Below are 144,179 nucleotides of genomic sequence, written 5' to 3'. Positions count from 1 at the left end.
TTGAACTGCATGCTAGCCTGTCCACTTTGTTCCCTTCTGTCCGTCTCGGTTTGAACAGCATGCTAGCCTGTCCACTTTGTTCCCTTCTGTCCGTCTCGGTTTGAACTGCATGCTAGCCTGTCCACTTTGTTCCCTTCTGTCCGTCTCGGTTTGAACTGCATGCTAGCCTGTCCACTTTGTTCACAGGTTGAAATCAAGTGGCCTGACATATTTCTCAGAATGAGTTGCCGATTCCTTTGATAAGTTGTATGCTTATTGCAAAATTAAAAAACACAGACTAAACAGCTAGTACAACAATCTTTATCTGACTAAAATGATGCTAGCAATACGTGGTACCATAATGCACACACAATGAACTGAGCATTTTCAAGAATGAATGTTCATTGGTACATCGATTTTAGTAGTGTCTGCTCTCCTGGAAATTTGAGGAGTTGAAACAGGGTATGGTTGGAAAGGTTAACTTCCAACCATACCCTGTAAATATCAGTAAAATAATGTCTTGAAACCGCTTGTCAGAGGAAGAAGTGATCTCTCATCTTTGTTGTTGTGAGTGGTAGGGGAGAAAGTGGCGAAGCGAGAGCTTACACTCTCGCCAAAATGTGTCCAAAATAAGCCCAGTGCTTTTCTATGCGCTTATTTTTAACTTAAGCTTGAAGCCTGCCTTCCCGTCTTTGGGACAACAACTCCCATTGATAGGGCAGAGACATGAGCATCTCGTTATTATATTACAGATCTCTGGTGTAAATGGGAAGGTGTCCAGCACAGAAGGAGTGAACGAGACCGTAAAGACATGAGAACAAACGCTCATAAAAACTAAAAAATAACAAAAAACTTGATTCTGCGATATAGGCATTTGGAATAGCGCGCAAAAACATATATCCGATTTAATTAAAATGTATCGCCCAGCCCCTACCACTATGTCATTTCTCTCCTGTTCTATTGGTTTCATATCAACTTTCTTTTGTTGTCCAGAAGCCAAAGGCACAATCCTAGTAACAACCCGCCCTAGTCCTAGTAACAACCCATCCTAGTCATAGTAACAACCCATCCTAGTCATAGTAACAATCCATCCTAGTCATAGTAACAACCCGTCCTAGCTGTTGCATATTTAAATTCTAACAGAGATTGTGTAACTATGGAAACACTATCAGGTGGGCTTTTTAGATTGGTATTTTCCTGCCAATTGCATTTTGGCAAATTTTTGAAAATTACGTTTTATTGGCTGCTTCATTACAGGAGTTGTATGTTCTTTTAAGATGAATTACCATAATCTAAATGTGATGTCTGTCATTCTGAGCATCGTGGGTAGATGCCATAATGGGTTATGCACCCAATGCATACGGGTCTGGTGGATTTCTTAAATGACGGGTAAATTAATTTCTTCCCAGTCACGTTGTCCGGTGCCAGATGATCCTAACGGAAACCCTGATGTGATCGTATTCAAACGTAAGCAAGGTTTGAAATTATTATATGTTTTAGTCAAATATTATATCGTTTGAACTTCTTGCGGTCAATCTGCAGTCTACAAATGATTTGTAATTATGTTCCGGCACCTGACCATCCACTCAAGAAAAATGTATAATAGATCGGCCAGAGACTGAATCTAGTTGATGATCCCTGCCCTACATAGTGCACTACTTCTGACTAGAGCCCTGCTCTGTATAGGGAATAGGGTGTCATATGGGATGCACTGAATAAATCAAAACCCATGTCCAGGAGGGGAGCTTCGATATTGTCTTTCCTTTCTCCGGGCTTCACTGTATCAAACACACGCACGTCTCCCGTGGTGTGCGCTGACTCATTGTCTCGCCAAGACGACACAAAGCTTACTAAGGCCGTTGGGACAGAGGAGAGAGACGGAGTAGCACGGGCAACACAGATCAGTAGACTGCCACACTCTCCGTCTCTCCCACAAGGTCTGGACTATTTGATTGTGGTTTCGGTCAGGTGGAACACTGTTTGCATCCCTAAAGGGGGTGAACTTAGAAGCGACGCCTTGTCTTGTTCAGTGGCCCCCGACAGAGTTCACGCTCTGTGTTGTTGGCAGCTGTGCTTCATCATTACAACACCCAGTTTCACAGGAAACACTGGTCTAACAAGCACAGTGGTGGCCACCTTGGGTCTTTGGTGCTAGCAAGAGCTGTAGCAATCACAAGGGTATCAGTCTAAATCCACCACTTTATTTCCCCTATCCTCCCTGTCAAAAACAGTGGGAGCGGACACGTGGCAGGGGCAGAATTTGAAAATGTTTTTCCCCCCTATCAGTCTTGTCATCATCTAAGATATTTTTTAAATACAGTTAGTGTGTGGGGATAAACAGAAACTTAGTTTTCAGTTTTTTATTTCCATGACTGATCATGTCCCATGGCTCTCTTGTCCCTCTGCATCAGACATATGGTGAGCAATATGTTTGAAACATCCAAATACAAAAAAAATTACAGTATCGAATCTCAAAACATGTAGAACACAATACATATCGTATTGGCGCCTAAGTATTGTGAAACTATCATTAACTTGGGGTACCTGGCAATTCCCACCCTACTGGAAACTGGATTTTACTCAGTCAATTTGTCATTGTTCGAGCCAGGCAGCACCACAGTTAACCTCTCTCTTCTTTTGCTGTGTATTCCTTCTCTCTCAGAAGCACTCCTCTCACCAGAGGAACCCCAGGTATTACACAAAGGGTCAGGGTTTTCCCTTCATCCAAGGACCCCCCTGCAGGTAACTCTGCTAGCAGAATAAAAAATGACTGCAGCTGACCCGCTGCCTCACGCCTACAAATATGAGCAGCCAAAATGGCTGACTCAAACAGCCTGTCCTTGTCAAAAGTAGTGGGAATAGGGTGCCATTTGGGACGCAGTCTGAGAGAGAGGGGACAGGGAGTGCAGAAGGAACAGGTAACGGCCCACTCTAATCTCTGGGGAACACTACAGCACAGAATTGGTTTTTAATGTATTGCTCATTAAGTTTTTTAAATGAAGATGGACCTGGGTGGCCTCTGTTCTATTGGCTATAATCCCAGTAAACCGGTCTCTCCACAATGAAATCAACGTGTGTGTGTGTGTGCGCGCTTATGGGGTAAACACTGCTTTGATTACACTCATGGACATGAACTAGCCGATGAGTGCGTGGTTCAGAAAGGTCAGAAGTCTAACCGAAGTCCTGCCAATTGGCTAGTGAACGTCATTACACACGTGGCATTGTAGGGGTTGTAGTCTTACCTGCTGTGGCAGTGGACGTGGCTGCATGTAGGGGGGCTGTGTGGGGGCTGCAGGCTGCTGCTGGGGAGGGCTGGAGTACGGGGGCTGGCCTTGTGGCTGGCAGTACCCACCCATGCCCCCCTGCTGCTGCCTATACTGAGCTGCCATCTGCTGAGAGACAAAGGAGACATCAGATATGATAGGGTCAATACTCTCTAAAAGCTCACTGTCAATGCCCACAGCTCTGCAAGACGTAAAGGATAGACCAATGGCCTTTAGTTCACCAAGACACCATCAGCATACCATTAAAAAATCCCGATTCATATACAGAAGGGAATTTGATTAAACTCCCAATCAACGTGGTGCAGTATAGCCTAAGTCATTTCGACTCAGTCCCACTGCCTGCTAGGTTGTTTACCATGTTCTGTACTGGGGTTGACTAACGGCAGTGAGAAGTGATGAACAGAACCCTGGAGGGTTTCTCACCTCTCCAGCCTCAATACATTAACATTGTGTTGACATCAAGAATACACACAGCCGCCGTGGCCCAAAGGGTACCCTATATAGTGCACCATTTTTTTACCAGAGCCCATAGTGTGCCATTTGGGACACAGCACAGCTGCTCTCCTCCTCCTCCATTCATCGCAAGGTGTTTGTAACAGTCTTACGTAAGGCGTTTTGGGGAACAGCTGTTATTGGCTCATCCCTCTCTCTGCCTCACCTGGAGTCACTTACTGGTCGTGTTTTTAAGTCTAGAACAAAATACACAAAACCAGCAGTGTATAGAACAGACTGATATTTATTCTAGAGTACACCATCGAGAAATCTGTAAACAACACGATCGATCATAAGGTTTCTGCAACAGAGGCAGAGTTCAGCATCCCCCTATTGGTGAAGGGTCCTCCCCCTCAATGATTCAAGGATTCAAAAGCCAAGCACAAGAACACTAGCCTGCTCATTCTATGAAACATCATATCTATGAAACCTAAGAGCAATCTATGATAATGGCTGGGTTATTTCTGTCTGCGGCTCAAAATGGCAGCCTATACCTAAAGTAGGGCACTACATGGGGAATAAGGTGCCATTTGGGACACAATGGCAGAAACATGGAGGCCCATATGGGAGTGCAGCGCTGAGCAGTTTTACAACCCAATAGCTGTGTGCAATGCTCATCACCCAACAAGCCGTCTGCTCCTTAAGCCTGAGGGGCGTTGAGGCGGTTTTTCCACACATGAGCTCATCACTATGGAACTGAGACACTGATGTCTGGGAGTCTAACTCAACCTCCCCTAGCTCCTTGCCTCTCCTCGCCTCCCAGCCCCTCTCCTCTGAGCCAATTTCCAGGCCAGGCCAAGAGCATCTGAAGGACGTACCAGCAGCAGCAGTGGTGAGAGTGTGCTCTCCTTCACTACCCCACAAATGGAAAATCTTTGGATTGGTGTAGTCATAGGCTAGAGGGGAATTCCAAAATGTTCTTATACCAGCTATTTTATTTCAAATCCATGAAGGAAAGTGTCAAACAGTTGCACATTTTATTGTAACGCAACCCCCGCTCTCTGCCGGAGCCAGTCTGCATTATTAACTGTCTCCTGTAAAGTCCCATCAGATAAATACTGTGATCATTATGTACAAACCTGGAGGAGAACACTTGGCTAAATCCTGCTATCACTTCAGCAGGCTTAGACCCAATCAGGTGCTGCCATTGTCAGTCAGCGCAGTGTGACTCATTTACTAAGAACAAACTGACAGATACCAAAAAAACTGAGGGTTGGCACTAGGAAGACCTTTGATTAAATGAGGTGTTGGTTACTGAGATAGTACAATGCCATGCAGGACACAGGGTAATGTAAATACGTCACAATCTCAAAGACGTCTCAGCTAGAGTGCATGATCTATAATCAAATCAGCGTGACAACGAATCTGAGTTTGGGAAGATGCAGCATGGCTTCTTAATCCTTAGGTTTGTATGGGCTGTAATGGGTTTTCATAGGCCAGACGCTTTCAGACCTCCATAAATCTGATTTTATTAGTCACGTGCGCCAAATACAACAGGTGTAGACCTTACAGTGAAATGCTTACTTACGAGCTCCTAACCAACAATGCGGTAAAAAAAAAAAAAAATACAGATAAGAATAAGAAATAAAAGTAATTAAAGAGCAGCAGTAAAATAACAAGAGACAATATACAGGGGTACCGGTACAGAGTCAATGTGCTGGCACACCAGTTAGTTGAGGGAACATGTACATGTAGGTAGAGTTATTAAAGTGACTATGAATAGATAATAACAACAGAGTAGCAGCAGTGTAAAAGAGGGGTAGCCATTTGATTAAGTGTTCAGGAGTCTTATGGCTTGGGGGTAGAAGCTGTTTAGAAGCCTCTTGGACCTAGATTTTGCGCTCCGGTACCGAGAACAGTCTATGACTAGGGTGGCTGAAGTCTTTGACAATTTTTAGGGACTTCCCCTGATAACGCCTGGTATAGAGGTCCTGGATAGCAGGGAGCTTGGCCCCAGTGTTGTACTGGGCCGTTCGCACTACCCTCTGTTGTGCCATGTGGTAGAAGGCCAAGCAGTTGCCATACCAGGCAGTGATGCAACCAGTCTGGATGCTCTCGATGGTGCAGCTGTAGAACCCTTTGAGTATCTGAGGACCCATTCCAAATCTGGAATAGGCGTTTGTCATGCCCTCTTCACAACTGTCAGTGTGCTTGGACCATGTTAGGTTGTTGGTGATGTGGACACCAAGGAACTTGAAGCTCTCAACCTGTTCCACTGCAGCCACGTCGACGAGAATGGGGGTGTGCTCGGTCCTCTTTTTCCTGTAGTCCGCAATCATCTCCTTTGTTTTGATCACGTTGAGGGAGAGCTTGTTGTCCTGGCACCACATGGCCCTGACCTCCTCCCTATAGGCTGTCTCGCTGTTGTCGGTGATCAGGCTTACCACTGTTGTGTCATCGGCAAACTTAATGATGGTGTTGGAGTCATGCCTGGCTGTGCAGTCATGAGTGAACAAGGAGTACAGGAGTGGACTGAGCATGCAGAGGGAGGTGTTGAGTTCCAGGGTCCTTAGCTTATTGAGGAGCTTTGAGGGCACTATGGTGTTGAACGCTGAGCTGTAGTCAATGAATTGCATTCTCACATAGGTGTTCCTTTTGTCCAGGTGGGAAAGGGCAGTGCAGAGTGCAATAGAGATTGCATCATCTGTGGATCTGTATGCAAACTGGAGTGGGTCAAGGGTTTCTGGTATAATGGTGTTGATGTGAGACATGACCAGATTTACAAAGCATTTCATGACTACAGACGTTAGTGCTACAGATGTTAGTGCTAAGGTCAGTAGTCATTTAGGCAGGTTACCTTGGCGTTCATGGGCACAGGCACTATGGTGGTCTGCTTAAAACATGTTGGTATTACAGACTCGGACAGGGACAGGTTGAAAATGTCAGGGAAGATACTTGCCAGTTGGTCAGCGCATGCTCGCAGTACACATCCTGGTAATCAGTCCGGCCTTGTGAATATTAACCAGTTTAAAGGTCTTACTCACATCGGCTGCAGAGAGCGTGATTACAGTCTTCTGGAACAGCTGGTGCTCTCATGCATGTTTCAGTGTTATTTGCCTCGAAGTGAGCATAGAAGTAGTTTAGGTCGTCTGGTAGGCTTGTGTCAAGTGGGCAGCTCTCGGCTGTGCTTCCCTTTGTAGTCTAATGGTTTGCAAGCCCTGCCACATCTGACGAGCGTCGGAGCCAGTGTAGTACGATTCGATCTTAGTCCTGTATGTTAGTCCTGTTAAATGGTTCGCCGGAGGGCACATCGGGATTTCTTATAAGCTTTCGGGTTAGAGTCCCACTCCTTGAAAGCGGCAGCTCTAGCCTTTAGCTCGGTGCAGATGTTTCTTGTAACCTATGGCTTCTGATTGGGGTATGTGCATACGGTCACTGTGGGGACGACATCGTCGATGCACTTATTGATAAAGCCTATGACTGGTATGGTGTACTCAATGCCATCGGAAGAATCCCAGAACATGTTCCAATCTGTGCTAGCAAAACAGTCCTGTAGCTTAGCATCTGCTTCATCTGACCGCTTTTTTATTGATCTAGTCACTGGTGCTTCCTGCTTTAATTTTTGCTTGTAAGCAGGAGGATAGAATTATGGTCAGATTTGCCAAATGGAGGGAGAGCTTTGTATGAGTCCGTGTGTGGAGTAAAGGTGGTCCAGAGTTCTTTCCCCCCCTCTGGTTGCACATTTAACATGCTGATAGAAATTTGGTAAAAACGGATTTAAGTTTCCCTGCATTAAAATCCCTGGCTACTAGGAGTGCCGCCTCTGGGTGAGCGTTTTTTGTTTGCTTATGGCAGAATAAAGCTCATTCAATGTGGTCTTAGCATGCCTCTAAACAGCTGTGAAAAATACAGATGAAAACTCTCTAGGTAGATAGTGTGGTCTACAGCCTATCATGAGATACTCTACCTCTGGCAAGCAACAGCTCGAGACTTCCTTAGATATCGTGCACCAGCTGTTATTTACAAAAATACATAGCCCGCCACCCTTTGTCTTACCAGACGCTGTTCTATCCTGCCGGTACAGCGTATAACCAGCCAGCTGTATGTTGATAGTGTCGTCGTTCAGCCACGACTCCGTGAAGTATAAGATATTACAGTTTTGAATCAGGGACCGATGACACTAGGGGAATATCCCAAATGGCACCATATTCCCTTTACAGAGCCCTGATTAATAGTAGTACACTATAGAGGGAATAGGGTGCCATTTAGGACAGTTGACACCAGACCAAAGACAGCAGGATGCAAGGGAAGACATAGCAAGAAGGAAAGCCAGCATAGTAGACTAAGGAAGACTGAGGAAAAGTAGACTGAGGAAGTAGTATAGTAGACTGAGGAAAATCCATTCCTAATTATCTTGAAATATTAAGGTTGATCTCTGAATGACATCTCTAATACGGGCATGTCTTCTCTGCTGCATCTCTTCTCTCCCTGCTGGCCGGCCACCCCCCCCCCCTCGGGAACACAATCAATATAAAATAGCAAAGCGGGGCCCCGGTGGTATCTGAATAGTTGAAGCATCCAATTTCAGGTGGGATCCATGAGGTAATGGAGAAGGGGCCATCTGGGGCCCGGCGCTGATAAAAGTCATTATATGCTCCGTCTCTCTCCAAGACGGAAAAGCAAGCAGAGCTGACACTTACACATAGAGCCCTAGGGTCAAACTGGAAAATGCTGCCGATTTCTAATGATGTAATGATGCAATGATGTGATAGTGGTTTTCTACCATCGTCGAGATGACGTTTTCTTTGGGCAACGCAATTTCTGCTATTTTCAAAGCTGGTGTTGTGAATATTTACATTTAGGTGATTTAGCAGACACTTATCCAGTGCCACAAAGGCAGTATCAATATGACATTGGTATATGACAAGATTACAACTGCAGAACAATTCCTAGTGTGTGTGTGTCATGCATAGCCCATGCCAAAGTGGAGGGCATAGAAAGCTGTTATCTATTCATATCAACAAGGGTTTCCATACTTTTTTCAGCACCGGTCACAGGAAGGATAACAGCTGGAATGAAAGAGGGCCAACTGTGAAACAGAACAGCAGCAAAACCCAGGAAATTTACTTCAATCAGCAAAACAAACAGTGTGTGTGTGTAATATATATAAATAAGTAAGAGAGAGAGCGAGAACAGTACACAAATACTACTGGTGAGGCCGACTTTAGTCCCTATTTAGGACCATCATACATCATGCTACGTCAGCAGCCTGGTCCCATGTGAGGGCCACTGCCAGGCCGTCTCTGGAGGAGCGTTAAGAGCCAAGTCCAACATTCTGTCCGGGGGCTAAATATAGCAGCAGTGCAGTCTGACTCTAACCAGAATAGACTGACTCAGCCCAGCCTGGCCCACACTGCTCTGCCAGCCATGCTGCATGTCAACAGATCCCTACACTCAGTCAGAGCCCTGCCACCCACACAGGGGTTGTGTGACAACCTATTCCCTATATAGTGCACTACTTTCAACCCGGTCCATTAGGAACAGGGTGCCATCTGGGATGCAACCACGGACAGGCAGGCACACTGACAGACCCATGCCGTCTGCGTGATGGGACAACAGGCCAAAGCTTTTTTTAACCTGCAATGTGATTGTCATTCAAAACCCACACAGCTCTGAAGAGCCCTCTGCCTTCCAGTCACTGGTATAACTGGTGAAAGGGCATCCCAATGCGGTTCATTGTAAAAGTGAATACGTCATGTGCTAAGTACTCCTGAATGCTGACAGTAGTCTGTAGAGAAGTAGCCTACATTGCAATGACAGACATTTAGGCAGTGGTTGACGACTAGCCTAAAATGGAGAACATACCTGCTGCTGTTGAGGATACTGCATTCCACTCATGCCCATCTGACCCCTCCCAGGCATTCCCATTGGGTAGCGGTGAGGAGAAGGTGATCCGTATGGTTGGCCGTGGTAGGAGCCACCCCCGCCCTGCTGTTGCTGGGAGAAAGGGTTGTTGCCCATGCCGTAGAGCTGAGAGCGCTTCATCGCCATGGCATCTATTGGTGGCACCTAACAGAGAGAGATGGGAGGAGTTAGCATAAGATTGGGCTAACTATGCTTTAGATATTTTATAATACAACCAACAGCTTGCAAGGTCAAAGGCCCCTTCCTTCTCATTCGCGGCAGTTAGCCTAGTGGTTAGAGCGTTGGACTCGTAACCGAAAGGTTGCAAGATCAAATCCCCGAGCTGACAAGGTAAAAATCTGTCGTGCTGCCCCTGAACAAGGCAGTTAACCCACTGTTCCTAGGCCGTCATTCAAAATAAGAATTTGTTCTTAACCGACTTGCCTAATTAAATAAAATGTATAAAAATATATCTACAGTCTAGCCTAAGAACTGTTTTCTTACTAAAACTAGTAAGAAAACAATAGCGACATGGTCCAATTCTGACTATCACTCAAATTCCAGTATATGACAGCTGGCCAGAATTGAAGTAGGCCTATTCACCATGTCTTGCAAATTACAAAAGTAGTTTAAATGTTTCAATACATCAGATTTCTCCATCACTCCATCGGAGTCCTATTAAATAGCCTGAGGTTCGTAGTCAGGTCCAGGGGTTGGCAAAGATATCCAGGATAATGTGCCGTCAAGTGCTTTAGGAGTCAGGTTATTCTCGAGAGGCTCGGCAGGCTGTGCCAAAAAAGAGTGAGAGCAATTCAAACTAATCTTCTCATGTCACTGCTAAATTCAGGCCAATTGAAGCAGCACTTAAAGAAAATGTGAGCAATCGAGAAAGCCCAAGGGGCCACTTTAAACGAATAGTCTGGGTGTCAGCAGTCATGCCTGGGCACCCTGCGATTTTAACACACACTCACTAAATGACAGTTAAGGGTAGGTTATCCAGAATAAAAACGATTCAAATGTTTTCGCTGTAGCTCAGATGGCATTATGATCAATGAAAGCAAGTTGGAGGATGTTGTACCAACAATCCTTTGTAGAAGTATTGTACACCTGGCAGTACGCCTAATTTGAATGAATCAACTTTGTTCAAAGACAGAAACAAAGCAATATTTTTATTTTACACTTGCCAGAATCCAGCATGGTAAACTCAAATGACTAACAGTCTTAAAAGAAAACCTTCTCACTACAAAGACAGACAGACTAGATCATCAGATAGAGAAAAAGCTACTTAAATCCCAAACACTACACTTTCTGAACTAAATACACACACAACAATTTGTCTAATGAGGTCGAAAACACAAGAATGCTTGTCAGGTACCAGCAGTAAACATTACATTTTGTGCTGTTCTTACTCCATTTTATGACCTGTCACTGGTTTCAATCCGTTCGTAAACAGCACACATGAAGGCGTTATAGGTCCATTATTTTGAGAAAGTCTCACCCCACAAATGAAAGACTGGAGAAAATAGCTGCAGAGCAAAGAATGATGGGATTTAAAAAAAAAAACGCAAATAGGTCAAGCTTGTTTTCGTATTTTCCCTGTATTAGGAGTCCAGTGAGCAAAAATCACTCAATTTCTGCCAGCTAAACACTTCTTCTGTCTGCTGTAGGCTAATCTACCAAACGAGGGCTTGCTGTCAATGTGAATGAGGCCATTCAGATGGGGAAATCCTACCTACAAATCAGCAAAATAAAAAGGATTACATCCTAAAATGGCACCATATTCCCTTTATAGTGCACTACTTTTGACCAGAAACATATGGGTCCTGGTCAACAGTAGAGCACTGTATATGAAATAGAGTGCCATTCAGGACTAATTAAATACTGAGTCCCAGTGCCATGTGTTCAATTCACACCATAAAGAGGGTGGGGAGGAGACATCAAACCTGCATCTGGAGAGGGAGGAGTAAACTATGAAGAGAAACCCCTCTACTTTAAGCCAGCAGAATTATTACAAATCTGTCAGAAATATGCCTGGGTTGAGTTCCTAAAACACAATCTCAGGTTTGTCTGTAACCCTACACTACGGGTAACCAAAGAGCACAGGACGAACCCTCTCCAACCCATAATGAAGTGGACGTCCAGACTCATTTACGTCCAGACTTGAATAGAACCATCCTGCACATCACAGGCAAACCACAGCATTTCCCACATCATCTGGCTATATCCACACACTGCATCTACAAGGTAAACATATCCACTTGTCAAAATGTAATAAAACTAGAGCTTTGATGGCAAGAATGTTAGAGACCAAAGCCAGCATCACTCCCCTCATAGTGCTTATGATGCGCCACGGTCCGTGTGCTCAAAGCCAGAATGAGGGAGAGTTGCAGAAAAACAGGACATGTCCTCTTTTAAAATGCCTAATTTAAGACTCAATTACAATACCCCAGTGAAGATAATCGACTTTCAAAGGAGAAATGTTTATTATAGGCCTGTCAGTAACAGGATCTCAGAGCATGCTGGAGACAGCAGGAATTAGCTAGTGAATACAAGAAAAAACTTCCATCTGAAAAGTCCATATTTTGTGCAGTGCAGCAGTTTGCACATCTTTAAACACTGTGGGGGGCTTAGCCGTGGGGAAATGAAGCTACAATAGAGACTAGAGTGGCTGATAAACATTTTCAGAAAGAAAGCCTGTCTAATGGAGGGGTCCGTCCACAACATGCTCACATTTACAAAAGACTTCAATGCTTTCAAACCAGGCACTTCTTGGTAGGTTGTCACAGTGCAGGCCTGGAGAGAGAGTGTGTTTTCCAGCTGAGGTATTTAGCTGGCTGATTGTGGGATCGGGCACATGGCTAATTTGCATGTGTGAAGGGAGACCACATAATGGCCTCCATGTCAAAAAAACAGGATCACATCACTAGATAAAAGAGGTCAAGCCACGAGTGTCAAAGATACCATTACACAATGGAAACAGAACACAATCCTGACCCCCCCCCCCCCCCGTCCTTGATAGGCAGGTGGCAAGAGCCAATCAGATGCAAGATTAGGTCAATTAGGAGGTAGCGGTCAAATTTACCCCAAATGTTCATGCTTCCAACGTGCTCTTGGAAGTGCAAGATGGACACCAGTATGTACTGTTTTATACGTAATGTAAGTACCTTAATATCTAAAATAGGCTTCTTTATAGGAACAGGGCATGCATTTTGTTAAATAGCAGAAACCCAATCATCCAGTTGACATTCATTCTAGCTTTAGACTATGGCGATATCGTCTATATGAATGCAGCTGCCACTGGACTCAGTTTATCATAGCCCACTACACTTTACCAGGGAGATGTGTACTGAACCTGTCACTGCATTCTGTATCAGAAAGTAGTCTGGCCCTCTCAAATATTATAGATCAATGCACTACTGTCTGTTTGTTTATAAAGCCCTTGTGCAAATGTCTGCCATACCTTACTTCGTTGCTAAATGACAGACATGCACACAAGTCACCAGACCTGATTACATGATGGCTAACTCTGGAGATCCCTTCAGTTTCCATCGAGTTAGGTAGATCTGTGGGTAGTTTTTTTTTTGCGGAATGATGTCCAGAACGCTCAAGTTTGATGTTTTGGCGCCACTAGGGCAGTTCAGAAGGCTGGTTGATGACTTATTAGTGAGTAATGTGTTTGTTTTTCATATGTTCATTTTCTTCAATTGCTTGTACATATTGGGAATTTGTATGATCGTGTGCTGAGCTTCCTTGTAAAAGAGACCTTGGTCTAAATGCAATTTCCCTGTTTAAATAAATTGAAATAATGATCATAATACGTGCTGATGAGCACATTTAGCTACTTGGTCAACGCGAGGCCTTCAAATTGGTGTAACAAGGCTAACGTTAGCAGGCTATGCTATAGCTAGCTAGCAATAGCAGATAACAATTGGAGTGTATGATATCTAGCTAGCTGGATATCAACAAACGAATGTTAGTGTTAGCTAGTAAGAATTCTGATTTGTTGAATAAAAGTAAATATGCGTTGAGATGTGAAACGGATACTTCAATATCTCAGCAGTTGCACAGATCATGTGCTAGCTAGAAGGAAGGTCGATAGATTGGGGTGCGAAAACTAACGTTTTTTTATTTTTATTTAACCTGTATTTAATTTGGCAAGTCAAGCAAGTCCACAAGTTAAATTGCAAATGTTGTAGTAAATTTATCAGCATGGGTATGCATACGTTTGCATGGTACAGTACTGTACCTAAAGTTTGAAATGTTGGAGAACAGACTAACTTAACTAGACTTAAGAGACTAGCAAGCAAGCTAACTGAAAGATCTGGGATCCCCAACCAGAAGTCACCTTGGACAGAAATTGAAATGCCAGCTTCAAATCAACCATAACAGAATAGTTAACTAAGTTAGTTAGCTGCCCACAAGGATACGGAATTCAGAAAATTACCATTTGGGTGTTCTCCGCGTGCATGTTTATTTTTCTAAAAACAGTACAATGTACAAAAGCTGTCCTAGCGATGCTGGCTAGCTAATACATTAGCATAGCAAACGTGTCTGTCCATAGCTAAATTAACTAGCCAAGCCGCCTGGAAAGCGTAGTTATAGTTCGGCCAATTAGTAAAAAAGTGACATATGAATGCATCATTTACCTGTGATCTGCCGCTTCCTTGTCCGTTGTTTCCAGGGCTCATGGCAGGGTGATTTCTTTCTTGTCCTCCCCAACTATGAGTTGTTGAACCGTATTGGGAGCTCAAGTCTTTAGTCAGCCCCATGCTTGATTGTTGTTGTTGAGCAGAAGGATTAGTGTAATCTTGATAGCCACTGCCATAGCCCCGCATCATAGGGCTCGGGGATGTCAGTAACTGGTTTAGAGTCGGGGTAGCCCCCGACGGATGCTGCTGACTTTGCCCTGGAAATCTGTGAAACCCTCCAATATTCGCACCACCAGAAGAAGAGGCAGCAGCCATGGCAGCTCTGCTATGATTAGCAGCAGCCGTGTTGCTGACTGGGCCCATCATGTTGTTCCCGTGCCGAGAGGGACTCATCATCCCATATCCACTGTTACCGTAGCCAGGTCGGTAGTTCGGGTAGTGATTGTACGGGTTGTTTTGGTATCCTTCGTGGGAGTTTTGTTGAAGTTGATCCATATTGTTATGTTGTACCGAATGCATTATCCCAGACCCTGGGCTTTGTTGTCCGCCATGTTGATCAAAGCAAGGCCCACCTCTTCCCTTTCCATAATAACTATTATTTAACTCCGAAACTGAGCTGTTCCCACTTTGGGGCGGGTTGATGTTATTAGTTGGTCCCAAACTGGCATGGTCGTACCTGCTGTTAATACGGTCCTCTGTTTTGCCCGGTTGGTCCTCCTCCCCACTTTTATTTAGCATTTGTTGCTGCTCATGGAGTTCCACTTGATTCCCTAAAACGTTCTCTTTTCCTCCATGTTGGCGGTTTCCACTTTCTCCATGTATCGACTGCTGGCTGTTGTGAATTTGGCGTTGTTGGTGATGAATGAATTGATTGGATGGCTGTTGCTGTGGAGGTGTGTGGTGGTGCGATGGAGGAGGATCTCCGACACCAACATTTTTCACTTTATGACTGACAAGCGTTCCCGTCTCCATGCTTCCCGAACTCATGCTACAATTTGAAGTCGAAAAAGACTCCGATCTAAAATCTGCACTTTCCTTCTCACGTTGACTCGAATTGTTGTTTACAGTAAAAACTCGAACTCTGTTTGGGTTCAATTCATGGTGATTGCGTTCTACATTAATAGCATGAACGATAGTCCCGTTTCCTACCCCAACTACAGCTCCACCAACTACTCCAGATTTAAACTCTTGACTCACGCTGCTAGTTAAACTCGACCTTTTCTTACCAGTTGATGTTGAGGCTGTTGCCACTTGTGCGGCCATGATCAAGTCCACATCTCAGGCAGAAAATCCAGTCGAGCTAGCAAGCTAAACATATAGAAGAAAAGCAGAACACGAAAAGATGCCAGCTAGCTAACGTTAGCGGGAAATGAAAAAGAGCGCATACAGTGTCGAATATGAGCATAAATACCATCTATGTTAGAGTGAGCTCATGTTGAAAGTTTTGATAAAGACGGGCATGAAACTTTTTTACTTCCATGTTTAACCCGTATACAGGCAAATGCCTTTTCTCTCCAAAGACCATTTAGCCCAGCATGGCAACAGCGAGCGTTAAGAATCCATAGTTTATACCTCAGCGATCTAGAGGGCTGAATGGCTGACGATTTCCTGGTCGGGGCGGGGCGAGATTATTCTGAGTAGTGGCACCTGAGCCCTAAAAAATAAATATCACTGTTATTCACATACAACAAAAAAGTATTTGCATGTTCATAGCAAACCAGGCTGAAAGGGAGCATTTGTATGCCTAAATTGGAAATGGTGTTCGAGCGCCTACTTTTGCGATGAATGGTGCTATTGTTTTCCCAGCTTTCTTTACTATGCCTAATCTACTTGTCTGATTGAATTCATTCACCTATGAATTCACCGATCATGTGTGGAAATTGTTGACTGTATACTGTACATGTACTCATTCTTCTCTATGCTCTTCTGTTATTATTAAAGTAACAAGAATTGAAAGAAAAATATAAACAGGCCATATGAGAATGTCTGTGTGTTTCTACTTAGGCCTAAATGAGAGTGAATATACATGAGCAAATATGTTTTTATTTGATTAGGATCCCCATTAGCTGCTACTCTTCCTGAATATGTTAGTCTGTGTGATGTTGAGGTATTGACTCACTTGAGGGACCTGTTCAAGGGGGAAATCGTCTGAGACCTCCCACAGAAATGGCAGCAGCAGCCCAGTCAAGTGAAGCAGGGAAAGTGGGTCAGTGAAAACCCACAGAAAGCAGCACAGTACAGCTCCACAGGAACACACTGACACCACAGACCTTTTTTTTTTTTTACAGGGAAGGGAAAATACTGCTCCAACACAGTGTTTGCAAGCCTATTACCTTCATAGTGCACTACCCATAGGGCTCTGGTCAAAAGTAGTGGACTATCTAGAGAGCAGTTTGGGACTCGCATGCAATCAGCACACCTTGTAATAAGGACACTTGTCAAACCAACATGCTTTCAATTTCAGGGTTGAGTAAATAACAATATGACAATTGATTTGTTTACTAGTAGGATGGCTTCAAGTGACCCAATATGCAGTGTATGAAAGTGACTGTATTCCCAAATGTGTCTTGAAGACTGACCCGTTCCAGTTAGCCATTTCATAGTCTTCGATGACAGTAGAATTGTAAAAAATTATACTTTATTTGCAATCCAAGTTCGTGCATAATTCTTTTCATTGGATAAAGGTAAGCAACCAAAGGCCTCTTCTCAAGCAGCTGGTAGCAAGGTTGATGCCAAAGACCTTGTGGATGGAGGTATATAAGAAGGAATCACAATGAATTTTCTCAAATCGCAATGCATTGGTGAAGCTATGATAGTACAGACAGCATAGAATTAGATATAAAATGGTAACGTATAGGATGTCTATGTCCGGCATTCCAATAACAAAGCCAGACCGTAATGTAAATGATGGTTGTGTCTGAAGCATGCATTCTCTGTACAGGCCAGTGTGTTGGCCTGTGAGAAGGAGATTCAAGGGTTTTGCAATCACATCTACATACACATGAAGTACACGTCAATGTCAAGTGTACTTCACAGTGTTTTGCAAGTCTGTGTGGCAATGTGCCCTGGATAATTCCACCAATAAAAAAAAGACATTGATCGTTTTTGTGCCATAATTGTTTGTGTTATATGCACTATATATTAGAGAATAGCTCATTATACAATTGCTACACACAGACATCAGCAAACTAATCAGTACTTTTGATAGTGGAAAGAGAAATTGTTACAATTAAAAGGTACTTTTCACACAATTAGTTGATTCCAGAATATACCATGTCAGGTGAGAGCACACAGAACGGAAACAGGGGTGTTGCTTACTCAGCAGTCAGCACTAACCATGTAACAAACTAATTACACCATGTTCACATCCCAAATGGCACCCTATTCCCCATATAGTGCCCTTCCTTTGAACAGAGCTCTATGGGCCATGGTCAAAATAAGTACCCTACATACGGAATAGACTTAACCCATGACAAATTATAATCTTCACCTTTTGTCGACTACAGTCTGTAGACATCATTACTTGAATCTTGACCCAGCAGCTACTTCTCCACCATCTAGACAACTTTTATCACCCCACTTAAAGCACCTGTGTGACAGGGACCCAGACCCAGTGGTCTCAAATGGAACCTTACACTCTATACAGTGGACAACTTTTGAACAGGGCTCATAAGGCTGTGAGACGAGTGACACTGATTGTGTTTCTCCTAATTAAACCTCCCCTGACCTTGGCAGAGGTAAATCATTAGTTTCCCGTTGTAATCATCACACGGCCGCAATTATACCCCATTGGACCTTCATTTGCATTTAGACATAGCTGCTCAGGCCATGACAAGAAATTTAAAATACATTTTGACAATGTCAGAGAACTGAGGTACGGACACAGAGACTGATTTCCAAGCTAATGGGATTGCGTGATTGGAGCATAGTTATACATATGGTACAGATGTGCAAATATAGCTGATACATCTTTTGTGTGCAAACCTTCCAAAAAAGTATATCTTATAATAACACTAATTCAAGAATATTCAAACAGAGAGAGCAATTGAACGTCTATTCTTAATTCGAGTACTTACACTACTTGAAATGCAGCCCACAACAGAGAGGGGAAAAGATAATCAGGGAATTACTTGCATCATTAGTAATTCATTACTTTGGTAATAACATGTCCTTTCTTACTGGCAGCTGCCTTACTGAACTAACAAGGGGTTGCCTAGCAATCAGCGTTACACACTGGGTGACATCATTCATGGCTGAATCAATCCCAATCTCTTTAATTAAAATGACTAAGCTGACCATGTAGCATAATTTCCATAAATGTGACCTTCAAGTTAAGTCAGAAAACATGTCTCTCTCTTCTATTCCATGTTATGCTTACCAAGCACAGGGCGAGAGGGGGTAGGTGAGATGCATCCCAGTCACATTAGTATGGTGAAAATGTCAAAGATTTTGCTGCAAAATCAAATCCAATTTTATGTGGATCATTGCTGAGACATTATTTTTACCACAGGGTAGCTCCAATAGGAATGATTTACTTTCCTTTGAAACACACAAGCCAAGAACAGAGAAAGCACCCAGAAGTAGGGCATGTTATGGTTACAATACTGATGCCAGCAGATTTAATATTCTATTCATCTTAATTTGATTGCTGTAGGTACAGGTTTGAAATAAGGTTGTGGTGTGTAATAGTATTATTGATCTAAAGTAATTTACTGGCAGTTTCTCAGACAGAGATTAAGTTTGGTTCTGGACTTAAAAAGCAAGCGCAATGGAGAATCTCTCCAGGGTTACATGAAGGGTTCTCACACAAGACAAAGAGAGCCAGCCAGAGAGTCAGCCATACATGATATCCTATATTAATTCCTATGATCCACCACACCAACCCCTCTCACACACACAAATCCCAGCCTGCATGTCTGAACCAAACTCGGATCTTTAAATCCATTAAGGATCCAAATGAATCATTTAGCTGTGTCGAGACCTGGGCTAAGTTGTTCTGGCACACATTGAAATGTGGCTATGCATCCCAAATGGCAGCCTATTCCCTTTATAGTCCCATAGGGCTCTGGTCAAAAGTTGTGCAATATAAAGGAAATAGGGAGCCATTTGGGACGCATCTGTGCTCTTTCTCCCCGCCTGCCTCAGATGAATGATTTATTAAACGACAGGTTGTTGCTGTATTGCCAGATGGATCTCTTGTGTCTCGCAGTTCCACAGATGTGTACACATGTTTAATGGTTGTTTGTGGATGCCTGTCAAGGAAAACAACCTCTTGACGAGGTGACGTCCCCCGTCTGTTCACCCCTCCTAGCGTGAACCGTAAATCAGAGCCAGGGTTTAACAGCGTCTGCATCCCAAATGGAACTCCGTTCCCAATATAGTGCACTACTTTTGACCAGAGCCTTAGGGGCCTGTAGTAGTGCAAAGGGAATATGGTTCCATTTGGGATGCAGACTTATACACACTTCTCTCCCTAAGAGCTCTGACAGGAATATGCTATAGACACTCAGTGAGGGTACAGTACGGCTCACTTTTGCTGAAAGCAAGAATGTGTTTGTTTGTAACTGGAATGACTATCTGAATTGGTCAACTCAAGTTAACATTTTTATGAAACAAACTTCTTTGAAGGTTGTTAGCTATGTACAATTTACATATTACATTTATGCCAGTCATTTTCCTCTAGTGTCCAAATAATTAATTAAGTCCCAAGTTATTAAGTCATAAGTCTTATGGAGTTTTTAGATAGAAGTGTTGCACTCCGTTTTCCCTGGCCTCCCATTCGCTGAACCATTCTGTACCTTTATAAGTGCCCTGGAATGCAGGCCATGTTAACGGAACTAAATGATCAAAGCACATATTCCGAGAGAAAAAAGGTTTACAGTATAGTCCCTCTGGGTGTGTCTGTGGCCTGGCCACAGGCTACATGTGATGTGTCTGCAGTAGTGTAGTGGTAGTTAGTGCAGGATAGTTACAGGATAGTGATGAGTGATGCATCCTTAAAGGACCCGAGGATGGACTTTTGGATCACACAGAAACCAGATCACATGATCTTCTGACGGTTCTGTCTCAATGTCAGCAGAGGTAGAAGCAGCAGACTCTGTCTTCCCATCTCAGGGAGGTATGACACAACAATTAACAGGGACTGTATGTATCAAGCGTCTAAGAGTAGGAGTGCTGATCTAGGATCAGTTTAGCCTTTTAGACCATAATTAACAAGATTACATGTGCAGGGGGGACCTGTCCTAGATCAGCGTTCCTACTGTGAGACGCTTGATACATACGACCCTAGATCAAGACACCAATTTAAGAACGAATGTGCAGAAAACAAAATGCACCTTAAAGTGTTACGAATCAGAAGAGTTTCATTTGTACCCATTGTGTGATCTGTGTTTCAGTGTGGACTTGAAGGATGACTCACAATGGCTAGGGGGTTGGTGTAGGCTGTGAGGTGGTGAAGGACCACGCGGGCTGATGTGGGCTTCCAGCCTTAGGGAAGCGCTACAGCAAGGTCTGGTAGGCCTGGATGGAGGGGATGTAGAGGCAGCAGGGAGTCAGCGCCGTCATGTTGGCTGAGTGCTTAGCGTCCGTCACCAGGTCCAACTCTGAGAGTGCAGAGTCAGAACAAACAAAAAGACAAGGGTCTGTATTCACAAAGAATCTCAGAGTAGCTGTGCTGATCTAGGACCAGCTCCTCCCTGTCCATACAATCTTATTTATTACAATCTAAAATATAAAACTGATCCTAGATCAGCCCTCCTATTCTCAGGCTCTTTACAAATACAGGTCCAGGTCAGGAGGGTCTGAGTTCTCAGCAGGGTATAAAACAAGTTATAATTCAATATGATACTGTAGATTTCAAGTAGTAACTAATGATGGATTAAACTATGCATTGGTATGGAGCAAGCTAAATATAAGTGTTCATTTAGGATGGCATGTCCTACTTCGTTCTTCAGTCTTTTCAATAAATGTAAATATGGTTGTACAAAAGAATGTAATTGTACCCAAAATTGTTTTGGTTTTACTTTAATTTTTATGTTTTCTTGCAGCTACATGTAATTACCATACCCGTACATTGTGTTGTTCACATCAAACAACAACCATATTACTATGATGTAGGCGTTAAATCTCAAAATCCCTTCATCAATTTGCATGACAATCCTGGGATATTTCAGCATCTGTTTGTTGCGTTCAGCTCAGCTCCCTTGATAACCAACATAAAATGACTGTTGCATATATAACAGTGCATTTTGACCATGATGGAACTACTTGCGTCATCAGTAACAATCCCATTCATCTAATCATTAAAACAAACAACTAATTACACACCTATTATAGCATGAGTTTAGACATGTATTATTTATTTTATTAAATAAATGTATTTCACCTTTATTTAACCAGGTAGGCCAGTTGAGAACAAGTTCTCATTTACAACTGCGACCTGGCCAAGATAAAGCAAAGCAGTGTGAAACAAACAACAACACAGCGTTACACATGGGATAAAGAAACGTACGTCAATAACACAATAGAAAAATCAATATACAGTGTGTGCAAATGAAGTAAGATTAGGGAGGTAAGGCAATAAATAGGCCGCAGTGGCAAAATAATTACAATTTCGCAAATTAACACTGGAGTGATAGATGTGCAGAAGATGAATGTAGGTAGAGATACTCTTAATGATCGGCTATGAAAAGCCAACTGACATTTACTCCTGAGGTGCTGACTTGTTGCACCCTCGACAACTACTGTGATTATTATTATTTGACCATGCTGGTCATTTATGAACATTTGAACATCTTGGCCATGTTCTGTTATAATCTCCACCCGGCACAGCCAGAAGAGGACTGGCTAGCTGATCTGCAAAGAAGCTAAATAAAAAAATTAAAAAAAATTAAAAAAATAACAATATGGGGATAGGGAAGTTGGATGGGCTATTTACAGATGGGCTATGTACAGGTGCAATGATCTGTAAGCTGCTCTGATAGCTGATGCTTGAAGTTAGTGAGGGAGATATGAGTCTCCAGCTTCAGTGAATTTTGCAATTCGTTCCAGTCATTGGCAGCAGAAAGGCGGCCAAAGGAGGAATTGGCTTTGGGGGTGGTTCCTGGTTCCTCTAGGTTTCTTCCTAGGTTTTGGCCTTTCTAGGGAGTTTCCCGAGCATACAGGTCGCAGTGGTGGGTAGTATATGGGGCTATGGTGACGAAACGGATGGCATTGTGATAAACTGCATCCAGTTTGCTGAGTAGAGTGTTGGAGGCTATTTTGAAAAATGACATCGCCGTCAAGTCAAGGATTGGTAGGATAGTCAGTTTTACGAGGATATGTTTGGCAGCATGAGTGAAGGATGATTTGTTGCGAAATAGGAAGCAGATTCTAGATTTCATTTTGGATTGGAGATGCTTAAGATGAGTCTGGAAGGAGAGTTTACAGTCTAACCAGACACCTAGGTATTTGTAGTTGTCCACATATTCTAAGTCAGAACTGTCTTATCATGGGGAACTACATTTTTAAAATAAATTATATCTAATTATTTATTATCCTATTTTAATGGTACGGTCCATGGCCCTATACCCTAGACACCCACATGAATGGCCCAGATACTAAGGAGAAGTCCCTAACTGTTTTATGTGCATGCTGTAAACGGTCTGTATGCAGCCAAAATGAGGACAGGGACCATGAGCAGCGCTGCCCCCTCAAGATTCTGAGCCTGCTTGGCAGGGTTGGTCCTGCAAAGCCAAAGCCCCCTAAAAGGAGAGCATAATAAACAAGGAAATTCTCAAAGCTGCTAATGAGAACCTTGACGACCTTGTACCTAGCCGGTGGGGATTCCGGTGGGGTGCCCCCACCCAGGCAGTGGCAGTGCTGGCAACACTAGCTGCAGTAACCCATGGGGAGGGGGTCACACTCGGACATTCAGAGAGGGGGTATATTATTGTGGCCCTGGTGGCACGAAACCAATCGGACTGCATGGAGATGCTTGGGAACATGGTCAAAATGGATGACCGTATTGTGGGTGTTTCAGGAAGAGGGTGTACATTTGACCTCCATCATCTAGGATGTGACAATGGTAAATAAATCTCTACATTTATGCTCATTTTTTGCGCGGTCTTGCAGGCCTTCTCATGCAGCTGCAACTGCAAGTACATTTGTAAATCATGACCCATCTTGAGTTGGGCTCTGGGATGGTGCAATTGTTGAGAGGGTGAGCTTATGGTTGTGTGGGGGTAAGGGCTGAATGTGTGTGGGTGTATGTGTGTATCCCACAACTGTTGCGAAGGAAGAAGTAAAAGATGTTAGGGACTATAGAGGATGATTCACAGCAATATGTTATAAAAATCGAGGTGAGGGCGATGGAAATGCATTTGGCAATGGATCTGCTTCGGTTCGGTGGATGGTGCTGTGTGCACTTTTCGAAAGATGGATCCCAGTCGGTCCGGGGCTGTGCGATGCGGGGGGTCGGGGGTGGTCTGCCGGGCATTGGGATGACAACCCAACTCGAGATGGGGGCTTTTGGCGGGTGGAATAGTGGGGACCAATTGGAGGTTTGCTTAGTGGAGATGCAAATGTCATGGTACAACTATATAGACACTCAATCATTATGTTACTTTTTAATAGGACGTTTACAAACATATATTTTGATAAAAATAATTGAAAGGTGTGTCTCATTATGGTAAGTGGTGAAATAAGTATAGCCAGTTACAATTGTAATGGCTTAGCAGATAATAAGAAAAGACGATCAATATTTACCTGGCTAAAAGAGAAGGATTATAATATCTACTGTTTACAGGAAACCCATTCGACAGTTTTAGATTAAGTTTTGTGGAAAAAGAACTGGGGAGGCAAAATATATTTCTCCCATGGGCAAAGAAATTCAAAAGGGGTGATGGTTTTAATTAATAATAACTTTGATCCAAATGTGCAACTTGTCCAAACAGATCCTCAAGGTAGATGGATTATTTTAAATATGTTATTGGACAATAAACATATATGGCTTATTAACCTATACGGTCCGAATAATGATGATCCAAGCTTCTTTGACAATATATATAAGAATGTATCAACTCTACAAGCAACACTAGACTCTATTATTATAGTGGGAGATTTTAATACGGTCTTAAATACCTCTATGGACCGGAAAGGAAATCACACTACAAACTATCACCCTCAGGCACTTAAGGAAATCAGGAATGTCATGGATGTATTGGAATTAGTGGATATATGGAGACTTAAATACCCTGACCTAGTGAGATATACATGGCGGAGGCTTAATCAAGCTAGTCGCCTTGACTACTTTCTTATATCATTCTCTCTGGCACCAAAAGTTAAAAAGTGTTTGATAGGGGACAGAATGCGGTCGGACCATCACATAATTGGCATATATATTACTCTTACAGAATTTCCACGTGGGCGAGGATATTGGAAATTTAATCAAAGCCTACTAGATGATAAATTGTTTAGAACCAGGACAGAAGAATTTATAACTGACTTTTTTAGACATAACATAGGTACAGCAGATCCCCATATTGTATGGGACACATTTAAGTGTGCCTTTAGAGGCCATGCAATTCAGTACTCATCTATAAAACAAAAGCAATTTCGATCAAAAGAGTCCATATTAACAAAGGAAATTGAAGGACTAACAGTACAGTTAGATAACAATAAAAACGGTACCATAGAGGCACAGAATAAGTTAGAGGAAAATCAAAAAGAAATGGAGGAACTTATTCAAGAAAGATCCAGTGTAATATATTACAAAAATAAAGCGAACTGGATGGAATATGGGGAAAAATGCACCAAATTCTTTTTCAATCGTCAATATAGAAATGCTACCAAAAAAAACGTATTAAAACTTGTTACAAATGATGGAGTCACGCATGATTCACCAAATGATATTTTGAAAGAGGAAGTAAAGTACTTTAAGAATATATTTTCGTTTCAGGCTCCTCCATCTCCACTAACTGAAACTAATTGTATGGATTTTTTCCCTAATAATAATGTAAAATTAACATCTGTACAGAAAGACTCATGTGAAGGCCTAATTACAGAGGAGGAACTACTTGATGCAATTGGGGCCTTTAAGGATGGGAAAACTCCAGGACTGGATGGCATACCAGTGGAAGTATACAAACATTTTTTTGATATACTCAAAGGACCATTATTAGCTTGTTTTAACCACTCCTATATAAATGATAGATTATCAGACACGCAACAAGAAGGTGTGATATCATTATTACTGAAACAGGACCCAAGTGGTATATATAAAGATCCAGTCCATTTAAAAAATTGGAGACCTCTTACACTTCAGTGTTGTGATGCAAAAATCCTAGCAAAATGCCTGGCGCATAGAATAAAAAAAGTTTTGTCAGATATTATTCATCCTAATCAGACAGGTTTTTTACATGGACGATACATTGGAGATAATATAAGGCAAGTACTGGAAACAATGGAACACTATGAAATATCAGGGACACCAGGCCTGGTTTTCATAGCTGATTTTGAAAAGGCTTTTGATAAAGTACGACTGGAGTTTATATATAAATGCCTAGAATATTTCAATTTTGGGGAATCTCTTATAAAATGGGTAAAAATTATGTATAGTAACCCTAGGTGTAAAATAGTAAATAATGGCTACATCTCAGAAAGTTTTAAACTATCTAGAGGAGTAAAACAAGGTTGTCCACTATCGGCATATCTATTTATTATTGCCATCGAAATGTTAGCTGTTAAAATTAGATCAAACATTAATATTAAGGGATTAGAAATCCAGGGCCTAAAAACTAAGGTGTCATTGTACGCTGATGATTCAAGTTTTCTTTTAAAACCACAACTAGAAACTCTCCACGGCCTCTTAGAGGATCTAGATACATTTGCTATCCTCTCTGGATTAAAACCAAATTATGATAAATGTACCATATTACGTATTGGATCACTAAAAAATACACATTTTACATTGCCATGTAGTTTACCAATTAAATGGTCTGACGGTGATGTGGACATACTCGGTATACAAATCCCAAAAGAAAGAAATGATCTCACTCCAATAAATTTTTATAGAAAGTTAGCAAAAATAGATAAGATCTTGCTACCATGGAAAGGAAAATACCTGTCTATTTGTGGGAAAATCACCCTGATTAACTCTTTAATCATATCACAGTTTACCTATTTGCTTATGGTTTTGCCTACACCTAGTGACCTGCTTTTTAAATTATATGAACAAAAAATATTCAATTTTATTTGGAACGGCAAGCCAGATAAAATTAAAAGGGCCTATTTATATAACGAATATGAATTCGGAGGGCAGAAATTATTAAATATTAAAGCATTAGACCTCTCACTAAAGGCATCAGTCATACAAAAGTTATACTTAAATCCAAACTGGTTCTCTAGTAGATAGGATGAGACATTCGTACCAATGTTCAAGAAGGGCCTTTTTCCCTTTATTCAGATTACACCTGCTCACTTTCGGTTCCTTGAAAAGGAAATAATTTCCAAAATATCTTTATTTTTTAAACAAGCCTTAGAAAGTTGGTTGCAATTTCAGTTTAATCCACCTGAAAGGACGGAACAAATAGTACAACAAATCTTGTGGTTAAATTCAAATATAGTAATTGATCAAAAAAACTGTATTTATCGAAGAAATTTTTAAAAAAGGTATAATTTTTGTGAATGATATCATAAATAGGACTGGTGGAGTAATGTCACACATGCAGCTAACACAGACATATGGAAATGTCTGCTCTACCCAAAATTACAACCAATTAATTGCGGCATTACCACAAAAATGGAAGAGGCAGGTGGAAGGGGATAAAAGTAAGGAACTTGTATGTCGGCCTTATATTAAAGAACATAAATGGTTAAAGAAAAGTGTGATAAATAAAAACATATACCAATTTCATTTAAGGACCAAAAAACTTACAGCTGTGCCATATAAATTGCAAAATAGTTGGGAAGAGATTTTCGATGTACCCATTCCATGGCACATGGTTTATGAATTGATACGCAAAACAACGGCGGATTTAAAACTTCGAATTTTTCAATTTAAATTATTGTACAAAATTCTTGCAACTAATAGAATGTTATATATATGGGGGATACAATCTTCCCAGCTCTGTAGATTCTGCTGTGAGGAGGCAGAGTCATTAGACCATTTATTTTGGTATTGTCCGCATGTAGCTCGTTTTTGGTCACAGGTCCAGGAATGGTTGAAGAATTGCAACATTTGCGTAGAACTAACGCTACAGATAGCAATACTGGGGGATTTGAAAAGCCATAGTCAATCAATCAATAATATAATAATTATTTTAGCAAAAATGTTTATTTTTAATTTACAATCCGTGGAAGCTATGAGAATAGGAAGATTCAAATCTTTTGTGAAGCATCACAGCACAGTTGAAAAATATATGGCAAATAAAAATCCGAAATGGATGATGTTGGAAGATAGATGGGAAAGGTTGAGTGGAGCTGAAGGGTGGGACTAATAACAAGATAAACAATGTAGGGCATACGGGATCTGTGAAATGTGTATAGGTGCGGAGCTATTGTGAAATAGCACAGTTACAAGTGGAAATCAAACTGGATGGACAACAGAAATAGAGGAAGGACTAAGAACAAACAAGAGAGAACTATTATAAAGTAGACTGTGTCTGTAAAATGTGTATAAGATGTATAAATTGAAGGTAAAAACAGAAATGTTTTTCAGTTTACTCCAATTGGGGGATCGGTGGTAGGGTTTGCGGGGAATAATAATAAAGGTATACTCTTTAAAAAAGTATGTATGTCTATGTAGGTATGTGTATGTATATATGTGTATATGTATGCATACGTGAATGGATATATACATTTACCCCAAAAATATGGGGGATTGGAAATGATGCAGACAATTACATTGGAAGCAACATTCTTTCTGCAATATTAACCTGTCTAGGCTGAGGGTGCCGCTAGCGGCACTCCCCCCCCACCCCCACTGAAAAGGCAGAGCCGCGAAATTCAAAAAAAATATTTTTTTAAAATATTTAACTTTCACACATTTAAGTCCAATACAGCTAATGAAAGACACAGATCTTGTGAATCCAGCCAACATGTCCGATTTTTAAAATGTTTTACAGGGAAGACACAATATGTAAAGATGTAAATCTATTACCTAAAAACACATTAGCATAATCCACCATCTTTTGTTTGTCCACCAACACCAGTAGCTATCACCAATTCGGCTAAACTAAGATATTTATAGCCCCTAACCAAGAAAAAAACTCATCAGATGACAGTCTGATAACATATTTATGGTATGGGATAGGTTTTGTTAGAAAAATGTGCATATTTCAGGTAGATGGCATAGGTTACAATTGCACCCACCGTCACAAATGGACTAGAATAACTACATAGAGCAACGTGTTTACCTACTTACTAATCATCAAACATTTCGTAAAAATACACAGCATACACTAATCGAAAGACACAGATCCTGTGAATACAGACAATATTTCAGATTTTCTAAGTGTCTTACAGCGAAAACACAATAAATCGTTATATTAGCATAGCACATAGCACATAGCAGCCCAGCATTGATTCTAGCCAAAGTGAGCGATAACGTCAACATCGCCAAAATATATTATTTTTTTCACTAACCTTCTCAGAATTCTTCAGATGACACCCCTGTAACATCACATTACAACATACATATACAGTTTGTTCGAAAATGTGCATATTTAGCCACCAAAATCATGGTTAGACAATGTGAAATGTAGCCCAGCTGGTGAGAAAATGTCCGTGCGCCATATTAGACAGTGATCTACTCTTATACATAAATACTCATAAACGTGACTAAAAAATATAGGGTGGACAGGGATTGATAGACAATTTAATTCTTAATACAATCGCGGAATTACATTTTTAAAATATCCTTACTTTTCAATACAGTTTGCGCCAAGCGAAGCTACGTCAAAAAACATGGCGTCCTAAGCCACTAACATTTTTCGACAGAAACACGATTTATCATAATAAATTGTTCCTACTTTGAGCTGTTCTTCCATCAGTATCTTGGGCAAAGGATCCTTTCTTGGGTCTAATCGTCTTTTGGTGGAAAGCTGTCCTCTTGCCATGTGGAAATGCCAACTGCGTTCGGGATGAACTGGAAGCGTGCCCAGCGATTCACAGCGTTTCAGAAATAAATGTCCCAAAAACGCACTAAACGGATATAAATTGCTATAAAACGCTTTAAATTAACTACCTTATGATGTTTTTAACTCCTATAACGAGTCTTAACATGACCGGAGAAAGATTACTCCCAACACTAATGCTTGGAACGGGTGCGGGTCGGTGTCCTCCACGCGCATGACGCACCAAGAAAAGAGTTGCTAGCTACAGGGTTTTTTAATTTATAGTGCCTGTGAACGCGCAATCGACCCCATTCAAATCGTCATCACGTAAAGGCATCCAGGGGAAGACGTAAGCAGTGTCCGTATACTCATAGCAATAACAGTGGCCTTTTAACTGACTCCAGATCAGGGGCCAACATTTCTGAAATCTGACTCCATGTCAGGGAAATTGCTGTAGAATGGGTTCTGTTCCACTTAGAGACAAAATTTCAACTCCTACAGAAACTATAGACTGTTTTCTATCCAATAATAATAATAATATGCATATTGTACGACCAAGAATTTTGTGGGAAGCCGTTTCAAAAATTACACGATTAGCATAAATAGTGACAACAGCGCCCCCAGCCTCAACAGGTTAAGCTGATCCACCCCCCCAGAGAAAAAAAAAAAAAAAAAAAAAAGAACTGTCTTAGTAGTGATGCTAGGCGGGCGGGCAGGTGCAGGCAGCGATCGGTTGAAGAGCATGCATTTAGTTTTACTTGCATTTAAGAGCAGTTAGAGGCCACGGAAGGAGAGTTGTATGGCATTGAAACGCGTCTGGAGGTTTGTTAACACAGTGTCCAAAGAAGGGCCAGAAGTATACAGAATGGTGTCGTCTGAGGTGGGTCAGAGAATCACCAGCCGCAGAGCAACATCATTGATGTATACAGAGAAAAGAGTCGGCCTGAGAATTGAACCCCGTGGCACCCCCATTGAAACTGCCAGAGGTCTGGACAACAGGCCCTCCAATTTGACACACTGAACTCTATCTGAGAAGTAGTTGGTGTACCATGCAAGGCAGTCATTTGAGAAACCAAGGCTGTTGAGTCTGCCAATAAGAATGCGATGATTGACAGAGTCGAAAGCCTTGGCCAGGTCGATGAATACGGCTGCACAGTATTGTCTTTTGTTGATGCCGATTATGATATCGTTTAGGACCTTGAGCGTGGCTGAGGTGCACCCATGACCAGCTCGGGAACCAGATTGCATAGCGGAGAAGGTACGGTGTGATTCGAAATGGTCGGTGATCTGTTTATTAACTTGGCTTTCAAAGACCTGAGAAAGGCAGGGTAGGATAGATATAGGTCTGTAACAGTATAGGTCCCCTTTGAAGAGGGGGATGACCGCGGCAGCTTTCCAATATTTGGGGATCTCAGATGATACAAAAGAGAGGTTGAACAGGCTAGTAAGAGAGGTTGCAACAATTGTGGAGGAAAATCTTAGAAAAAGAGGGTCCAGATTGCCTAGCCCAGCTGATTTGTAGGGGTCCAGATTTTGCAGCTCTTTCAGAACATCAGCTATCTGTATTTGGGTGAAGGAGAAATGGGGGAGGCTTGGGCAAGTTGCTGTGGGGGGTGCAGAGCTGTTGACCGGGGTAGGGGTAGCCAGGTGGAAAGCAAGGCCAGCCATCGAAAAATGCTTATTGAAATTCTCGATAATCGTAGATTTATCGGTGGTGACAGTGTTTTCTAGTATTATAAACTGGGTGGTTCAAGCCTTGAATGCTGATTGGCTGACAGCCATGGTATATCAGATCGTATACCACGGGTATGACAAAACATGTATTTTTACTGCTCTAATTACGTTGGTAACCAGTTCATAATAGCAAATAGGCCCCTCTGGGGTTTGTGGTATATGGCCAATATACCACGGCTAATTGTCATGCCCTGACAATAGAGAGACATTGTTTCTCTATGATATAGTAGGTCAGGGCGTGAATAGGGGGTGATCTAGTATTTCTATGTCTATGTTGTGTTCTAGTTTCTTTTTCTATGTTGGTGTTTTGTATGATTCCCAATTAGAGGCAGCTGGTAATCGTTGTCTCTAATTGGGGATCATATTTAAGTAGTTGTTTTTCCCACCTGTGTTTGTGGGATATTGTTTATGTGTAGTTGCATGTTAGCACTCATTGTCATCACGTTTCGTTCAGTCTTTATTGTTTTGTGTGTTTCCCTAATTAAATATGTGGAAACCATATCGTTCTGCACCTTGGTCCGAGTATGCTTCCAACGATTGTGACAGAATATCCCACCACAACAGGACCAAGCAGCGTGCCCAGAAGGAGAGTGTATCCTGGACTTGGGAGGAGATCCTGGATGGGAAGGGATCCTGGACTTGGGAGGAAATCCTGGCAGGACAGGATCGCCTTCCTTGGTGGCAGACGCAAGGAGGGAAGGGAGGACAGCGACGACGACGGGGTTTGCGGCCACAAGGAAAGCCCAAAAGACAGCCCAATTTTTTTTGGGGGGGGGGGGGGGGAGCACACGGGGTAGTCGGCAGAGCCGAGGTGTGAACCAGAGACAACATGGGAGGAGGTAGAGAGGTGGTCGGTCGACCCAGGGAGAGTGCCAGAACCCGCCTGGGAGTCGATGGAACAGTGCGAGGAGGGATATCGGAGAATGGAGTTGGCGAGGAGTATGCGGCAACGCAGGCGTTTGGAGGAGCGTGTTACCAGTCCGGTGCAATCTGTGCCGGTCCCACGCATCAGGCCTCCAGTGCGCCTCCCTAGTCCGGTACGTCCTGTGTCTGCTCCTCGCACTCGCACAGATGTACGCCTACACAGCCCAGTACGACCTGTGCTAACTCCCCGCACTTGCCGTGTGAAGTGTGTCATCGTTCCGGTACAATTGATGTCGGCTATACGCACCAGGTCTCCACTGCGCCTTCACAGCCCAGTACGTCCTGTGCCAGCTACTCGCACTAATCGTGCAAAGTGTCATCGAACCGGTACAATTGATGCAGGCTATACGCACCAGGTCTCCGGTGTGCCTTCACAGCCCAGTACGTCCTGTGCCTCCTCCCCGCAGTCGCCCTGAAGTGCGTGTCACCAGTCCGGTGCCATCTGTACCGGCCCCACGCATCTGGCCTCCAGTGTGCCTTCACAGTCCAGAGCTTCCGGCAACAGTTCCCAGTCCAGATCTTCCGGCGACGTTCCACAGTCCTTCTGAGACGGTCCACGGCCCGGAACCTTCTGAGACGGTCCACGGCCCGGAACCTTCTGAGACGGTCCACGGCCCGGAACCTTCTGAGACGGTCCACGGCCCGGAACCTTCTGAGACGGTCCACGGCCCGGAACCTTCTGAGACGGTCCACGGCCCGGAGCTTCCAAACACGGCGTCCAGTCCCGCTCCATGGCAGGAGCCTTCCTCTGCACCGATGTCCAGGCCAGGGCCGGTGTCCAGTCCCGCTCCATGGCAGGGTTCTTCGTCCCGCACCAGAGCCACCAACGATGCTGGCGGATCCTTGAGCTGAGTGGGTACCTCGCCCCGCACCGGAGCCACCACCGACACTAATCAACCCCCTACCCTCCCATTTGGTTTCAGGTTTTGCGGCCGGAGTCCGCACCTTTGGGGGTCACGCCCTGACCATAGAGAGCCATTGTTTCTCTATGGTATAGTAGGTCAGGGCGTGAATAGGGGGTGATCTAGTATTTCTATGTCTATGTTGTGTTCTAGTTTCTTTTTCTATGTTGGTGTTTTGTATGATTCCCAATTAGAGGCAGCTGGTAATCATTGTCTCTAATTGGGGATCATATTTAAGTAGTAGTTTTTCCCACCTGTGTTTGTGGGATATTGTTTGTGTAGTTGCATGTTAGCACTCCATTGTCTTCACGTTGTGTTTCGTCTTTATTGTTTTGTGTGTTTCACTAATTAAATATGTGGAAACCATATCGCTCTGCACCTTGGTCCGAGTATGCTTCCAATGAGCGTGACACTAATGGCTGTATCTAATCACTCTGCGTTGCGAATAAGAACAGTCATTAGCTGTGGTATATTGGCCATATACCACACCTCCTCGTGCCATATTGCTTAATTATAGCAAACTTTCTGATTGAATAATATCTAGCACATCTTATCAGTTATGATTATCATGTGCACCCCTTCCTAGGCATCCCTCTGCATCTTTAATTTATAATCTCACCACACTGAGCAGTGTTCAGTCACTGTCTAGGGGACACTGCAGTGGAAGAGGGGCCCTGTTCAATGTTAGTGCTCTATATATGGAATAGGATGCCATTTGAGACGCAGCCTAGGACTGTATTTAAAGAATCTAAAGAATGCCCCGTCTGACAGCCTCTCAGTGTGCATGGGTGTCTCCATCAGCACGGTGTCCCTATCTATGAAGGACATGCAGTCCCCTAGGGCGCACTGATGGAACTATCAAGTCCCCTCTCTGGTGTATCTTAAACAGCTTCTCCAGCAGCTAACTCACAAACATGGGTCGGTGTCACCAAACGCATTCAACAGTCTTACAATTGTAGTGGATGACCTCCTGTTTATATACACTCTTTTTGTTTGTTTGTTTTACTGTAATATGTTTTTGCATTTACATTGATTGGTTAATACATTTTATGCTACACAAAGATAAATCATATACAGTTTTCTGTATTGAACCAGTACTGAGATGGTCATTCCAGTTTAGAGGATTGAGGTAGTTGAAGTATTCAATCTTCCCTGCCCTGGCAGTCATTCTGGAGATTGTAGATGATTAACTCTGTTGTTGGATATTCTAACTCTGGCTGGATTCCAATAGGACTTACCCAACACTTTGCAAGCCAGCATAATGTGAATTTCGGGCCTGATGTGGCCTGTAAACCAGGAGATTCCTAACACCAGTGTGTTAGGGTATAACTAGGCCCTCAAAGAAAGGTCATGTGATGTATTGTCATGAAGGCTAATAAGGCTGGTGGAACCATTTCATAGAGGGTTCCAGGAAGAAACCTCCAAAGAGAAAAGGGTTCTTGGTAGGTTCAGACGGTTCTAGAAAGAACCTGGCCTCCCGAGTAGTGCAGCGGTCTAAGGCACTTCATCACAGTGCTAGAGGCGTCACTACAGACCCGGGTTCGATCCCGGGCTGTATCACAACCGGCCGTGATCGGCAGTCCCATAGGGCGGCGCACAATTGGCCCAGCGTCGTATGCGTTAGGGAGGGTTCGGACGGGGGCCTTTACAAGTAGGCCGTCATTGTAAATAAGAATTTGTTCTTAACTGACTTGCCTAGTTAAATAAAAATAACCTTAAGATGATAAAATGGGTCTTGGTAGAACCATAAACAAAATAGTTCACATCTACTACTAAACTACAGGGCTGATAACTAATGATATTTCACTTGTAATTCGAGGGAATAAGCCATTGCATATCAGTCTGATTGTCTTTTGAGAGCTCCATGAGGATGGCCTTGTCGGGAAACCACTTTCTATGGTAATGGTTGCCAGGCAGACGGTGGTGTGCCATGTACTCCTTCAGGTTATTGTGTTGAATGGAACAGTTGTTTGAAAGTGTAAGAAATTGTGAGTCTCTACCACCCTCTGGTGGGGGTTGTATATAAACTTCCATGGTTATTCAACCCTAGACCAATACAACAACAAAAACAGAATGCAAATAATGATGCATACATGTCACACTATCTGATGGGGGGGGGTGATAGTTACACATCAGGATATTATTTTTGACGACATATCGTATCGCTTTGTGCTCGTTGGCTGTACCTGCAGCAAAACTCCACTATTTTTCCTTCACAGCTATTTCTCCATCTTCTTTCTATATAGGGAGCCAATTTATTTTAAAAACTTTTATTTCCATGACTGATCAAAACTTGTTTTTGCAGGGCTCTCTTGTCCCTTTGCAGCAAGACACATGATGATAAATATGTTTGGAACATCGAATCGCAATACATATAGAATCCTGAGAATCGCAGTACATATAGAATCCTGAGAATCGCAATACATATAGAATCCTGAGAATCGCAATACATATAGAATCCTGAGAATCGCAATACATATAGAATCCTGAGAATCGCAATACATATAGAATCCTGAGAATCGCAATACATATAGAATCCTGAGAATCGCAATACATATAGAATCCTGAGAATCGCAATACATATGGTATTGGCACCTAAGTATCGTGATAGTTTCGTATTGTGCGGTCCCTGGCAAATCCCAGACCTACTATCTGTTAAAATAATATATGAATGCATCTGCGTCAATCATCATAATAAACTGATAAACGAAACCTGAACATTAAAATATATACCTTCCAACCATCACGCTCACAATAACGTCATGTGACACAAAGGTCGAAACATAGCCTTGGCATACTGTCTGGAGATCGGCTTGTCCTGGCAAGAATAAAATCACAAGTGAAGCGGAAATTCAGCAACTCTTGGAGGACAGTGGACGTCAAAAAAGTGCTTACTTTGTTGTTAAAATGAAAACAAGATAGCAAGGTAGCGCTAGTGTTCCATCCCATTTGCAAGAATAAAATCATATGCATAAATCAAATAACTTTCCAACACTACCTAATTAATTTAGTTTAAATCCAAGTGAAATCTTAGAGCTGTGTTCTTACCAACAGACTATCCAGAGTGACCAAGCTGTTCTGAGGGTGGTAGTCCATGAGGGTGACCCAGCTGTTGTGAGGGTGGCAGTCCATGAGGGTGACCCAGCTGTTCTGAGGGTGGCAGTCCATGAGGGTGACCCAGCTGTTCTGAGGGTGGCAGTCCATGAGGGTGACCCAGCTGTTCTGAGGGTGGCAGTCCATGAGGGTGACCCAGCTGTTCTGAGGGTGGCAGTCCATGAGGGTGACCCAGCTGTTCTGAGGGTGGCAGTCCATGAGGGTGAACCAGCTGTTCTGAGGGTGGCCACCAGGAACTGAAAACAGGCGTTCTAATGACGCATCAGTAGGATGGAGAGGTTCATGTGCCTGAACTAAAGCACTGCTACATGACACAGTCAATCAATGGGCCTGAAAAAATACAATGGAAAATATACAAGCAGATAAACACAAAATACTGAATAATAATTAGAATATATAAATGAAACAGTACAATACAATGTGTATATGCTGCCATGAGGTTGGAAAATATGCAGAAAGAAACCAGAAACTAAGCTTATATCTATCTAAATGGAAAGGCACAATGACTTAACAGTTTACAATTGGCTCATTCATCCCCCTCCTCTCCCCTGTAACTATTCCCCAGGTCGTTGCTGCAAATGAGAACGTGTTCTCAGTCAACTTACCTGGTAAAATAACGGTAAATAAATAAATAAATAAAAACTATGGAATAATTACCAAACCTTGATAAAGAAATGAACAAAAATAACAAAAAAATGTGCTCACACCTCCATAGTTGTGAACATATCGTAGTAGTGTAACAGATGTGAAATGGCTAGCTAGTTAGCGGGTGCGCGCTAGTAGCGTTTCAATCAGTTACGTCACTTGCTCTGAGAGTTAAGTAGTGTTGCCCCTTGCTTTGCAAGGGCCGTGGCCTTTGTGGAGCGATGGGTAACGATGCTTCGTGGGCGACCGTCGTTGATGTGTGCAGAGGGTCCCTGTGCAGAGGGTCCCTGGTTCGCGCCCGTATCGGGGTGAGGGGACGGTTTAAAGTTATACTGTTACAGTAGCCTAGAGAATCCAAGCAGGTGCAACAGGCTGAACACCGTAGTCATTTTGATCAGACACGTCATTTGAACTCCAGCCAGGTCTGTAGAGGAGATATGTTTGAATGACACTTGCAGCCTGAAACAGACAGCTCTATACGCCATGGCTGTACACACACCGTTCAACCTGTGGGAGGCACTGGCAGCATGTTTAACTTATCTCAGAGAAGCAGTTATCAACGGCATTTAGAAAATGATACAACATTTCAGAGCTAATATTTAAAACAAAAGCGTTTCAAGATAATAGTTGATTATTATTAGCACATTGGAGGGCATCCATGGAGGGTTTAATAATTCCAACATCATTGCAACATCAAAACCTGAAAGAATCAGGGGGAATGTACGGTATTACACCTGTTGTATCCTTCCTGTGCACGTGGTGAATACACTTTGAAACTTCTTTCTGTTGTAGACACATTTAGTTGAAGTACGTTATGAGAGAGAGACTATTCTAAATCAGCATGAGAAGTTCCCTTCTTATGTTTTTCAGACTGCCATTGTGGACCTTAGTGGTTCCTGACTTTTCTATCAGAAAACCTGATTCATTCCAGACCCTCTGGCTGTGGCACAAGTGGATTACTGTAGCTAAAAAAAATAATACCTGTAGCTATACATTTTGATTTTGGTTGCTAGCCCACTTGGAAAAGACTGGATTTGGTATAAGTTAGCAGTACTGTTGTAGCTACTAGTAGTCAGTGTTGCCAACTTTTGGAGATTCTGACATGAAAGCACATATCGTTCTTACTGTTCTCAACGAGCAGCGGGTGCAGCCGTGGGCCCCACCCCGTCCCAAAGCACTCACAGGTGGCTCAGTCCTCGCGCAGCAGTCCATCACAGCTGCAGTCAGAGCAGGAGATGTTCACCCTTCCGTGTCCAGACTGCAAATGAATCGCGCATGCGGGAAGCCGCCGCTGGCTGATCCCGCCCTTACATGTAAAAAACTAAACTAAAAAAATGAAATAAAAATGAAATAAAAAACTAAGTAACTCCGCCAGAGTGTTTCTTTTGGGTCACTTTTGCCGGTCCCAAGCCCGGATAAAGGAGGAGGGTTGGAATTGTGACACAGTCTCTCCTACAGCGTCCATCACAATTACATCACATGGCCAATTATGCAAATTGAGATGATGACATCATTTGGCGACTTCTTGCTACTTTTAGGACAGCCAATAGCTACTTATCATGCGGTACCGAGTCAATGTGCGGGGTTACAGGTTAATTAGGTAATTTGTACATGTAGGTAGGGGTAAAGTGACTATGCATATATGATAGACAGCGAGTAGCAGCATTGTAAAAACAAAGGGGGATTTATGTTACTAGTCCGAGTGGGCATTTGATTAATGGAAAGAATGGCACCGGAGGAGATACCTGCCGTTTTACGGTGTCCTAACCAATTGCTGTTGTGTGTTTTTTTGCATTATTTGTAACTTATTTTGTACATAATGTTTCTGCCACCGTTTTAACACTTATTATTATAAAGATGAGTCGTGATGGTAGGAGTGACCCCTGCCTTTTGGCTGATCCATTTGTGTTTTCAGGGTGGGTGAAAAAGGAGTTGGGTGCTATGGAATCGGTGAAATGAACCAGAAGTGGCCTTGTGATAATTGTTAGTGTTTCTGCTGGTGGTGGAGCAGGTGCTTTGCGCCAAATGAATTTGGACAAGATATGTCTTGTTTTGCTCTCAAGAAAAGGGTGACATTGAAAGGAGTGATTACTGGGGTAGCGGTAAATTTGAAAGTGGACCAACTGAAGGGGAAGATTCCCGGTGTTTGTGATGCTTTTCATTTGGTGCGACGCGTACAGGATGGCGTGAGTGGTGAAACAGAAGAGTCATTGTCTGTTCTTTTGATGTTGGGTCTTTGCTCGACAAAGTGATGATAGGATATTTCAGTTAACCAGTACGAGTTTGTGCCAAATACATTCCGTTGTTACAGGTGTAAAGCTTATGGGCATGTGGCAGCAGTGTTTAGGAGTGAGGTTCCTAATTCTGGAAAGTGGGCAGAAGGGCAGGAGATAAATGACTGTGTAGCATTGGGGAAATAAGTGTTCGTTGTAGGGGTGCCCATGGGCCTGGGGACCAGAAATGTCAGAGAGAGGCATGTTGAGATTACCAGGGTTAGAGTAGAGCAGAGGTTGTCCTATGCTGAGGCAGTGAAGAAAGAGGGCTAGGCCAACAAGTGTATATGCTTCAGTAAGATTGGCTTTTTAGCGTTCATAGCAATGGTTATCAACTGTACTGCAGGGATGGGATGTACACTATATATACAAAAGTATGTGGACACCCCTTCAAATTAGTGGACTCGGCTATTTCAGCCACACCCGTTGCTGGCAGGTGTATATGTAACCGATGTGAAATAGCTAGCTAGTTAGCGGTGGTGCGCGCTAATAGCCTTTCAATCGGTGACGTCACTTGCTCTGAGACCTTGAAGTAGTGGTTCCCCTTGCTCTGCAAGGGCAGCGGCTTTTGTGGAGCGATGGGTAACGATGCTTCGTGGTTGACTGTTGTTGATGTGTGCAGAGGGTCCCTGGTTCGCGCCCGGGTCGGGCGAGTGGACGGAGTAAAGTTATACTGTTACATTGATGCTGTTGACACGGATCACTGGTTGCTGCGGAAAAGGAGGAGGTTGAAAGGGGGGTGAGTGTAACCGATGTGAAATGGCTAGCTAGTTAGCGGTGGTGCGCGCTTTTGTTGAGCGATGGGTAACGATGCTTCGTGGGTGACTGTTGTTGATGTGTGCAGAGGGTCCCTGGTTCGCGCCCGGGTCGGGGCGAGGAGACGGTCTAAAGTTATACTGTTACATATACAATCGAGCACACAGCCATGCAATCTCCATAGACATATTGGCAGTAGAATGGCCTTACTGATAGAGCTGTGACTTTCAATATGACACTGTAATAGGATGCTGCATTCCTGCCTTGCTACAGCTTCCCCGGTCAACTGTAAGTGCTGTTATTATGAAGTGAAAACTTCTAGGATCAACAACGGCTCAGCCACAAAGTGGTAGGCCACACAAGCTCTCAGAACAGGACCGGCGAGTGCTGAAGCCATTTGCGTGTAAAAATCGTCTGTCCTCGGCTGCAACACTCACTACCAAGTACCAAACTGTCTCTTGAAGGAACGTCAGCACAATAACTGTTCGTCAGGAGCTTCATGAAATGGGTTTCCATGGCCGAGCAGCCACACACAAGCCTAAGATTACCATGCGCATTGCCAAGCTTTGGCTGGAGTAGTGTAAAGCTCACCGCCATTGGACTCTGGAGCAGTGGACACGCGTTCTCTGGAGTGATGAATCACGCTTCTGGCAGTCCGATGGACAAATCTGGGTTTGGCAGATGCCAGGAGAACACTACCTGCCTGAATGCATAGTGCCAACTGTAAAGTTTGGTGGAGGAGGAATAATGGTCTGGGGCTGTTTTTCACGGTTTGGGCTAGGCCCCTTAGTTCCAGTGAAGGGAAATCTTAACGCTACAGCATACAATGACATTCTAGACAATTCTGTGCTTCCAACAGTTTGGGGAAGGCCCTTTCCTGTTTCAGCATCACAATGACCCTGTGCACAAAGCAAGACCCATACAGAAATGGTTCGTCAGGGCCTCCCGAGTGGCGCAGCGGTCTAAGGCACTGCTTTGCAGTGGTAGAGGCGTCACTACATATCCGGGTTCGATCCCGGGCTGTGTCGGAGCCGGCTGCGACTGGGGGACCCGGTTAGGGGAGGGTTCTTGTCTCATCGCGCTCTAGCGACTCCTTGTGGCGGCTTGTCGCATGCACGCTGACTTCGGTCGCCAGCTATACGGTGTTTCCTCTGACACATTGGTGCAGCTGGCTTCCGGGTTAAGCGAGCAGTGTGCCAAGAAGCAGTGCGGCTTGGCGGGGTCGTGTTTCGGAATACATATGGCTCTCGACCTTCGCCTCTCCCGAGTCTGAGATCGGTGTGGAAGAACTTGACTGGTCTGCACAGAGCCCTGACCTCAACCCCATCGAACAACTTCGGGATGAATTGGAATGCTGACTGCGGGCCATATCGCCCAACATCAGTGCATGACCTCACAAATGCTCTTGTGGCTGAATGGTAGCAAGTCCCCACAGCAATGTTCCAACATCTAGTGGAAAACCTTCCCAGAAGAGTGGAGGCTGACATAGCAGCAAAGGGGGACCAACTCCATATTAATGCCCATGATTTTGGAATGAGATGTTCGATGAGCAGGTGTCCACATACTTTTAGTAATGTATTGTAAGTCAAAGAAAATAGAGGTTGTGGGGGAAAGCTGCAGAGAAGTATTTGGGTGTAGGAGATTTGATGTCAGAAGAGTTACAGGGTATGTTCAGTGGTGTCCCGTCATTTCAGTCTGTTGGCCTGAGGTAGGACTAGATAGGTTTAAATAGTGGAATAGGGTGGTGGGTTTTTAATGAGTGTAGGGTTAGATGGTTGGGTATTTTTTTATTCCATGCAAAGTATAAGGGAGTTATACTCCAGTCCTGTTGGTGGCGGTAATGCAACATTTATTGGATACCAACCTCATCGAGACAAAACGTTTATGCCTACATCCAGCCACAGATAGAACACAGCAGTCTTCTAGAACAATGGTTCCCAACCAGGGGTACTAGGACCCCTGGGGGTACTTGGCCTATCAACAGAGGGTACTTGAGAAGACTCATAGTTACTAGTAAAATGAACATGAGGGGGTACTTCTGGGTTACTCTAGGCAGAGCAAAATTCAGTTGGTGGTACACTAAACGAAAAAGGTTGGGAACCACTGTTCTAGAATATTGGACCATTGGCTTTCATACTTTTCGAATTCTCGCACAGCTCAAGCAATTTCTCTAACTATCAACACATTGAAATGAATAGAGGATGTGTACCGGGGGACGAGTTGGTTGGGAATTGTGGGAGGTACGTTTTCGGGCGGATGGTGGTCACATTCGCATGCCGAACTATCACGTCCTAGTGATTTACGATTTACACAGGTAAAACAACTTCCGCGAACACGGTGGTGTCACAGAACCACTGGATAGAACAATGGTTAATTATTAAACATGTTTGGTGCCTCCACAGATGCATTTATTTACAGGTCGCTAACTTAACATCGGCTTTCAAACCCAATCTAATATCAAAGACAGTGGCCACTTTGTCATTATTTTCAGGATTTTCTGTAATTAGGAGATCTGATTGATTTTTCTGATTGAAGCACCAACATGCTAGCCTCAGTTACCCATCTAACATATGTAGCTAACTATAGCATGTCCCCAACCTGCCAAATGTACACCTGAAATGTCTCTACAAGCAATTAAAATGTATTATTCTGCTGCACGTACACCAGCTTCTGTGTATGCCTACTGGTAGAAAATGTTGCAGAGATTCTTTGATGGTAGAAATAAAATGTGTTTTAAAAGGTAAAGAAATCACAAAATGTAAACGTGAAATGGCTTTATATTCACTGAACACACATGGATAATAACAGTTACATTTATCCATATTCAAATGTTGTATTTGGACCTGCAGTCATTGTGTGTGCAGGAAGTGCACGCAGTCAAGTACAATCATGTCTCAATTTTGTTTTAGATTCAAGCCCAGGACTGCTCAGAGAATGACAGAGAAGCTGCGAGGAAAAAGGAGATCTGAAGAACACAGACAATTCCATGTAAAGGCTTTGAGCCTCAGTGGCAGTAGACCAAGGCCACACACTGAGGAAAGAACAGTAATAATGTCATGCAATTAGAAGAAAATGGTTGGCTGCTGGCAGGAGAAAAACTTCCCACCAAGTCTTTTATGTTTTGCTGTAGCCAGGTTGGATGAACTGGAATAGTATTTATTATACCTCTTAATTGATTATACCTCTTAGTTGTTCCCTATGAATTGAATCCCCAAATTAAACCCCCTAGTCAAGATGGCATTGAAAATGTTATTGCTGAATTGTAAAACTTCTTGGTGAGCAAAAATCCAAGATTCAAATAGCCCCACAAAATCAAAGTCCCTTAATTAAATATCTTCATAAAGAACCGAAACAAAAGAGACATACAAACTTCGTATTTATGTAGTGGTGTAAATAGGGCTATAAAGACAACATTTTTTGTTACTGAATAGGTGAATTTCAAATTGAAGCTGATAGAATTGGCTGACTCAACCATGTTTTTTCTTCCCTTAATTCCTCCATTTTTAGTTGGGGTCATTAAAGATACCAAATGCTTAGGAACAAGAACTCACTAAGTTACATTTCCATGTAATGCCTTAAGGGTGAGCAGAATGTCAATATACCACAGTGCTACTGTAAGTAAAACTATAAACTAAAATGCTATGCAGTATATATGCACTCCTTTGAAAATGAAATACAGACAGTGTAGACAGAAAGAACATCTAAAAAAAAAAAAAAAGATTGAGGATGTGCTTTTTTACTGCTTCTTTGATACATTGCATGCATGGGCACTGCATAGTAAGTCAGTATTGTTGTTTTCTGTCATAGTGGAACATCCACAGAACTAGAATTCTATTTCCATGGGAACATCAGCCCTCACAGATAATTGTCTTGACACTGTAGAGGTGTGGTGGTTGCGGTCCAATACCCCAATCCTGTTCACTGTGAAGAACATTTCCATTGGGACATTCACTTCCATGCACTAAAACAGTTGATGACCGTTGTTTGTTTTTCATGCCTTCTTGGTAAAGGTGATGTAATTCATATAGAATAATGAACAGGGAATGTCTTCTCAAAGGCGTAATCATCCGTTTACTTTTGTGGATGTGCTTGGTGTGTATCCTATGGATTGAGAGATTTTTGTGCAAACAACTATTACAAACCAATTACAGTACTAGTAATGTAGCCTATTAATACCAAAGAAAGCTATAATACAAATTTAGTTTCCCCTACGTATTGAGAGTAAGTGATAGGGGGGGACTAAAGCCACTGAAGAGATGTATCTGGGGGAGGGAGGGGGGGGGGGGGACTAAAGCCACTGAAGAGATGTATCTGGGAGGGGAGGGGGGGGACTAAAGCCACTGAAGAGATGTATCTGGGGAGGGGGGGTGACTAAAGCCACTGAAGAGATGTATCTGGGGGAAGGGGGGGGGGGGGCTAAAGCCACTGAAGAGATGTATCTGGGGAGGGGGGGGTGACTAAAGCCACTGAAGAGATGTATCTGGGGGAGGTGGGGGGGGGACTAAAGCCACTGAAGAGATGTATCTGGGGGAGGGGGGGAGCTAAAGCCACTGAAGAGATGTATCTGGGGGAGGGGGGACCAAAGCCACTGAAGAGATGTATCTGGGGGAGGGGGGGACCAAAGCCACTGAAGAGATGTATCTGGGGGAGGGGGGGGGGGGCAAAGCCACTGAAGAGATGTATCTGGGGGAGGGGGGGACCAAAGCCACTGAAGAGATGTATCTGGGGGAGGGGGGAGCCAAAGCCACTGAAGAGATGTATCTGGGGGAGGGGGGGACCAAAGCCACTGAAGAGATGTATCTGGGGGAAAGGGGGGACCAAAGCCACTGAAGAGATGTATCTGAGGGAGTGGGCGGGGGGGACTAAATGTAGTCTTGTGGCACAAAATGAGGTTCATTTGATTAATTAGAGTGGAATTGCACCCAGCAAGATGATGAACATAAACTGTGTGTGTGTGTGTGTGTGTGTGTGTGTGTGTGTGTGTGTGTGTGTGTGTGTGTGTGTGTGTGTGTGTGTGTGTGGTGTGTGTCACAGTGCTCAGCTGTGTGTGCATTGGGCTAATTTGATGCCTGATTGAACCCACTGTTAAGTGTATGTAGATTTTCGCTTGGACAAGCCTGACTCCCAGTCCCAGTAGAGCCTACCGCCTGACAATCCTCATATTATCTGGAGGTGTTGGAAGTCAGAGCACGGACAGACAACAAAGAGCAGCATTAACGAGAGGGAAGATCAAGTTTTACAGAATCTGAGTATGTGCATGTTTTCTGATCGGTTGAAACTGGGAGAGTCAAGCTATTAAAGCCACTAGGAAAGAAGAGGGAAATAGATGTTTTAATTTAGATCACATCCTTTTATCATGTTATCAAATGTCAAAAGAATGCATTATTTAAAATGAAATCAAAATAAATGTTTCAGTATTTTCACTTACAGATATATTTACATTCTTTTATAGAGAAAAAGCAACAACTTTAGTTGTTTTGCACAGTAACAGGCGTTTGCTTTGTTGCTACTTGTGGACTGAAGACAGGATTGTGCACACGAAGTCCCTTTACACATCCATTGTTTTGAGAGAGAGAGAGAGGCAGACTACACTCTTGGGGGAAAAACGGTGCTATCTAGAACCTAAAAGGGATATTCGGTTGTCCCCATAGGAGAACCCATTGAAGAACCCTAGTTGGTTCCAAGTAGAAACCTTTTGGCTCCAAGTAGAACCTTTTTGGGATCCATGTAGAACTCTTTCCACAGAGGGTTCTACATGGAAGCTAAAATGGTTCTACCTGGAAACAAAAAGGGTTTACCTAGAACCAAAAAGGGCACTCCTATAGGGACAGCCAAACAAGTCTTTTGGAATCTTTTTTCGAAAAGTATAGAATATTGCAATCATGATGTTTTGTTGCAGTTATGCATGTTCCATTTATCTTCATTGTAGTAAGCAACACTCTTGGTCTGACATCCATTATGGAACAAGTTGACAGCTGAACAAAAACATTTGTTGACAGCTTAACAAATCCTTTTTGAGCAATTTTGAGCAATTAACAATCAAAAACATACTCAAGTTGAACTGACTTGTGGATTGACAATCACGTGGAAACATGCGTTTTAATGAGAACCTGATATCCACAGTAAATTCACTCATTAATAAAGTTATGTCCTGAATCATAATAAAACAAACCATTCTCAAAGACAAAAAATATATATAAACCATATTTTATCAACAAGTGTACATGACCTCTTTTAAAATGCGAAGCATAAGCATTATCAAGTACATTTCTTTTTAACCTTATTCTAGAATCTAGATAATAGTATTCCATGTTGAAAACATGAACATCGATAGGAGAGCACAGTAAAGTCTTGGTTCTCTGAGACATCAACTGTACTTAGACTTTCCTCTGATCACAGGCAGAACCAAATTTATGAACATTGTTTGGGAAAGTCTTTGTGAACTTTGTGAAAATAAACACTCAAACACTCAGATTTCACCTTTTCCCAGTGGAGCCCTTGTAGTTATTTTTGTTATCTTCCATACAAGTAAGAAAAAACTGAGCATAATATCGTTGAAGTCGGAAGTTTACATACACCTTAGCCAAATACATTTAAACTCAGTTTTTCACCATTCCTGACATTTAATCTGAGTAAAAATTTCCTGTTTTAGATCAGTTACGATCACCACTTTATTTTAAGATTGTAAAATGTCAGAATAATAGTACAGAGAATTATTTATTTCAGCTTTTATTTCTTTCATCACATTCCCAGTGGGTCAAAAGTTTACATACACTCAATTAGTATTTGGTACCATAGCCTTTAAATTGTTTAACTTGGGTCAAACATTTCGGGTAGCCTTCCACAAGCTTCCCACAATAAGTTGGGTGAATTTTGGCCCATTCCTCCTGACAGAGCTGGTGTAACTGAGTCAGGTTTATAGGCCTCCTTGCTCACACACGCTTTTTCAGTTCTGCCCACAAATATTTTATGGGATTGAGGTCAGGGTTTTGTGATGGCCACTCCAATACCTTGACTTTGTTGTCCTTAAGCCATTTTTCCACAACTTTGGAAGTATGCTTGGTCATTGTCCATTTGGAAGACCCATTTCTCCAAAAAGTACAATCTTTGTCCCCCTCAAGCAAAGAGGCACTGAGTTTGAAGGTAGGCCTTGAAATACATCCACAAGTACACCTCCAATTGACTCAAATTATGTCAATTATCCTATCAGAAGCTTCTAAAGCCATGACATAATTTTCTGGAATTTTCCAAGCTGTTTAAAGGCACAATCAACTTTAGTGTATGTAAACTTCTGACCCACTGGAATTGTTATACAGTGAAATAATCTGTCAGGAAACAATTGTTGGAAAAATGACTTGTGTCATGCGCACAGTAGATGTCCTAACCGACTTGCTAAAACTATAGTTTGTTAACAATAAATTTGTGGAGTGGTTGAAAAACAAGTTTTAATGACTCCAAGCTAAGTGTATGTAAACTTCCAACTTCAACTGTATGTGCTGACATGTGAGGCAAACACACAACACATTTGCAAATCTGAAATCGCTGGAGAAAGGTAGCCACAATGTCTCTTTTCCAAAACAAGAGCAGCCCTGCCATCTAGACCTACTCATGCATGAGATCAATGTTCTATGTTCTACTCAGCACATTATTTTCAACTCTAAGTAAATCATTGTTGCCTGAAGGGCAAAAAGTCATAATAAAATAGCCAAATGATCCATGGTATGACGATCTTAAAACAACTACATATGTCATCTTTCAACCACAGGATTATGTATTCATTGTAACCAACTTTCAACATAGACAAACCTTGTATAAAATATGTTGAATTTGTACCTTTTTGAAATAACATCAGATCTTCAATGTTTATAAAAAATAAACTATAGTCTCGGCAGCACCTCCTACTGGACAGTTGATCTATCAACAGCTATTAATTTGGTCTCCGATCCTGGGTTTTAACCAAGCCAAGCCATGCTTAGCTTTGATGTTTGTCACTGACTACTACCAATGTGCTATCGGGAAAATTATTATATACTCTTAATAACGACATATAATCACGGTTGCTAGCAAAGTCGTTCCAAAGGGTAGGTTTAACGGAGCAAATGAGATGTAACCATACTTTATAAGTCATATACAGTGCCTTCGGAAAGTTTTCAGACCCCTTGACTTTTTTCACATTTTGTTACGTTACAGCCTTATTCTAAAATTGATGAAATAAAAACAATTCCTCAGCAATCTACACACAATACCCCGTAATGACAAAGCAAAACAGGGGTTTATAAATGTTTGCTAATTTATTAAAAATAAAAAACCAAAATACCTAATTTACATATGAATTCAGACCCTATTTCCATTGATCATCCTTGAGACATTTCTCCAACTTGATTGGAGTCCACCTGTGGTAAATTCAATTGATCGGACATGATTTGGAAAGGCACACACCTGTCTATCTTAGGTCCCACATTTGACAGTGAATGTCAGAGCAAAAACCAAGCCATGAGGTCGAAGGAATTGTCCGTAGATTTCCAAGACAGGATCGTGTCGAGGCACAGATCTGGGGAAGGGTACAACCAAGACTCTTCCTAGAGCTGGCCGCCCGGCCAAACTGAGCAATCGGGGGAGAAGGACGTTGGTCAGGGAGGTGACCAAGAACCCGATGGTCACTCTGACAGAGCTCTAGAGATGGGAGAGCCTTCCAGAAGTACAACCATCTCTGCAGCACTCCACCAATCAGGCCTTTATGGTAGAGTGGCCAGATGGAAGCCACTCCTCAGTAAAAGGCACACAACAGCCCACTTGGAGTTTGCCAAAAGGCACCTTAAGAACTGACCATGAGAAACAAGATTCTCTGGTCAGATGAAACCAAGATCGAACTCTTTGGCTGAATGCTAAGCGTCACATCTGGAGAAAACCTGGCACCATCCCTACGGTGAAGCATGGTGGTGGCAGCATAATGCTGTGGTTATGTTTTTCAGCGACATGGACTGGGAGACTAGTCAGGATCAAGGCAAAGATGAACGGAGCAAAGTACAGAGAGATCCTTGATGAAAACCTGCTCCAGAGCGCTCAGGACCTCAGACTGGGGCAGAGGTTTAACTTGCAACAGGACAACAACCCTAAGCACACAGCTAAGACAATGCAGGAGTGGCTTCGGGACAAGTCTGTGAATGTCCTTGAGTGGCCCAGCCAGAGCCCAGACTTGAACCCGATTGAACATCTCTGGAGAGACCTGAAAATAGCTGTGCAGCAATGCTCCCCATCCAACCTAACAGAGCATGAGAGGATCTGCAGAGAAGAATGTGAGAAATTCCCCAAATAAAGGTGTGCCAAGCTTGTAGCGTCATACCCAAGAAGACTCGGGGCTGTAATCACTGCCAATGGCAATCACTGCCTTTACTCAGTACTTCAACAAAGTACTGAGTAAAGGTTCTAATAATGATGTAAATGTGATATTTCCTTTTTTTCCCATTTTGTAAACATAAATTAGCAAAAATGTCTAAAAGCCTGTTTTTGCGTTGTCATTATGGGGTATTGTGTGTAGATTGATGAGGGAAAAAATAATTGAATACATTTTAGTATAAGGCTGTAATGTGGAAAAAGTCAAGGGGTCTGAATACTTTCCGAATGCACAGTATCATCAATGACACTATATTGCATTTGAAAAGCCAGTGATAACACATTTAGATGACAACTAAACCAAAACTCTGACATTGTTTTTCCATTGTGCCCAGTGTGTGTGGGACTGCAGGGAATTATTTTCTGATTTTCTGATGATTTTACCATCTTTATTTCCAACTACGAAAATTATTTATATTTCTTGTCTCAGAAAACTTGGGGAGCCAAATAAAATCACTGCTTTTTGTGGAACCCTGCCCTATGTAGTGCCCTATGGGCCTTGGTCAAAAGAAGTGCCCTAAATAGGGAATAAGGTGCCATTTGGGACGTAGCCTCTATTACCCTCCGTCAACACGAGGGGACAGCAGCTTGTGACAGCTAACCTCTGGCCATAGAACAGACTCCTACCGCTGTGCCTCCTGCAGCAATGACACACGGACACACGCCGTAAAGATGATTGGGTACAAGACCCTATTACCCTCGCAGCTAGCGAGGGAGAGGAAGGACAAGGGTGTGTGTGTGTATCTGTGTGTGTGTGTGTATGCGCGGGGGGGGGGGGGGTGCAGTAAACGAGTAGTGTGCATCCAGCCGTAGCGAGGGGATAATGGGAAAGCAAAGAGGATCATTATCTCTGACAGCCTGCGCTGCCATGCACCTTATTCCCCTCCACAAATCGCAGGAAAAAATGGACTGGATGTTTGTGTATGGTGTTGGTGGGAATCTGAACTCTCTTTTCACTTTGTTAATCTTCTCTAAGTCTCCTTTACAGACAGTAGAAGTTCTACACATTCTTTTAGGCACAAGCTTTGGTAACTATGTTTCAGTAACTACTCTGCATTCCACTGAGTTATTTAACAAGCTACAGATAATTAGCATGCAAAGAAGACTCAATATCAATCAGTCCATTTAGCTTTGGATATGAATGATGATTATTTTTTGTCTCACAAGGCAAATGGGTTCTAAAAGGTTGCAAAGAATGGCTTTTACACCTTCCTTTTCCCAGACATATCGACACTATCTTACTATGCAAACGTTCTGATGGCTTATTATTAGCAGCTAGTTATCATCAGCACTTTTTTCTCAATGAAACCTTTGGTATGGAAAAGCCTCCGCATCAGTTTTTAAAGGAACTTGTCACAGGTTTGACAGTACTTGCGCTGTGTTTGTGCATTTTTATGGCACCTCTACTCTACCCTACCATTGTGTCTTTCCGCCCACCACAGCAGCAGTCAAGGAGGCATTTGCCCCAGGAATTTGGATCCACAAGCTGTCTTTCTCCAATAGTTTGGGAATACCTTTACTGCTTGTGCTCGCAGTAGCGAGAGAGAACAGATGAGAGGTGGCGATAAGGCTGTCAACGTCATTAGCCTCCTCCCTCTCTTTCTCCCCTCCACTCTCTCCCTCCTCCTCCCATCCTTCCTCCCCCTCTTTCTCCACTCTCTCCCCTTCACAAGGCAGCCAGTAGAATGTCCTCAGGATTCTCCACCCACCCCACTAACAAGAGTAGGGTTTAGGGATAAAACATATTAAACATAGTCCTGCAGGCTGTAGCCAGCCCGGGTGTCTTTTGGAGGGACTCTGGATGGAGAGTAGAACTGCTGCGTTCCCTTGTCTTCATGTAGAGGCTTCTCCTGCTGGATGTCGTCAGCTGCTTGGACCTTACCCTGGGACCCTTTGTCAACCCACTGTAGCTGCTCCTGGCTCGACTGCTCATTAGGCGACGTCTGCTGTTTAAAGTCCTTCTGCTCCCGTTGCTGTTGCTCGCGCTGTATCAGGTCACACTGTATCAGGTCGCGCTGTAGTTGCTCCTGGTTTATCTGCTGCTGCAGTAGTTTGTCAGGAAAGGTGGTAGAGGTGGAGGTCGAGGTGTAGTCTCTTTTTCCGGGACACGACAAACAAAAGATGACCCCACCGGCAAGCAGGAAGCCGGCAGAGACAAAGGTCACGTACACGGCCCCCCCAGGCTCGTATTTACTGCTCTCGGGCACGTTGGAGTCCAGGAAGGTGGTGATGACCTCGTTGGTGAACCAGGAAGCGGGCACCAGACAGAGGATGCCAGCCAGGATGAAGCAACCCCCCGCGGCAATGGCTGCGTGCCCCTTTGCCCGGTGACTGCCCCCCCAGCGGGTGCACTTCAGCCCTAGGACAGCGAGACAGAGGCCCAGGCAACCCATCATGCACGATAGAACCATTGTCGTCCTGGCGGTCTGCAGGTAGGCGGGCAGCGACAGCACGGAGTACTTCAAGGTGCAGCTGAACACGCCGGTGCTGTACCAGGTGCAGTCCATCCACAGCCCCTGCATCTGGGAGATGGCAGTCATGATGTTGGAGCCCACGTCGGCACTCACCTTCCAGTTGGGCAGCAGCGTGGCCACGGTGGCGCCCAGGACGCCCAGCAGCGCCAGGGCGAAGGCGAGGATCTGCATGGTGGAGGACGCCATCGCCGAGTTGCGAGTCCCCTCCTCTCCGGCACAGCGGGACCGTCACCCTGTGGTGGCCCGAGCCTGGCTCCCTGGCTCCGTCTCTCCCTATCGCCCCGTGCAGCCTCAGGTCCTGACAGCAGATAATTCCTCAGTGCAGGCTTCAGTGGGCTGTGATAAAAATCGAAATGAGAATTGAACTGAGCGAGCAAGCGTGACGATCAGACGGAGGAGGCAGGGGCTGGATGAGGCAGGTGCTGTATGAGGCAGGGACTGGTGATGGGGAAAGGAAACTGCGCTCTGCTCTTTTTTTCTCCCTCTTTTTAGGGGGGAAGCGTGTGTGAGTGTGTGCTTTCTGTTTGCCTGCGTTTTAACTCTGCATCCCTGGCTCTTTGTGTGACTGAGTTTTGTGGTGTTCATTTAAAGACTCAATTATGTGAATTTAAAGCTGCAGTGTCCTTCCTCTGAAAGTGGGTTACTCTTTTACAGCAGGCAGCTACTTCACTTCACTTTAGCTATGAGGTAAATGCTGCTTTTATACATAAACTCAATTTACAATATTTGTCATTGAAGCATGCATAAGCTATTTCAATAGTCTTTTAGAATAATTTGTAATTTCTCCAAATCTTTAGTTTGTCTTCTATGGTGGTGACATTCTGACATTAAAGACAACATAAATGCATGGTTAAAGTGAATAGTTTGTTTGTAATTGCAGTGTTTTGAGAAAAAAAGCCTCCTTACCTTTTGTGTGTCTCGGACAGTGTGCTGTGGTGCGTCAGTCTCTCCTCAATGTTTTCTGGGCACAAAAGAGATGGAAAAAACACCTAACAAAACAATAGGCGAAGCAGCTCAGCGATTCACACCTCCTCCGTCCTCCTACCATCTCCTTAGCAACACAACATACAATTCCATCATTTTCAGTGTCCCGTAAAGACATGGCAGCCGCACATTCTTGTTGCCTGTGAGCTACAGTACCACTAAGGAGAACTGAGTGGTGAACAGAGAAATACTGCAAAACTGAGCAGCAATGTGCTGTGAGAGTGGTTAAACAACTGGACTAGTATAACATGAAGGTCATTGATTCAGATGAACAGCCACAGAGCTAATGTCCTCTCAGCAAATGAGTAGCAATGATAAAAGACAGTAGTAAGCCAATATTCTTCATCACGGCATATTTAAATGTCTGACTGAAATTTGCAGTTGAAGATATTGTTGGTCCCCTTTAATTGGTTCAATATATCATTTAGACAGCCAAGATTTTTGAGGTTTAATTTGTCATTGGTGTTCGTTCGATGGTGACTTTTTGTGGTGTTTCGTCGTCGTCACTCAGAGCACAATATAAACGGAAAGATGGCGAGGACCTGCATCCCCATCCTTTAGCCTTGCAGCTGAGAGGAAGGTGCCGCCTTTCAATTGGCCGCATGAAGTATGGCCGACTGCAACACACAGATAAGACTGTGTGAACCGCCCCCTCCATTTGTAGAGATGGAACACACACAGCGCTGGTATCCCAACAACAGTCACAACCTATCGTTGAAGTAATCCTCTGTCTATATATCCACACACTGTGACAGCAGAAGGGAAAGCACCCTACAGTGGCAGACCTGCCCCAACAGGAACGATTACCAGAGGGATAAACAGAAAATATACATTTTTCCTACCCACTCCCACCCTATCCCCAGGCCCTATCAGACTCTACCAAACTGCCTCCCCCATTCGAACCCTTCATTTTAGGAGAGAAAGACTACATTAATTTGAAAAAAGGGGAAAATATTACTGGAAGAGAAGAGATCATTTGACCTTAGCCAGTCTGCCTACTCCCATTAACCCATTACCGTTATATTTTCCAGCCCAGACGATGGCAGGCAGCAGGCTCCCTCCCAGGCCTATACCTACCTAGCCACCCTCTGAGGGAGGGAGTATGGAGGGAAAATGCCACTGTGATTATTACACAGCTGTAGTCCTCATTAGGAGACTCTTAGCTCAACGTATATAACCCTCCATCCATTCCTCTGCATCCCACCTCCACTCAGCAGCATAAAGAGGTAATTCTCTGCGTCCCAAATGACACCCTATTCCCAACATAGTGTACTACTTTGGGCCCTGGACAAAAGTTGTGCACTATATAGGGAATAGGGTGCGATTAGGGACACACACTAGTTCCCAGAATACACTGCCCCAAACAGCAGAAGCATCCGGAAGTGAATGACAGCAGGAGTGACAGCAGGAGTGGGTTTAATGGAGGACCAATTTTGGGCTTCCCGCCTCAGACAGACAGTTACATTGAAGTCATTAAAATTGCAGAATTGTAGGCTATGTGTGTGATGTGAGAGGACATGGTTGGCTAATATAAGCGGCGCTCCATGCATTTGTTATTTCTTCTTCCAGGCACACAGAAGTTGGGCTTTGATACAGAGCCTGTCTACTTTTAGTCTCAAAGGAAAAACGGTCTTGTGAATTTTACACGCTGCATCTATCAAACTAGTGTTCCTTATTGCTTTGTACAAAAAGTATATGGACTTTTACTACTCAAAATAGTAATATCAGGAAGTAACAAAGATCTCTTTAAGACCTGACCGGATAATCAGTTTAATCACCATCATTGTATTACCCAGTATTAGACAGTTATTTAGACCTAGAAAAAAAGACTTGGATTTCAGTTGAAATTAGTTTCTTCCCAATTCTCCTCCATTATGTTACCAAGAGTTTACTAAGCAAGCTACACAGGCAGATAAGGTCATGCACTTTTTTCGGGAGAGTGACCCTGAGGACAAGAAAACATACAACAACTACTAACAGAACATCACTGAAGATCTCTCATATGAATGGTAGGTGATGTCTGGATATAATTAATATCTTTGAGATTGATGTCCTTTACCAGCCTGTTGAGTCTTGGGACAACACCAGTGTACGTGATGTAGTGTTTTTGGTGCATGTTTGGCTCTAAGAAGCAAGGGGAGCATGGGGAGAGGAGGGCTGGGTCGCAAATGGCCCCTTATTCACTGTATAGTGCACTATGGGCCTTGGTCAGAATTAGTCCACTATAAAGTGAATAGTGAGTCTGGAACGCAGTCAAGGAGGGAGATGGGAACCAATGCAACTCTAAGAAGAGTAGAGTAGTGCTATTCTAGCTCTGTGGCCTCCACTAGAATAGTAGAGTAGTGTTATTCTAGCTCTGTGGCCTCCACTAGAATAGTAGAGTAGCGCTATTCTAGCTCTCTGGCCTCCACTAGAATAGTATAGTAGTGTTATTCTAGCTCTCTGGTCTCGACCAGAATAGTATAGTAGTGTTATTCTAGATCTGTGGCCTCCACTAGAATAGTATAGTAGTATTATTCTAGCTCTGTGGCCTCCCCTAGAATAGTAGAGTAGTGTTATTCTAACTCTGTGGCCTCCACTAGAATAGTAGAGTAGTGTTATTCCAGCTCTATGGCCTCCACTAGAATAGTAGAGTAGTGTTATTCTAGCTCTGTGGCCTCCACTAGAATAGTATAGTGTTATTCTAGCTCTGTGGCCTCCACTAGAATAGTAGAGTAGTGTTATTCTAGCTCTGTGGCCTCCACTAGAATAGTAGAGTAGTATTATTCTAGCTCTGTGGCCTCCACTAGAATAGTATAGTGTTATTCTAGCTCTGTGGCCTCCACTAGAATAGGAGAGTAGTGTTATTCTAGCTCTGTGGCCTCCACTAGAATAGTAGAGTAGTGTTATTCTAGTTCTGTGGCCTCCACTAGAAAAGTTTAGTAGTGTTATTCTAGCTCTGTGGCCTCCACTAGAATAGTAGAGTGGTGTTATTCTAGCTCTGTGGCCTCCACTAGAATAGTAGAGTAGTATTATTCTAGCTCTGTGGCCTCCACTAGAATAATAGAGTAGTGTTATTCTAGCTCTGTGGCCTCCACTAGAATAGTAGAGTAGTGTTATTCTAGCTCTGTGGCCTCCACTAGAATAGTAGAGTAGCGTTATTCTAGCTCTCTGAACTCCACTAGAATAGTAGAGTAGTATTATTCTAGCTCTGTGGCCTCCACTAGAATAGTAGAGTAGTGTTATTCTAGCTCTATGGCCTCCACTAGAATAGTAGAGAAGTGTTATTCTAGCTCTGTGGCCTCCACTAGAATAGTATAGTGTTATTCTAGCTCTGTGGCCTCCACTAGAATAGTATAGTGTTATTCTAGCTCTGTGGCCTCCACTAGAATAGTAGATTCGTGTTATTCTAGCTCTATGGCCTCCACTAGAATAGTAGAGTAGTGTTATTCTAGCTCTGTGGCCTCCACTAGAATAGTAGAGTAGTATTATTCTAGCTCTGTGGCCTCCACTAGAATAGTAGAGTAGCGTTATTCTAGCTCTGTGGCCTCCACTAGAATAGTAGAGTAGTGTTATTCTAGCTCTCTGGCCTCCACTAGAATAGTATAGTGTTATTCTAGCTCTGTGGCCTCCACTAGAATAGTAGAGTAGTGTTATTCTAGCTCTGTGGCCTCCACTAGAATAGTCGAGTAGTGTTATTCTAGCTCTGTGGCCTCCACTAGAACAGTATAGTGTTATTCTAGCTCTCTGGTCTTGACTAGAATAGTATAGTAGTGTTATTCTAGCTCTGTGGCCTCCACTAGAATAGTAGAGTAGTGTTATTCTAGCTCTGTGGTCTCCACTAGAATAGTAGAGTAGTGTTATTCTAGCTCTCTGGCCTCCACTAGAATAGTAGAGTAGTGTTGTTCTAGCTCTGTGGCCTCCACTAAAATAGTAGAGTAGTGTTATTCTAGCTCTGTGGCCTCCACTAGAATAGTAGAGTAGTGTTATTCTAGCTCTATGGCCTCCACTAGAATAGTAGAGTAGTGTTATTCTAGCTCTGTGGCCTCCACTAGAATAGTATAGTAGTGTTATTCTAGCTCTATGGCCTCCACTAGAATAGTATAGTGTTATTCTAGCTCTGTGGCCTCCACTAGAATCGTAGATTCGTGTTATTCCTGCTCTGTGGTCTCCACTAGAATAGTAGAGTAGTGTTATTCTAGCTCTGTGGCCTCCACTAGAATAGTATAGTGTTATTCTAGCTCTGTGGCCTCCACTAGAATAGTATAGTGTTATTCTAGCTCTGTGGCCTCCACTAGAATAGTATAGTGTTATTCTAGCTCTGTGGCCTCCACTAGAATAGTATAGTGTTATTCTAGCTCTGTGGCCTCCACTAGAATCGTATAGTGTTATTCTAGCTCTGTGGCCTCCACTAGAATAGGGCAGGAGTGTTATTCTAGCTCTGTGGCCTCCACTAGAATAGGGCAGGAGTGTTATTCTAGCTCTGTGGCCTCCACTAGAATAGTAGAGTGTTATTCTAGCTCTGTGGCCTCCACTAGAATAGGGCAGGAGTGTTATTCTAGCTCTGTGGCCTCCACTAGAATAGTAGAGTGTTATTCTAGCTCTGTGGCCTCCACTAGAATAGTATTGTGTTATTCTAGCTCTGTGGCCTCCACTAGAATAGGGCAGGAGTGTTATTCTAGCTCTGTGGCCTCCACTAGAATAGGGCAGGAGTGTTATTCTAGCTCTGTGGCCTCCACTAGAATAGTAGAGTGTTATTCTAGCTCTGTGGCCTCCACTAGAATAGGGCAGGAGTGTTATTCTAGCTCTGTGGCCTCCACTAGAATAGTAGAGTGTTATTCTAGCTCTGTGGCCTCCACTAGAATAGTAGAGTGTTATTCTAGCTCTGTGGCCTGGCCTCCACTAACTGGAGTAGTAGTCGTTGATGTGTAGGCTAGTTCTTATTGGCACATTCTACTACTCCTTGGTTCCATTAACTTTGTTGCTTGTTTGCGTTTCACTCCCATCACTCCTAAGGGACAGTAGTATCTGGTACTGATTAGATGTTGTTATCGCTCTCCCTAATATTGCTCATCAAGTTAGAAGTTCAAGTTTCAACTTGTATTAGTCGTATGTATAGGATACACATGGTATACACCGTCCTACGGAATACTCCTACATCATCACCTCAGGTTCATTGAAAGAGAACCATTGATAATGTTTAATGGTGGAGGAGATCATAACTGAGGACTATCGTTTAGCACGTACAGACTGTTATTCTGTTGTCACTTCCAAGGAAGAGTAAAAATAGAAATCCTGCGGTAAATTTGTAATGATGGTTTAAAAGGCGGCCCTACCCAGAATTCTTTCAAATATTTTATTTTTGTTAATGTCAACTGGCGAGCACGGTTCCAACTTCCAACGTTTTCACTGCCTGTTTAAAGTTTGTTTTAAAAAGAGATGTTGAAATTGGTCAGACAGCCAAGGAGTTTTTATTGCGTTGTAATGAAAATAGTCATAGAGTAAAACCAGGCAATTTAGACGCATGATTAGTCTGGTATTCATTACAGGTTGCTATTGTGCTTGTTGTTCCCGTTTTAAAGCCTTGTACATACAAGCTCATAAAAAACCTGTGTTGAGCTCATTCAGCAAATCTATTTTTAAAGGGAAAAAGGTACAGTATGAGCAGCCGGCAGACTAACAAAGACCCAGTAAAGTTTTTTAGTTAAGAGACAAATGGATTAGTGAATTCACTGATGTTTACTGTGATGACAAGCTGTCCAGCAATGAGGAATGTTGCATTGTAGTGCTGTTAGAATACTAATTTGTGATACTACAGATTTAGAATCTTAAGTTGATCACTCTTTTGTTGCTGAGAATTTTCCTGCACAGCAGGAAAGGCAAACTTGTACTGTATTCAAAGTTTAAAAAGGCTTCTAAAGTTTGTAATTTCCTTCGGGAGTTTTCCAAAGGATTATTTGGATGACGTCAGCGCTATCACCATCTACTGGTTTTAATGTCTATTAATAATTCACATTTCCTGTTGCAGCAGGATTATTTTCCTGCTGTAGCAAACTGGCTCAAATTAAGATCCTACATCTGTAGGCATCTATTTGTTGTTACTTTACATTTTCATTACCTCATATGAAGTTAGAATAGAAAAACTACACGGCCAGAGAAGGGAAAATGTAACATCTTATGTAATAAGGATTAGTTAAAGGTATCACCCTACCACCTTAATGCAGTAGCCAGATCACCAGGTGAAATGGAATTTCTGAGTTGAGAGTTCATTCAGTAGGCTGAAATATATTTGCATGAGTACAGCCAGGAGGTATCAACCCTACCTAAATCATCAAACAGACAGGAATATAAATGACCTATTCATTCCCACAGTCAAGAGGCAATGGCTTCGCTATTACCTGTCAGCAGTTGGATTGATGCAGTTTTTTCACCACTTAGGTACCGCCATGAAATGATCAATGACAGGTTCCTAAGGTAATTGACTATTTTTACACAGCCTAATACAATCAATGTGGATAGTTAAATAACTAGCTGTAAAGAAATGATATTCTCCCTGAAAATGTTATTAATTGTCATGTCATCCGAGTAACGGAATGATGAGGTAAATGATGGAAACCATTTCCGGCTCCCTGATTGGATAAGCCATAATGCGGAAGGAATTTTGGCTAGAATGGGGAGTGCAAATAAACAACCTGTCAACAAAGTTCTGAGAACAACGATGATGGAAATCTATCCTGTTTTATGAATCATGTCCAAATTGCTAACAGATGTGGTAGTGTACACAAACTGTCACACATAGACATGTCTCAGTCCAACTGTAGATTACTGTGAATAGCTGTGGTTCATCTAACAACATCTACCTAATACGTTGTAATCAACTTCACATGACTTAGAGAAGAAAGAGGGAAACACTTTCAGTACACACTTACCGCTATTCTATCCATCCAGTATTCATCCAGCAGCACAACTCACAATGGAACCACGTTTCTCCTGTGTCTGAGAGATTTGTGTTAGTGTGTTTTCACACACAAACACTCATGTGTATGTGAGTATGTCATGTCAGCGAATGCTAGTTGAGGCTTGGACAAGGCAAGCCCATCCCAGGTAGAGTGGGGGAACTTCAGCCCCAGGCGTGATGAATGTCCGTTGTTGAATGCAGTCCAGCACAGCACATCCCATCAGCTGTTGTTCCGAGAGAACCCAGTTAGCTGGAACCAGAGGCAACCAGCTCTCTGCCCCCTGACAGTATCCCAGTATCACACCACACTGTCCGTCTGTGATGGAGCTAGACTCCCTGTTCTCTACGTCTCTCTTCCTCTCTCTCTCTCGTCTTCTGTCTCTCTCTCTCTCTGTGCTGTAGATCAAATCAAATCAAATGTTATTTGTCACATGCGCCTAATACAACAGGTGTAGACCTTACAGTGAAATGCTTACAAGCCCTTAACCAACAATGCAGCCTCCAAGAGTTTCTGAATTTCCTCTTCACTTCAGTTTGCTCCTCAATTCATGCACCTTGGTTTGAGAACGAGGTAGCGGCAGTGTTCCCTTCCCTTTGCGCTGTTGGTCCAGGAGGCCCCAGGAGGATCACAGTCATATCATGGGTGAATGGCAGGCAGGAGTCGGCTGAGCCAATGATGGCTGAAGAGACCCAGCTGCTGTGCTGGAGCACCCCAGAGAGCAGGGCACGGCAGCCTGCCTGTCTGTGAATGTTGCTGCTGTGCTGTGGTCTTTGTGGAGCTGCAATCCCCCTCTATTGTTCTGGGTAGAGAAAAGAGCACGAGGCTGGCAGACAAGAGAGTCTAGTGGTACTGGAGGCACTGACTAGGCAGAGGGAGAGGGAGCTCTGAGAGGAGGAGGAGGAGGACCCAGGCACTGCTGACTCTTCTGTGATGACTGCCTTCAACAGTGTGTCAGTGGAGCTGCTGCCTGTGGGCTGTAGCCTATGTGGGGTCGCCAGAAACTGCTAACATCCGATTTTCAGGGATCCAATATTTTCAACCTAACTTTCGTTTCCCCTGAAAACCAGATGTGGGGACTCTGCTCAGGTCGTCTTTTTACGCCTGCTACGTTAGGTTAGTGGGCTGTGGTATCTGTGGAGCCCAGCCTCCAGTCCTCCTGCAGTCTGCCCCAAAGATAGATCCAGCCATTCCTCTGTCATCCACTCGTCATCTAATCCCCCCGTTGCTGAGACCAACACTTCAGTCTCCCTTCCAAGCCCTTTTTTGTGAAGAGTAGGCAGTAGACACGTTGAAGTGTGTTCCCTCTCTCCTTTCTCAGGCTGTCAGGCAGCAGTGTGTCAGGCAGCAGTGTGTTCCGTCTCTCCTCCTCTCTCAGGCTGTCAGGCAGCAGTGTGTTCCATCTCTCCTCTCTCCTCTCCCCTCTCTCAGGCTGTCAGGCAGCAGTGTGTTCCATCTCTCCTCTCTCCTCTCCCCTCTCTCAGGCTGTCAGGCAGCAGTGTGTTCCGTCTCTCCTCATCTCTCAGGCTGTCAGGCAGCAGTGTGCTCCATCTCTCCTCTCTCAGGCTATCAGGCAGCAGTGTGTTCCGTCTCTCCTCCTCTCTCAGGCTGTCAGGCAGCAGTGTGCTCCATCTCTCCTCTCTCCTCTCCCCTCTCTCAGGCTGTCAGGCAGCAGTGTGTTCCATCTCTCCTCTCTCCTCTCCCCTCTCTCAGGCTGTCAGGCAGCAGTGTGCTCCATCTCTCCTCTCTCCTCTCCCCTCTCTCAGGCTGTCAGGCAGCAGTGTGCTCCATCTCTCCTCTCTCCTCTCCCCTCTCTCAGGCTGTCAGGCAGCAGTGTGCTCCATCTCTCCTCTCTCCTCTCCCCTCTCTCAGGCTGTCAGGCAGCAGTGTGTTCCGTCTCTCCTCCTCTCTCAGGCTGTCAGGCAGCAGTGTGCTCCATCTCTCCTCTCTCCTCTCCTCCTCTCTCAGGCTGTCAGGCAGCAGTGTGTTCCATCTCTCCTCTCTCAGGCTGTCAGGCAGCAGTGTGTTCCCTCTCTCCTCTCTCAGGCTGTCAGGCAGCAGTGTGTTCCCTCTCTCCTCTCTCAGGCTGTCAGGCAGCAGTGTGTTCCCTCTCTCCTCTCTCAGGCTGTCAGGCAGCAGTGTGTTCCCTCTCTCCTCTCTCAGGCTGTCAGGCAGCAGTGTGTTGGTGGCAGTAGGTTCAGGGGGTGGAGGCTTGTGTGTGTGTGTGTGTGTGTGGTGGCCTGTTTTTATGGTCCTTCACACAGGTGTTACTGTGGCAACAGGAACAGAACCGGCTTGCCATCACACACAGTCTCCTGTTTTCCCTTTAAAGCAATCTGTTACTCATTATGCTAGTGTACACACCTTACCCCCTCCCTCTCCCCACTGTGTCTGTCTCTGTTTCTCGTGTGTGTGTGCGCCCATTCGCCTGTCTGTCCATCTGTCCGTCTGTCTGGCCCAGGGATACTGTGTCTCATCCTTTAGATCCACAGTGACCAACGGCATTCCCATCCTCAGAAACCTGCACGAACTAAGAGGAAAACATATTTTCCCCCTGTTATGTCTACTACTCCCTCTGTTCCATTTCATGTGACAAAGACTGGCGGACACCCCACACCCACACATGATTAACATCGCCCACAGACCTGGGAACAGGAAGACCTAGAGAGAGGGCCAGCAATTATGACTCATTGTGTTGGTGGTGCTGAGAGACTGAATAAAATAAGCTCTCTCTCCCTCTCTCTCTCGGAGGGGGGGGCACAAGCTCTGCAGATAGCATATGAACAGGTCATAAGTCATATCTAAATGTTTAGAATGACAGGAAATTAGCTTTAAAACGGTAAATGTTCTCTCAGACTCATGGCAAAATGTGTAGAACAGTAGGAAATTAGCTTTAAAACTGCAAAATGTGTAGAACAGTAGGAAAGTAGCTTTAAAACTGCAAAATGTGTAGAACAGTAGGAAAGTAGCTTTAAAACTGCAAAATGTGTAGAACAGTAGGAAAGTAGCTTTAAAACTGCAAAATGTGTAGAACAGTAGGAAAGTAGCTTTAAAACTGCAAAATGTTCTTGCGAAACTGTGGTATGCCACTGTCCACTGTCTGAAGGAGGAGGAATCTGTGTGAGTCACACACAACACTGAAACTCAGGAACAGGATGCTCAGCTCCTGATATCTGTGGTGTGGCTGTGGTTGTTGTGGCTAGCTCTGGTCCATAGCCCCACAGTCTGTGTGGTGTGGCTGTGGTTGTTGTGGCTAGCTCTGGTCCATAGCCCCACAGTCTGTGTGGTGTGGCTGTGGTTGTTGTGGCTAGCTCTGGTCCATAGCCCCACAGTCTGTGTGGTGTGGCTGTGGTTGTTGTGGCTAGCTCTGGTCCATAGCCCCACAGTCTGTGTGGTGTGGCTGTGGTTGTTGTGGCTAGCTCTGGTCCATAGCCCCACAGTCTGTGTGGTGTGGCTGTGGTTGTTGTGGCTAGCTCTGGTCCATAGCCCCACAGTCTGTGTGCTGTGGTTGTTGTGGCTAGCTCTGGTCCAGGGCTCCATAGTATCAATTAGGGCTCTATATGCTACTCTAGCTACTGGATGGAGCACGAAGGAGGAAGTGGAGGAACATTTTGCATCCTACTTTATCCTCTTCTTCTGTAAATTACTGCTCACAATTTCTAATATATTCTCTCATTCAGCATGTATTAGAGCCGTTGCAAAACATTGTTCAACACTCACTACCGAACTTATTGGACAAGTTCAGGTAGTCGCTCCTCGTTTAAGGTTCATTTTCTTTAATTTGGTGTCTCGTGGATAAGACCTGGATTAGCTAATAACGTAATTACAAAGCATCTACTATGTATCAATCAGGACAACTCTAGTATAAGAGAAGTTTTTTTTATTCAATATTACAGCATTTTACCTTACCTGTACAATTTGTATTTATTTAACCCTTATTTTACCAGGTAAGTTGACTGAGAACACGTTCTCATTTACAGCAATGACCTGGGGAATAGTTACAGGGCAGAGGAGGAGGGGATGAATGAGCCAATTGTAAGCTGGGGATGATTAGATGACTGTGATGGTATGAGGGCTAGATTGGGAATTTAGCCAGGACACCGGGGTTAACACCCCTACTCTTATGATAAGTGCCATGGGATCTTTAGTGACCACAGAGAGTCAGGACACCTGTTTAAACGTTCCGTTTAAATGAAAATAATATACATTAGAGAATAAATTACAGTTCAGATACATCTGAATAATGATAAAACATTTGAACAATTCTTAAAGTGATACATCAAATCACTTGAAATAAGAAAGAGCTTTAAAGCTTTGAACTTAATAAAATCAATTAAATCGAAATTTGACACTTAGTCTTTGTTTTTATGTGGATATTAACACATGAACAAAATAATAGAGACAAAATATAAATAGAATTCAGGCAATTACAGTTTTTAATTAACAACTGCTTTTGCCAAAAAAGACATTAAAATGTAATGCTCGTGATTTAAGATACTGCATCATATTCACAAACAAGAGTAAGGAGGAATGTTATTGAACATAGGCAACTGTGTTCAGAGCTTAGAGAGTGCTGCAAAACAAAGGACGCCATTTCACAGTGGATCCGGGAAGTATTCAGACCACTTCCCTTTTCACATATTTTGTTACGTTACATGTTTATTCTAAAATGGATTAAATTGTTATTTTGTCTCACCAATCTACACACAATACCCCATAATGACAAAGTGAAAATAGGTTTTTAGATTCTTTTTGCAAAACTATTAAAAAACGAACAGAAATACCTTATTACATAAGTATTCAGACCCTTTGCTACGAGACTTGAAATTGAGCTCAGGTGCATCCTGTTTCCGTTGATCATCCTTGAGATGTTTCTACAACTTGATTGGAGTTCACCTGTAGTAGATGAAATTGCTTGGACATGATTTGGAAAGGCACACACAGGTCTAATAAGGTCCCACAGTTGACAGTGCATGTCAGAGCAAAAACCAAGCCATGAGGTCGAAGGAATTGTGTTGAGGCACAGATCTGGGGAAGGGTACCAAAACATTTCTGGAGCATTGAAGGTCCCCAAGAACACAGTGGCCTCCATCATTCTTAAATGGAAGAAGTTTGAACCACCGAGACTCTTCCTAGAGCTGGCCACACGGCCAAACTGAGCAATCGGGGGAAGGGCCTTGATCAAGGAGGTGACCAAGAACTCGATGTTTCAGAGTTCCTCTGTGGAGATGGGAGAATATTCCACAAGGACAACCATCTCTGCAGCACTCCACTAATCAGGCCTTTATGGTAGAGTGGCCAGACGGAAGCCACTCCTCCGTAAAAGGCACATGATAGCCATTTGGAGTTTGCTAAAAGGCACCTAAAGGACTCTCAGACCATAAGAAACAAGATTCTCTGGTCTGATGAAACCAAGATTTACTTTTTGGCCTGAATGCCAAGCGTCACTTCTGGAGGAAACCTGGCACCATCCCTATGGTGAAGCACGGTGGTGGCAGCATCATGCTGTGGGGATGTTTTTCAGTGGCAGGGACTGGGAGACTAGTTAGGATCGAGGGAAAGATGAGCGGAGCAAAGTACAGAGAGATCCTTGATGAAAACCTGCTCCAGAGCACTCAGAACCTCAGACTGGGTCAATGGTTCACCTTCCAACAGGACAACGACCCTAAGCACACAGCTCGAGTGGCCCAGCCTTAGCCCGGACTTGAACCCGATCGAACATCTCTGGAGAGACCTAAAAATAGCTGTGCAATGACGCTCCCAACCTGACAGACCTTGAGAGGATCTGCAGAGAAGAATGGGAGAAACTCCCCAAATACAGGTGTGCCAAGCTTATAGCATCATACCCAAGAAGATTCAAGGCTGTAAACGCTGCCATAGGTGCTTCAACAAAGTACTGAGTAAAGGGTCTGAATACTCAAGTAAATGTGATATTTCAGTTAAAAAGAAGTATACATTTCAGAAAATTTTGGAAAACCTGTTTTTCTTTGTCATTATGGGTTATTGTGATGTCATTATGAGGTATTGTGTGTAGATTGATGAGGGGAAAAAAATATTTAATCAATTTTAGCATAAGGCTGTAACGTAACAAAATGTGGAAAAAGTCAAGGGGTCTGAATACTTTCCAAATGCACTGTATATACTGTCACAGTGTGATCTTGAGGCTTTTGCTCCACTAGGAGATAAAAGGATTAAGTCAAAGTCAAGTAACTGTGATCAGAGCTCAGTTCTTCAATCGTAGCCTACTCACCAGTTAGAGTAAACACATTAAGGAGATTCATCTTCTAGTCCATAGTACCTTGACCAGTAGTCAGTGTGATCAGGGTCTAGACAGGTACAGGAGTGTACCTTCTATAGTGTTCATCAGCTCTCCGGGTGAAGTTTCCCTTGGTACAGATCTAGGATCAGCTGTCCCCCAATCCTATTGTTAACCATTAGTGGGGAAAACTGACCCAAGATCAGCGTCTAGGGGCAACTTCTAGGGCCCCTATAGTGTTGGAATGGCCGCCTTCTGGATCCCCATAACTGTGTCATAGAAGCAGTTCTCATTGACCACAGAGGTCAGGCTCTGCACACTGAAGTCCCTCCCCAGTAGGGCATTAAGGTCCACACACTGGGGGTCATTATCCTGCCCTCCTGGACCCTGCAGACTGCTAGCCCTCCTCTGGGCAGCAGGATGGGGCCCCTGTCTGAGGTGCTCCTGCTGGGACGCTGCACTCCTCGGCCCGGCCTCCTCTGTGAAGTTGAGTCTCTGGAGCTGCGCCTCCAGGGCGCTGGTCAGGGAGCACAGCCGGGCCCTCTTTCCCAGCGTGGTGCCCTCCAGGCTGGGGAGGCCCGTGGTGGAGCGGATGTGAAACTGGGGCTCCGAGTGTGTGTCTCCCGGGCAGGGTTGGGTTGCACCACTGGACACACTGCCGTCGTCAGAGTGGTGCTGGTGGCTTGCAGTCCTCATGGCCTGCAGTTCCTGTTGTCTTCTCCAGGAGTCGGCACGGACCGGTGCAGGCTGGGTCCTACGGAGGGAGCCTAGGTACTCTCTAGAACCTCTTTCTGATAGGAGGGGCCTACAGGTCCAGTCTCGAAGGGAGCGAAGAGCTTTCACTACACTGGCCTTATTCTCCAAACCACTGGAAAAGACACATATAGCTCCATATGAGATCAAGTCAATTGGGTACTGCCATGTTAATTCCAATGTATATATTTTGTTCTTCTGGCTTTTTCACGGCAGATAAAACATTCATTATCTCTGTCATTTTCAATGTCATCTGTCACCTGCTGCAGAGCTGGAACACGGTCTCTGGTCTCCCCTCCACCTGAGACTTGGTATGGACCAGCTCCCAGATACATGGGCTCTCCGTTCCTGCTGCGTTCCCCAGGCGGACCTGCACCGCCGACACCGGGACGAGCCAGCGGAACTTGAAGGCCTCCAGATCCCCTGAGCGTGACGTGGTCTGTAGCACATGAACTCATTACAACTCCAATGACGTCATATCAAATGTATATAGCATGAAGTCATCAGTACAGTTTATCAGACGTGTTAGAGACTCACCATCCTCTTTCTCATCTTGCTACGCTCACGGTACACCAGGATCACCGCTCTCTTGAAAACTGAGCAAAGAGGAAGGAGCAACTAGATTTTAAGTCAGATATTTCTGATTGTTGTAATAAATACACATTTGAACATATTTAAACACCATATCATCCAGTCAGTAATTCTGGTTGAACTCGTCATTGTAAAAAGCCCCACTCACCAAACAGCGTTAGCTCAGGATGTTTCCTCATGCGACCCAGAGAGGGGAGAGGGTTGAGCCATTTTAATGAGGAGTGGATGAGGAACTCTCCCATGGAGATCTCTGTAACCTGGAGAGGAGAGAGGAGGACACAGTCTGGGAGGTTGGTGGTTTAAAGAGCTCACTCTGTGATTCATGTAATTGTATAAAAATACTATAATATAATGTATATACACTACATGACCAAAAGTATGTAGACACCTGCTCGCGGACATGTCATTCCACAATCATTGGTATTAATATGGAGTTGGTGCCCCCTTTGCTGCTATAACAGCATCCACTCTTCTGGGAAGGCTTTCCACTAGATGTTGGAACATTGCCGCAGGGACTTCCATTCTGCCACAAGAGCATTAGTGAGGTTGAGCACTGATGTTGGGCGATTAGGTCTGGCTCGCAGTCTGCGTTCCAATTCATCCCAAAGATGTTCGATGGGGTTGAGGTCAGGGCATGTGCAGGCCAGTCAAGTTCTTCCACACCGATCTCAATAAACCATTTCTGTATGGACCTCACTTTGTGCACAGGGGCATTGTCATGCTGAAACAGGAAAGGGCCTTCCCCAAACTGTTGCTACAAAGTTGGGGCATAGAATGTCATTGTATGCTGTAGCATTAAGATTTCCCTCCACCGGAACTAAGAGGCATGAAAACAGCCCCAGACCATTATTCCTCCTTCACCAAACTTTACAGTTGGCACTATGCACTCGGACAGGTAGCGTTCTCCTGGCATCGAAACACAGATTAGTCCGTCAGACTGTCAGATGGTGAAGGGTGATTAATCACTCCAGAGAATTAATCTCCACTCGTCCAGAGTCCAATGGCGGCGAGCTTTACAACACTCTAGCTGGCGCTTTCCCTGCGCATGGTGATCTTTGGCTTGTGTGTGGCTGCTCGGTCATGAAACCCATTTCACGAAGCTCCCGACAAACAGTTCTTGTGCTGACGTTCCTTCAAGAGGCAGTTTGGAACTCGGTAGTGAGTGTTGCAACTGAGGACAGACAATTTTTACTCGCTTCAGCACTCGGTGGCCCTGTTCTGTGAGTTTGTGCGGCCTACCACTTTGCAGCTGAGTCGTTGTTGCTCCTGGACGTTTCCACTTTACAATAACAGCACGTACAGTTGAACGGGGTGGCTCTAGCAGGGCAGAAATTTGACGAATTTACTTGTTGGAAAGGTGGCATCCTATGACAGCGCCACGTTGAAAGTCACTGAGCTTTTCAGTAAGGCCATTCTACTGCCAATGTTTGTCTATGGAGATTGCATGGCTGGGTGCTCAATTTTATACACCTGTCAGCAACGGGTGTGGCTGAAATAGCCAAATCCACTAATTTGAAGGGGTGTCCACATACCTTTGTATATACAGTTGAAGTCGGAAGTTTACATACACTTAGCTTGGAGTCATTAAAACTTGTTTTTCAACCACTCCACAAATTTCTTGTTAACAAACTATAGTTTTGGCAAGTCGGTTAGGACATCTACTTTGTGCATGACACAAGTAATTGTTTCAACAATTGTTTACAGACAGATTATTTCACTTAATTCACTGTATCACAATTCCAGCGGGTCAGAAGTTTACATACACTAAGTTGACTGTGCCTTTAAACGGCTTGGAAAATTCCAGAAAATGATGTCATGGCTTTAGAAGCTTCTGATAGGCTAATTGACATAATTTGAGTCAATTGGAGGTGTACCTGTGGATGTAGTTCAAGGCCTACCTTCAAACTCAGTGCCTCTTTGCTTGACATCATGGGAAAATCAAAAGAAATCAGCCAAGACCTCAGCAGAACAATTGTAGACCTCCACAAGTCTGGTTCATCCTTGGGAGCAATTTCCAAACACCTGAAGGTACCACGTTCATCTGTACAAACAATAGTACGCAAGTATAAACACCATGGGACCAAGCAGCTGTCATACCGCTCAAGAAGGAGACGCGTTCTGTCTCCTAGAGATGAACGTATTTTGGTGCGAAAAGTGCAAATCAATCCCAGAACAACAGCAAATGACCTTGTGAAGATGCTGGAGTAAACAAGTACAAAAGTATCTATATCCACAGTAAAACGAGTCCTATATCGACATAACCTGAAAAGCCGCTCAGCAAGGAAGAAGCCCCTGCTCCAAACCCGCCATAGAAAGGCCAGACTACGGTTTGCAACTGTACATGGGGACAAAGATCGTACTTTTGGAGAAATGTCCTCTGGTCTGATGAAACAAAAATAGAACTGTTTGGCCATAATGACCATCGTTATGTTTGGAGGAAAAAGTGAGTTTTGCAAGCCGAAGAACACCATCCCAACCGTGAGGCATGGGGGTGGCAGCATCATGTTGGTGGGGTGCTTTGCTGCAGGAGGGACTGGTGCACTTCACAAAATAGATGGCAGGAAAATTATGTGGATATATTGAAGCAACATCTAAAAGACATCAGTCAGGAAGTTAAAGCTTAGTCGCAAATGGGTCTTCCAAATGGACAACGACCCCAAGCATACTTCCAAAGTTGTGGAACAATGGCTTAAGGACAACAAAGTCAAGGTATTGGAGTGGCCATCACAAAGCCCTGACCTCAATCCTATAGAACATTTGTGGGCAGAACTGAAAAAGTGTGTGCGAGCAAGGAGGCCTACAAACCTGACTCAGTTACACCAGCTCTGTCAAGAGGAATGGGCCAAAATTCACCCAACTTATTGTGGGAAGCTTGCGGAAGGCTACCCGAAACTTTTGACCCAAGTTAAACAATTTAAAGGCAATGCTACTAAATACTAATTGAGTGTATGTAAACTTCTGACCCACTGGGAATGTGATGAAAGAAATAAAAGCTGAAATAAATCATTCTCTCTACTATTATTCTGACATTTCACATTCTTAAAATAATGTGGTGATCCTTACTGACTTAAAACAGGGAATTTTTACATTGATTAAATGTCAGGAATTGTGAAAAACTGAGTTTAAATGTATTTGGCTAAGATGTATGTAAACTTCCGACTTCAACTGTATAGTGTATGTCATTTAGCAGACTGCTAAATGATGTACAAGCAATTTACAATCGCATGATTGCATACATTTTCATATGGGAGGCCCCAGCGGGAATGAAACCCACAACCCAGGCGTTGCAAGCACCATGCTCTACCAATTGAGCCACAGAGGACCAATATCTTTTGTAATATCACTCATATAATGGTATGTGTGGTGGCTATGCTCTACCTCTTTCTCAGGGCCACTCTGCTCTGCCACCAGCTGGTCAAACACAGTTCCGTAGTCCTCGTAGATCTTCTGCATCTCATTGATGTGACTGGCCACCTTCTCCATGGCTCTCAGGGCCTCTGATGGATGCAGACAGACAGACAGACAGACGGAGAAGTGTTACAGCACACGTCAATAGAGCTCAAGCCTAGCACATCAGACAGACCTGGCAATGGGTGTGTGCTGTGTGTCTTATGGTTTCTGTGTGTGTGTGTGTGTGTGTGTGTGTGTGTGTGTGTGTGTGTGTGTGTGTGTGTGTGTGTGTGTGTGTGTGTGTGTGTGTGTGTGTGTCCCTGTATGAGTCTATGCATGCTCATACATAAGCCCTGTCATATGTAGTCCTACCTGTGAGGTGGCTGTGCTCCTCGCTCTCTGAGTCGGTCAGAGAGACCAGCTGTCTGAGCAGCAGGGGGTACTTGAGCACTCTCTGGACTGGCTTAATGAGGTAGGACTCCAGGGTGGATGAGTGCTGCTTGGTGGGGTTTCTCGCCTCCAGGAACTGCTTGAAGGCCCGGTCCGTCTTCGCTGTAAACCGGAAATGAGGACTTAGGCTAAGTGTGTGGATGAATCGCAAAAGCAGGTATTGATTCCCTGCCTTTGCACTGGCTTTTCAGATGGCATTTTATTATTAACTGAGTAAATGGGATATTTTTGGTCTAGTGTACATGAGAAAGCGGGCATTTGATCCTCAGAATTTTCACTGACTTTTCACTTAGATGGCATTTTCCAGCCTATGGTTGAACCGGGTACTGTCAGTGGGATGTTCAGATCTACTGTACATGAGAAAGCATAGCTATCAATCAGCCTTACCTCGTTCCAGAACCTTCTGGACTTTGATGTGGTTGGCACAGAAGCCGCTGTAGAGCTTGAAGTGGTCGGCATAGTAGAGGAAGGAGCCCCCCAGCGAGAGAAGAAGTTTCTGGATGCAGAAAGAAAAAAAAGAGAGAATGCACAGTCACTTCCTGTAAACATCAAACAGGCCTACCACTGACTAACACTGCAGTCAGTAGGCTAAGTAACATCCTGTTAATGAAATATGAAGCTTCCCACTAGACCTCCAATATGTGTTCCAAATGGCACACTATTCTCTACACAGTGCACTACTTTTGACCAGAACCCTATGGAAATAGGGTGCCATTTCACACATATCACCAGACTTGTTGTGGATATACTGTACCTTGAATTGTTTCGGAGTCTCCAGGGAGCTGAAGTTGGGGGAGGAGGCGATGCGCTCCTCCAGGGTGTGTAGGAACACTCTCTGGAAGTCCAGCATCTCAGGCAGACTGCCAAACAGAGACTCCATCTAGTGGAGGGAGGAGATGACAACAGTTCGAAACGAACCAGGGGACAGAAGATTATTGATCATTTGAAAGCCTTTATAGGCACCATTTAGCTACTGTACATACACTACATAGCAAACTAAATGCTAAAAAAGTACAGAATAGAAGATGGAAAGAGATTTACAGCTAATGTAACAGAGGTGGTTGGGAACCATGCTCATGTGATGGATAGACTTGTCTGGGATCTGAAGACTTGAGTTAAATCCCTAACACCCAGGTTCAAACCCCGGTTGTCACACCAACATACAGCTTACTAACAAGTCATAATCAAATAAGCACATACTGTAATGTTATTGTATTTGACATGTGTTTAGACATGTAAAATAGCCTATATTTAGACATTTTACATGTAGGCTATATTTTTTTAATTGCCCACACCCATCTGTACTGTACCTCATCGTGGCTGAGGAAGGTCTCACTCTGTAGAGGCGTCAGGTAGATGTCAAACAGACAGCCCAGGTCCTGAGGGACAGAGACAGAGAAGGAACTTCATTAGACTGTGACTTCACCACTAACCGACAATAACATCATCACTATCAGACTGTGACATCATCACTACTAGACTGAAACATCATCACTATCCGACTGTGACATCATCACTATCCCACTGTGACATCATCACTGTGTCATCATCACTGTCAGACTATAACATCATCACTATCAGACTATGACATCATCACTACTAGACTGAAACATCATCACTATCCGACTGTGACATCATCACTGTGACATCATCACTATCAGACAATGACATCATCACTATCAGACTGTGACATCCTCATTCTCCTCAGCCTGACACATGGACGTTAAAGAAACAGAGGGTAAATAAATATGCATTACACTAAATGCTACTAGAGATCATTAACAAACAGCCACTTAGAGACCATTCATTAACGGGCAGATCATTAATAAAGAGAGACCATCAATTATAAATCCCAGAGAGGATCTTCCAGCATTCTCTTAGATAGGGCAGCAGAATGTGAGGGACCCGCGTTCATAAAGTGTCTCAGAACAGGAGTGCTGATTTAGGATCAGATCCCCTCAGTAATGAATGAACAATCTAAAAGGCAAAAGTGATCCTAGATCATAACTCCTACTCTGAGACACTTGGTGAATAATGGGCCAGGTGTGTACCTTGACGTAGGACTTCTCTGTGTCCACCAATTCCTGTATGACCTTACAGAGCCTCTCAGAGATGGACATGTGTCTGGGGCAGGGGGGCTTCTGGGTCTGGGGACCAGGGGGCTCCATGGAGTAGGGGTTCCTCTGGCCCTCCACCACCACTGTCCCCGCTGCCCCACGGCCCTCTGGGAAGGTCTGGTTCAGCGAGCACACCGTTTCAACATTCTGAGGAAACAGAAGAGAGACGAGTTAGGAGATATTCTCCCATAGGTTTAAGCCAGGCTGCTGTATCATGGGCAAAACAGGATCAGAGAGATTTGGACACTGTGGGTAAACACTGCTATTAAGTTTTTCATAAGACATGAGACAGAGCAACTAACAGCATGATATCTGATACGTAACCGGGAGTCTAGTTACTGAACAAGCATGTCACATCATATACTTCCATCCATCCACATTGACACCACTTTCACTCAAAGATCTTCAGTAGATTTGCCAAAGAAAGGCAGCACAATCACCGGTGAACACACACACACCAGGCAACCCCCAGTCGCAGGAAGGATCCCGAGCCAGAGCTTTGGCCATTTGTCATCATAATTTCTCCTGTCAGGCTATAATAAAGTGCTGACAAACTGATAAATCCCTCTGGTTAGGACTGTTGTGCTGTGCTGCAATCCAGCTTTAAAATACCCTCTGAAATAGAAGCAAACGTGGACAAAGGTGAAAATAAGCATGAGCATGTATGGGCTTATTATTTCCTGTAACATGTGTTCTCTGTGTATCTCTCAGGAGCTTGTAGCCTATGTATCCTATAAGTTATACCTACAGTAAGACCTGAACAGTAAAAACTCTCCTTCCCAAGCAATAACACCAGAACAACACTAGCTACAGTACCAATACATAATCAGTGCAGTACAATACAGCAGGTCAATTAAAATTGAAGTTAGTCAATTCAGGAAATAAACTCAAATTACAATTCAGTAATCGCATCTGTTTTCAATGATTTCTCAATAAACTGAAAAGGAGAAGCTAATTATTTCAAACGTTTTTTTGAATTTGAAATGTTTTAATTAAAATCACTTCCTGGATTGAGTGACTTCAATTGGAATTGACTCCAACCCTGCAGTACAGTAACTACAATACAGAGAGGCACTACATTACAGTAGCTACAGTACAACCAGCAGCGCGATCCTGTCGGCTGCCTGCTCGCGGGCCACACAGGAGATTACCTCATCCAGCAGCACGGCCAGCATGTCCTTCAGGGACTGCCTGAGAGACGGCAGGGTGAAAGTCCCAGGGATGAAGTCCCTCACCCCCACCTCATCCTCCTGGGGCAGAAGCCAGCACATAGCCCCGCTGGTGGAGCTGGATAGAAACAACATGCTACCCGCCAGGCTGGGGTTCTGCCCTCCGCTTGTAGCCATTCATCCCTGGAGTTTGTCGAACCTGAGCCAGTACTCTCCTGGCCACTCATCTAATTTTAGCAGCTGCCCTGATCACCAACACAGGACACGCCATCAAACACACCACTCGCTGCTCTTAACCCTCACCTGACACACACACACACACTCCATCTCACCTGGCCGAGCTGCTCCCTCCCATCAGTGGGTTGTGGTTGTTGTGGCAGCTCCTGAAAGGGAGACTTTACAGAGCAGTCTGGAAGCTCCTGAAAGGGAGACTTTACAGAGCAGTCTGGAAGCTCCTGAAAGGGAGACTTTACAGAGCAGTCTGGAAGCTCCTGAAAGGGAGACTTTACAGAGCAGTCTGGAAGCTCCTGGGGCAGCGGCATATCTGAGAGATAAGCAGACAGGACAGTATGATTAAAGACGGGCCAGAAAGCTTGTGCACAAACACACACACACATACAGGTGCTGAGAGGGAATTCCTGGTTTAAAGCACTGGAGGCAGTTTTACAGCAGTCCATGGGATGGATGGTGGATGTCCTGTACTGGCGGGGAGGTTAAGTGCACCTGACTGGTGTCAACCACCATCGATTTGGCTTCACTACAAGCCCAGCAGGCAGGAGCAATTCATTTGGCCTCACACCTACTCTCGCAGGGGTCTTATACAGCTTACTTGGCCTCACACCAACAGGAATAAAAACGTTTTTATCATCTGTTTTAGACAGACTATCATTATACACTGAGTGTACAAAACATTATGAACACCTGCTCTTTCCATGACATAGACTGACCAGGTGAATCCAGGTAAAAGCTTTGATCCCTTATTGATGTCACTTGTTAAATCCACTTCAATCAGTGTAGATGAAGGGGAGGAGACAGGTTAAAGAAGGATTTTTAAGCCTTGAGACAACTGAAAAATGGATTGCGTACGTGTCAAGAACTGCAACGCTGCTAGGTTTTTCACGCTCAACAGTTTCCTGTAACTCAATATTAGGAAGGTGTTACCTAATTTTTGGCATACTCAGTGTAAATTCAGTATCTGTTTTTCAACAATATATATAAACTTTGTTTGTCAGTGATTTAATGATGGTCTATGCTCATGGCAGTAATCAGTGATCTAATCACATACTGTTGCATGATGTAATGAGGACAATAATGATCCTAGCTAGCTCCATCATGGAGTGACCGTGCTGCGCTGCCCAGACCAGTCAGACATGCCAGCTGTCTTCACATCCTCTTAATTGAATCAGCATGAGGCATTTGAATGTCTCCAGCCAGGCCTGAACACCCTGCGGAATTGGCTGGGCAGCATGGCATTCCCCTCAACAGACACACTGGCTTATCAAAGAAACTTTGGCCTGAGGCCCTCTAGTGCTGAAAAAATAAAACCTGCCGGTAGAAGACACTGAATGCCCTCCAGTAAACCAAATGTTGAGTTAGTTCAAATAGGTTAAGAAGTACCCCAATGTCAATAATAATATCTGTATGAAGATGAGGAATGTGAACTTTAGAATCTTTAGAACAAGAAGTCCCGTTTTAAAACGTTGTCAATAAAGCAATGAATTGAGAGCTTTAAAAGTGTGCAGGCCTTCTTGTTCTATACTAGTATTCTTTATTAGCCCAGCACTTATGTTTTTAAGGATGTGCATATGACCATAAACTTTTCTATAGGATGTGCTTTCTATACCTGTAGGCCAGGGGCCACAGTGGCTGGGTGGCGGTGGTGCTGGCTGCCAGGGGCCACAGTCTGGCCAGACAAAGGTATGGTCCTCAGTGGTCATGTCCTCTCGTCTGAGCAACAGATGGAGGGTCTGGTGGCTGAACAACAGGTGCATCAGACCCATGTCCAGGGAGGACACACTGGTCCCATTCAGAAACAGGATCTCATCGCCCGCTCTCAGACCTGAGGGAAAGAGACATTACTAATCAGGCTGTTAGTGTTTGTCACTAGGTAAGATACATCATCTGTACTCTGTGTTCTATTCCTGAAATAAAGTCTGTTTATTTATGTTAAATAATTAATTGAATTAAGCTGCCATCTTGAACCACCTCTACTATTGCAGTTTTACATTCCTAGGACAGTAGTGGTCCAGACAATTTTTTACTTCTTGGTCAGAGCGCCAGCACACCACAACTATGAATTGATGTACCTTCAGTGAAAGCCAGTCCCTCTGGAGTGACCTCACTCACATAGACATGGCCTTTCCTGGTTCCGTCTACATGGCCGGTCACAGCAAAGCCTACAGGTGGGATAGGTCAGAGATTAAAACAGAGTAACACATGATATTATACTGTAATAAGGCAACCGAAGTGTAAATAAGCAATTTTTTGCAAACACACACAGACACAGACACAAACAAACAAACACACACAGACACAAACACACACAGACACAAACAAACACACACACACACACACACACAATCCCCACTCCACACAATCCCTACTCACCAAAGTCCACTGCTGTGTCTGGGCGGGACAGCTGTATGGTGAAAACATTGAGCGGGAAGACCTCTAGCTCATCATACACCTTTCAGAAGAAGAACATAGAAGAGTGAAGAAGAACTCATCAACACATAATCAATGTACTTCCTAAAGGGGCCAGAAATGTTCTCTCTGAAACAAAATTATAATAATCCTGGAATGATGGTTTAAATCTTGAAATGTAGCAAGTATTGACTCCGAGATAACACAATAAGTGACTGAATAAATCAATGAATGCTTGTATCAGTGAATTGCTACTGTATAGCTCGGGCCTTACCAGGTCTCGTAGTGGGTCTGTGAGTGCTGGGGAGCTGGTCTCTGTGTCCTGACCCACCAGCCTTCTCACACGCAGGCAGTGCTGGCTCGGGTCCAGGTGCCTGTCCTAGTTCAAGACCCAAGTGGATGAGTCAATGTGCGACCCAAATGGCTCCCTAATCCCTATGTAGTGCCCTACTTTAGACCAGGAAACAATGAGGCTACGTCCAGAATGCCACCTTATTCCTTATGTTGTGCACTACTTTTGCACTACACCACTGCACTACTTTTGACCAAGACCCATAGAGGGCTGTGTTTAAAAGTAGTGCACTATATAGGGAATAGGGTGCCATTAGTGACGTCACCTCAGTGTGTCAGAAATGTTCAGTGTCTTCAGCTACGGTAGCTAGTTACACTCCCTCACAACCACTAACACTCTTCATGTTCCCTATCACCTAAAATGATGCTGTAGTGAATGAACTTTCTATGGAGAGAAAGCATGAATTATTGAGGAATCCAGAGCAATTCTCTTCTATCATTCCCGGTTTGCCTTTAACATCCATATCAGTCACTGGAGAATTCACTGCAAAATGCTGACTTCAGAGTTAGGAGAGTGTTGAAATGTATTAATAATGAGGCGATAGATGCAGTATGCTTACCTTACAGGCCAAAGATAGCACATCTGATACGAGGAAATCGGGTTTGATGTGCAGAGTAACTGTTTGGCTTTCGGGCATATTCACACAGACTGGAGTTTCCAAACTGCTGTACCAAGGGTTGCCTTTAGGTGGTGCTATCAACTGCATTTTGGCAAGAGCGTCAAATCTCTGTAATGGAGAGACAGAGGGAGGAGTTCATTTAGGTTTCCTTACTGATAATAGGTCTTTTATAAATAGGTGTTTTATATTAAACAAGTTCAAATAATTAAATCAGGTATATAACATCTCTCTTGGCATTGTGGTGAAAAGTTCTGAATTCTGTGACTTTTGCCACAAGATATTATTCTTATAATATTAATACACTATGACAAAAAATAAACTGGCATTAACAAAATCTATCAATCGTAGATGTTTAATTAGAAGCCCAACAGTGTGTTTTCATGCCAGTCTCAGCTGACCTATGTGTCTATCGAACTAAAGCCAAAAGACATTGAAAGCACACAACAACAGGTCTGTGGGGGGGGGGGGGGGGGGGGGGGTCCCATTCTCTGGCCGTACAGAGGGCTGTCACTCGGTGACAATGGAATTCTCCGTCGGCCTAACCTCCCCATCCCCCAGACCCTCGAAGGGCTCTCTGTCCTCCTCACACCTGCCTGTTTGCATGAAGCAGTGTCAACATATCAGGATGCTGCTGTGACAGCTGTGCTAACCCCGACCCCGTGTGAATAGAAAGCCCCCCCCCCCCACCCTCACTATCCCCTATTAGGCTGAGATTGATCAACAACAATACACCTCGACTAGATCCCAAATGGCACCCTATTCCCTATATCGTGCAATACCCATAGGGCTCTGGTCACTACGTGCCCTGGTCAAACGTAGTGCACTATATAGAATATAGGGTGCCATTTTGGATGCACATCTCTCTAACACCTGGTTCTAGAGCAAACATAGGGGCAGTATTAGGAGACTTTCTTCAACAGAGGAAAAAAGGTTGATGTATCAAATGTATCCATGACAACCTAAAGTTATTGAATAGAATATTGCAATGTGGTTTGCTAGTGAAAGATGAAGTGTTCACATATTTCCACTGGTTGCAGAAATGATGAGTTAACATGTTGGAAAATGTTTTCCGGACAAAGTGCTTACTTTACCTCAGAGCTGCTGTGGTTGAAGACATGGCCAGCATGCACTCCAACACTTTGTCCTTCAACAACCTGCAACATGGAAAACACACACATTCATAAGTGATCAAGGAGCAAAATGCACACAAAAAATAACTACCTGGTCTATATTTACATATAATTTAAAATTATCTCTCTAAAACCAAAGGCTTTGATACTATTCGGATCCAGATTGAGACCTAAATCAGCCTCGGGAGGATCTATGGGAAGAAATAATGGGTTTGGTGATGTTGAAATGACAGGTCTGGGAGTCAGGTAGATGGAACGGCCCTCATCAGGCTGGCGGGGATGGAGACTGTCTCCCCTACACCAAGATACCAGTCTGCCCTCAGCAGAGATACCTCTACCACCAGCAGCAGCAGGCAGGACCACTACAGAGACGAGATACCATACCTGTGTCAACAAATGCCAACAGTTTACTAGAACTAAACAACAATCTCAGTACAAAGGACTCAAAATGCTTGAATGATCTAGTCATTTTACATTTGTACCTTTTCTGACTGGCTGATTTGACTGGCTGATTTCACTCACTGACATTACAGCTCTCTGGAAGCGATTACCAGGCTCTTAAAGTGATCAACCCCCAATCCCCCTACAATAAAAACAAACTGCTGTGCTGGCAGAGAGAAGGGGGTAGAGTAGGGCTGTAGGACGTTTAGTGGGACGGCACGGCGGTTTACACAGACCATCTGTTTGTCGCCATTGGGCTGGCATGGTGCAGCTTACAACAATTAACCACATGTGGCTTCTAATGTCTGTTCCATCTCTGTTCCATTGAGTGGTCTAGCTGGCCTCTATAGTGAGACTAAGCTTTCTCTCTCAGCCTCATAACAAAGACCTTCACTGCTGGGATATCTTTCTGCCCCATGACTACGGAGGGAATCATGTACAGATTTGGGCACTACTGTACGCTTGACCTTTGTACAGAGATCAGAGGCCGTCATGTTATACACTGAGTGTACAATACATTATGCTCTTTCCATGACATAGACTGACCAGGTGAATGTAGGTGAACGCTATGATTCCTTATTGATGTCACTTCAATCAGTGTAGATGAAGGGGAGGAGACCGGTTAAAGAATGATCTTTAAGCCTTGAGACAATTGAGACACATAATGTGTATATGTGCCATTCAGAGGGTGAATGGGCAAGACAAAAGATTTAAGTGCCTTTGAACGGGTTATGGTAGTAGGGTGCCCAGCGCACCGGTTTGTGTCAAGAACTGCAACACTGCTGGGTTTTTCACGCTCAACAGATTCCTGTGTGTATCAAGAATGGTCCACCACCCAAAGGACATCCAGACAACTTGGCACAACTGTGGGAAGCATTGGAGTCAACATGGGTCAGCATCCCTGTAGTCACTTTCAACACCTTGTAGAGTCCATGCCCTGGCGAATTGAGGCTGTTCTGAGGGCAAATGGGGGTGCAACTCAATATTAGGAAGGTGTCCTTAATGTTTGGTATACTCAGTGTATGTGTGTGTGTATTATATTACATAGTGACCATCTATTACCGTGATAGTTCTGATTACCCAGGCACCCCTGGGCATTACCAACATATGCTGCCTGGATCAGCAGCATATGGACATGTGAGTAAACAGACTCCAGGTGTGACTGTGAGATGTATCTTTCAGAATGTCAACACAGAGCATGTGCCAGGGGGGTGAAGTGGGCTTACTATGTATATCCTATCATCATATTATACAAGTCAATCTGTCTAATGTAATGTCACACTGACTGGACAGAACTAAACAATAATGGTGGGCAGATCCTATCAAAGTATAACAGATCCTATCAACATCCCAAAATAGACCACTCTCTGAAGGCTAGCTGTTTATCAGACAGAGACAGAGGGAGATGCAGGCACTAAAGCTAGGATATGGGCTGGGGGCTGGGACAAGGACAGTGGTTGGGGCTGGAGCTGGGGAATAGTGTTGGGGCTGATGCTGGGATAGAGGCTGGGGAATAGGGGATTGGACAGGGACTAAGACAGTGGCAGTGGCTGGGACAGCTGGGGGCTGGGATAGGGGCTGGGGGCTGGGATAGGGGCTGGGGGCTGGGATAGGGGCTGGGGCTTGGACAGTGGTGTTTCAGCAGAATTTCAGCAGGTTGCTAACTACTGCCTCTGACCGGGGGAAACAAAACAAGTCCCTCAATCATTGCCTCAGTTTGGAATGTTCCCAAACGACGTACAGGAAAGATAGCTTTACGATGAGCAACCCCCTGCCTCTCTCCCGCAGGAAAATGTTACAAGTTCAACCCTGTCCGTCTGGCTAATTTATGGGTTGGCGAGGAGTCAGTCAGTGCTTGAAACACATTCCACTTCTTCTCTGCTGGATTTATCAAACATGCTCTCTGTTCAAAAAGAGACAGCCTCCAGAAACGTGCTGTCGGGTCCGGAGCCAAGATCTCTTGTAAAAGATTGTTTATACAGGTGATAAAAAGGAGAACGGGAAAAAGGCAAACATGGGCGCGCCACAGCAAATGGGGTAACAGGGGGTAACCCGCACAGATCTTTCCCAGCTGACAGGTTCAGTTAACCTAATAAAGGCTTTGGGGAGGGTAATCCTCAAAGAACATTATCTGCCTCCTCAATTAGTTATTCTTTACTTTGACCACTCACATGGGAGTGGGAGGTTATAGGGAGGTTGTAGGAAGGTTGTAGTGAAGTTGTAAATAGGTTGTAGGGCGGTTGTAGGGAGGTTGTAGGCAGATTGTAGGGAGGTTGTAGGGAGGTTGTAAGAAGATTGTAGGGAGGTTGTACGGAGGTTGTAGTGAAATTGTAAATAGGTTGTAGGGCGGTTGTAGGGAGGTTGTAGGCAGATTGTAGGGAGGTTGTAGAGAGGTTGTAAGAAGGTTGTAGTGAAGTTGTAAATAGGTTGTAGGGCGGTTGTAGGCAGATTGTAGGGAGGTTGTAAGAAGGTTGTAGGGAGGTTGTAGGAAGGTTGTATAATACCTGGGACACGGACTGCCTCTTCTCTTTGCTGCGTTTGGTCAGGCTGTCCAGACCCTTGAGGGAAGAGAAGATACCCCTCTTGTTCCGTGTCCCCCGGGAAAGAGATTGGCAACGCCTCCGCAGGGTCGCCTCGTCACGGGTGCAGATCTGAGAACAGACATTAAAAGACATCACTTCTGTGGTTAGAGATAACATTCTTAATCGCTTTCTTAAACGGGGATAAATAACGAGTTTTCAATTGAACTGGTCCAGAGAACGTGTGAAATGTCAATGTCCCAAGTGGAGGGTTGATAGCAGTAGATAGTTGTAAAGCAGTAGATCACCAGGGCATGAAAGGAGGAGACAGAGAAGATCCCCAGGCGTCCCAGGGTGTTCTTGGAGGGCCGTCCGGCCACGGCGAGGAGACTCTTGGGGTTGGGGAGCTCACTGCCCTGCAGGCTGGCCAGGTAACAGCGCATCCGGAACAGGTCGATGTTGAACTTCTCCAGGTTCTGCTCCCATTGCTGGATCTGGGGAGAAACAGACAGACAGACAGGGTCACATCACAGTACACAGGGTTAGAGTCACTCTCAAGGTGACAGGATGACTTCTCCACCCTCTTACTGACAATGAGAGAACAGGCAAGGCAGAAACACATGCTTACAGTCAAACCCAGAACCATATACAGTAAATAGAGAGAGTTTGGCCAACTTTGACACAGTTCGCCATGTTAGCAACCTTATTTCCAAAATTGTTGGTGATGTGACACAAAGCAAAACAGCAGCGAATTTTAAAAACCTTTTTATTAATGAGATGTGGCTCTGGTCCCACCATAGTACACAGAGGGTGACGAGGTGACTGAATGGCATCAGGGGATCAAAAGGGGCGTGTCTAACTGCAGAACAAGTCACATGGCTCATTGGAGCTATGCCGCATAATCACATTAAATCTCCCATATCCAACACACCCAGGGGAGAGGAACGATGGAATCTCTCTTGCTCATTCCCCCATTTCCTCTCTCTCCCCCTCTCTCCTCTCTCTCCCTCTCCTTCACAGAGGGTAAATGTGTAATAACAGTGTCATTGTTTGAAGAGCAGTAAGATTAGAGTTGTCATCTAGAGATGAGGTCTAAGAGGTTCACTTCAAATGGCAGAGAGAATTGGTATCACTTTCAGAGAGATTGACCATCGGACATGATAGTGGCCAGTGGTCCTGGAGATGAGTTGAGGCCAGCTGCAGTAGGACTCAGAGGAGCTGGGGGTTTGATCCCCAAACTGGGCATGATGACCCACCCCCGGGCCTTTCGGTGTCCCAAATGGCACCCTATTCCCTAAATAGTGCACTACTTTTGACCAGAACCCTATGGGCCCTAGGCAAAAGTTATGTACTACATAGGGAATAAGCTGGCATTTGGGGGACACACCATTTGTTTGTTATGCCAGCAGCATACCACCCTGCATACCACTACTGGCTTGCTTCTGAAGCTAAGCAGGGTTGGTCCTGGTCAGTCCCTGGATGGGAGACCAGATGCTGCTGGAAGTGGTGTTGGAGGGCCAGTAGGAGGCACTCTTTCCTCTGGTCTAAACAATATCCCAATGCCCCAGGGCAGTGATTGGGGACACTGTCCTGTGTAGGGTGCCGTCTTTCGGATGGGACGTTAAACGGGTGTCCTGACTCTCTGAGGTCATTAAAGATCCCATGGCACTTATCGTAAGAGTAGGGGTGTTAACCCCGGTGTCCTGGCTAAATTCCCAATCTGGCCCTCAAACCATCATGGTCACCTAATAATCCCCAGTTTACAATTGGCTCATTCATCCCCCTCCTCTCCCCTGTAACTATTCCCCAGGTCGTTGCTGCAAATGAGAACGTGTTCTCAGTCAACTTACCTGGTAAAATAACGGTAAAATAAAAATAAAAAAATAAAAATTTGTTGACTGGGATCCTGTCAACACATCAGCATTTGGTGTGTCACGCAATAAAACGTCCTCCTCATCTTCATTGGTGTGTTACGCAATAAAATATCCTCCTCATCTTCTTTGGTGTTACGCAATAAAACGTCCTCCTCATATTCATTGGTGTGTTACGCAATAAAACGTCCTCCTCATCTGCATTGGTGTGTTACACAATAAAACATTCTCCTCATCTTCCTTGGTGTGTTACGAAATAAAACGTCCTCCTCATCTGCATTGGTGTGTTATGCAATAAAACGTCGTCCTCATCTGCATTTGGTGTGTTACGCAATAAAACGTCCTCCTCATCTTCATTGGTGTGTTACGCAATAAAACGTCCTCCTCATCTTCATTGGTGTGCTACGGAATAAATTGTCCTCCTCATCTGCATTTGGTGTGTGTTACGCAAAATGTCCCCCTCATCTGGATTTCCCATTACAACAGACTTCTATGTGGAGTGGACCGAATGTGTTGTACTAGTCCGTTAGACTGAGAACATCTGGAATACAAATGACTTTCCTTATGTCATCTTGCTTGGGTCTGAAAGCATAAAACCCCAGTTTCAACAAACTCTGCTGCCAACACATCTGGGCTCATGTCAGTATGTTCCACAACCACAAGGAACGGTGTAATAACGTGATGATTTCAGCCATTACATGAACGTTCTAACTCGCAGGCTATGTGGACAGGACGATGTCATGCAGGTGTATATGTGTGGCTCTACAGAGGGAGAATGGTCTGGTTTCCATGGAGCTCAGACACTGATGACTTAATAGGCCAATTTAACTAACTGCTTGTTTGAATGGCTAGGGCTAACAGTGGCCTCTGATCTTGACACACACACACACACACACACACACACACACACACACACACACACACACACACACACACACACACACATCCCAGTGCCTCACCTGGCTCTTGATGGCCTTCCTGTTCCTTTGGTCACTGATGACAGACAGCTGCAACTCAGCCATCTTCTTCATCTTGCTGTCCATGTCTATCTTCTGCAGCAGGGCGCCGGTCTGGCTCCTCAGTAACCGCACCGTGTCCTCCTTCCCCTGTCTCTTAGCCAGCAGAGAGGCACTGGCAGAGTGGATGGCTGTCACCCAGTTCTCCAGGTCTGTCTGATTAGCAGCCTGCGGGGAGGAATGAGGCCAGGTGACACAGTGCCAGGCTAAGGGAAGGGCAGGGGAACATAGGGCCAGGTGACACAGTGCCATGGGGCAGGGGAACATGGAGCCAGGTGACACAGTGCCAGGCTAAGGGAAGGATAGGGGAACATGGAGCAAGGTGACACAGTGCCAGGCTAAGGGAAGGGTAGGGGAACATGGGACCAGGTGACACAGTGCCAGGCTAAGGGAAGGGTAGGGGAACATGGGACCAGGTGACACAGTGCCAGGCTAAGGGAAGGGCAGGGGAACATAGGGCCAGGTGACACAGTGCCATGGGGCAGGGGAACATGGAGCCAGGTGACACAGTGCCAGGCTAAGGGAAGGTAGGGGAACATGGAGCCAGGTGACACAGTGCCAGGCTAAGGGAAGGGTAGGGGAACATGGAGCCAGGTGACACAGTGCCAGGCTAAGGGAAGGTAGGGGAACATGGAGCCAGGTGACACAGTGCCAGGCTAAGGGAAGGGTAGGGGAACATGGAGCCAGGTGACACAGTGCCAGGCTAAGGGAAGGGTAGGGGAACATGGAGCCAGGTGACACAGTGCCAGGCTAAGGGAAGGGTAGGGGAACATGGGACCAGGTGACACAGTGCCAGGCTAAGGGAAGGTAGGGGAACATGGAGCCAGGTGACACAGTGCCAGGCTAAGGGAAGGGTAGGGGAACATGGAGCCAGGTGACACAGTGCCAGGCTAAGGGAAGGGTAGGGGAACATGGAGCCAGGTGACACAGTGCCAGGCTAAGGGAAGATAGGGGAACATGGAGCCAGGTGACACAGTGCCAGGCTAAGGGAAGGGCAGGGGAACATGGAGCCAGGTGACACAGTGCCAGGCTAAGGGAAGGGTAGGGGAACATGGAGCCAGGTGACACAGTGCCAGGCTAAGGGACGGGTAGGGGAACATGGAGCCAGGTGACACAGTGCCAGGCTAAGGGAAGGGTAGGGGAACATGGAGCCAGGTGACACAGTGCCAGGCTAAGGGAAGGGTAGGGGAACATGGAGCCAGGTGACACAGTGCCAGGCTAAGGGAAGGGTAGGGGAACATGGAGCCAGGTGACACAGTGCCAGGCTAAGGGAAGGGCACGGGAACATGGAGCCAGGTGACACAGTGCCAGGCTAAGGGAAGGGCAGGGGAACATGGAGCCAGGTGACACAGTGCCAGGCTAAGGGAAGGGCAGGGGAACATGGAGCCAGGTGACACAGTGCCAGGCTAAGGGAAGGGCAGGGGAACATGGTTGTCATTGCTCTGCTTTCTCTCTCTATTCCCAGATGGGGATCCTTAAGTGCCAAACAAAAGCCCCTTGACACATTCATCACTTTCACTATAAGGCTTCACTCCCTCAGTGCCTCAGGCCAAGGTTTCCCCGTTGCCATGGTGATGTTGGGTAGATACAGCCCTGCGGTGTGATTTGTGTGTCTGGTAAACACTTGGTAACTGAATCAAATGAATGTTACTCTCTGAGAAAAAGAAGGTGCTTTCAACGCTCGTAAAACTGAGTGTAATGCACATTCAAGAGAAAAGACCTTCCCTCTCGAATGTGGAAAAATGAGGCAAACAACCCTATTTCCAAACAGACACACTGGATGCATCCAAAATGGCACCCTATTCCTAACATAGTGCACTACTTTTGACCAGGGCCCACGGGGCACTATATAGGGAATTAGTGTGGCATTTAGCCACACTAATTGTACTAATTGACGCTATCTGTAAATAGCACACCCAACTACCACATTATTACTTACCCTCTTGCTCTTTTGCACACCAGTATCTCTACTTGCACATCATCATCTGCACATCTATCACTCCAGTATTAATGCTAAATTGTAATTATTTTTGCCTCTATGGCCTATTTATTGCCTTTACCTCCCTACTCTTCTACATTTGCACACACTGTACATAGGATCTTTCTATTTGTGACAATACAGAGGCGGATGCAAGATGCAAGCAACGATGGTTTAATGAATACAGTTTACAGCAGCAACAGGACAGACAGACTGTACTCAGACGGAATCCGACCCAGGAACTAAGGCGCATCTTCCTTGATAGCGTGCAGAGAAATCCAGGGGAGTGTGTCCGGATGGGTAGGAAGGAGCACAGAAGATAATCCACACAAGGGGCGGCGAGAGAATGAGCACGAACACACGACACAACCTCAGGGAAGAAACAACGATCTGACAACAAGAAACACTGGTTACAGAACATATAAAGGGAAGATAAGTGATTCCAGCTGGCGCAGACAATCAGGCCGAGATTGGGAACCACGCCCACACAAACACGGGAGAGAGAGAGAGAGAGAGAGAGAGAGAAAAAGAGAAAGAGAGAGAGGGAGGCAGTGGATTCATGAACCGTGACACTATTTTTCTTTTGTGTTATTGACTGTACGTTTGTTTATGTGTAACTCTGTGTTGTTGTATGTGTCGAATTGCTATGCTTTATCTTGGCCAGGTCGCAGTTGTAAATGAGAACTTGTTCTCAACTGGCCTACCTGGTTAAATAAAGGCGAAATAAAAATTTCAAACCTTTAAAAATCATACACGACTAGTCTACTCAGATCAGCCAGTAGGGAGGTTTTTCCCAACACTGCCATTTCACCCTCTTATAGAACATACACTGTAACAATGGAGCTGTAAAGCTGACACTACACCCAGACAGGACATAATCAACACCAACGTAGTCATTACCAAGCAAAAACAACGGCACAGAAAATCCTAAAAAGCAGATGTCCAGCCACAAGTCCATACTTGTGCTTGTCCCATAGCAGGAGCTGTTACAAACCCTCTCAACAGACTGCAGTCTGAGTAGAAAGCACAACCCTGTCACCAGGGCCTGTGAGACAGGAGCAGGAAATACAGCAGAAAACCATTAAACCCCCAAAATGTTTCTTCCCAGCCATTCACACTGTGAGAAAAAGAGAACATCCTACAAATAAACAAGAGACAAGCTCAGAGTGTTATAATGTCCAATTTGTAAAGACTGCATCAACATGATGACGTACTGCAGATTCAAACATGACAGGTGCCTCCATTGATGGCACAACAGTCTGTGTGGAACTAACCTCGTCCCCAGGCTATTGTGCAGAGTTCACAGTGCATACGATAGTGCAGGGGTACTCCACTACTATTTGAGAAGGTCCGGTCACACATTTCCTAGGTGGCAAAGGTCCAGATGGATAATGTAATTTAATGGCGTGGTAACAAACCCCCACCTCACAATCCATGCGACCCCAAACTGTTCACACCCGTCTTGTTGGCGGAGAGAAAATGTTGCAGTTTTAAAGCTAATTTCCAGCAATTCTACACATTTTGCCATGGGGCAGAGATTATTTTCTTCTGTTTTAAAGCTAATTTACTGCAATTCTATGCATTCTTCCCTGTCTTATGTGTGTTTAAATGATACCAGGGGTCGAAGCCTGACCCAGCAAAAAAATGTTAAAAAATATTATAATATATATATTTTTTTAAATCACCCTGGGTCCAGATCTGGTCTGCGGTCTGCCAGTTGGGTATGGAGGCTATAGCGCGTATAGCTACTGTACATCCGAGCTTCGGGTAGAACGTACCTGCAACAGATAGACATCTCCGTAGCCGTTGCTCAGGCAGAAGACGTTCTCCTTCTTGGGGTGTTCAGGGATCGCCTGGACAATGCTGTCCTCAGCAAGCAGGGCGTAGCGCGGGGACAGCTCCTGCTCGGGACAGCTGCTTTTCCCATAGGTCTCATAGAACAGAAGGGTACACCCTGTATGCACCAGAGAGGAGAGGAGGCTTCAGCTAACACACAGCTTTAAGGGGGAATACCTACAGAACATATATCTAACAACGTGCATGCAACCTATATTTAACCAGGTTGTCCAATGGTGGTCAGAAGACTTCTTTCCCAAGGGGGACCTAGTCAGCATCCCAAATGGCACCCTATTCCTTTTATAGTGCACTAGGGCTCTGGTCAAAAGAAGTGCACTATATAGGGAATAGGGTGCCATTTGGGATGTAGCCCTATTGTCTGTATGTTTTACAGATTATTTCCAGCGTGTGTAGGTGGAAGGCGGAGGGAGCCCTACCTTTGAGTGTGACCCAGTATTGCCTCCACTTCCTGCGGGCCACGAGCTCCAGCTTCCTGTCCTTATGCAGGGTGAGGAGGGGTTTGATGGAGAGCCAGCCGGCCCTGCGTACCACCCCCTGCTCCTTCTCAAACAGCAGGTCCAGCTGCTCCAGAGAGCCCAGGGAGCCACTGCCACTACTCTCCCCCTGTTCCCCCCCTCCTATTCCCCTTGCTCCTCCCATGTCCTCCCCCTCTCCATCCTCCGAGGGCTCGGTCCGCTCCGTCCCGCTGTAGCCTCCTGTCTCCAGCTCCTGCATGAAATTCTCATAGATGTTCTGCCGCAAGGCGTCACTGTGGCTCTGTTGGCTCCTGGAGGCCCCAGAGCGGACTGACAGGGTCTGGGTGTGGAGGGAGTTCCATACTGGACCAGTTACCTGGGAGCTGGAGTCACCTAACCCAGGATCCACTCCAATGAGAAAGCCTTCACTGGCCTCACTACCATAAGGCTCCTAGGGAGAGAGAACGAGAGTAAGAGAGCGAGAGAGAGAGTAAGAGAGAGAGATCAGGATGGTTTTGAGGAGGAAAACAAGTCTGAATAGCTAACTAACTTGACCTTTGTGTGTAAAGTTAAACGATAATCTTACAATATCACAAGATCAGGGACACAGAAGAGGCACATTTTCATCAATTTCTCGACTACCATTTCCTGAACAGTAGGCAATTGTTGTCTATTTCTATTAGAAAACAATATGAAATGTATCGTGAGATACTCTAACATCAACAATCAGTCCCCTATAATAACAGCCTGGAATTTCCCTGGTACGGGTAACAGAACACATGGATATTATCCAAACATTCTTGTGACTTGCCCTGCCTAAACACGTTAAAGGTTTCTTGTGACCAACAAATTAACAAAACCAGGACCTAGTCTTAGATTGCGACCCAAAAGGAATCAGGCCCACAGATGAAAGGGTAAATTAGTTATAGTGTAGGTATCTTTGGGTGTGAATGAGTACTCTCAAGTCTTGACCCACTGACATAAAGCTCTTACATGCTGTATCGATTAATTCATTCCCATTCCCACTGGAACAAGACAAAGCCCTTCCTAACATCGCTGGTTCAGTAGAACGGCGACCGTAATCTCTCATTAATAGCGAACAATAAACACTTTCTCCTTTCAGAGAAAGGAAGAGGGCTCCTCTTACATAGCCAGTATTACCTGATTACATCCTCTTGTCCACTGTCGACAAATAAAGGCTGTTCACGGCAGTATTTTAGCTCAAGTAATGCTGGAAATGCTCGGTCATGTGTGACTCTGGCCTAATTTAACGTTCTCCGGCGACAAAAGAAGAAGGGAAGATTTCCTTTCTGACCTATGAAATCTTTCCCCTCAAATTCAACACAAAGCCTTAAGGAGACGTACATAACATCTGTCATAATGATATAAGGTTCTGAAACGTTTGTTAGAATACTTTCTTTTGTGGGGGTTTTCCTTTCATTGTAGTGTTTCAGAGAGTTTCTCTCACTAGCTTGATTTTGTTTAAAGAACAATCTACACAAGTATCTCCAAGGCTCCAGTCTGTCAACTGTGAGCCTGATAGTATTTAACAGCCATAGGATGAGGTTTGACAGAGAGACATTCCTGTGACACTGCAGTGTCCTGCTTCATCTGATTGAATCTAAGAGCCAACGGCCATCAGCCAATCACGTTGACCAAAACAACCTGAACAATGAGATGACCAGCCCACATAGTCAGCCAGCAGTCTCATGTCATAGATAACTGGCAACAGGTCATCTGATAAAGAGTCTACAGTACATGTCCAGTCTTACCCCCTTTACTATGTACCCTCCCCTCCTCCTTCCATCTCCCCTTTCTTCCCCTCCTTCCTAACCTGTAGTCTTCTCTTCTTCCTGCTTAGACTTCCTGTCCAGTCGCTGAGGCGCCGGATGCGGCTCTTCAGGTTGTCCTTCCTGCTGTTGCTGACGGCGATGGGGGTAGGCTCGGCGGCGACCCTCCTGCAGGGCAGCGTGGGACTGTGAGCGGAGGAGTAGCACTGGTCGCCCGACTCTGAGCTCTCCTCCTGGTCGACCACGTCCAGGGTCAGCACCGAGGCCAGCGACGTCCGGCGCTGGGGGATGTCCTGGAAGTGAGGGGTGGGGTACGTAGCCGCCATGCTGAGGTCAGATAGGGACACGGGAGGAGAGATGAGGCTAAACTGACTCTGCTCCGGGTAGAGGATCATAGAATCTCCGATGCCACTGTCCTCAGTGCGGCCCAAAGAGCAAGAGTTATACCCGTTGCTGTTAAACCCTCGGCTTGTATATTGACCATTACTATCCATGGTCTGGAAGAGGAGGTTGGGGTTGAACCCCGGGGACATGTCCTCAGTACGGGCGGATGAGAAGGTGTTGAAGCCACAGCCCGTCTCCTCAGTGCGCGTGGAGGAGTAGGTGGTGTAGCCACTACTGTTGTCCCTCGTTGCAGTCTGACTACATGTGAACACATTATCATTGAGCTCTGTGGTGTTCCCCCAAGGAGAGTCGTACCAGGAGCCCTCGGAGCTGAGCGAGCTACCCTTACTGGTCCTAGTCAGAGAGGGCTCTGGGGCTGCTACTGCATTGTGGCTGTGGCCTGACAGACCCTGGGGCTCCAGAGACATCCTCCTGGCATTGGTGAACTCCACACGCATGCTGCCGTCCTTACTGAGGAGCACCTTGGGGCTGCTGCGGCTCTCTATTGGCTCACACAGAGAAGTCATCTCAGAGGTGCGCTGCCCGTTAGCCCCGAGACCGTTCACATTCTCCCTGCTACTCTCCAGGAAACCATAGCCGTTATGACCACTGCTTTTCCTGGTCACTTGGGAGCTGTCCCCTCTGCCACAACGCTGCGGAGAGCTGGACTTCAGCTTGGCTCCTGGGAGCCCTCTCAGTCCCCTGCCCTCCTTGGTGATGTGGTGCTCGTAGTGTTGCGACAAGCCATAAGGCTGGTTGTGAGTGATCTTTTGCTGGGGCAGGCAGACCCTCCCTCCCTTGCTTCTGGTTTTGTACCCCTGGCCGCCCCCCTCGCTGCCCCTCCACCAGCTATGGGGGGACAGGACTTCCTCCTTAATGGAGTGGAACTTTAGAGAGCAGGGTCTGGGTTTCCCAGGGACTTTGAAGTTGCTGTACTGGCTGTCAGTGTTTCCCATTCTGATCTGTAGTAGGGCAGAAGACAAAACATCAGCATGAGAGATAATCAAGAGAGAATGCCAATAATCACACTTCCATCCACAGTAAAGTCATATCGTATAAAATAAAAAGTCAGGACAGCTGTGATGGAAACAGGAATTTGTTCGTTCGACTTGGCTGGGTCATTTTGTGTCGCTAAAATTAATTATGCGGGAAATGGTGGTGGAAATGCCTTTTTGCGCAAATATTAATATAATAACCATCATATTAAAGTCAAGAGATGATATGGTGTGTGGTCCTCCCACTACGACTCGGGAAAGCATGTAGTTTATTAGTCTACAGATGAAATAAGTTATGATGAACTTCACAGGGTGGTGAAAGTGCAAGTTGATGAGCTTGATTCTCCTTTCCCATAAATATTGAGGGTCTTATTCTGGTGACCTGATGATCGATGCTTGACTGCCATCTGACAAATAGTTAAATGGTTAAAAAAGGTTAAATTAAATCAAATGAAATCACATAAAGGTAAATACAATTAAATGAAATCACATACATTTTAATAAAACTAAATTAAATCACAAAGTTAAATTAAAACAAAAGCACATAAAAACAACAAACTACAGTATACACACACCAGCTGTAAAGTTATCTTACCACTTGGTGTCTATCCTCAGGACAAACTCAGACACTACTCTGCATAGTCCGTCTCAGCAGCGCTAGCTGGGCTCTGTCCTGTTGTGTGAGCTCTTCAGAACTCAGCACCTCTCTCACATACACACTCACACACACAGCTGCTCACTCGCTTGCTCTCTCTATCTCTCTCTCTGTCTCCAGGTCATCTGTAGGGAAACAGAGGAGGGAGGGACTTCAGTCAGTTCCACACACACAGTCTGCCTTGTATGTGAGCCCACTGTGGTTAGGAGGACCCCCGTTGCAACCCCCACTCTAAATCTAAACACCCCTTGTTCCTTGGCTTGGCCAACCCCCTACTCCACTCAGCCTCCTTCCATGACGTACTGCTACTGAGCTGCTGAAGAGACTTTTTAAAAGCGGACTTCATTCTGTCGCCTGTTTATTTTGGTTCTCAGGAATTCCGAGCAATTTTCTTTCCTTTTTAAAAACAGAAATCCTCGACTCTAAGACCGTTCAGTTTAAGTTATCAGACAAGGCTATTTCAAGCATCACCATGAGCAACGTCTCTGAGTTCTTCATAAAGTCCGATTTAAACTTTTAAAAAAGAACACAAGTTAGAAATCTCCCAACAGCTCAAGATCAAGCTAATAAGGATGAAAGAGAACATATCTATAAGGTAAAACAATTACAGACATTTTGAAATACAATGACATCAACCCCAGTGTTTCCTGAAACAGATAAACCCTCAGAGACTTTTGACGTATTGTCCAGAGTTCTCATTTCCTGAGAGAGACAGAGAGGGGTCAGAGGTCGGAGTGGCCTAAGGTTCACCATGTTCCATCAGTAAACTATAGCAGCACTATGCCTGTCCTGTCCTGGCCTCATTCATACTGAGGAAGAGAGGAGAGAAGGAGGACAGAGCCCTTGGTTACACAAAGCAGGGTGAGAATACATCACACCGCTGACCCTAAACACATCCACAACCTTTGAACCCTTCAATTACACCCAACAGGAAGCACCGATCAGGAAACACCTAGTCTGATGGCAGAGAAAATAGTAACTGGTTGACTCCAGTCATTAGGCTACATTCTAGAATGTTGAGGAGGACAGAAGAACAGCAAAGTCATTATCACATCTGTCATTCAGAGCAGCAGCGGGACAGATTGTATTCGGCACTCGCTGTCTGTGTTAAAAGGCTGATGGGCGGCGCTTTCAGCCAGTCAATGGCCTGCCACTCGGCTGGGACCCTAGAATATGGACCTGTGCGGTGAGCAGAACTGTGGAACCGGGCGCTTTGTGACAGAGTTGTCGGCTTGCGCTGCAGACAAGGAAACCATGAATGGTTAAAGGTGCAAGCAGGTGGCGGTCAACACTTTTGTTGTGCCTCTCCTATAGGCCACCTGCTCCCTTGCGGGGGAAGCACCATCACCCCCACGTCACCCTTGACCCTGGCATTCTTCAAGCACAATGAGCCCCTGGTGCAGAACTCCACAGCGGCCATATTGATAAGCTGCAGACCAAACTATTTACCCAGAGAGTTTTCATCCAAATGTTTCATAGCTGTCTATTTACAACCACAACCCGACGCTGATACTAAGACCACACTCAATGAGCTGTATAGGACCATAAACACACATGGAAATGCACCTCCAGAGGTGGAGCACCAAGTGGCCGGTGATTTTATTGCAGGGGAACTGAAATCTGTCTTTTCACATTTTTTACCAGCATGTTAAATGTGCAACTAGAGGCAAAACCTCTGGATCACCTTTACTCCACACACAGAGACACATATAAAACTCTAGATCACCTTTACTCCACACACAGAGATACATATAAAACTCTAGATCTCCTTTACTCCACACACAGAGACACATACAAAACCTCTGGATCACCTTTACTCCACACACAGAGACACATATAAAACTCTAGATCACCTTTACTCCACACACAGAGACACATACAAAACTCTAGATCACCTTTACTCCACACACAGAGACACATACAAAACTCTAGATCACCTTTACTCCACACACAGAGACACATATAAAACTCTAGATCACCTTTACTCCACACACAGAGACACATACAAAACTCTAGATCTCCTCTACTCCACACACAGAAACACATACAAAACTCTAGATCTGCTTTACTCCACACACAGAGATGTATACAAAACTCTAGATCTCCTCTACTCCACACACAGAAACACATACAAAACTCTAGATCTGCTTTACTCCACACACAGAGATGTATACAAAACTCTAGATCACATTTACTCCACACACAGAAACACATACAAAACTCTAGATCACCTTTACTCCACACACAGAGATACATATAAAACTCTAGATCACCTTTACTCCACACACAGAGACACATATAAAACTCTAGATCACCTTTACTCCACACACAGAGACACATACAAAACTCTAGATCTCCTTTACACCACACACAGAGATGTATACAAAACTCTAGATCACCTTTACTCAACACACAGAGACACATACAAAACTCTAGATCACCTCTACTCCACACACAGAGACGTCTACAAAACTCTAGATCACCTTTACTCCACACACAGAGACACATACAAAACTCTAGATCACATTTACTCCACACACAGAAACACATACAAAACTCTAGATCACCTTTACTCCACACACAGAGACACATATAAAACTCTAGATCACATTTACTCCACACACAGAGACGTCTACAAAACTCTAGATCACCTTTACTCCACACACAGAGACACATACAAAACTCTAGATCACCTTTACTCCACACACAGAGACACATACAAAACTCTAGATCACCTTTACTCCACACACAGAGACGTCTACAAAACTCTAGATCACCTTTACTCCACACACAGAGACTCATACACAACTCTAGATCACCTTTACTCCACACACAGAGACACATACAAAACTCTAGATCACATTTACTCCACACACAGAAACACATACAAAACTCTAGATCACCTTTACTCCACACACAGAGACACATATAAAACTCTAGATCACATTTACTCCACACACAGAGACGTCTACAAAACTCTAGATCACCTTTACTCCACACACAGAGACACATACAAAACTCTAGATCGCCTTCACTCCACACACAGAGACACATATAAAACTCTAGATCACCTTTACTCCACACACAGAGACACATACAAAACTCTAGATCTCCTTTACTCCACACACAGAAACACATACAAAACTCTAGATCGCCTTTACTCCACACACAGAAACACATAAAAAACTCTAGATCACCTTTACTCCACACACAGAGACACATATAAAACTCTAGATCACCTTTACTCCACACACAGAGACACATACAAAACTCTAGATCACCTTTACTCCACACACAGAGACACATACAAAACTCTAGATCACCTTTACTCCACACACAGAGACACATACAAAACTCTAGATCACCTTTACTCCACACACAGAGACTCATACACAACTCTAGATCACCTTTACTCCACACACAGAGACTCATACACAACTCTAGATCACCTTTACTCCACACACAGAGACACTTATAAAACTCTAGATCACATTTACTCCACACACAGAGACACATATAAAACTCTAGATCACCTTTACTCCACACACAGAGATACATACAAAACTCTAGATCACCTTTACTCCACACACAGAGACACATACAAAACTCTAGATCACCTTTACTCCACACACAGAGACACATATAAAACTCTAGATCACCTTTACTCCACACACAGAGACTCATACACAACTCTAGATCACCTTTACTCCACACACAGAGACACTTATAAAACTCTAGATCACATTTACTCCACACACAGAGACACATATAAAACTCTAGATCACCTTTACTCCACACACAGAGATACATACAAAACTCTAGATCACCTTTACTCCACACACAGAGATACATAAAAAACTCTAGATCTCCTTTACTCCACACACAGAGACACATACATAACTCTAGATCACATTTACTCCACACACAGAGACACATACAAAACTCGAGATCACCTTTACTCCACACACAGAGACACATACAAAACTCTAGATCGCCTTTACTCCACACACAGAGACACATATAAAACTCTAGATCACCTTTACTCCACACACAGAGACACATACAAAACTCTAGATCTCCTTTACTCCACACACAGAGATGTATACAAAACTCTAGATCACCTTTACTCCACACACAGAGACACATACAAAACTCTAGATCGCCTTTACTCCACACACAGAGACACATATAAAACTCTAGATCACCTTTACTCCACACACAGAGACACATATAAAACTCTAGATCACCTTTACTCCACACACAGAGACACATACAAAACTCTAGATCACCTTTACTCCACACACAGAGACGCATATAAAACTCTAGATCACCTTTACTCCACACACAGAGACTCATACAAAACTCTAGATCACCTTTACTCCACACACAGAGACACATACAAAACTCTAGATCACCTTTACTCCACACACAGAGACACATATAAAACTCTAGATCACCTTTACTCCACACACAGAGACACATATAAAACTCTAGATCACCTTTACTCCACACACAGAGACACATATAAAACTCTAGATCACCTTTACTCCACACACAGAGACACATACAAAACTCTAGATCACCTTTACTCCACACACAGAGACACATATAAAACTCTAGATCTCCTTTACTCCACACACAGAGATGTATACAAAACTCTAGATCACCTTTACTCCACACACAGAGATACATACAAAACTCTAGATCACATTTACTCCACACACAGAGACACATATAAAACTCTAGATCACCTTTACTCCACACACAGAGACACATACAAAACTCTAGATCACCTTTACTCCACACACAGAGACACATACAAAACTCTAGATCACCTTTACTCCACACACAGAGACACATACAAAACTCTAGATCACCTTTACTCCACACACAGAGACACATATAAAACTCTAGATCACCTTTACTCCACACACAGAGACACATACAAAACTCTAGATCACCTTTACTCCACACACAGAGACACATACAAAACTCTAGATCACCTTTACTCCACACACAGAGACACATACAAAACTCTCCCTCACCCTCCATGTGGCAAATCTGACCATAACTCTATCCTCCTGATTCCTGCTTACAAGCAAAAACTCATACAGGAAGTACCAGTGACGGGCTCAGTACGGAAGTGGTTCGATGAAGCGGATGCTAAGCTATAGGACTATTATATGCCGTGCTTCTACACCTGCATTACCAGCTGTTTGGGGTTTTAGGCTGGGTTTCTGTACAGCACTTCGAGATATTAGCTGATGTACGAAGGGCTATATAAAATAAACTTGATTATATGTTCCAGGATTCATCCAAAAACATTGATGAGTACCACATCAGTCACCGGCTTAATTAATAAGTGCATCGACGATGTCGTCCTCACACTGACCATACGTACATATCCCAACCAGAAGCCATGGATTACAGGCAACATCCGCACTGAGATAAAGGCTAGAGCTACCGCTTTCAAGGAGAGGGACACTAATACGCTTATAAGAAATCCCGCTACGACCTCCGGCGAACCATCAATTAGTCAAAATGTCAACACAGGACTAAGACTGAATCGTACTACACCGGCTCCGACACTCGTCGGATGTGGCAGGGCTTGCAAACTATTAAGGACTAAAAAGGGAAGCACAGCTGCGAGCTGCCCAGTGACACAAGCCTACCAGACGGGCTAAATTACTTCTATGCTCGCTTCGAGGAAAGCAACAATGAAGCATGCATGAGAGCACCAGCTGTTCCAGACGACTGTGTGATTAAGCTCTCCGTAGCCGATGTGAGTAAGACCTTTAAACAGGTCAACATTCACAAGGCTGCAGGGCCAGACGGATTACCAGGACGTGTACTCCGAGCCTGCGCTGACCAGTGTCTTCACTAACATTTTCAACCTGTCCCTGACCGAGTCTGTAATACCAACATGTTTCAATCAGATCACCATAGTCCCTGTGCCCAAGAACACCAAGGTAAGCTGCCTAAATGACTACCGACCCGTAGCACTCACGTCTGTAGCAATGAAGTGCTTTGAAAGGCTGGTCATGTCTCACATCAACACCATCATCCCAGAAACCCTGGACCCCCTCCAACAGATCAAATGATTTGTTCTATTTCTATTGTTATTTATTTAAATTAAAAAAAATATATATATTTTACTTTGTATATTTTATTTATTTATATTTTATTATTATTTATTTATTACTTCAGTTAATTTAGTAAATACTTTCTTAACACATATTTTTCTTAAAACTGCATTTTTGGTTAAAAGGCTTGTAAGTAAGCACTTCACTGTAAGGTCAACACCTGTTGTATTCGGCGCATGTGACAAATAACATTTGAGGGGATAGAGAGCTGGCACAGACAGAGAGCAACCTAACAGCGTTCGAAATGGACCGTTAAAACCTGGCACAGGTTCTCTTCATCAACTTTATGTCGTTAGAACCCATCTGCTGCGGCCAAGAACTCCCAACTAAAAATCTACTGCTATGAGCTAATATTGCAATAACACACAAGCTGAAGTTTAGTTTATGACTACAGTACATATGAATCATCAGACTGAGAATGGAATTATTCATTGTAAATGAACATGTTCACAGAAAAATGCTAAATGATTAAAGAAATGATCATAAAGTTGTTTCAAATAATACTGTGTATGTAGAGTTGTTAAGAAAGCAGTGATTCGCTGGTTTCAAATCTCCACACTGTGTCAGTAGTAGTATGTGTACTACTGACAGAGACAAAGCCCAGAGCCCCCTCTCTCCTTCTCTCTTCCTCAGGACACTCTGCTGTGATCTCCCTCTCTCATTCTCTCTCCTTCTCTCTTCCTCAGGACACTCTTCTGTGATCTCCCTCTCTCATTCTCTCTCCTTCTCTCTTCCTCAGGACACTCTGCTGTGATCTCCCTCTCTCCTTCTCTTTCCTTCTCAGGACACTCTGCTGTGATCTCCCTCTCTCATTCTCTCTCCTCTCTTCCTCAGGACACTCTGCTGTGATCTCCCTCTCTCATTCTCTCTCCTCTATTCCTCAGGACACTCTGCTGTGATCTCCCTCTCTCATTCTCTCTCCTCTATTCCTCAGGACACTCTGCTGTGATCTCCCTCTCTCATTCTCTCTCCTTCTCTCTTCCTCAGGACACTCGGGTGTGATCTCCCTCTCTCATTCTCTCTCCTTCCCTCTCCTTCTCAGGACACTCTGCTGTGATCTCCCGCTCTCATTCTCTATCCTTCTCTCTTCCTCAGGACACTCTGCTGTGGTCTCTCTCTCCTTCTCTCTCTCTCAGGACACTCTGCTGAGGTCTCCCTCTCTCCTTCTCTCTTCCTCAGGACACACTGCTGAGGTCTCCCTCTCTCCTTCTCTCTTCCTCAGGACACTGCTGTGGTCTCCCTCTCTCCTCTTCCTCAGGACTCTCTGCTGTGGTCTCCCTCTCTCCTCTTCCTCAGGACACTCTGCTGTGGTCTCCCTCTCTCCTTCTCTTCCTCATGACTCTCTGCTGTGGTCTCCCTCTCTCCTTCTCTTCCTCAGGACACTCTGCTGTGGTCTCCCTCTCTCCCTCAGGACACTCTGCTGTGGTCTCCCTCTATCCCGGGAATCGAACCCACAGTTGTCGTGTTGAAGCGCCATGGTCTACCAAAGAGTATGTCAGGAGAGTTGAGTTCATGGAGCGCTGCGCAACGCTCCCCGGCTCTCCACATCCTTTCCAACCTCTTGGCTAAAAACTGCTCCTAGCTCACAGAAAAAACTGCTCCTAGCTCACAGAAAAAACTGCTCCTAGCTCACAGAAAAAACTGCTCCTAGCTCACAGAAAAAAACTGCCTCTCTGAATTCCATGAATTAAAATCACAATTTAACCAACACCCATCTATTTTTGTGACTACCTGGACCTACCAGTTGGTTTTGAACTTTTAAGAGATCTCAGTTTTAGTTTATAAATACTTTGCTACAATGACACACTTAGTTATCAACCCACCTCGTCCCTTTCTGTTAGCACATAGTAAGTACAGCATCATACTTTTGGGATGTCTTTTCAGATTCCACAATTATTCTTTCGTTGTGGACAATACATCATTGCACTCCCTCTCTTACTCTTGGTCCTCATCTTTCTAAATCACCTTGATTTTTACACCTGTGTATTTTATCAGTTTCTTTATGAAAATATTTAGCAACCTCCATGACAGTAGCTAAAGCAAGGGGCTATAGCAGCAGACAAGTAGACTGACTACAAATGCATGCTGCGTCATGCATGCCCTGAGCTCATGAAGTGAGCTCTATTGGAGCTCTATTGGAGCGGGCGATGCTCCAGCCTTTGGGAATCTCGCTCGCGCTCCAGTCAAATTGGGCATGCTCCACTCCTCGCTCAGCTCTGCTCACATACTCTGCTATCAACTGAGCTACAGAGGACCATGATACAACACTTGGGCTGGGAGACCCCAAATACACACACATACACATGCAGGCACACACACACACACACACACACACACACACACACACACACACACACACACACACACACACACACACACACACACACACACACACACACACACACACACACACACACACACACACACACACTGGCACACACACGCACACACACACATACACACACAGACACATGGAAGATCAGGGTCAGAGGAACAGGGTGAGAAAGACAGAGAGAGAAGAAGAGGGCCCATTGTTGGCCACAGGTGTCTGGCTGCCTGGGATGGTGAAAGGTTACAGACAGGAAGAGGACATTCCTAACATCCATCGCTCATCTCTCACACATATTAGTCTGTGTTATTTTGAGCTTCTTTATTCAGACACAAAGAAACTGGTTTTACATGATCCTGCTGTATCTCTCCCAAGCCCGAGGGTGACTGACTGACTACTTTGCAGTGCCTGATCAAATAACACCAGACATTCCCGGAAATTATTTTCCCCTTGCGCTCTGCCAGTACATTTATTCATTTCAAAACAATTGCCTAGCTGTCAGTGTCGGCAGACAGTTTGCGTATCAACAGAGTTCTTCATTAAGACATGTTGCCTTAGCTCATCTCCCAGGCTGGTAGCTGGGGTGGGACATGCTGGGGGTGGGTTACATGGGGAGAAGGTAGACTGGGGTTGTCCCCCTAATGGCACCCTATCCCCTATATAGTGCACTACTTTTGACGAGGGCCTATAGGGCTTCGGCCAAAAGTAGAGCACTAGGGAATAGGTTGCCATTTGGGGGACAACCTGAGTTGTGGTGGGTGGGATGAGGACTGAGAGAGCAGCAGCATGGGAAAACACAAAGGAGCTCTGGTATGAGTAGAACAGGCAGGCAGGGTGGGAGGTTGGGCGCCTGGAACCAGCAACCCAGCAACCCAGCAACCAGGGAACAGCTCTCTGTCAGAAAGAGGGAGAGAGTGCCTGCTTCCTCCCTATCCCGGCAGTGCCTGACAGGGGGCCTTGTGCTCCCAGTGTGGGCAGACAGGTGGGGCCCCTGAAACCCCTGTTACGTTTGGTGTGGTCCTGCAGCTGCTTCCTCCTCTGGACCCCATCAAACCATTTAGAAAGGGCAGAGGGGAGACTTTGAGTAGGGAGACCTGGGTAATATTATGCACCTGTGTAACGGGTGACGCTCTCCTCATCCTCGGATGAGGTGAGGAGAGAAGGATCGGTAGACCAATGCGCAGCGAGGTGTGATGACATAATGAATTTATTGAACAAAACGAACACTGACACGAACTATACTTTAGAAATGATACAAAATAACAAACGGACAACGTAGACGAAACCTGAACATGGAACTTACATAACGACAGGAAGAACACACGAGCAGGAAACAGACTACATCAAAACGAAATACAACCGAAACAATCCCGTGTGGTGCGCAAACACAAACACAGGAGACAATCACCCACAAACAAACAGTGAGAATGCCCTACCTAAATATGACTCTTAATTAGAGGCAAACGCAAACCACCTGCCTCTAATCAAGAGCCATACCAGGCAAACCGAAACCAACATAGAAACAGATAACATAGAATGCCCACCCAACCTCACGTCCTGACCAACTAACACACAAAAACTAACATAAATAGGTCAGGAACGTGACAGTACCCCCCCCCACAAGGTGCGAACTCCGGACGCACCATCACAAAGTCTAGGGGAGGGTCTGGGTGGGCATCTAACCACGGTGGTGGCTCAGGCTCCGGGCGCGGTTCCCACCCCACCATAATCCATCCTAGCTTCCTCCCTCCAAGAATGTCCACCCTCTTTTTTCCCCCACAAAATCCACTTAATAATATACCCAATAAGGACAACACCGGGACAGAAAGATAATTCAAGACAGAGGGATAGATAAGAATATAGAGGTAGATAAAGATAGAGAGGGAGATCAGGATAGAGGGGCAACTCCGGACTGAAAGGCAGCTCCGGACAGAGAGACAGCTCTGGACTGATGGGCAGTTCTGGGTATCTAGCCTTTTCAGGCTGAAGGGCAGCTCATGGCTGACTGACGACTCTCGACGCTCATGGCTGGCTGACGGCTCTCGACGCTCATGGCAGGCTGACGGCTCTCGACGCTCATGGCAGGCTGACGGCTCTCGACGCTCATGGCAGGCTGACGGCTCTCGACGCTCATGACAGACTGACGGCTCTCGACGCTCATGGCAGGCTGACGGCTCTCGACGCTCATGGCAGGCTGACGGCTCTCGACGCTCATGGCGCTCTGACGGCTCTCGACGCTCATGGCGCTCTGACGGCTCTCGACGCTCATGGCGCTCTGACGGCTCTGGCTGCTCATGGCGCTCTGACGGCTCTGGCTGCTCATGGCTCGCTGGCGGCTCTGGCAGATCCTGTCTGGTTGGCGGCTCTGGCAGATCCTGTCTGGTTGGCGGCTCTGGCAGATCCTGTCTGGTTGGCGGCTCTGGCAGATCCTGTCTGGTTGGCGGCTCTGGCAGATCCTGTCTGGTTGGCGGCTCTGGCGGATCCTGTCTGGCTGGCGGCTCTAGCGGCTCCTGTCTGGCTGACGGCTCTAGCGGCTCCTGTCTGGCTGACGGCTCTGTAGGCTCATGGCAGACGGGCGGCTTTGCAGGCTCATGGCAGACGGGCGGCTTTGCAGGCTCCTGGCAGACGGGCGGCTCAGACGGCGCTGGGGAGACGGATGGCTCAGATGGCGCTGGGGAGACGGATGGCTCAGATGGCGCTGGGGAGACGGATGGCTCAGATGGCGCTGGGGAGACGGATGGCTCAGATGGCGCTGGGGAGACGGATGGCTCTGGCCGGATATGGCGCACTGTAGACCTGGTGCGTGGTGCCGGAACTGGAGGCACCGTGCTAATGACAAGCACCTTCCTACTAGTGCGGGGAGCAGGGACAGGGCACACTGTATTCTCAAAGCCTACTCTATCCCTGATGCGTGGTACCGGCACTGGTGACACCGGGCTGAGGACAAGCACATCAGGATTAGTAGGGGGAGAAGATACAGTGGGTTCAGGGCTCTGGAGACGCACAGGTAGCTTAGTGCGTGGGGCCGGAACTGGAGGCACCGGGCTAGATACACGCACTACAGGGAGAGTGCGTGGAGGAGGAACAGGGCTCAGGATACGCACTGGTAGCCTAGTGCGTAGTGTATACACTGTAGGTACTAGGCTGGGGCGGGGAGGTGGTGCCGGAAATACCGGACCGTGGAGGCGTACTGGCACTCTTGAGCATTGAGCTTGCCCAACCTTACCTGGTTGAATACCCCCGGTTGCCCGACCAGTGCGGGGAGGTGGAATAACCCGCACCAGGCTATGTAGGCGAACCGGGGAAACCATGCGTAAGGCAGGTGCCATGTATGCCGGCCCGAGGAGACGCACTGGAGACCAGACGCGTTGAGCCGGCCTCATGACACCTGGCTCAATACCCAATCTAGCCCTACCAGTGCGGGGAGGTGGAATAACCCGCACTGGGCTATGCACTCGTACAGGAGACACCGTGCGCTCTACTGCGTAACACGGCGCCTGCCCGTACTCCCGCTCTCCACGGTAAGCCTGGGAAGTGGGCGCAGGTCTCCTACCTGCCCTTGGCCCACTATCTCCTAGCCCCCCCCCAAGAAATTTTTGGGAATTACTTACGGGCTTTTTTGGCTTCCGTGCCAGACGCGTTCCCTCATAGCTCCGGTTCCTCTCTCCGGTAGCCTCTGCACTCCCCAGTGCCTCCAGCTGCTCCCCTGGCTTTTCGGGCTTCCAGCCACGTCTCCTTGCTGCCTCCTCATACCACCGCTGTTGGGCTCTCGCTGCCTCCATCTCCTCACGAGCGCGGCGATATTCCCCAATGTGCGCCCAGTGTCCTTTTCCCTCCAAGATCTGTTCCCAAGTCCACGAGTCCTGATTGCTCTGTTGAGCTCTCCCCCGCCGCTTGGTCCTCGGTAGGTGGGTGATTCTGTAACGGGTGACGCTCTCCTCATCCTCGGATGAGGTGAGGAGAGAAGGATCGGTAGACCAATGCGCAGCGAGGTGTGATGACATAATGAATTTATTGAACAAAACGAACACTGACACGAACTATACTTTAGAAATGATACAAAATAACAAACGGACAACGTAGACGAAACCTGAACATGGAACTTACATAACGACAGGAAGAACACACGAGCAGGAAACAGACTACATCAAAACGAAATACAACCGAAACAATCCCGTGTGGTGCGCAAACACAAACACAGGAGACAATCACCCACAAACAAACAGTGAGAATGCCCTACCTAAATATGACTCTTAATTAGAGGCAAACGCAAACCACCTGCCTCTAATCAAGAGCCATACCAGGCAAACCGAAACCAACATAGAAACAGATAACATAGAATGCCCACCCAACCTCACGTCCTGACCAACTAACACACAAAAACTAACATAAATAGGTCAGGAACGTGACAACCTGAGGGTCTATTTATAGGACTGTGTTGGTCTGGTGTGGTCTAGTTGTCTTGATAAAACTGTGTTGGTCTGGTTGTCTTGATAAAACTGTGTTGGTCTGGTCTAGTTGTCCTGATAAAACTGTGTTGGTCTAGTTGTCTTGATAAAACTGTGTTGGTCTGGTGTGGTCTAGTTGTCTTGATAAAACTGTGTTGGTCTAGTTGTCTTGATAAAACTGTGTTGGTCTGGTGTGGTCTAGTTGTCTTGATAAAACTGTGTTGGTCTGGTGTGGTCTAGTTGTCTTGATAAAACTGTGTTGGTCTGGTCTAGTTGTCTTGATAAAACTGTGTTGGTCTGGTGTGGTCTAGTTGTCTTGATAAAACTGTGTTGGTCTGGTTGTCTTGATAAAACTGTGTTGGTCTGGTCTAGTTGTCCTGATAAAACTGTGTTGGTCTAGTTGTCTTGATAAAACTGTGTTGGTCTGGTGTGGTCTAGTTGTCTTGATAAAACTGTGTTGGTCTAGTTGTCTTGATAAAACTGTGTTGGTCTGGTGTGGTCTAGTTGTCTTGATAAAACTGTGTTGGTCTGGTGTGGTCTAGTTGTCTTGATAAAACTGTGTTGGTCTGGTCTAGTTGTCTTGATAAAACTGTGTTGGTCTGGTGTGGTCTAGTTGTCTTGATAAAACTGTGTTGGTCTGGTTGTCTTGATAAAACTGTGTTGGTCTGGTGTGGTCTAGTTGTCCTGATAAAACTGTGTTGGTCTGGTGTGGTCTAGTTCCCTTGATAAAACTGTGTTGGTCTGGTCTAGTTCCCTTGATAAAACTGTGTTGGTCTGGTTGTCTTGATAAAACTGTGTTGGTCTGGTCTAGTTGTCTTGATAAAACTGTGTTGGTCTGGTTGTCTTGATAAAACTGTGTTGGTCTGGTCTAGTTGTCCTGATAAAACTGTGTTGGTCTGGTCTGGTCTAGTTGTCTTGATAAAACTGTGTTGGTCTGGTTGTCTTGATAAAACTGTGTTGGTCTGGTCTAGTTGTCCTGATAAAACTGTGTTGGTCTGGTCTAGTTGTCCTGATAAAACTGTGTTGGTCTGGTCTGGTCTAGTTGTCTTGATAAAACTGTGTTGGTCTGGTTGTCTTGATAAAACTGTGTTGGTCTGGTGTGGTCTAATTATCTTGATAAAACTGTGTTGGTCTGGTGTGGTCTGGTCCCTTTTGATTTGTCCATAAGTCTGAATATGACTGCTCAGGCCAAATGTGGTCTGGTGTTTTATTCACACTCATAAAGAGACAGATTCAGAGTTCAGATAAACACGTGCAACTCCGATTTTTTTGCGTAAATCGTTCATTGATGTCAATGGGAGTTCAATCTGAGTTCAGCTAGCGGCTCTCAATTAAAATACTGCCCATATATTTCACTAGTAAGCAGTGTTTCTCTTATTCACTTATTCATCATCTGTTCCCAAAACAAAGTTGAACCCGTATCTACTAACCAGACTATATTTGACCTGGTGTTAAATCTAATCTGACTCTCTTTAGCCACATCCAGCCCATTTCCTTGCTAGGCCTCAACCTGTCAATTTCTCCAACACCAGTTAATGAATGGTTAACTAAGTTAGCTGTCAATTAACGTTGGACCTCATCGATCCATCACTGTACCTGAGCATTCTGTTTTTAGCAAACATGATGGGGGTTGAGGTAAGGACAAAGACAGCATCCCAAATATCACCCTATTCCCTATGTAGTGCACAACTTCTTTACCAGGGCCCATCAATGTTTGGCCAGGCCTGTGCGGTGACTTACTCTGATGGATTCAGACTTTCTCTGACGACTGATAGAGCAGTCTCCATAGTGATGCTCACTTCTTTATACTGCATCTGTATGTCTTATAGTGGAAGTAGTTGTGGGTGTCTCTTGTGTGTGTGTGTTCACACCTGGCAAGCCTTTGTACATACACTCTGCCAAAACATTACACAGTTACAGTCACTCACCCTTCTACATAATTAAAAGCAGTCTAACAAGGTCTAGGCTAGCTAGTGCTAGACATATTTTTCGCCAATTAGCTTCAATTGGCTGGTGTGCAACCATGGCAAAGTTGGTTTGACATTTGGTAGTCTTGCTCTGGGGCTAGTTAGGGGCCGTGAATAAATTACACAATGTAAATGGGACAATATTTGCATGTTGCACATCTTTTAGTTGTCTTATTAAAAGCTTTCAATATTTGTATATGAATTTCTAGAATGTATAGTTCGTTTGAGGTTTTTAATTCATTGAAATTTGGAGAGATTGTCCTTTAAAAATATTGTCCCCTGTACATTGTGTAATTTACTGATGGTCCCTAACTAGCCCCATAGAGATATCCAATGTCAAACCAAATTGACCCCGAGGAATTAGAGTTCTAGCCAATGAGCTTCAGCCCCTTGCCATTTCAGTGACAGCTAGCAAGATGCACACACAGCAGACAGAGAGAGAGGGCAATGGCGTGGGGTGCACATATCTCCACATGTGACGTAGTACGCAATTTTTGGGGACCCTTTTGGCTCGTGAGCACTACATTCAGAACTACTGGCTAAAAAGTATACAAAAGTACTGGTGACAGAAAGATGCTCTCCATTTTTATTTTTTTTATGTTTATTTTTTTTATTTTATTTTTTATTTTTATATCCCCTTTTCTCCCCAATTGTCGTGGTATCCAATCGCTAGTAATTACTATCTTGTCTCATCGCTACAACTCCCGTACGGGCTCGGGAGAGACGAAGGTCGAAAGCCATGCGTCCTCCGAGGCACAACCCAACCAAGCCGCACTGCTTCTTTAACACAGCGCGCCTCCAGCCCGGAAGCCAGCCGCACCACCGTGCACCTGGCCCCCTTGGTTAGCGCGCACTGCGCCCAGCCCGCCGCAGGAGTCGCTGGAGCGTGATGAGACAAGGAAATCCCTACCGGCCAAACCCTCCCTAACCCGGACGACGCTAGCCCAATTTTGCGTCGCCCCACGGACCTCCCGGTCGCGGCCGGCTGCGACAGAGCCTGGGGGCGAACCCAGAGACTCTGGTGGTGCAGTTAGCACTGCGATGCAGTGCCCTAGACCACTGCGCCACCCGGGAGGCCTGAAAGATGCTCTCCATTTGGGCTGATCTGTGACCTGCTAGCACCTCAGCGTTACACACAACAGACAGGACATAGATGTGGGAAGGATGTGGTTCTGTAATACAGGAGATAAACAGTAATGAATAGACTGTACACAATTAGCATAGCATGAATCCAATACAATAGCACAGCAGGAGCACTGGTAAGGACTGTGTAAATATAAAGCTAAGATAAGCAAACAATTAGCCTTTCCTGGTTGCTACAATTAGAATAGTTTGCCTAGTTTCAGTTTATGTGACAAAACAGGTAAGTATAGTCATTGTACCATCTAAACCACTGTGAAATATATTTTCCATAACCAAAATATTGTATTTTCAGCTGTTTGAAGCTAGTGTCCAAAATCAAAAGTAAAAGAAGCAAAAACTAAACTTAACAATGGGAAGCATAGAAATAGGGCACATAGAACAGATCTACCACTTGTACACCAGCTGTTTATTTCACTTTGTTTGTTATCTATTTCACTTGCTTTGGCAATGTAAACATATGTTTCCCATGCCAATAAAGTCCTTTGAATTGAATTGAAATTGAGTGAGAGGCCAGTTTATGGTACCCCCAGTCTCTCAGGCTCTGGTCATGGGGGATGGGGAGTGAAGTGTGCAACTTGAAAGGATTGTGAAGTGCTGATAACAGTTACCGGCAGGGAATTAGTAACAACTGGAGAATCTTTTAAAATGCTGCAGCACCTTCAGGTTGTGCATTTCTATAGAGGCAGTGGCCGGGATTCCACTCAAAGGTCCTTGAAACCACTGCATTCAGAACTGATGTGTTGACCAAAATCAAAACATAAGATTCATTTGCACACAATTTTTTTTTGATTTTTCGACATTATGTTATGCTATTTATTCATTACTTTATTCAGGTATTCAACTCATCCATGATGGCATGATCAGTCTGTCAGTTACTATACGGTGGGGAAGAGTTAACACGGTGGGTGTATATTCAGCACACATTTTCAGATTTGGCCCATTCATCTCTAGTCAGAGGCAGAGTGAGGCATGCTGGGTTTGCTCCAGCAATAGCTTAGCACTTGGGTCCGAGCTGTGTACCGCTGTACAACACCACACACACTAATGAGCAGGATGTGCTGGTTAAGGCTAAGCCCCATGTAAACACAGGGATACCACAGGCAAACCCGAAGCCTTCCCTAACGCACAGCTCCGCACACAAGAATGCACGTAAGCACACATGCGCACTCTAAGTACTTTGGGCTTGGAGTCAATTCAGTATTTATTTTTTGTCACTTTGGTACTAGTTTCACAAGTATGTGGTACATTTTCACAACTCTTAATACAAAACTCCAAGCTGGTCACACTTGTAACGCAGCCAGTCTTTCATTCAAAACCTGTCCTTGTGCATTCATTTGGATTGTAAACATCTCTCCACACAACCATTGATTCAACATATACGTTTATTGTGACATGTAATGAGATCATTGGTTTAATCACCAAAACAACATAATGATATCATTTAGTCGTTTTAACTACCAGTTAATCCAATAGCAAACAATGCAAGATACAAGGTTCACATTTTTCCAAATGTATTACAAATAAAAATCTGAAATACCTTATTTACATACGTATTCAGACCCTTTGCTATGAGACTCGAAATTGAGCTCAAGTGCATCCTGTTTCCATTGATCATCCTTGAGATGTTTCTACAACTTGATTTGAGTCCACCTGTGGTAAATTGATTGGACATGATTTGGAAAGGCCCACAGCTGTCTATATAAGGTCCCACAGTTGACAGTGCATGTCAGAGAAAAAAAACAAGCCATGAGGTCAAAGGAATTGTCCGTAGAGCTCCGAGACAGGATTGTGTCAAGGCACAGATCTGGGGAAGGGTACCAAAACATTTCTGCAGCATTGAAGGTCCCCAAGAACACAGAGCCTCCATCATTCTTAAATGGAAGAAGTTTGGAACCACCAAGACTCTCCTAGAGCGGGGGAGAAGGGTCTTGGTCAAGGAGGTGACCAAGACCTTGATGGTCACTCTGACAGAGCTCCAGAGTTCCTCTGTGGAGACGGGAGAACCTTCCAGGACAACCATCTCTGCAGCACTACAACAATCAGGCCTTTATGGTAGAGTGACCAGACAGACGACACTCCTCGGTAAAAGGCACATGACAGCCCGCTTGGAGTTTGCCAAAAGACACCCAAAGACTCTCAGACCATAAGAAACAAGATTCTCTGGGTCTGATGAAACCAAGAGTGAACTCTTTGACCTGAATACTAAGCGTCACGTCTGGAGGTGGCAGCATCATGCTGTGGGGATGTTTTTCAGCGGCAGGGACTGGGAGACTAGTCAGGATTTGAGGCAAAGATGAACGGAGCAAAGTGCAGAGAGATCCTTGATGAAAACTTGCTCCAGAGCGCTCAGGACCTCAGACTGGGGAGAAGGTTCACCTTCCAACAGGAACACGACTCTAAGCACACAGCCAAGACAACGCAGGAGTGGCTTTGGGACAAGTCTCTGAATGTTCTTGAGTGGCCCAGCCAGAGCCCGGACTTGAACCGGACATCTCTGGATCGGACATCGATCGGACATCTCAAAATCCATATATAGCAGACAAACCAGTTTAAAATCTATAGGTTTACCAAACGGTTAAGCACAGTTGGATTAAGTGATGGTCAAATGTATTTATACAAATGAGAAGAGAATCATATGAAAAGTATTGTGAGCATTTCATTGTGAAACGCAATTACTTTATATGAAAGGTATTTCTAGATGAAACACTGATTAGGTTTGCTGAAAAAGTTACTGTTTGATTCTGTGTGTTGTATATAGTCAATTGATAATGAGTTTAACGTTTTGAAAAAACTGCCTTTTTGATGATCTGTTTTCAGTTTTGTACTAAGAGTTGTGAAATTTGACCACATTCTTGTGAAAATAGTACCAAAGCGGTAAAAAAACTAAAGGAGTTCATTAACAGTATTGATCTGCCTTTTAGATGCCAAATGAAAGAAAAAAAAGTGTTTTCATTCCAGTGCAACCAACCTAAAACAGGAGAAAGGGACCAAGTGGTATAACGATTCCTGGATTTAATGGCTTAAAGTTGAATACTATCTGTCCAGAAGGTCACTGGTCATTTTAGGTGTAGAGCAATACGAACATTTTTCAAGTAGATGTGTCAATGTGCTGTAGAGCAGCTAAAAACCACATCCACCAATTGTATTCTCTGTTTTATTTCCCTAGTTTCTATTGTAGACGGTGCAGCCTTAACATGGCAGTATGGCTGCCAGAGGTCCACAGCCATGAAAATATTGGTTATCTTGTTTGAAACACCTCTGACTGTGAACACAGCTTAGTAATACTGTTGACCAGTCACTGAGAGGTGAGGGCTGACAAATACATTATCTTGAGACTTTCTCACTAGCACTGCTGACTTACGAAAACACACGCACAGACACACACACACACACACACACACACACACACACACAAACACACACACACACACACGCACACGCACACGCACACGCACACACACACACACACAGACTATAATACACTGTACATAAAACATACTCACACAGGACGAGGTCACTTCCTGTGTTGGGGTAGGGCTATTTCCTCTCAGCTGGTCTCACCAATAGCAGGGCTCCGTTCCTATCTGACTAACAGGTCTCAGAAGGTCAAACATCCCGTCCACATGTGTTCCTGTGACGCTGTAGTACTGTAGTGTAAAACCTGGGAATGAACGCCCAACTGAAGTTTCATCTGAATAGCCTACAGCAGAGCCTTCAGGAGAGCTATCAGACACAGTACACACAGTGTCCATACACATACAGTGCATTCAGAAAACATTCAGACCCCTTTCCGTTTTCCACATTTTGTTATGTTACAGCCTTATCCTAAAATGGATTCAGTAAATGTTCTCCGTCATCAATCTACACACAATATCCTATAATGACAAAGCAAAAACAGGTTTTTAGAAATGTTTGCTCATTTATTTCTACAACTTGATTAGAGTCCACCTGTGGTAAATTCAATTGATTGGACATGATTTGGAATGGCACACTCCTGTCTATATAAGGGACCACAGTTGACAGTGCATGTCAAGAGCAAAAACCAAGCCATGAGGTGGAAGGAATTGTCCGTAGAGCTCAGAGACAGGATTGTGTTGAGACACAGCTCTCGGGAAGGGTACCAAAAAATGTCTGCAGCATTGAAGGTCCCCTAGTACACAGTGGCCTCCATCATTCTTAAATGGAAGCAGTTTGGAACCACCAAGACTCTTCCTAGAGCTGGCACCCAGCCAAACTGAGCAATTGTGGGAGAAGGGCCTTGGTCAGGGAGGTGACCAAGAACCTGATGGTCATTATGACAGAGCTCCAGAGTTCCTCTGTGGAGATGGGAGAACCTTCCAGAAGGACAACGGGGAAACTAGTCAGGATCGAGGGAAAGATGAACGGAGCAAAGTACAGAGAGATCCTTGATGAAAAACATTCTTTCCAAATGCATTGTATTTCTGCTGCCTGCTTTGAGGAATACAAAGATTTCAAAATGTATTTCTAAACTGTGTACTGATTACTGAAAAGTGCAGCAGCACTTCACCAAGTTCTCCTCTGTCTTCAGTCTCTTCTATCAGGAATCAAGGTAAGACCCAAGTGCAGACTGTGTGAAGTAACAAACGACAGGTCAAGGCAGGCAGGGGTCGATAATCCAGAGTAGAGGCCAAGGTACAGGACGGCAGGCAGGCTCAGGGTCAGATCAGGCAGAGGTCGGTAATCCAGAGGTGGAGCAAAGGTACAGGACGGCAGGCAGGCTCAGGGTCAGAGACAGGCAGTGGTCAGGCGGGCGGGTACAGGGTCAGGTCAGGCAAAGGTCAAAAACCAGGAGGACGAGAAAAAGAGAGACTAGGGAAAACCAGGAGCTGAGACAAAACGCTGGTAGGCTTGAACAAACAAGACGAACTGGCAACAGACAGACAGGTATAAATATAAATGGGGAAGATGGGCGACAGCTGGAGGGGAGTGGAGACAAGCACAAGGATAGGTAAAACAGACCAGGGCGTGACATCTTCTCTCGTTTGATGGGAACACTTCTCTCCTGGCTTACATGAGATGCCTGTCACGTTCCTGACCTGTTTTCTCTTGTTTTATATGTCTTTATTGGTCAGGGCGTGAGTGTTGGGTGGGCAGTCTATGTTTTCTATTTCTATGTGGGGTTTTGTGTTCGGCCTGGTATGATTCTCAATTAGAGACAGGTGTGTATCGTTTGTCTCTGATTGAGAGTCATACTAAGGCAGCCAGGGTTTCACTGGTGATTTGTGGGTGTTTGTTTCCTGTGTTAGCGTTTGGGCCACACAGGACTGTTGCAGGTTAGTCACGTTTGTTGTTTTGTTAATTTGTAGTGTTTGTTGGTTTGCCATTAAAATCCTGAATACCTCCTACTCCGCATCTTGGTCCGATCCATGCTCCTCCTCGTCTGAGGAGGAGAACGACATTGACAACCTTTACAATGCCGCCCTTCCAGGGAGTGTGAATGTTCAGACATGGAGGGAGAGTCACAGAGCTGAGTTTACCAGGAACCACAGAGGCTGAGTCCCAATTCTCCACCCTTTTCCAGAAGTGTGCACTTGCACGCTCCCCGTCATGGATATGATTGTTGTAAACATTGGCTGGAGTGAGTTTTTCCATTATTGTTAAATTCATGAGACAGTGTAGTGTGCAAGGTGGATAATCGGGACGCAGGAGAGAAGTCAGGAGAGCCTCACTCACTCTTCTCTTACGCAACACTGAGAGAGGCTGGGTACCCAACACTGGGAGAGGCTGGGTATCCAACACTGGGAGAGGCTGGGTATCCAACACTGGGAGAGGCTGGGTATCCAACACTGGGAGAGGCTGGGTATCCAACACTGGGAGAGGCTGGGTATCCAACACTGGGAGAGGCTGGGTATCCAACACTGGGAGAGGCTGGGTATCCAACACTGGGAGAGGCTGGGTATCCAACACTGGGAGAGGCTGGGTATCCAACACTGGGAGAGGCTGGGTATCCAACACTGGGAGAGGCTGGGGATCCAACACTGGGAGAGGCTGGGTATCCAACACTGGGAGAGGCTGGGTATCCAACACTGAGAGAGGCTGGGTATCCAACACTGGGAGAGGCTGGGGATCCAACATTGGGAGAGGCTGGGGATCCAACATTGGGAGAGGCTGGGGATCCAACATTGGGAGAGGCTGTGGATCCAACATTGGGAGAGGCTGGGGATCCAACATTGGGAGAGGCTGTGGATCCAACATTGGGAGAGGCTGGGGATCCAACATTGGGAGAGGCTGTGGATCCAACATTGGGAGAGACTGGGGATCCAACATTGGGAGAGGCTGGGGATCCGGCCCCACAGAATGGAAAACAATAAGGTGCTGGAGCCAGAAAGGAGCAGGACACGATGCCAAAACATCAACTGAGAGAGATACCACTGAACAGTGCTGATGGAGAACAAATAAGAAGGAATGTGGGGGAGTGTGAAAAACTGACACACAGGGGAAAAGATGTGTATCTGACTCACATACACTTGTTCATACACATGCTTGAACACACATACAGTACACACGCACCCCCCTTTCCAACTCTTGCATTTTTATTTGGGTCAAGGAAGGTTCCCAGATATCCATTGTGGGAAGCAGCCTTTTGGGGGCCCTAAACATATTTGGTTGGGGGGGGGGGGGAGAGGCGGAGAGAAAATGTTGCTATTTTATAAAAAATGCCATGCAATTCTACTCATTTTGCCATGGGGCAGAGAGAAGAATTTGCCATTTTAAAGCTAATTTCCTGAAATTCTACACATTTTGCCATTATTTATGCCATGTCAATACAATATCTGAGTGAGTGACTAACAAAATCAATGTGGGGCCCCTGGGCACATGACTTTCGTGCCTGGTTGGTAATTTGGCCATGATTACTACTAAGTTTAGATAGCTGGCTAGACTAACTTACCAATCACATTTTTTTGTTGCTTACATGGGCTAATTGAGTGACTGTCAGTGACTGACATAAAACAAGAGGAAAACTAATGATGCACAACCACATTTCGGTCCTGGTCAAAAGTAGTACACTACATTCACTGTAAGAAAAAAAGATAGCGATTCAACATACAATTGTAAGGCAACCAGCTGCAATAGGATTGTGTGTTCACTCAACAAAAATGTTATTGGTCAAACTCGCAACAAAAAGTTTGAATCAACATAATTATTCGTTTTTTCTATAGTGATGGCTGTCTCCCTGTCCCTCTCACCAGGGAGTATGCCTCTGCTGGTGTTAGGGAGATGGATGAGTCCCCTGGGCGACCAGAAAGAGCAGGATAAGAACAACTGTGACATTCATGGACATTGTCCACGTTAAGAGAAAATGAGTTTGAGGATGGATTTTTAAGTGGCGCATGGAGGCTATAAATATATGTGTATGTCTGTGTTTGTAAACAAGCAGAGGAACTTTTTGTGCTCTGAAGTGTGGGTATTCCCGGAAATGTGTGTGTGTGTGTGTGTCTGTGTGTGTAAGCGTATGTGTTTGGGGGCTGGTGGTGAGGGGGATGAATCAGAGGGGGCAAGCGACGGGACTTATCTTGTGTGGGAACAGGGAGTAGACGAGACTGGAGAGCATAACGGTAGGACTTTTAGATCGGTAATGAAACGCAGCTGTGGCCCAGCCAGGCCCATAAAGACATGAGGAAACAAAAACGCATGTTCTTGGACTCTCAGAAGAAAGGGGGAGGCCTGTTTATGATGTAATAATGCTGCAGAGAACAGTGGATTCGTGTAACAGAGCAGCCACTGTAGGTCCTGGTCCTGTCCCTCACTTCTGCATAACAACACCTTCCACGCACAAAGCAATGTTAGTTAGCTAGCCACCAATCTACTTTTGAGTAAGAATGGAGGTAGGGGATGTATTCTGAGAGCACTTCAAGAGAAAACAAAAGAGCTCTTGTATCATCATTCTGACACTCGGCAGAATGAAATGATAAGATATGAAAAGATGACGTGCTCCCTGGGTAGAGCTCTCCCAATGCACATTGAGGAATAGAACAATTAACATGTTTCATGGCGTCAACTTTACACTTATTTCAGAGATGGAAACAAACCTTGGCCCATCTGTGGTCTGGTCTGGGTAAGCGGCTGGCTTGTTTAGAGGGGGTTACAGCGCTGCGGCTGGACGAAATTTAATTATGTTCTAATGCCACGCGCGCACTCAAAAAGAAAGAAGGAATACTGGTGAGTTGGGTTGGGTTAGGGTTTGCAATGGACCGTCATTATCCCAAATGGAAGATCAAATTTACTGTGAAATGGCATCGCTGAGAGACCCTAATAGGAGCCACGAGTTTCCAGTGTGGCTGGAGGATGGGGACCGCTGTGCGTATCGCAGGCTGTTTTTTCCAGCCCAGTCAGGAAAAAACATTACCCCTTACCCAAACCCCCCTATACTCTAGTTCCCTTCTCTACCCCCATCAGGTTTCAACATACTCACTGGGCCCAGTGGGGGAGACCATGGAGACAGAGGACGACCTAAATTACAGCTGTGGGTAACACAGTAATCCACATTATCATGAGGTATACGCTGCTGATTTCCTCTGGACTTAATGTATATATGGTTCAAACGCATTAAGAAGGAAAGAAATTCCACAAATTAACAAGGCACACCTGTTAATTGAAATGCATTCCAGGTGACTAGCTCATGAAGCTGGTTGAGAGAATGCCAACAGTGTCCAAAGCTGTCAGTCATCAAGGCAAAGGGTGGCTACTTTGAAGAATATAAAATATAAAATACTTTTTTGGGTACAACATGATTCCATATGTGTTATTTCATAGTTTTGATGTCTTTACTATTATGTAGAAAATAGTACAAATAAAGAAAGACCCTTGCATGAGTAGGTGTGTCCAAACTTTTGACTGGTACTGTATATACGAGACAGACATCTGGCCTGGCAATCCATGTCTATGTTTTGGAAGTGCAGATCATCTAACAGTGCTGTAGACTTTACGTCTCATAGTTGAGAGAGGGTGCATATTATGAACTGTGTAGCTACCAACTGCATGACAACATAGCTTGAAGCACTTCGATATGAGCAGCAACTGTAACAGAATCTCTGATTGGCTGTAATTAAAAAAAATATGTATTAGGATCCCCATTAGCTGACGCCGTAACGCTAGCTAATCTTCCTGATGTTCAACACCAATTAACAAGTCATTACAAACAACCACAAATCAAGACTTAACAAACATTCAACAAGTAGACAATACAGACAATAAAAATACCTGACAGTAAACACATTTAACATTCAGTTGATGCTTTCTATTTCCTGTCCAGTCATATGGTCTGTCACATTAGATGTTCTTTCTATTTCCTGTCCAGTTATATGGTCTATCACACTAGATGTTCTTTCTATTTCCTGTCCAGTTATATGGTCTATCACACTAGATGTTCTTTCTATTTCCTGTCCAGTCATATGGTCTGTCACATTAGATGTTCTTTCTATTTCCTGTCCAGTCATATGGTCTATCACATTAGATGTTCTTTCTATTTCCTGTCCAGTCATATGGTCTATCACATTAGATGTTCTTTCTATTTCCTGTCCAGTCATATGGTCTATCACATTAGATGTTCTTTCTATTTCCTGTCCAGTCATATGGTCTATCACATTAGATGTTCTTTCTATTTCCTGTCCAGTCATATGGTCTATCACATTAGATGTTCTTTCTATTTCCTGTCCAGTCATATGGTCTATCACATTAGATGTTCTTTCTATTTCCTGTCCAGTCATATGGTCTATCACATTAGATGTTCTTTCTATTTCCTGTCCAGTCATATGGTCTATCACATTAGATGTTCTTTCTATTTCCTGTCCAGTCATATGGTCTATCACATTAGATGTTCTTTCTATTTCCTGTCCAGTCATATGGTCTATCACATTAGATGTTCTTTCTATTTCCTGTCCAGTCATATGGTCTATCACATTAGATGTTCTTTCTATTTCCTCTCCAGTCATATGGTCTATCACATTTTTTTCTTGAAGGTAGATTTACTTGTTGCCTGAGAAATATGGAATGGTAAAGAGTTCCATTCAGCAATGGCTCTATATAAAACTGTAGATTTAAGGCTATTTGTCCTTGGCTTGGGTTGTCTAAGCTGCCCTGAATTTGCCTGTCTGGTTTGGTGGTTATGCGTGTTGCTAGTATGTACTAACTGGCCTGAAAAATACTGTGTTTTAAAAAATATATATAACATTCCTAAAGAAAATCAGAAGACTGGATAGTAATTTGTTTTCAACGTGAAGCCATGAGAGATTCTGGTGCATTTGGATAATATTCAGTTTTTTATATATCTTTCTTGGCTGCAGATGACCATATAACTGGACAGTACTGTAAGTGTGATAGGACCAGGGATTGAATCACCTGATTCAGAGTGCTAGATGTTACATACTCTGAACCTTTTCTTGTAACAGCAATTCCCTTACCCATCTTAACAATATTATCTATGTGTTCTGACCATGATAAAGCTGAGTCCGACATGACGCCTAGTAGTTTTGTTTATTTCACTTGCTCTACATGCTATCTATTCATTGACAAATTTAATTGGGGATCATCAGCAAGCATATCTTGAACCAAATACAATACATTTAGTTTTAGAAATGTTCAACACCAATTTGTTCATATCAATTCTTAGTTCTTAGTTCACTACTCAGTACATCTGTTAGCTCATTACATTCTGATGCTGCGCTGTACATTGTATAGTCATCAGCATGCTTTACCACTCTTGCTTTGTTCATTACTGAAGGTAGTAAATCATTAGTTAAGATAGAGTAGAGAAGTGGGCCTAGGCAGCTTCCTTGAGGAACACCACAGTGCATATCTTTACTGTTTGAAAAGCTACCGTTAAAGAACACATTTTGCATTCTCCCGGATAGATGGCTTTCCATCCAGTACAGAGCTGCGACTTAAAATCATAACATTTGAGTTTACCTAGTAACAGTTCATGATCAATTACATCAAAAGCAGCACTGAAATCTAGCAACACTGCACCAACTAACTTCCTGTTATCCATTCTCTTTAACCAATCATCTGTCATTTTTTCTAAAGCCGTACTCGTAGAACGCCAGATTTATCTTCAACCTTTTTGGCATAATAACGTTCAATCATTACATTTCTCAGCTCATCATCAATCCAGGGGGCATCGTTTTGACCTCACAGTGCATTTTCTTAAAGGGGGATGCTTATCAGCTATACTCATAAATAATTTCATAAACAAACTTAGTGACATTTCAGGATCATCCTTACACACTTCTAACCAGTGCACATTCTTAATCTCACCCACAAGGGTTCAATCAGAGTCCTGATTGAACCCTCTGTAGGACCATCGGTAGCTTGTTTTCCTAGTGAGTGCAACCAAGTTATGATCACTACATCCTATTGCCACTGATACAGCTTTAGAACAATGTTCAGCCATGTTAGTAAAAATGTGATCGATACAAGTTGATGATGTGATACCGGACTGTCGCACATTAAAGGGTAATATGTTCAAGTGAGAAATAAATGATGTATGACTAATTCATATTCAGGTCTTTTAAAGTCTGGCTCTTTGTTGCTGTCAGAAAGTCCCCACTGGGCTAATGCCAGTCCCTGAAATGACTTGAAACACTGAAACACTTTGCTCAGCTTTATCCACAGCCATTTGCTTTTCCCTGACGTGTGAAAAAAAAACAAGATGGTGTCTTGCCAAGAACAATATTTGCCTTGTTTAATTTGGGTTAAGGTATGCTGCTCAGACAGCACCCTTCCCTTCCTCTCCATGTTGACTTTCAGCATCATATACTCTATTACGCTCAATGGGTTCTTTCGTTCCCAAAATGTTGCTCTTTCACCTACCTCGAGCCAGTCACGTGTTTTTGGAAAAGAGCAGCGTTCCACTCCAGTCTCCATTTCTATCAACATTGGGTAGAACATATTGTATTGTCCATGATGTTAACAACAAGATAATTATCAACCACTGTTCTTCTATCAAGATGATTCCCAAATAGAAATGTATATATTAATATTACCACCCCAGTCAGATTTTTTACATTTTTATCAAAGCATTTATTTAAAACTATTTCTTTCAATGTCTGACCTCTTCCAGGTCAACAATAAACTCTTTATTATAAAGAAAATGTGAACCCAATTATGTTTATTGGCCAGGAGCATTTTAATAGTTGAATAGTTCGGTCTGCCATAATTGAATTTTACATGAGTGAAATAAGATTGTATCAGGGCTGTTCTCGTGCCTTATAATGCCATATGTATATAGGGTCTCCATTGTGGGATTACAAGGCCTCTTCATCCTCGGTACACCCAGTCCTAATGTTGTGCGCGAGACTGCTTAGCGAAAAACAACAAAACCCAGGACAGCTAAGCCTATATCGCATTCTTCCATCGTGAAAAAGTGCCGGCTTGCATGAGAAAATAGGAGATAATTAGGTAGAAAATCCACCGCACATTCCGCATGGCAGCAGTTCAGCCAGCTGAACACAGAGGGCCCTTCTTCTGCACTGGAACCACAAAGACATCAAGGCAGTTTACCACTGGATCTGGGCTGGATGAGGCTGCTGGGCTACGTGCCTGTGATGACTACCTAGTGGAAAAATGAACCCCTTATCCTGGGACTACACCTCTTGATGCATCTTATCCTCTTTACATGTACCACTCAAAGTTATCTCTGACTAACAAAGAGCTCTTAGGAGCCCTCACGTAGGAGAACTACAAGAACATATAAAGGATTTGGTCCCACACTGAAAATGTTCTGAAAGTGTTGCTACCATGTGACTCTGATCAACTCCACAACTCTGTTACATTTTTTAAATAAAACGTTGTCTTGTGTGCAGAGACCAGGCTGCTACTGTAAGTGAAGCTTCACTACTGTTCATGAGGAGCGGTGCACGCTGCTAACTCAGTCAGCAAACATTGGCAACAAGAGGCTAGTATGTAGAAGCAACATAAACTGTACACGGTCCAAACCCCACCTGCACAGCCTAACAAAAGTCCTGGTGAAAACCCAGGTGACACTCCTTTAAAATAGTTACTTACTGACTGTAGCAAAGGATACCAATGCATTTCTATTCGGGTTAAAAGTTGGCGATTAATCCATTTCATTATTTCACTGTTGGGGAATAATCTTTGATTCAACTCGTGACTGAACTGCTGTTTATTATTTCAAACCTCTCCCAGCCACGTCTCTCGTCATTCATTCTGCTGCTGACAAAAGCACCTGAGGTCTCATTTATAACAGTTGCGTAGAATTGACACTAAATATCTGCGCGTGCCATTTCTGAAAAGACTGTTCACGCACAGAAATATTGAGATTTGACAATAACGCCCTTATTTGCTGTCTACTTAGGAAGTATTGGAATTAGGCCAAGACAGTATATCTAAAGGAAATAGCAATGGTGAACTTGATCAAATGTCTTTGGAGGTACTTGCAGAATGTTTTCTTATCCAGGGACATTTGCTGTAGGCTATCTGACCGCTTCTGAAAGACAAAAACTATTGTAAATTGTTGTGCACCTGTAGACAGTTTGAATTCAATAATGTTTTGCATTTACTGTTTTCCCGAACCTAAATATGCTACATTGCCTGCGAATTCTGAAACGTATACTCCTATTTATTTTTTACTAGAGTAGGCTATACTTACCGTGGTAGCCTACACACTTCAATGCAAAATATCAACTGTCTGTTCACCTGTTCAATTCTACTGTATGTTATAAACCATCCTCACTTTCTCATAGCAAGGAGAGCAAAAACTTTAAATTATAATAGCCTATCTAATAGGCCCAATTAAATGAGAGATGCACATGGTCATTTGTTTTATGGCTACTTCGGGAATATGAACTCATCATGGCCAGAAAAGGTGATGAATTTATTCTGCAATCGTTATGATGTACAGTGAGTATACATAACATTAAGAACACCTGCTCTTTCCCTGACATAGACTGACCAGGTGAATCCAGAGGAAAGCTATGATCCCTTATTGATGCCACTTGTTAAATCCACTTCAAGTAGTGTAGATGAAGGGGAGGAGCCTGGTTAAAGAATGATTTTTAAGCCTTGAGACAATTGAAAAATTGGATTGTGTGTGTGTGTGTGCCATTCAGAGGGTAAGAAAAAAAATATTTAAGTGCCTTTGAACAGGGTATGGTAGTAAGTGCCAGGTGCACCAATTAGTGCCAAGAACTGCAACACTGTTGGGCTTTTCACACTCAACAGTTTCCCGTTTGTATCAAGAATGGTCCACCACCCAAAGGATATCCAGCCAACTTGACAGAACTGTGGGAAGCATTGGAGTCAACATGGACCAGCATCCCTGTGGAATGCTTTTAAAACATTGTAGAGTGCATGCCCTGACGAATTGAGGCTGTTCTGAGGGCAGAAGGGGAGGATGCAACCCAATATTAAGAAGGTGTTCCGAATGCTCAGTGTATGTATGATGTATTATGTTTAGAAATGAAATATAGTCTATGAGAAATTTGACATTATTAAGACGTAGCCTACAAACGTCAATGGAAAAGGTGAACCGTCGGTTCTACTGTTAAACTGCGCATCGGATCGGATCACACTCCAACACTTTACATGTTGCATTTATATTTTTGTTCAATGTGTATTTAGCTACCTGTTTTATTGTTATGAATAAGTGTCATCATATATTTAGCTACCTGTTTTATTGTTATGATTAAGAGTGTCATCACAAGGCTACTACTTGGCTTTTGTTTTCTTGCAATTTAATACGTCAACCACTAGAAACAGTATGTACACATGGTCTAAAGTTTGCGGGAGGATAAGCACATTCTCAAGTTTCGCATGAAAACTGAAAACTTTTGCATGAAAACTGTATAAATGAGGCCCCTGCTATCTTTTGACTGCACCACACCATCCACTTAACTGTTCACATTTACACACATGTTCCTCCTTCTGTGTGCATATGATGGCAAGGTAATGAGGATGCTTGTTGCTTGCAATGCCACCCTTGTCTCTTTTACTGATTTACAGAGCAAGAAATTCAGCAGGAAAGTCACCTCGTGTTGACCGTAAAAACGTCTCTTTCTCTTCAGCCTCTAATAAGCGGCTGGAAATCCCCCCCCCCCAACTTGGCTTGTTGTGCTGCTGAAGCTGAGTGTGTGAGGGGCTTGGGCAGGCTAAAGAGCACACAAAAGGCCAACTGGAGTCCTGGAGTGCAGTAGTAGGCAGAGCAAACACAGCACACCACCACCACCACAGGATGGAAGGCTGGGGCATGCTGCCGACTGACGGGCACAAAGAGAGCGCTGTCATGGAAACCCAAAGCCCATAGTGACTAACCACTCCACTGCCTTGGCTTTATCCATCTGTAGGTACACTGCATCTGCACACACACAGACTTTTATTTGGATGCCGCTAGATTACAGGGTTGACTTTTTCTGGAGGGTGTTGTTCTTAGGAAAGAATGTATATATTGATGTGGATTAGTCAAGGATTTATGCTGAGAAAATATATGATGATGTTTTTGTGCTTAGGAGTCTGGTGCCAGCTTTACTTTACTAAAGCAAATTTGCCTTAGCGAATTGGTCGATGTTATCTACTGATTGCAGCCAATTGGACCCAGTGTTTGACTTCAATTGAGCGTGAGCGCAGACCATTTACATCTGGTTATCTGGGAGCAAACCTGGCTGGCCCAGCGTTGGCCAGGCCTGGTTATTGATGTTGGTTGGTTCACCTGATTATTGTTGTCAGTATGTAAGCATATGTCGGTCTAGCATAGCTGTTGGAATGTTGCATGGAGTCCAATATCGCCCTCTTTGACTGGTGTCCAAGACCAGGGACTGGCTCTTCGTTTGCTTTGGGCTGACCAGTTTTCTGACTGGGTTCAGCAAGGGAACAGGGAGTAAACAGTTTGGTTTCCAACTTCTAGCATGTGTCAGAGAACGCAACAATTTTGTCAAACAGGGATTCTTCTGCAATTGAAATCTTGGGCAAGCAGCCTAAGTTTTTTTTCAGGTCGCTTAAGCCCCCAAAATTTGGAAATAGATTTTTGGGATAGAAAAACAGTTTCAGTGTAAATGTAAATGACTAAACCAGATATAAAGTATGTAGAGAGAATTCAAAATTCCCAAAACAATTAATTTAGCAGTATAGATGTTGTTATTATGTTTGAGCAAAAGAACACAGCATTAACCATGGCAAAATGCATAGAATTACAGGAAATGTGCTTTTAAAATGAAAAATATTTTCTCAGCTCCATGGTAGAATATGTAGCATCGCAGGAAATTTGCTTTAAAACTGCAAAGTTTTCACTCAGCTGCATGGCAAAATGTTTAGAATGACAGGAAATTGGTCTTAAAAATGCAAAAATATGTCTACACCAAGATGGGGGCATCTAAAATCTTCTCTCAAATTTAGCCTCGCCAACCGCTCCTCCCCTGCCACGCCCACCACCTAAGCCCTTTTTTAATCCAGAAAAAAACCCTGGTCAGTGTGTGTAATTCTTGTGTAATATTTTTTCATTTTGTTATTGTTGTTATGTCTACTTTCTTCCACCAGACCAAATAAATATTATAATGAAATGTGACCCAAAGTTTCTCTGCAAAGTTACGATAGCTTTGACCACAAGTCGCCCAATATCCTTACAAGAGGTTTCTTTTCACATCGAGTGAAATAAGGTTGGACAATGGCCATACTGTCATGGCTGTCATGGACTATTCAATAAAAGTGTTCTGAATTGCTTTTATCTCAGAGGGTCACACATGAAGACTTTCTCTTGTTTGCTCATTTGACAGCAGTCTATGGCCAAGAAGTCACCACCTCAATGGCCATATGGCCAATGACCAGCTGTTACAGCCTTATTATACACTGAACTAAAATAAAAACGCAATGTAAAGTGCTGGTCCCATGTTTAATGAGCTAAAATAAAAGATCCCAGACATTTTCCATACATACACAAATATAATTTCTCTCAAAGTTTGTGTACAAATTCGTTTACATCCATGTTAGTGAGAATTTTTGCCTTTGTCAAGATAATCCATCCACCTGATAGGTGTGGCATATCAAGAAGCTGATTAAACAGCATGATCATTACACAAGTGCACCTTGTGCTGGGGTTAATAAAAGGCCACTGTAAAATGTGCAGTTTTGTCACACAACACAATGCCACAGATGTCTCAAGTTTTGAGGGAGTGTGCAATTGTCATGATGACTGTAGGAATGTCCACCAGAGCTGTTGCCAGATAATTCAATGTTAATTTCTCTACCATAAGCCACCTCCAACGTCATTTTAGAGAATTTGGCAGTACGTCCAACCGGCCTCATAACCGCAGACCACGTGCAACCACGCCAGTCCAGGACCTCCACATCCGGCTTCTTCACTTGCGGAATCGAGGAGTATTTCTGTCAGTAACAAAGTGATTTTGTGGGGAAAAACACATTCTGATTGGCTGGGCCTGGCTCCCTCTTTGGGTGCCCTCCCAGGCCCACCCATGGCTGCACCCTTGCAGAGTCATGTGAAATCCATAGATTAGGGCCTAATGAATTTATTTCAAGTTGCTGATTTCCTTATATGAACTTTAACAGCAAAATCTTTGAAATGGTTGCATGTTGCGTTTATATATTTCTTCAGTATAGACAGACAAGGGACTTTATGTATCAAGCATCTCAGCGTAGGAGTGCTGATCTAGGATCAGTTTAGCCTTTTAGACCATAATGAATAAGGTGATCTGGACAGGAGGGACCTGATATGCTTATACACATGGCCCCAGCTATATCTTATGAGTGAGCTTCTCAGCTCCATGAAGTCTCATTGAGAGTTTGCATATCAAACGTATTTGGCATTTTAGATAGAAACTGTTTGATCTATAAAAAATAATAATTTGTTCCCACCACATCACAACATTCTGTAGATGCATTTGTCATTAGTAATTCCTGTCTTGTGCTCTTAATGGTTAGGCCTACATGGACAATGGGAGCTTTACATATGAATAGGAGGAGGTACCTTCAGTCATGTGTGAAGACTTGTTTCCCCATATGTTGTCTAATGACTTAACGACATTGTGTTGGAGCAAGTTAATGAATAGTGGGCTGGATGGTTTGTTGGTTTCTAAACCTGGCTTCATGCTCATGTGCTTTGCTAATGACAGAATTAAGGATGCGTTAATGTTATCTGACCGTTACAATTCCATTGATCGCAGTCTTATAAGGTAACCCGACGGGCCGCAGATGGCTCTATTATTCCATTTACATTGTTTGTCATCTGAGTCCAACTGGACTTTGTGCAGCTGGCTATACACTCCCGTCCCCTGGCGAATGGCTCGTACTTAAAATATCCTCCATTCAGGTTGCAAAGGCGTCGATTTCCTCTTTAACTAGCTTTAATGGCGAGACTCCAAAAGAAGAACTTGAAAAATATACGTACTGTCTTAATAAAGCACAATTTTCCACCACAATGCTAGAGTGGCTAATGCTACTTCCTGATGTTCGGTCAATCAGGTTGCAGCAGTCTGTTACCCCTGGCTGAACGCTATATACAAGATCAGGAAGTAGCATTAGCTACTAGCATGGTGGTGGAATAGTTTTTTTCCTGCCGGCTCGCCATTAAAGCAAGTTGAGGAGGAAAACGATGCGCCTGCAATCTGAATGGAGGATGTTTTATGTACGAGCCGGTCCCCAGGGACACACGTGTATAGCTAGCCGGCTGCATAAAGGCGTCCGCATGCTTCCCAGACTAAAAAGTTTGGAAGAGTTTGTCCATATATTATGACATTTTGTGACGTTTTTGTTCATTTTGGAATTCGGTGTCGTTTTTTTGGGCTGTTCGGGCAAAATAAAAAATTCTGGAGGCAAGCCGAAGTCTACGCCCCTTCTTCGGTGACTGGTCAACAGTAGGGATTATTCAATAATGTCTTTGTTGTCATTCAATGAGAGACGACTACTTTTCATGCAAATTTTTTCAATGATAAATACTGCACCAAACAGTTTAGTTAGATGTAAAATTGAGTGACTAAAATCTCCTCGGCAAAAACGTAAAAAGAATTGACCGATTTCTTGAATTAGTTTAAATGAATTCTGACTATTTTGAGGAAGGGTACACTGCCTACGGCATCTTTTTTCTTGTTTTTCAAGCAAAGGTCTTTTAAGGGAGTGTGCGACTCCTTCGGTTCGGCTAGGCGCCTGCCTAACTGAATCATGTTGACGCTTTCAAGAATCCAGTTGGACGCAGATGACAAACGACGTAAATGGAATAATAGTGACATCTGCAGCTGGTCGGGCTACCTTACGTGTCATAGAAATGCATTGGTATCATTTGCTACAGTTTGTAAGTATCTTTTTAGTGAGCATAAACTATCTGAGTATAGTTGTAATGGCATCATAACAGGTCATATTTATTGCATCCATTCAGACAAATAATTCAGACTGTCAGACGCAATAGCCTCACTGTCCAAAAACCACAGTAAGACAAGAGCCACAGTTATTTATAGTAAGTCTTGGTTTGGCCCCTACAACTACATCCAGATCACCCACCATGACCACAAGTGCCGCTACGCCATCTCCTCTGCGCTCTGCTCACACACAAGACATATCGATGTCGATTAACATAAAGGTGTTTCAAAATAATCTTCCAGAGTCTTTTTGTTGCATGACCATTTTATGATTCTCACTAAGTATTTGACAGTAACATGCAGACCACACTGCTCGCGTCGCGTGCGCGTGCATTGCAAAATAAATGTACACATACATGTGTACACAGTGCCCCTGTGACAACAATTTTGGACCCCCTTGTGGCCCCCCTAAATGTGGAGTATGAAATCATTTTTACATAACTAATTTTTGCTATTGTTCTTTTTTTACATCCGTTATTAGACAGTGGCAAGGATGATGATTATGAACATGGTCTTTTGCCTGCTAATGCCTGCAGTGAAGAAAACGATGACAACAATAACGTCTAATGTAACTGGCCCCTCTAACAGTACAACTGGCCCCAGCTTGGCCCCCCCAGTTGAAATGGTCTAGAACCGCCACTGCTGGTGTGGGTGGATAAAATCCACGCAAACACACGAGCGCGAGCGGTCTGATCAGCATGTAACACGACTTTTACTCAAAGAATCCCTCCATAAATGATTAATAAACAGATGTCAAGTGAGCCTTACAACAGGACCACTCACATGCAAGCCAAGCGCACTGTGACATGTCATATCACGCTGAAGTTGCTCGAGGAGTAAACACTTTTGGGGAAATGTTGATACATTTAATTGGAACTCCTTTATTTGACCCACACACGTGAGAATATGGCTATGCTGCTAATTTGTGGATACTATTCGACAATTGCGTGAGAACAATATAAATACTTCTAGACTAACCAACAATGTGTCCGAAAGCAAATTCCGGAGAGACAATACAATTGTTATCTGATCAACGCTGAAACAATAAAATCAAGATAATTTACCAATAGTTAAACTCACCCGTTTTAAACCCACGGTAGCCTAAATCCGGAGGTTGCACGATCGGCAACAATTGCAGTTACTCCATAATTTCTGCACGAATTACAGATCTTCAAATGACACAAAACTTTACTGGAGTCCTAATCAACAAAACTCTGACTGTTCGATCTAAACAACTCCCGGAAATTAAAATGCTGTCTAAGCAATGAACAGTAGCCTAGCCTATCCTTCAACAAATGTACAATAGTATGCTCATCAATACATTGAGGGAGGAGGACCTCAACCATAGTAGTTGTATCAGTGGAAACCACACCCCCGCCAGTGAGACGGATGCGCTCTTCATTTTTCTATGGAGCATGAACATGCCATAATACATTTCCTAAGGAATAGTAACAACATTAATAACATATCGTTTCTCTAATTCATATATGCCTCATTCTTAATCCTTCACTTTTCTCCATGGTGTGGAATCCTGCTCCCACAAATTGACATAGTCCTAATTTGTCTTCATTACCTCTTCCAAAAGTTTTAAGAAAAAAAATTGCAGTCAGAGTGCAGTATAACTGCAGTATGCTGCAAATACTATGTCCAAAATAAAAAAACGTTTTACTGTGTAACTGCAGTACACCACAGTTATTCTGCAGTTACTGCATCCTAAGTACCACAGTTGACTGCAGTTACTGCACTTTCAAAACTGGAATCTTTTTTTGTAAGGGTTACTAAGTGTGAGGAGAAGCTTCAAGAATTTTCCATATCTTGACTAGACTACATTTAAAAGATATCTGCACACAGGATTCTACATAGTGCTATTATTCATGTTTAACTCTTTAAGTACAGCATGGCAAGATACAATACACAGTAATAACAAAGGAAGCTGCAATCTAAAGCCATTGAAGTGTGACCAAGTGGACCCTACACTCTTAGGAAAAAAGGGTTCCAAAAGGGTTCTTCAGCTGTCCCCATAGTACATTTTTGGGGGGTTCCAGGTAGAACCCTTTGTGCTTTCAGGTAGAACCCTTTTTGGTTCCATGTAGTACACTGTGGAAAGGGTTCTACCTAGAACCTAAAGGGTTTTACCTGGAACCAAAACGAGTTATTCAAAGGGTTCACCTATGGGGACAGCTGAAGAACCCTTTTAGGTTCTAGATAGCACCTTTTTTTCTAAGAGTGTAGAACTGAGTTACCCAAATCAAGTGTTACATAGGGATGTATTAATTTGATCCAAGCTAAGAAAAACAGGGGAAGTCCACAATAGCCTTGTAAACACAAAGTAAGTCATGAACTGTTCAGCTAACCAGAGAAGCCTGATCTCAATTAGGGCCTGCTCCTCACAACAGTTCCTATCAACAAAACATACACAAAGGAGGCAACTAGAAATCTGTAATTTCTTTGATTTCCTCTAATCAAATACAAGATTTGTCCATCAAATGTCCTGTTTTATGGAACCATGACTGACGACTCAAAATAGAGCACTGGATGTTTTTATTGGCAGTATTGAAATAAATGTTTACATTTTCAACATTTTACAATGTCCATCTCCCCATCGGGTACAACAACGCTCCATCTATCTGTACCCTACTATACGTGCCTGGAACTGTGTCAGCCTCCCCTTCTGTCTGCCTCCCCCCTCCAGTCCTTAGTTCACCCGGCTAGGTTGTGAAATGAAACCCTGCGGGTGGGTGTCCACATGGGCTCTCGTTTCCTATTTACAGTGGAGTTCCCCGGGCAAGGTGAGTGGTGGTGAGAGGTGACGGACTGGGGCCAATGATCCAGTATGTCATCTGGTCCAGCCAGAGTGTGGATGGTTCACTTATTGAGTGGGATACTTTATCCTCACTCATCCCATCCATCCCACCACAGAGTATAAGAGCCGTAAGGACAGAGCATCTATATTTACTATCTGCTGTGTGACTTGGTTCATCAGTCGCAGTCCCTGAAACCACCCAAGTTCAGACATCAAGAAACATCTTATCTGTGGTGTTTTCTGGATCTATTTCACCGCTCTGTCTTTTTCACCCTCAACACGGTTGTCATTGTCAAGGATATAATCGTTTTCAGCCTAAGGTAAGATCCCCTCAGCCCTGGCTGTCAAATCGACATATATAATTTCAGTACATAGCTTCCAAGCAAGCCACGGGGCCTGTAATAGTCTAGCCATCAGTGGTGCTGGCTTTGTCTGTCTGTTTTTATTGTCTGTAGCCCATGCAACACAGCCTCTGAATGTCTAACACCATAACCTTGTTTTAATGGCATGACTCACACTCACACCATGTAATCATTGCCACAGGGCATTACGAAAGGCCCCAAACAGGGTGAGAAAATGTAATCATGTAAAGATATAAAATATATCGAAGTGTTGAGAGAGGAGACTCACAGGGGACCTGGACTGCCTATCGGCAGCACTGTCAGCACATAGCAACAATCAGCATTAATATTCCTGTGTCTCCGTCCTAAATAGCACCCTATTCACCATGTAGGGTAGTGCTTTGGTAAAAATTAGTACACTATATATTGAAGAGGGTGTTATTTGGTACGCTTGCATGTCCAGTGATGCAGAAACATTATCACTGCTGATATTGACTGAGTGGATGAGGGCAGATTGAGGAAGGCTCTCTGGGATGCTGACAGACTAACTGTAACCCAGGAGATCCAGGGAAGATCCAGGGAAGATCCAGGGAAGTGCTTTTTCTCAGGGATGTTCTTTTTTATTGGTTGGCATGTGTGATGGTCTGCACCTGCATTGATGGTTGATTGAGCTCCAGGGGAGAGAGAGGGTGTGGGCTTTGGGATGAGCATGTCCAGGCTATCCTACAGTCATTGTTGACTTTCTTACAATGTGATGAACATACTGTATCTGTGTGGCAAGTCAACTCACATAACACTGCCTGACAAATCATCTTCCAAATCGCCTTCCAGGAAAATCCCAGTTTCTGTGACTTTTTGTTTTTAGATGGAACAAAATTATGTCTGGAATGTTATTGTTGTTTGCTCAAAGTAGTAAACAATGTGTCTAGAGCATAAGAACAGTGTCACACCCTGACCATAGAGAACTGTTTATTCTCTATGTTGGTTGGGGTGTGACAGTGACTAGGGTGGGTTATCTAGGTGATTTATTATCTATGTTGGCCTGGTATGATTCCCAATCAGAGGCAGCTGTTTATCGTTGTCTCTGATTGGGGATCATGTTTAGGCAGCCATTTCCCCATTGTGCTTTGTGGGATCTTGGTTTTGTGTAGTGCCTGTTAGCACTGCATTTTCTTCACGTTTCGTTTGTTCGTTTATTGTTTTGTTTTGCTTTGAGTTTCACATAGTAAATAAAAATGTGGAACCCAGATCATGCTGCGCTTTGGTCCAGTTATTATGGCGATTGTGACAAACAGTCCTCTTGTTGCTCCTTCGCTGTGGGTTAAAGTGAGGAGCACTGTGTAGCTGCTCTGACGCGACATTGGTGGTGGCCTACACCACAAGCACTGCTTAGGAATGTGTGGCATTGTCATCTGAGCAACACCAAGGCTGTTTCTGAATCTGTCCAAAGATGACTAATGACTCACTGGAGTCTTTATTTACCTCCCAAATGGCACCCTATTCTCTTTATAGTGCACTACTTTTGACCAGTGCGTTACTCTACTCTGGTCTCTACTCTGGTTGTTACGTTACAGCCTTATTCTAAAATGTATTAAATATTTTTTTTTCCCTCAATCTTTACAATACCCCATAATGGCAAAGGAAAAACAGGTTTATTTTTTTCTGCTAATCTATAAAAAAACAAAAATAAATGTAATATGACATTTACATAAGTACTCAGACCCTTTAAGTACTTTTTTGAAGCACCTTTGGCAGAGATTACATCCTCGAGTCTTCTTGGGTATGACACTACAAGCTTGGCATACCTGTATTTTGGGGAGTTTCTCCCATTCTCTATTTTTAGGTCTTTCCAGAGATGTTCGATTGGGTTCAAGTTCAAGCTCTGACTGTGCCACTCAAGGACATTCAGAGACTTTTTATTTTTTTATTTCACCTTTATTTAACCAGGTAGGCTAGTTGAGAACAAGTTCTCATTTGCAACTGCGACCTGGCCAAGACAAAGCATAGCAGTGTGAACAGACAACAACACAGAGTTACACATGGAGTAAACAATAAACAAGTCAATAACATGGTAGGAAAAAGAGAATCTATATACAATGTGTGCAAAAGGCATGAGGTAGGCAATAAATCGAATAATTACAATTTAGCAGATTAACACTGGAGTGATAAATCATCAGATGATCATGTGCAAGAAGAGATACTGGTGTGCAAAAGAGCAGAAAATTAAATAAATAAAAGCAGTATGGGGGTGAGGTAGGTAAATTGGGTGGGTAGTTTACAGATGGACTATGTACAGCTGCAGCGATCGGTTAGCTGCTCGGATAGCAGATTTTTAAAGTTGTTGAGGGAGATAAAAGTCTCCAACTTCAGAGATTTTTGCAATTCGTTCCAGTCGCAGGCAGCAGAGAACTGGAAGGAAAGGCGTCCAAATTAGGTTTTGGCTTTAGGGATGATCAGTGAGATACACCTGCTGGAGCGCGTGCTACGGGTGGGTGTAGCCATCGTGACCAGTGAACTGAGATAAGGCGGCACTTTACCTAGCATAGCCTTGTAGATGACCTGGAGCCAGTGGGTCTGACGACGAACATGTAGCGAGGGCCAGCCGACTAGGGCATACAGGTCGCAGTGGTGGGTCGTATAAGGTGCTTTAGTAACAAAACGGATGGCACTGTGATAAACTGCATCCAGTTTGCTAAGTAGAGTATTGGAAGCTATTTTGTAGATGACATCGCCGAAGTCGAGGATCGGTAGGATAGTCAGTTTTACTAGGGTAAGTTTGGCGGCGTGAGTGAAGGAGGCTTTGTTCCGGAATAGAAAGCCGACTCTAGATTTGATTTTGGATTGGAGATGTTTGATATGAGTCTGGAAGGAGAGTTTGCAGTCTAGCCAGACACCTAGGTACTTATAGATGTCCACATATTCTAGGTCGGAACCGTCCAGGGTGGTGATGCTAGTCGGGCGTGCGGGTGCAGGCAGCGAGCGGTTGAAAAGCATGCATTTGGTTTTACTAGCATTTAAGAGCAGTTGGAGGCCACGGAAGGAGTGTTGTATGGCATTGAAGCTCATTTGGAGGTTAGATAGCACAGTGTCCAGGGAAGGGCCGGAAGTATACAGAATGGTGTCGTCTGCGTAGAGGTGGATCAGGGAATCGCCCGCAGCAAGAGCAACATCATTGATGTATACAGAGAAAAGAGTCGGCCCGAGAATTGAACCCTGTGGTACCCCCATAGAGACTGCCAGAGGACCGGACAACATGCCCTCCGATTTGACACACTGAACTCTGTCTGCAAAGTAGTTGGTGAACCAGGCAAGGCAGTCATTAGAAAAACCGAGGCTATTGAGTCTGCCGATAAGAATATGGTGATTGACAGAGTCGAAAGCCTTGGCCAGGTCGATGAAGACGGCTGCACAGTAATGTCTTTTATCGATGGCGGTTATGATATCGTTTAGTACCTTGAGCGTGGCTGAGGTGCACCCGTGACCGGCTCGGAAACCGGATTGCACAGCGGAGAAGGTACGGTGGGATTCGAGATGGTCAGTGATCTGTTTGTTGACTTGGCTTTCGAAGACCTTAGCTAGGCAGGGCAGGATGGATATAGGTCTGTAACAGTTTGGGTCCAGGGTGTCTCCCCCTTTGAAGAGGGGAATGACAGCGGCAGCTTTCCAATCCTTGGGGATCTCAGATGATACGAAGGAGAGGTTGAACAGGCTGGTAATAGGGGGTGCGACAATGGCGGCGGACAGTTTCAGAAATAGGGGGTCCAGATTGTCAAGCCCAGCTGATTTGTATGGGTCCAGGTTTTCCAGCTCTTTCAGAACATCTGCTATCTGGATATGGGTAAAGGAGAAGCTGGGGACGCTTGGGCGAGTAGCAGCGGGCCGGGCGGGGCTGCTGGCCAAGGTTGGAGTCGCCAGGTGGAAGGCATGGCCAGCCATTGAGAAAAGCCACTTCTGCGTTGTCTTGGCTGTGTGTTTAGGGTCATTGTCCTGTTGGAAGGTGATCCTTCGCCCCAGTCTGAGGTCCTGAGCGCTCTGCAGCAGTTTTTCATCAAGGATCTCTCTATACTTTGCTCTGTTCATCTTTCCATTGATCCAGACTAGTCTCCCAGTCCCTGACGCTGAAAAACATCCCCACAGATGATGCTGCCACCATAGGGATACCAGGTTTCCTCCAGATGTGACGCTTGGCATTCAGGCCAAAGAGTTCACTCTTGGTTTCATCAGACCAGAGAATCTTGTTTCTCATGGTCTGAGATTCTTCAGGTGCCTTTTTGGCAAACTCCAAGCAGGCTGTTATGTGCCTTTTTCTGAGGAGTGGCTTCCATCACCTCCCTGACCAAGGCTCTTCTCTCCCGATTTCTCAGTTTGGCCGGGTGGCCAGCTCTAGGAAGGGTCTTGGTGGTTCCACATTTTTTCCATTTAAGAATGATGGATGCCACTGTGTTCTTGGGGACCTTCATTGCTGCAGACATTTTTTGCTAACCTTCTCCAGATCTGTGCCTTGACACAATCTTGTCTGAGCTCTACGTACAATTCCTTTGACCTCATGGCTTGGTTTTTGCTCTGACATGCACAGTCAACTGTGGGACCTTATATAGACAGGTGTGTGCCTTTCCAAATCATGTCCAATCAGTTTAATCTACCACAGGAGGACTCCAATCAAGTTGTAGAAACATCTCAAGGATGATCAATGGAAACAGGATACACCTGAGCTCAATTTTGAGTCTCATGGCAAACGGTCTTATGTAAATAAGACATTTGTTTTTTATACATTTGTAGAAATGTCTAAAAACCTGTTTTCACTTTGTCATCATGGGGTATTGTGTGTAGATTGCTGAGGTTTTGTATTCATGTAATCAATTTTAGAATAAAGCTTTAATGTAACAAAATGTGGAAAAAGTCAAGGGGTCTGAATACTTTCTGAAGGCACTGTAGAACAAATCAGTTTGTTAAATATGCACATAAACACAACCTACCGAGAAATAGCCCTTCTTGAACCAGCTTCATGTTGGCCTGGGACATTCTTACGGCTGGACATACAGTATTCGCCAATAGAAATAGCTGACGTTTCCCCAACATTATCATCTTTGCAGATTACTCAAGGCCATATCTCTCTCACTCAATGTAGAATTTACATTTCATGACATTTATTGTATCAAGGTTTTGATACTCTTTTGAAAGAGAAAAATAATATTGACATGATAGAACTCTAGGAAAGGCAATATTAGCCCCTGATTTAGTCAGCATCATATAAAATAATTTATGTGTGGATTGGTAAACCACAAGTCATTAATTCATATTACACTAATGAGTCAGTGTATGATGTATACCCCATCACCAGTGTGTGTGTGTGTGTGTGTGTAGTTCAGGTCATTTTTAATGAACGGGACAACAAAGTTGCTGTTGACATCGCTCTCTGTACACTTGAGTGGAGAACGTCAGAGACTAATAGATATGCATATAACCCAGGGATCTCCTGTTAAATGCAAAGAAGTCTGTTCATGCTGATTTTGCGGGGAGCAGGCAGCCCTGCATCCAAATCCTCTCATGATTAAACCATTTTGAGACCATTTTACCGTTTGTAAGCAGCAGAGCCATAGTTGGATATGAGTAGGTCTAGATAAGCCTTAATTCCACACCTCTGGCCCCAACAATAGCTTGCTTTGTGTCTACACAAAGAGAGTCTGTTTTATTTTCTGACCAGTTTGTTGTAAAACACCTGCACTCTGAAATTCTATCTAATCGTTTATTTGACATTTTGCCTCTTGACGTCTCATACTCCGTCTCTACATTTAGATAACTTGTGTCATCAGGTGTTCGGAATGCGACTGCTTATTTAACAGCTCTAGCTCATACACACTGACATTCCCAAGACCACACACATGTAACCACTCAAATTTAGAGTACATAGTCAGTTTGAAAAGAGCCTTTTCATTAAACATCATAATAACAGTGCAGTGTATACTAGGTAGTCCTCCTATACCCTCTACTGCAGTCTTCTCTCTCCTTCAGTATGACCCCAGTTAAATATATACTGTGATAGCCCTCAGGGGGCTCATATAGGATAGCGTCCATGGAAAACATAGGTGTTTTCCTGGGAAACACATTTAAAGTTCTGTTAACCTTAGTTATGCTGCAAGGCGAGTTCTTCTACCAACACTGAGGCCTACAGCAAGGCAATACTGTCTGCAATGGTACCCTATTCAGGGCCCTATAGGGCTCTGGGCAAAAGTAGTGCACTTTGTTGGGAATAATGCACCATCTGAGAAAGAAGCAGTCAAAGACAGGCTCTCCATCCATCAGGCACAACAGGGCCTTCTAGTGGAGAGACAGTGAATAACCCTCCCATTCCTCATTCAATTGAGTTGGTGTCAGCAGTGAGGTTGACAGGAGGGCAGCCAGCCAAGAATCCTTCTTTGTGCTTTACACAAAAGGTCCTGCAACAGATGGCCAAGATATCATCTGCATCTTCCAGGCTACTTTCCATCAACTTCATTCACATAACTTTTTGACGAGTATTTCTGCAATCATATGCAGTTTCTTTACAATACTTTGACCTTTTCATTGCTACTGCAGATGTCGTGCTTTAATACTAATTTCAGCGTGTGAATGCTGCTGTACAGAAATACCAGCAGGTTCAATGCGTGCCATCATTAGCCTATTTGGAGCCATGTGGCCTACTGATAATAAGTCAATACGACATTAGGCAAAAAGCTCTGACTTTATTTGTTTATAAAATGTAAACTTGTACATGTAAACAGTACAAGTTTGTTCCACAAAACCATACACAATGTACAAAATATTTACAAAGTTTGAATGATAAAATATATAAAAATATTAAAAACAAATAAAAAATATAATTTAGTCAATGCTGATTTACTTATGATATGAAAAGTTATTTAGACAAACTCTACTTAGGCCAGACTCAGTGATGTGAAACTAATTGAACAAGGTGTGTACCTAGAACAACCTTCCTTAATATCAGTGTTACAAACAATGGTGACTAGAAAAATGGTATAACACCCAACCCCTACCCAGTGATAGGATACATGACCCTGTGGTTTAGCAAACACATTTCTAAAGGAATGCAAAATGTCCCATTATAATTACGTTTCCCTTTAAAAGAGAGAGCATCTTATTCCCAAAATCCATAAGTGGCACTATACTGCACATGTCATAAAAGAAAATGTGTTTAAAAGACTGTAAGAAACATGGATAACCATTCATACAAGAAAGTGTAACAGGGTTGGTTATGTTTCCACTTGCCTCTAAAGAAATGTGTATTTGATGTTCAAGCATTCTTATTGGTTAGTTCAATTCTGATGACAATAAGGGGTGTTGTGATTGGCCCCACTTGCAGATAGGGGGAGATCGCGAACGTCAGGTCTTCCCAGTATGAAAATGTGATGCAAGGGGTAGGTCACGTTCTGAATACTGTTTTCTATTTTCTATTTTACAATGTGTACAAGTTTGCTGTACGTTACTGATTTTATACATGTGTGGGTATATGGTACCTGTTAGGGATTGAGGGGCTTTCTGGGATGTGCTTTGGCATATGATTGCTGTAAATAATTGTGTTAGCTAGCATACACCGATGTCATGGTCACATAAGCCACGGCTAACACAGTTGTCTTCATGCTACAGATTTTGTCATCGACAGCCATCAACACTGTTAAGCCCTGCACAACTAACGTGCTGTTTCCCATTTAACAACAGGTATTTATACATGTTATATTTTGTATTGTATTTTTGTATTTTGGTCTTCCCAGTATGAAAATGTGATGCAAGGGATTTTGTCATCGACAGCCATCAACACTGTTAAGCCCTGCACAACTAACGTGCTGTTTCCCATTTAACAACAGCAGAAATAAATGATGCTCAACTGGGACCACTGGCCGAAGTTATTTATTATTATAAAACACAACGCATGGAGAGTACACTATACATCTGTTACACTGGTGCCGTGACCCGGATTCTTGTCTTCGCCGGACGTCACGTGGAGGGATCGGAGACCTGGCTTCAAGAAGTACTGTGGTTGCTGATACACGCCTAAGGCCTAGGTTTTGCATTCTGCGCAAGTGGAGTTCTCAGGAAGCTCCTGGTAGCATGAGTGAGTGGGGAATATAATATACTGTTTATTAGTTGTATGTGTTGATGTTATGATTATTTAGTGATGTAATTGGGCTGTTACGCTAGTGACCTTCGTAAGCCAATTAACGTGAGGGTGATGCCATTTTCTACCACACGGTGGCGACAACTATTAAGGCGTTTCTTGTAACTTTTCTGTGTTGATTCTTGGTCTTGTTAGACAACTACTACTGAACTTTTATTTTGAGTGCATTATGTTCAAGCTGATTTTATAGAAGTGTTAATATTGATTGTGATAATTTTCATATTTTTTGGGGGGGACTTAATATTTACAACAACAAAACAAAACAAATTATTATTATTTTTTAATTTATTTTAAAAATGGAAAGTTTTGGGAGAAGGGTAGGAGGTAGTTTGGCAGTCCATGACAATTTCACAGGCCTCTGCCTCAATTGACGGTGAGCAGCTTTCGAGGTCGAATGGGTGGTTCGACCAGCGGAACACATCTTGCACCTTCTCAGCATGTACTCCCGCAGCTTCTTCCAGCAAGGCCTTGTATGGAACCCTTGTGATGCGGTGGAGAGCGCTCGGCTGCACAAATGGCTGTCTACTGAGTGCATCAGCAATGACATTTTTGGGACCGGGGATGTACTTTATGTCAAACTCGAATGGGGCGAGTTTAGCAACCCATCTCTGTTCACAGGCGTCCAATTTGGGCTTGGACAGGATGTATGTTAATGGGTTGTTGTCTGTCCATACAGTAAAAGGCTTGCCCCTTAGCCAATGACTAAACTTCTCACAGACTGCCCAGCGTAAAGCAAAAAACTCTAACCTATGGGCAGGATACTTTGACTGTGCATAAGTAAGAGATTTGCTAGCGAATGCTACGGGCCTGGCTGCAGACCCATCCTCTGGCACTTGGGATAGGACAGCACCTAATCCATTACTAGATGCGTCTACAGACAGCAAGAAAGGTCTACTAAAATCAGGGTGGGCTAGCATGACCTGATCGAGGAGAGCTTGTTTCAACTGACTAAAGGCCTGTTTGCACTCACCAGTCCAGTCTGCTGCTGTGAGTTTCCTATTTATTCTTCTCAAGCACTGTCCGAACCCAGAGCTGTCATTGATATTCATGTGCAAACCATTGCATGAGTGGACGGCTGCGGAGGTCCATGACAGGCTGGAGGAGTACCAGAGGAAGTGTAAGGCTCCAAGTCCCTTGCGGCTGGCCCCACTGGTCACCACACTGACGCAGGAAGTAAGTAGGCCAGTGTCGGCTGTTGCAAACTGTCCGGACCCCTTGCAGCAGCCCACAAATAACTCATCCGAGGCATTGGATCGTGTGATGGGCATGCTTGAACGGGTCTTGGAGCAGAGGCCTCAGCAACCTGTAGGCGGCTATAATAACCGTTTCCAGAGGAGGCCCAGAAGGGAGAACCCGCCTTTGCAATGCAAAGTGTGTGGGGATGCGAACCACAGCACAATGGATCATTGTTATTCTAACCACCTATGCTTCCTCTGTTATGCAGCTGGGCACACACGTCGGGAATGTAATTCCCGTCGCTCCATCAAACAGCAACACGACACAGCGACAGGAAAACTGGCTGGCCCGCACTGGGTGGGGGGAAGTGCTGGGCCTTGTGAGGTGCCCCAATTCGATAGTGTTGTAGATTTAGAGTCAATATATTCAAGTGTTTGTGATGAAGTCAAGTCGAACGAAAAAGTCATTATGCAAAATACACAGAGAGTGCTCCACAACGATGAACTCTTCTATACTAGTGTGTTACTGGGGGATGTTATAGAGGTGAGCGCTATGATTGACAGCGGTTCTATGGCATGCACATTGAGCTCTACAGTGGTGCCACGCCTTGAGAAAGCAGGTGTGCTCAAGAGTGGCTCCCTCAGTCCGACTGAAGTGGTGTTGGTTGGCTGCGGGGGGTTGAAGACCAAGCCTGTAGGTGTGTGTGAATTGAATCTGTCTGTGTATGGCAGCAGTGTCTCTGTCCCTGTTCTAGTAGTGGATGGCCAACGTGATGAGCTCATCCTAGGCAGCAACGTGATAAAACACCTCATCAGGGAGCTGAAGACGACCGGTGACTTCTGGGAGAAGATGTCATCATCTGAACACAATGGAGATGACAAACTGTTCCGTCTGCTGGCTAATGTAGAGAGATGGACAGGGACAGAAGTGCCAGAAAGAGTGGGCACGGTAAGGCTGAAGCGGGCGGTCACATTGGAGCCCATGCAGGAACATTTAGTCTGGGGCCGGTTGTGTACGCCTCAAAATGTATCTGCGGGCAGTGCTGTCGTTATTGAGCCTACGAGGGCACGCTCAAGACCAAAAAACATTCTAGTGGGGAGAACTGTAGCGACATTGTGGAGCGATGGCTGGGTCCCTGTCAAAGTTATCAATCCCTCACCAAAGCCAGTAACAGTGAGACGCAATGCCAAGATAGCGGATGTTTTTCCTTGCATGGCATTAGAGGACTTTGACACTGACTACATAGATGGGCCCACTGTCGAACCGGTCCCCCTGGTGCAGCAGGTACACAAAATGGATGACAATCAAGACTTTGACAATGGTAGTGGAGATAGCTTGACCGTTGACAGTGCTGTAAAACCGCACAGAGTGACAAGTGAGGTGTTGCATGAGTTAGGGCTAAGTGACATTGACATTGAGTCCACTCAGTTGTCGCAACAGTGTAAGGCCCGGCTAGTTCAGCTAATAGCCCGCTACGAGTGTATCTTCTCCCGGAACAAACTAGACTGCGGGAAGGCTACTGGATATGTCCATCGCATCAGACTCAGTGACACTAAGCCTTTCAGGCTACCTTACCGTAGGCTCTCCCCTAACCATTATGACAAGCTCAGGCAGGCCTTGGATGAAATGGAAGAGCGAGAGATAATCAGGAAATCCAGCAGTGAGTATGCCTCCCCGCTCGTGCTGGTCTGGAAGAAGTCTGGCGATCTGAGACTGTGTACAGACTTCCGATGGCTCAATGCTCGCACCGTAAAGGATGCTCACCCTCTACCTCACCAAGCTGATGCTCTGGCGGCCCTGGGTGGCAATGCCTTCTTCTCTACAATGGATTTGACCTCAGGCTACTACAATGTGGAGGTGCATGAAGACGACAAGAAGTTTACAGCCTTCACTTCTCCTTTTGGGTTATATGAATATAACCGTCTTCCACAAGGACTGTGCAATAGCCCAGCTACATTCATGAGGATGATGTTGAGCATTTTTGGGGATCAAAATTTTTCTAGCCTTCTATGCTACCTGGACGATGTGCTGGTTTTTGCCCCGACTGAAGAACTTGGATTGCAACGCTTGGAGTCCGTTTTTGAGCGTCTGAAGGCCCATAATCTGAAATTGGCTCCAAAGAAATGCCATTTCATGAAGAGGTCAGTGCGGTTCTTGGGGCATGTCATCAGTGAAGGAGGTGTGGCCACAGACCCGGAAAAAGTGAAGGCTATTGCAGGGATGACAGAGAAGGATCTCATGGAGGATAACACGGACGTGCCCTCCCAGGGGAAGATTCGGTCCTTTCTCGGAATGATAGTCTATTACCAGCAGTTCATTGAGGGGTGCTCCACCATCGCTAAGCCGCTGCATGGGCTGACAACTGGGACGAAGGCACCACGCCATGGGAAAGGAAAGAGGAAAAGAAGAATAAATAGGAAACTCACAGCAGCAGACTGGACTGGTGAGTGCAAACAGGCCTTTAGTCAGTTGAAACAAGCTCTCCTCGATCAGGTCATGCTAGCCCACCCTGATTTTAGTAGACCTTTCTTGCTGTCTGTAGACGCATCTAGTAATGGATTAGGTGCTGTCCTATCCCAAGTGCCAGAGGATGGGTCTGCAGCCAGGCCCGTAGCATTCGCTAGCAAATCTCTTACTTATGCACAGTCAAAGTATCCTGCCCATAGGTTAGAGTTTTTTGCTTTACGCTGGGCAGTCTGTGAGAAGTTTAGTCATTGGCTAAGGGGCAAGCCTTTTACTGTATGGACAGACAACAACCCATTAACATACATCCTGTCCAAGCCCAAATTGGACGCCTGTGAACAGAGATGGGTTGCTAAACTCGCCCCATTCGAGTTTGACATAAAGTACATCCCCGGTCCCAAAAATGTCATTGCTGATGCACTCAGTAGACAGCCATTTGTGCAGCCGAGCGCTCTCCACCGCATCACAAGGGTTCCATACAAGGCCTTGCTGGAAGAAGCTGCGGGAGTACATGCTGAGAAGGTGCAAGATGTGTTCCGCTGGTCGAACCACCCATTCGACCTCGAAAGCTGCTCACCGTCAATTGAGGCAGAGGCCTGTGAAATTGTCATGGACTGCCAAACTACCTCCTACCCTTCTCCTGGTTCTCTGTCAAAGGAAGCGGTGTCAGCAATCCTGAGGTCGCAAGAGGAGGCTGGTCTACAGAACTGTGCGCTGCTACTGCCTCAGCTCACTCAGTCATTGGTGCCATCTGAGATGTCAGATGTGAGAGTGCTGTCCCGTGACGACCTGATATCAAAGCAGCGCCAGGATGATGCACTCGCCAGAGTTGTCTTCTACGTGGACAGGGGCCGTAGACCTTCTAGGAGGGAACGTGGCCATGAACCAATCGAGGCTCTGCGGATTCTGAAGACCTGGGAGAAGCTCACTCTGAAAATGGGTGTACTATATCGC

The 144,179-nt window shown here is 44.4% G+C and overlaps 3 protein-coding genes across 7 annotated transcripts in view; all 3 read right to left on the bottom strand.

The window, feature by feature from the left end:
- Positions 1-15,856, bottom strand: part of LOC129817627 (AT-rich interactive domain-containing protein 1B-like) — a 100,343-nt gene extending 84,487 nt beyond the window's left edge. For 2 of the 5 annotated variants that reach the window (XM_055873060.1, XM_055873061.1), the window contains exons 1-2: positions 14,246-15,855; positions 9,561-9,764 (exon numbers count right to left, since the gene is read on the bottom strand). In XM_055873060.1, the coding sequence (XP_055729035.1) occupies positions 9,561-9,764; positions 14,246-15,511 (1,470 nt within the window). In that variant the 5' untranslated portion in view covers positions 15,512-15,855. Of the gene's footprint in view, positions 1-3,221; positions 3,372-9,560; positions 9,765-14,245 lie in introns of all 5 variants that reach the window. The other 3 variants (XM_055873057.1, XM_055873058.1, XM_055873059.1) reach the window with 3 other exon arrangements.
- A 29,145-nt stretch (positions 15,857-45,001) lies between these two features.
- Positions 45,002-61,165, bottom strand: LOC129817626 (claudin-20-like). The gene is made up of 3 exons (XM_055873056.1): positions 59,448-61,165; positions 52,462-52,516; positions 45,002-51,891 (listed from the first exon to the last, which is right to left on the bottom strand). The coding sequence occupies exon 3, from the start codon at positions 51,739-51,741 to the stop codon at positions 50,827-50,829; it is 915 nt and encodes a 304-aa protein (XP_055729031.1). The 5' UTR covers positions 51,742-51,891; positions 52,462-52,516; positions 59,448-61,165; the 3' UTR covers positions 45,002-50,826.
- Positions 61,166-63,337: 2,172 nt separating this feature from the next.
- Positions 63,338-129,578, bottom strand: LOC129817625 (rho guanine nucleotide exchange factor TIAM2-like). Its single transcript, XM_055873055.1, has 25 exons — positions 129,350-129,578; positions 92,846-93,030; positions 90,916-92,217; positions 89,043-89,532; positions 88,548-88,723; positions 84,735-84,959; positions 82,213-82,398; positions 81,890-82,036; positions 78,906-78,968; positions 77,755-77,922; positions 77,118-77,222; positions 76,808-76,886; positions 76,507-76,596; positions 76,044-76,259; positions 74,533-74,744; positions 72,966-73,178; positions 72,225-72,293; positions 71,669-71,794; positions 71,302-71,410; positions 70,837-71,016; positions 70,453-70,571; positions 67,223-67,331; positions 67,021-67,079; positions 66,744-66,922; positions 63,338-66,598 (listed from the first exon to the last, which is right to left on the bottom strand). Exons 3-25 carry the CDS (start codon positions 92,209-92,211, stop codon positions 65,962-65,964), a joined length of 5,253 nt encoding a protein of 1,750 aa, XP_055729030.1. The 5' UTR covers positions 92,212-92,217; positions 92,846-93,030; positions 129,350-129,578; the 3' UTR covers positions 63,338-65,961.
- Positions 129,579-144,179: the final 14,601 nt, after the last annotated feature.

Source organism: Salvelinus fontinalis, chromosome 20 (genome assembly GCF_029448725.1).
Source record: "Salvelinus fontinalis isolate EN_2023a chromosome 20, ASM2944872v1, whole genome shotgun sequence".
In the NCBI taxonomy this organism is placed as follows: Eukaryota; Metazoa; Chordata; class Actinopteri; order Salmoniformes; family Salmonidae; genus Salvelinus; species Salvelinus fontinalis.
The sequence above is the reverse complement of the archived record's forward strand: the minus strand, read 5'-3'. Positions and strand labels throughout refer to the sequence as shown.

Excerpts from the sequence above, each read along its gene's own strand:
- LOC129817625 (XM_055873055.1), bottom strand. The coding sequence starts at position 92,211 with ATGGGAAACACTGACAGCCAGTACAGCAACTTCAAAGTCCCTGGGAAA. Across the intron at positions 77,223-77,754 it reads TGCTATCTTTGGCCTGTAAG|GACAGGCACCTGGACCCGAG; the intron begins GTAAGCATACTG and ends GTCTTGAACTAG. Across the intron at positions 66,923-67,020 it reads GCAAGATGAGAAAGAGGATG|ACCACGTCACGCTCAGGGGA; the intron begins GTGAGTCTCTAA and ends CATGTGCTACAG.
- LOC129817626 (XM_055873056.1), bottom strand. The coding sequence starts at position 51,741 with ATGGCGTCCTCCACCATGCAGATCCTCGCCTTCGCCCTGGCGCTGCTG.